This window comes from Diplotaxodon limnothrissa, linkage group LG10, assembly GCF_057381915.1.
Source record: "Diplotaxodon limnothrissa isolate DT_005_m linkage group LG10, D_limnothrissa_male_GT1.1, whole genome shotgun sequence".
NCBI classification, from domain to species: Eukaryota; Metazoa; Chordata; class Actinopteri; order Cichliformes; family Cichlidae; genus Diplotaxodon; species Diplotaxodon limnothrissa.
Genome location: NC_140605.1, coordinates 26,222,044 through 26,340,047, shown reverse-complemented (window position 1 = coordinate 26,340,047; position 118,004 = coordinate 26,222,044). Strand labels below are relative to the sequence as shown.

General features: G+C 39.3%; 9 protein-coding genes, 3 non-coding genes and 2 pseudogenes across 12 annotated transcripts in view; 3 read left to right on the top strand and 11 right to left on the bottom strand.

The window, feature by feature from the left end:
• Positions 1-2,200: 2,200 nt before the first annotated feature.
• On the bottom strand, positions 2,201-3,883 carry LOC146624561 (E3 ubiquitin/ISG15 ligase TRIM25-like). The gene has a single exon (XM_085364010.1). The coding sequence runs from the start codon at positions 3,881-3,883 to the stop codon at positions 2,201-2,203; it is 1,683 nt and encodes a 560-aa protein (XP_085220136.1).
• Positions 3,884-10,454: 6,571 nt separating this feature from the next.
• LOC146624560 (tripartite motif-containing protein 16-like) lies at positions 10,455-12,113 on the bottom strand (annotated as a pseudogene).
• A 3,629-nt stretch (positions 12,114-15,742) lies between these two features.
• Positions 15,743-17,416, bottom strand: LOC146624559 (E3 ubiquitin/ISG15 ligase TRIM25-like). Its single transcript, XM_085364009.1, has one exon. The coding sequence runs from the start codon at positions 17,414-17,416 to the stop codon at positions 15,743-15,745; it is 1,674 nt and encodes a 557-aa protein (XP_085220135.1).
• A 3,214-nt stretch (positions 17,417-20,630) lies between these two features.
• LOC146624555 (tripartite motif-containing protein 16-like) lies at positions 20,631-30,589 on the top strand (annotated as a pseudogene).
• Positions 24,457-24,539, bottom strand: trnal-uaa (transfer RNA leucine (anticodon UAA)). The gene has a single exon. It is a non-coding gene; the product is annotated as a tRNA-Leu (tRNA).
• trnal-uaa (transfer RNA leucine (anticodon UAA)) lies at positions 25,752-25,834 on the bottom strand. The gene has a single exon. It is a non-coding gene; the product is annotated as a tRNA-Leu (tRNA).
• Positions 26,679-26,869, bottom strand: LOC146624556 (U2 spliceosomal RNA). The gene has a single exon (XR_014906552.1). It is a non-coding gene; the product is annotated as a U2 spliceosomal RNA (small nuclear RNA).
• A 5,942-nt stretch (positions 30,590-36,531) lies between the features above and the next one.
• Positions 36,532-39,741, bottom strand: lg10h5orf24 (linkage group 10 C5orf24 homolog). Its single transcript, XM_085364008.1, has 2 exons — positions 39,516-39,741; positions 36,532-37,448 (listed from the first exon to the last, which is right to left on the bottom strand). Exon 2 carries the CDS (start codon positions 37,443-37,445, stop codon positions 36,822-36,824), a length of 624 nt encoding a protein of 207 aa, XP_085220134.1. The 5' UTR covers positions 37,446-37,448; positions 39,516-39,741; the 3' UTR covers positions 36,532-36,821.
• Positions 39,742-40,122: 381 nt separating this feature from the next.
• ddx46 (DEAD (Asp-Glu-Ala-Asp) box polypeptide 46) lies at positions 40,123-52,867 on the bottom strand. Its single transcript, XM_085364007.1, has 23 exons — positions 52,761-52,867; positions 52,432-52,590; positions 51,309-51,431; positions 50,897-50,984; positions 50,553-50,721; positions 50,104-50,345; positions 49,692-49,802; positions 49,362-49,527; positions 49,124-49,244; positions 48,753-48,928; positions 48,384-48,505; positions 47,145-47,223; positions 46,141-46,223; positions 45,766-45,930; positions 45,487-45,649; positions 44,919-45,112; positions 44,656-44,793; positions 44,153-44,302; positions 43,778-44,005; positions 43,346-43,564; positions 41,146-41,290; positions 40,660-40,733; positions 40,123-40,543 (listed from the first exon to the last, which is right to left on the bottom strand). The coding sequence occupies exons 1-23, from the start codon at positions 52,775-52,777 to the stop codon at positions 40,496-40,498; spliced, it is 3,180 nt and encodes a 1,059-aa protein (XP_085220133.1). The 5' UTR covers positions 52,778-52,867; the 3' UTR covers positions 40,123-40,495.
• A 1,414-nt stretch (positions 52,868-54,281) lies between these two features.
• camlg (calcium modulating ligand) lies at positions 54,282-60,358 on the bottom strand. The gene is made up of 4 exons (XM_085364006.1): positions 60,065-60,358; positions 58,152-58,594; positions 57,949-58,014; positions 54,282-56,476 (listed from the first exon to the last, which is right to left on the bottom strand). The coding sequence occupies exons 1-4, from the start codon at positions 60,213-60,215 to the stop codon at positions 56,285-56,287; spliced, it is 852 nt and encodes a 283-aa protein (XP_085220132.1). The 5' UTR covers positions 60,216-60,358; the 3' UTR covers positions 54,282-56,284.
• A 3,213-nt stretch (positions 60,359-63,571) lies between these two features.
• On the bottom strand, positions 63,572-95,540 carry sec24a (SEC24 homolog A, COPII coat complex component). Its single transcript, XM_085364661.1, has 23 exons — positions 95,184-95,540; positions 91,690-92,313; positions 79,002-79,187; positions 78,130-78,192; positions 77,397-77,560; positions 75,854-76,041; positions 75,512-75,614; positions 73,838-73,964; positions 73,560-73,669; positions 73,105-73,217; positions 72,169-72,287; positions 71,783-71,838; positions 71,365-71,571; positions 70,784-70,907; positions 70,305-70,463; positions 69,602-69,775; positions 69,249-69,359; positions 67,539-67,714; positions 67,152-67,289; positions 66,881-66,985; positions 66,242-66,334; positions 66,002-66,105; positions 63,572-64,929 (listed from the first exon to the last, which is right to left on the bottom strand). Exons 1-23 carry the CDS (start codon positions 95,242-95,244, stop codon positions 64,815-64,817), a joined length of 3,420 nt encoding a protein of 1,139 aa, XP_085220787.1. The 5' UTR covers positions 95,245-95,540; the 3' UTR covers positions 63,572-64,814.
• A 1,876-nt stretch (positions 95,541-97,416) lies between these two features.
• sar1b (secretion associated, Ras related GTPase 1B) lies at positions 97,417-110,250 on the top strand. Its single transcript, XM_085364660.1, has 7 exons — positions 97,417-97,578; positions 101,410-101,485; positions 105,750-105,869; positions 106,153-106,218; positions 106,389-106,492; positions 108,051-108,182; positions 108,455-110,250. The coding sequence occupies exons 2-7, from the start codon at positions 101,428-101,430 to the stop codon at positions 108,569-108,571; spliced, it is 597 nt and encodes a 198-aa protein (XP_085220786.1). The 5' UTR covers positions 97,417-97,578; positions 101,410-101,427; the 3' UTR covers positions 108,572-110,250.
• A 3,850-nt stretch (positions 110,251-114,100) lies between these two features.
• LOC146624549 (uncharacterized) lies at positions 114,101-117,229 on the top strand. Its single transcript, XM_085363460.1, has 6 exons — positions 114,101-114,768; positions 114,972-115,017; positions 115,092-115,183; positions 115,969-116,079; positions 116,670-116,946; positions 117,023-117,229. The coding sequence occupies exons 1-6, from the start codon at positions 114,305-114,307 to the stop codon at positions 117,227-117,229; spliced, it is 1,197 nt and encodes a 398-aa protein (XP_085219586.1). The 5' UTR covers positions 114,101-114,304.
• A 713-nt stretch (positions 117,230-117,942) lies between these two features.
• The window catches only part of LOC146624548 (uncharacterized), a 5,837-nt gene continuing 5,775 nt past the window's right edge, over positions 117,943-118,004 (bottom strand). The window contains exon 13 of the mRNA XM_085364005.1: positions 117,943-118,004. This exon is cut by the window's right edge and continues 156 nt beyond it. Within this exon, the coding sequence (XP_085220131.1) occupies positions 117,943-118,004 (62 nt within the window).

Genomic DNA, 118,004 nt, shown 5'->3' with positions numbered 1-118,004 from the left:
CCGAGGTAGATAAAAAGGACGACACATGATGGACAGTAGTTCCAGATTTGGTGTGCAGGAGCGTGTGAGAGGAACAACGTTCGCACTGTTGCACCAGTTGTTGTTCACCATTAAACACACGCCGCCTCCCCTTGACTTCCCGAGTCCCGTGTCCTGTCCATGCAGTGAACCGAGAAGAACTCGGCCGGCTGGATGGCGTGGTCCGGCACCGCTGGGTTCAGCCATGTCTCGGTGAAGCAGAGGAGATTGCAGTCCCGAATGTCTCTCTGGAACTTTATCCTGGCCCTGAGGTCATCAAGCTTGTTCTCCAGTGACTGGACGTTGGCGAGCAGGATGCTAGGCAGAGGTATGCGGTGTGCACGAGCTCTCAGCCTGTTCCTGACGCCGGCTCGCTTCCCTCTAGGCCGCCGCCGCTTCCCTTTGTTCTCCCTCGAGATCTCACTCGGCCAGCTCGGATCCGGAGTTAAAAACTTCGAATTGTGAGTACATTGTATACCAATAGAAACAAGAGTGTCACTGTCATACCTAATGTACCCAATGGTGATGATTTTGCCGATTTAGAAACGCTGAAAACTAACTTAAAAAACAAAGACAAAGAAAAAGTGGTCGGAGCAGTCGTGACGGCAGCCGACCTCACCGGCGCCATCTTCATCATATCTTGAAATAATAATAATGGGTATATTGAAATATCTCATTTTTATTTTCACTTTGCTAGTTTACTTCCTGCTTTAAATTTTGCCTTATTATGAAAACATTTTTCATCTGTTATACTCCTACTTAAATTAGTATAGACCTACAGTATGTACGTTTTTGTCATGGTGCTGGGTTGACCCAGCGTTTTGCCTTTGTCATTATGTTTTATCAGATTTGATGTTAATTTCTTCATGGTTATTAGTATGTAGGTTTCATTCTCAGGGTTTCCAGTCCTAAGGTTTATTTCCCGTGTCGTCCCCCTTCGTGTCCATGAGTTTGTTTTATGAATTTCCTGTTTTACTTTGAAGGTCTGTGTCTGTTATCACTGTGTTCAGCTTGTATCCTCCCGTCATCTTGTGAATTAGGATCATCTGTGTGTCATTGCCTGATAACCGTGTGTGTGTGTGTGCGCGCGCTCTTTGTCGGCTCGTCTCTGTTTCATGGTGTTTTGTTTTTTGGTCTGTGTCTCTCTGCCCTTCACCCAGTTTCATTATGATTTAAGGTTTGCTCTTTAGTTTTCCCAGTTTAGGTTTCTTCAGTAGCTCATTGCCTCTTTTTCTCCCCTTGCCACTTTGTAAATGAACATTCACTCATATCAGTCTTTTGCCTGCATTTTGGGTCCTTTTCCACCAACACCACACGGCTCGCCCCGGCAGCCGTGACATTTTTTAAGATTTTACTTTTTTAATTTCATCATTAATGCTCTACTGTAAATGTCTCTTAACAAAAGGTTCCATTCATCATGTTAGTGATATTTTATTTCTTGAAACAAGAAAGTTTAGTGTACATTGCTCACTTTATTTCACAAACAGCAGTAAATAAAAAAAGGTTCATGAAAACATAACTGAAATTAAACATTTTACAATCCACCAACTTAAGTATAGAAATTTAAAAAACAAAAATAGAAGCAACAATTATAATAAAAGTGCCAAAAAATATATTCTGTTCATCTAAACGTTTCCAGTGGGAGAAACATTACATCAGTTATCCAAGTGACTTCTTCAGTCTCAGCTGACTGCAGTTTCCCCCGACCTTATAAACAGTACATATTCACAATAACTGAAACTAGCCCACTGAATGAATAATAGTATGTGAGGTCAGTTTCTTTATCAATAATATGCAAATTGTCATGAGCATTTCTCCTACTGAAAACGTTATGTCCAGATAAACAGAATCAGCTTTTTAGGATTTCCTTACCTGGATGATTGAGCATGCATCAAGATATAATAACCCTGATTCCAACATATCTGATACATAATTACTTTTTTCTCTAATTTTAAATATACTGAAGTTATTTTTATATGACTTTGTTTTTTTGCTAATGTTACAACAAAACAGTGGTTAAATGAATATTGTTTTGCCAAATAAACAGTTTTACCCAAATAGCTATTGAAAACAACACAATCAAAGAAATTAAAGAACACACTTATATCCATAAGGATTCATCTCTAACAGGTGCAGGATAGATAAACACATCTCAACAAGTAGCACATGGCATCAAATTTTACTATTTTATGTTTATTCTCTTCTTGAGCTCACACACCTCAGCAGTGTGTCCAGCACTTTGTGGAAGCCACAGTCCAACATAGAGAGGCTGAGTGAACCTGGTCTGGACTCTGTGGAGGAGATTCATGGTCTCAGTGATGCTGTAGAAAGAAAGAGTTCCTGCCCTGTGATCCAAATATACTCCTATTCTGGAGGACAGAGGGCCTGGGATGGGAGTGGGAATATTGTTGTGTTTGAATTCATAACCGCTGCCTGAAACTGTTAATGACCAGGATTTGTCATTCAATCCAAATCCACATTCCTCTCTGGTCCCTCTACGGCCAATATCCTTGTATGCAACAGCTACTCCAACAGTCCCGTTGCACTTCACCTCCCAGTAACAGTGTCCAGTCAGACCCTCTCTGCTCAGGACCTGCCGGCAATCAAGGAATTTGTCTGGATGACTTGGATATGACTGGTTTCTACTCATCAGTGTTACTTTTCTGTTGCTGTCACTCAGTGACAACAGTGTGTGTGCTGTATTTGGATCGAGAGTGATCTGACAAGAATGTTTCAAAAAGTCGTGTCTGGTTTTGGGTTCTCCTTGAGGCAGTAAAATATCTGCTTTGGTCGTTCCAACTGAGATTTTTGGCCATTCATCACTGAGAAGAGCCTTCACTTTATCTCTGGTCCGTGACACAGATGCAGTCACATCATCAAAGTACTGCAGAGTAACATTGTTGTAGGTGGGTACGTTTGTAGATGCATTCAGATGTGACAGTGAGGAGTAGTTTTTCAGAAAATGGAGGTGATCCTCTGTCAGTGAGAGCTGCTGCAGTTCAGCGTCTCTCCTCCTCAGATCTCTGATCTCCTGCTCTATTTTCTCCTGAAGCTCTTTGACTCTGTTCTGTTCAAATGTTTGCTTGGACCTGATCTTCTGCTTCACCTCAGAGCTTTTTTTCTGAATAAGACTGATCAAGTCTTTGAACATCTTCTCAGTTTGCATTAACGCTTTATCAGCAGAAAGATTGATAGCCTCCACTCTTTCATGAAGCGCCTTCACATCTTTCTCTCCATCCTGAACTCTTTGAAGAAATTTTTGTCGATTTCTTCCAAGCCCTTTCTGCCTCTCAGCTCTTTCTGCTGCAGCTGACACTGTGACATGGTCTTTGTGTTCATCCATTAAACAGAGATAACAGATACACTGCTGATCAGTGCGGCAGAAGATCTTCATCACCTCATCGTGGCGAGGGCAGATGTTCTCCTGAAGCTTTGAAGTGGCTTTGATGAGTTTGTGTTTCTTTATTGGAGCTACGTTGTAGTGAGGCTGCAGGTGCTGCTCACAATAAGAGGCCATACACACCAGGCAGGACTTTGAGGCTTTCCGCTTCCTCACAGAACAGAAATCACAGGCCACATCTCCAGGTCCAGCAAAGGCATGATCAGGTGAAGCAGCTGGAAGTCCTGCTTTCTTTACGTCTTCCACTAACTCAGCAAGCATGCTGTTTTTCACCAGGTCAGGTTTCAGTGTGAAAATCTGCCTGCACTGAGGGCAGCTGTGTACTTCCTTCTCATCCCAGCACTTTCTGATGCAGTCCATGCAGTAGTTGTGCCCACAGGGAATAGTGACTGGATCCTTTAGAAGCTGCAGACAGATGGAACAGCTCAGTTTGTCTTGATCCAGCTGAATCAGTTGCTGCGCCATGTCTCCTCACCACGACTGTAAAAGATTTCCTTTCTTTTACCGGATGCAAATATGCACTGAAATTTGAACTCAAGGTCCTTTTGAGGGAAGTCTGTGACATCTCACTTTCAGTTACCAGATAAAAGCTGCTTTCGTTTCTTTGATGTAGACACTGACCTGAGCATAGGGTGTGACTAATGTCTGAGTGAGCAGTATATAAACTGAGTGGGGCTTAGACACGTGTGCTTTATTCCAGGAAAGGGCCTAGACAGACTGGTCTTGTAATTTGATACAGTACCGTTCTCACCATTTCAGCTGTGCATTTGTTAGTGGGTATTGTGTATATTTTCTATCTAATAAGTATAAGGGTTGTGAGTTTTCTGCTAGTTAATGTGAGTTATGTATTTTTATTTAAACAGGAAACCACCCCACTCTAACTGTTGATGGACTCATATAGAGGATAATTTTCACTGTAAGGTTTTAATTGTTTTTTTTAAGAATTCAATTTGTTCAGAATAACAAAGAATAATAAAGGACCTTTAAATATATTTTGTGCTTTGTCCTGAGCTCATTTTACCAGACACCACATATGAATAATGGCAGTCAATTAGTTTTTATAGTAGTTTTTGCTATTTTACTTTAGTTTTTATAGTAGGTTTTAATAGAGCTCATGCAATAGCTGTGCGCACAGGGAATAGTGACTGGATTTAGTAGTTCCTGACAGATGGAACAGCTCAGTTTTTCTCGATGCAGCTCAATTACTTGCTGCACCATTTCTCCTGCCCTCAAACGACGTCTTACTTTCTGTTTCAAGATAAAACTTGTTTTTGTCTCCTTGATGCAAAGACACTGATCTAAAGCATATGGAAATGTTCTGTTTTGCGTCTTATTACACGACTGGCAGATCAGTAGTCTGGGAGGAGCTTAGAAAGGTGTGCTTCATTCCAGGAAAGGGAGTATTCAGATTGATGTGAAACTGAAAGTGTTTCAGATAAAAACAGAAATGTAATCGAATGTTTACAGTGGAAACTGTTACTGGACAATTCAGAAGGACTGGATTAGTAATACTAAATATTAGTAACATTCAACCTTAATTCTTTGTTATCCCAGTAACAATTAAAACTGTTTTTTTTTTTTGTTTTTTTTAAAGTGCTGTCCTTTCTAGGAATCATAACTGGGTTTCACAAGGGACGTATCGATCACAGGCGTAGACAGCCACACATTTCTTTGTAAGATTGACATGATGTAAGTAAGTAAGTAAAGTTAATTTATATAGCACCTTTCACAGACATGGTCACAAAGTGCTTTACAAGAAAGGTAAGAAAACACAATACACTCATAAATACATCATAAAAACCATGGTCTATATAAAGCTTTTTGAAGGTCTCCACAGAGTCCAGACATCATAAAAATAGAGGAAGTGCATTCCACAGTCTGGATGCAACAGCTTGGAAAGATCGGTCCCCTCAAGTTCTAAAATGAGTGTGGGGGACCACTAAAAGGTTTTGATTAGATGACCTCAGGTTACGAGAAGAGGTATGTGTACGAATCAAATCAGCAATATTGGAAGGGGTCTGTCCCTGTAATGCTCTAAAAGTTCAAACTATAATTTTAAAATGGAACCTAAATCTGACTGGTTCGACCAGCGACTTTAAAACAGGGGTCATATGAGCTCCCTTGTTCGAGCAGGTCAGTAGCCTCCCTGCAGAGTTTTGAACAACCTGTAGACGAGCTAGCCCTTTCTCGTTTAGACAAGTAAACAGGCTGTTACAGTAGTCAAGTCTTGTAGAGACAAAAGTACGGAATTATGATCTCGAGTTCACTTGTTGACACGATGGATCTAAGTTTGGAAATGTTCCTCAAGTGGAAAAAGCAGGTTCTTACTGATTTAAATGTCCCTCCAAAGAAAAAGCTTAATCAAAAATAACACCTAGATTTCTAAGGTTATGCTTCTATAAGGAACCTAAATCACCTAATCGCTGTTTAATATCAGTTATTGCACTGTCTGGTGCAATAATCAAAGTTTCTGTTTTCTCTGGGTTTAGCTGTAAGGAATTATTGTTCAACCATTATTTAATGTTGGTTAAACAGTCAGAGCGGAGAGCTTATGAACTTCAGAAGGCTTAAATGAGTAGTATAGCTGAATATCATCAGCAAAAAGATGATAAGATACATCAGGAAACTGCCGTATTATCTGGCTTAAAGGAAGAATGTATATTAAAAACAGAATAAGTCCCAGCACGGAGCCCTGAGGAACTCCACACAGCAGCTCTGTAGATTCCGACATGACATGTAGGATGAAAACCAGTCTAGAACAGAGCCAGACATCCCAACCAGGTCTATCAGTCAGTTTATCAGGATGGTATGATCAACTGTGTCAAGGGCTGAGGTAAAGTCTAACAAGACTCGAGCTGTGTCCCAATTCAGGGGCCGCACACTTCAGAGTACCCGGCCTTCGCGGTCTACGAGCGAGAAGACGCAGACACACCACACTGACACCAGTGAACAGCCAGGGAGTGGACATTGAGATAGTGGACTCTTATAGGTACCTGAATAATAAACTGGACTGGAGTCACAACACTGATGCTCTCTACAGGAAGGGTCAGAGCAGACTCTACCTGCTGAGGCGGCTGAGGTCATTTGGAGTACAGGGAGCCCTTTTAAAGACCTTCTATGACTCTGTGGTGGCATCTGTCATTTTTCACAGTGTGGTATGTTGGAGCAGCAGTTTATCGGCAGCTGAGAGGAAGAGGTTGGATAAACTCATCAGGAAGGCCAGCTCTGTTCTGCGAGGCACCCTGGACCCAGTGCAGGTGGTGGGAGACAGAAGGACTCTGGCCAAAATAACATCTCTGATGGACAGAGTCTCCCACCCCATGCATGTAAATGTTGCTGAACTGCAGAGCTCCTTCAGTGACAGACTGCTGCGTCCTCGATGCATGAAGGAGCGTTTCCGCAGGTCCTTCCTCCCTGCAGCTGTCAGACTGTACAATCAGAACTGCTCCCAACAAACATAGATGTTTACATCTGCGCTGTAACTGCAACAATTTAATCAACCGATTCACACTATAACCTGGTTTGCCTCTTATCTGTAGTTATTTTTATTTAATTTGATAACTGTACAGTACTCTGTTTATAGTAATCATTGTCCTTAATGTAAATATGTAAGAAAAATTGTGTATGTTTCTGTTCTGTGTCCTGTTTGTTGTATATGTGTCTTTTTGGCTGCTGTTACAACCAAATTTCCCCTTGTGGGACAATTAAAGGATTATTCTATTCTTCTATTCTAAAAGGAAAGACGCACATGGACTGCTAACTCTGAAAGGAAATAAAGTGTGATTTAAGTCATTCAGTAACTCATAATACATGAACTCAGGAAACTCTAACAGAAACTCACCTCAGCTGCCGCCCCATGAGGGAGTGAAGAAGGAGTTAGCTGTAGGTGAATGCAGTCCTTATATAACTGGTTACAGGTGAGTGCAATTAAGGGCAAGCACCACACCCAATCAAAGGTGAGGAAAAGAAACTAGGTGCATCTGGTGAAGTGAGTGCACTGAAAGGTGAGTCTTTACAACATCTATATGACTGAATAAGAATATTTACATCATTTCCAGTAAAAAGTAGAGAACTGTCAAATATGATGGAGAACCTCCCAGCAGTAGTCTCAGTTATTATGCGTCTGAGTTTTTAACTTCCAAGGTGTTTGTTTAGAACTAAAGTTGAGTTCAAAAAAGACAATTATGATCACTCAAAAGTGCATGCTCGACAAACACGTTGCCAATGTTGAGGCCCAAGGAAAAGACAAGTTCCAAGGTATGGCCTTTTAAATGGGTTGGACCAGAGACATGTTGGACAAAGTCAAAAGAATTGGATACAGATAAAAGTTCTGCTGCAGAGTTTGATGAGGCATCATCAATATGAATGTTAAAATCCCCAAGAATCAAAACTTTCTCCAGCTGGATAATAGAAGATTAGAAGTTCGTAAAATCCTTTAAGAACACAGCAGCAGAGACAGGAGGGCGATAGACTGAAACTGTCATGTCAAACTGTCAAAGATAAAATATGTTCGTAGAGCCAACCTTAATTTTTTTGACTCAAAAGAAGAACAGTTTTTAGTTTGCATATCTCTGCATGTGTAACTGTCCTTAAAGACAACAGCAAGTCCTCCACCACGGTGACGTAAATGGGAGGCGCCCAAGTAAGAGCAGCCAGCAGGGCGCAGTTTGTTTAGGTGAATAAACTTGCCATCCCTCTGCCATGTTTCAGTGAGAAACAGAAAAAAAACAGGGAGGGGGGAAGGGGGGGGGTTTCTGTGAAGAGCTTATTCAGAGAGAAGGATTTGTTTGCGATGGAGCGGATGTTCAAGAGCAGAGTCCAACTAAATACTGGCAGCGCAGGTTTCACATCAGATTGTCGAAGTGGGACTGACAGCAAACACCTTGTCCGATCGCATGGTCTCCAGCAGCGCCACGGACCTAGTATTGCATGTGAATTTCTAATTATAAAACGCAAACAACTACAAATGAATTATACTTGTGTAGGGACCCTTCATGTCATATTTCTCCACACCTTAAAATTAGGGAGGTTTCCTATGATGCACTGAGCATTTCTTCTTCACTCTGTTCACTCTCTTTTTGTTCCTGCACCACTTGTTACAGTCTAGCTGAGTAGCTGACTGTGTGAAGTATGAATAGTAGACCCAAGAGCAAACAACATGGAACATAACTTGAGTTAACAAAAAGTGAGCTGTTTAAAGCGGCTGATGGAGAAACACAAAGTAATGCACAAGGCAAAAAAAGACGAGAATAAACAACAACCGAAACTGGGGAAAAATAAATAAATATGAAACTTGGTATAGATACAAAGAGACCTGGACCATGGAGACATGGCACAAAAAACCACAGATGACCTGACACTGAACAAAGGAGGACAGAGGACTTAAGTACACAAAAATATAATGAGAGGATGGGGAACAGGTGGAAACACAGCTGGGACAAATCAGACCTAACTAGACAAGGGGAAGAAATCTGGACACACTGCATACTGGACAGAGACTTTCACAGTAAAACAGGAAGCAGAATGGAATGCAGACATGACAACACAACCTTGACAACATAAGACACACAAACATAAAACACAAAGGGTGAGGGAAACTTAAACACAGGGGCAGAAGACACAAGGAGAATCTGAAAAACAATAAACTATAACGGAAACTTAGGTTTAGTGGAAATGAACTTAGAGAACCTAAAGTACTTAAACATAAACCACAAACATCAAAATAAGCTAAAACTCAAAATGCTGGGTCAAAAAACCCAGGATTATGACACATCCATATTCTTCCACTTAAATTAGTGTAGACCTACAGTTAGATTTGGATGTCTCAAGACAGGTCTTGGTCTCGAGACTTTGATGTGGTCTTGGTCTTGTCTTGGTCTAGACGGACTTTGGTCTCTGTCTTGTCTTGGTCTCACTGTCTCGGTCTTGCTGTCTCAGATCTAAATAGTGGTAAGGAGATTTGGAGTCAACAGTATCCATGACACACAACGTAACGTTCGATGATGTGTCATACGCAAAAGCATCAGCTCTAAGAGCCGTGCTTAGAGAGTGCTTTGTAGTGAATCAGAAGAGTCGACTCTCATTGAGCGAGAGCCGGCTCCTCAATTAATTTCCTTTCGTTGCTCAGCTCTCACACAGTGGCTCAGCTATGCTCCAATCCTTCCATATTGTGGCCAATCACATGCGAGGATATAGGATAATATCATTATGTGAAAAACAGAGAGGGTGAGAGACGCGACAGTCAAGTGGAGCGTGCGTCTGTCCTCTCAGTAAGTGAGTGAGACAGTAGACAGCAGTGAGGAGGGCTGTGCGAGTGCATCGCAAAAACACATAAATATGCCTGACACCTGTAAACGAAGCAGCATCTGGCTGCAGTTTATAGACTTTTTTGTGTTGGTCTCGGTCTTGGTCTAGTCTTGGTCTCGACACCCTCTGGGCTTGGTATTGTCTAATGTACATTTTTAAGGTTATACTTTTTTTAAATTTCATCATTATTTGAAATTGTTGAATGCTCCACTTTAAATGTCTCTTTACAAAAACCTCCATTCATCATGTTAGTGATATTTTATTTCTTGGAACAGGAAACTTTAGTGTACATTGCTCACTTTATTTCACAAACAGCAGTAAATAAAAAATCATCATGAAAACATAACTGAAATTAAACATTTTACAATCCACCAACTTAAGTATAGAAATAAAAACTAAGTTGAAAATGCAAACATCACAATAACCCTGATTACAATTATCTGATACATAATTATTTTTTTCTGTAATTTTAAATACACTGAAGTTATTTTCATAGGAATTTATATTTATGGGAGTTTTTTCTGCTAATGTTACAACAAAACACTGGTTAAATATAAAATATATAAGAAATGAATATTGTTTGCCAAATAAACAGTATTACCTGAATAGCTGGTGAAAACAAGAAAATCAAAGGAATTAAAGAATATACTTATATCCATAAGGATTCATCTCTAACAGGTGCAGGATAGATAAACACATCTCAACAAGTAGCACACGGCATCAAATTTTACTATTTTATGTTTATTCTCTTCTTGAGCTCACACACCTCAGCAGTGTGTCCAGCACTTTGTGGAAGCCACAGTCCAACATAGAGAGGCTGAGTGAACCTGGTCTGGACTCTGTGGAGACGATTCATGGTCTCAGTGATGCTGTAGAAAGAAAGAGTTCCTGCCCTGTGATCCAAATATACTCCTATTCTGGAGGACAGGGGGCCTGGGATGGGAGTGGAAATGTTGTTGTGTTTGAATTCATAACCGCTGCCTGAAACTGTTAATTACCAGGATTTGTCATTCAATCCAAATCCACATTCCTCTCTGGTCCCTCTACGGCCGAAATCCTTGTATGTAACAGCTACTCCAACAGTCCCGTTGCACTTCACCTCCCAGTAACAGTGTCCAGTCAGGACCTGCCACCATTCAAGGAATTTGTCTGGATGACTTGGATATGACTGGTTTCTACTCATCAGTGTGACTTTTCTGTTGCTGTCACTCAGTCACAACAGTGTGTGTGCTGTATTTGGATCTAGAGTGATCTGACAAGAATGTTTCAAAAAGTCGTCTTTGGTTTCTCCTTGAGGCAGTAAAATATCTGCTTTGGTCGTTCCAACTGAGATTTTTGGCCATTCATCACTGAGAAGAGCCTTCACTTTATCTCTGGTCCGTGACACAGATGCAGTCACATCCTCAAAGTACTGCAGAGTAACATTGTTGTAGGTGGGTACGTTTGTAGATGCACTCAGATGTGACAGTGAGGAGTAGTTTTTCAGAAAATGGAGGTGATCCTCTGTCAGTGAGAGCTGCTGCAGTTCAGCGTCTCTCCTCCTCAGATCTCTGATCTCCTGCTCTATTTTCTCCTGAAGCTCTTTGACTCTGTTCTGTTCACATTTTTGCTTGGATCTGATCTTCTGCTTCACCTCAGAGCTTTTTTTCTCAATGAGACTGATCAAATCTTTGAACATCTTCGCACTTTGCCTCAAAGCTTTATCAGTAGAAAGACTTATAGCCTCAACTTCCTCTTGAAGCACCTTCACATCTTTCTCTCTGTCCTGGATTCTCTGTTGGACATTTTGTCGATTTGTTTCAAGATCTTTCTGTTTCTCAGCTCTTTCTGCTGCAGCTGACACTGTGACATGGTCTTTGTGTTCATCCATTAAACAAAGAAAACAGATACACTGCTGATCAGTGCGGCAGAAGATCTTCATCACCTCATCATGGCGAGGGCAGAAGTTCTCCTGAAGCTTTGAAGCATCATTGATGAGCTTGTGTTTCTTTAATGGAGCTATGTTGTAGTGAGGCCGAAGGTGCTGCTCACAATAAGAGGCCATACACACCAGGCAGGACTTGGAGGCTTTCCGCTTCCTTCCAGAACAGAAATCACAGGCCATGTCCCCAGGTCCAGCATAGGCATGACCAGATGAAGCAGATGTGAGTCCTGCTTTTAGATCTTCCACTAGCTCACCTAAAATTATGTTTTTCACCAGGACAGGCTGCGATTTGAAAGTCTGCCTGCACTGAGGACAGCTGTGGGTTTCCTTCTCATTCCAGCAAGTTTCGATACAGGTCATGCAGTAGCTGTGCCCACAGGGAATAGTGACTGGATCCTTTAGAAGTTGTAGACAGATGGAACACCTCAGTTTTTCTCGATACAGCTCAATTACTTGCTGCGCCATGTCTCCTCCGCTCAAACGACGTCTTACTTTCTGTTTCCAGAAAAAAGCCATTTTCATGCAGAGACACTGACCTGAGCAGATGGAAATTCTTTGCAAATTTTTTTGTTTTGCATCTTATCACATGACCGGCAGATCAGTAATGTCTGAAGTAAATAGTCTATAAACAGGGAGGAGCTTAAAACGGTGTGCTTCATTCCAGGAAAGGAAGTATTCAGATTGGTGTGAAACTGAAAGTGTTTCAGATGAAAACAGAATTGTAATTGTACGTTTACATTGGAAACTGTTACTCAAGAATTCACTAGGAATACAATTAGCAATACTAAATATTAGTAACATTCAACATTGATCCCTTTATGCCTTTATAGAGAAATATTAAATTGACTCAAATTTATAGGAAAAATGGACTTGTAGTTGTCAAAAAATAAACATTTTAGTACATTTAGTGTCCATTATATAATTTTAAATACTGGGAATGGAGCAGAATAGACTGGAGCCAATACAAGTTTAGAATAAGCTTAACAGTTGATGTGAGACATCACTAATGCTGAAGAGTTCTTTCAAGTCTGGCTTGAAACATACGGAATATACAGATTACAGGTCAAGCATTTAACATGTTAATAACAAATATAGGCCTAATTACTTATTAGAAAGCAACTTTCACATCTCTGTTTAGGTAAATGTATTATGGTTAAAAGATGCTTTGTTATCCCAATAACAATTAAAACTGTTTTTTAAAGTGCTGTTCTTTCTAGAAATCATAACTGGGTTTCAGTAGGGACGCATCCATCACAGGTGTAGAAAGCCACACATTCCTCATTATAAAACGCAAACAACTACAAATGAATTATACTAGTGTAGGGACCCTTCATGTCATATTTCTCCACACCTTAAAATGAGAGAGGTTTCCTATGATGCACTGAGCATTTCTTCTTCTCTCTTTTGACTCCTTTTCTGTTTCTGCACCACTACTGTATTTAACACTTAGCAGTTATTAAACTCTCTTCAGTAGTTTGCCTTTTGTCTTGTCTCTCTCCTCTCTTTTCTTTCTCCTCACCCCCAGCTGGTCATGGTGGAGAGCTGCTCCTCCCAGAACTTGGTTCTCTTGGAAACTTCCTCCTGCTAAAAGGAGTTTTATCTCCCTGCTGTTGCCAAGTGCTTCCTCATAGTGACTGAACTAAATGTGAATAAAACTGAACTGAACTGAACTGAACTGACCTGACATGAAGTCATCATGGGTATAAATATCCTGTGAACCAGCCAAACAGCTAGACATCAGCCAGAGAAGGTAAATATAGAGGACAGTAACAAAATATCACCAATATTAACAGTATTGGAACTAAACAATGATAGAATTAAATAAATAGCTCATAATGGGATGAAAATCAAAACAGGAATCCAAGCTCAAAATACAACCTAAAAAGAACTCAACTTAGAAAATGTTTATTAAAAAAAAAAAGAAAAGATAAAATCATACTGAGAATAAAGATTAACGCAGAATGGGGAAGGACAGAACATCGGCAGAACTGGGGAAAAAATACTGCAAACTCTGTAAATATTACTCTAAAACACAAACAAAATAATTTAAAAAAAAATAATCCAGACTCCTGAAAACTCAAAACACAGGAATCAATATATATGGCTACAGCTGAATCAAAACTACTGACTCATCCCAGAAACTAAATAACAAAGAATAATAATAAACTAAACAAAACTGTGAGACACAAACCCAGGGGCAATGACAAGTTCAGGCCTGTCAATGAACAGTGGTGCTAGAGGGCAGTAGCATTGGAAAATATCTGCTGGTGTCAGAGTGAAGGGCACATTATTCCACACTTAAGTTTATCAACTTTTTGTTTTTCATTTTCTTTGTTTAAAACACAAAAAAGGAAGAAAGAGGAAAAGAGAAAAAAAACAAATATTTTTGTTAATTATTTGAGCTAGAGCGTATGGATATTTCCTTTTTCTCAACTTGTCACATGACTGTGATAAGAGAGGGTGTGCCTAACGCCTGAGGTGAACAGTCTGTAAACAGAGAGGTAAATAGACGGGTGTGCTTAATTCCAGGAAAGGGAGCAGTCGGATTGGTGTGAAACTGAAAGTAACTTTTATAAGATATCTTTTTTTCATTTACAAATATAACAAATAAAAAAACATAACATTGGGGTTTGCCACGCGAGACATGCTGCTGTGCAGTCCTCCAAGATCTTTACACTTTTATTTATATAACGCCAAATAACAACGGTTGCCTCATGGCACTTTATATTTTAAGGCAAGACCCTGCTGTAAGATGGAGAAAACAGAGAAACCCTCAACAATCAGAAGACCCCCTATGAGCAAGTGGTTTGGCAACAGTGGGAAGGAAAAACATCTTTTTTTAATAGGACACACTTGTGTACACACAAAGCCTGAAGAAATCCATCATTTTTTTTTCCACGTGGATGGAGAGCTTTAAGGTTTAATTCATCTGGCCATCACTCCACGACAAGATCTGCTTTGCAGGTGCTGCAGTTTCACACTCTTGGGTAGCTCTTTACCTGCCTGCAGGGAGTTACTGATAACAGATACAACAACATGAAAGTATGACTCAGTCCTGCCTTTCATCAACGGTTCAGAGTGCCGATGATGTAATGGTGTGGTGAATATATTCTTGGCATGCTTTGGGCCCTGTAATACCAACTGAGCATTATGGAAAAAATCAGCCTACCTAAGCAGGCAACTCTCCATATTGTCAATAGGGAGCAGAATTCTTAACAAATATATCAGTTTTCCATCTGATATATCATACAGACATATGGCTAATATAGAGTAATGGATCTAAATGATCATCAGTTCCAGAAATCTGTTAAATCCCTTTTGGAAAATCTTTTATGAAATGAAGTAACCTTGAAAAATCCCAAAATATACGTGTAAAATCCTTAATCAATTCCAAAGCCCCTACATCAAAATTTACATGAATTACTAATTAATAACGGACAACTCGTCTGTTATATTTAAATTTCTTTCCAATTCAACTTTAACATCCACATCCTCCTACTTAAATTAGTGTTGTAGAGCTATGTATGTTTTTAATATTACACTTTTTTAATTTCATCATTATTTGACATTTTTAAATGCTCTATTTTAAATGTCTCTTTACAAAGTTTACATTCATCATGTTAGTGATATTTTATTTCTTGAAACAGGAAACTTTAGTGTACATTGCTCACTTTATTTCACAAACAGCAGTAAATTAAAAAAAAAGTTCATGAAAACATAACTGAAATTAAACATTTTACAATCCACCAACTTAAGTATAGAAATAAAAAGTACATTAAAACTGCAAAAACCATAATAACCCTGATTCCAACTTATCTGATACATAATTATTTTTTTCTGTAATTTTAAATACACTGAAGTTATTTTCATATGAATTTATATTTATGTGAGTTTTTTACAACAAAACTGGTTAAATATAAACTATATAGGAAATGAATATTGTTTTGCCAAATAAACAGTTTTACCCAAATACCTATTGAAAACAACACAATCAAAGAAATTAAAGAACACACTTATATCCATAAGCATTCATCTCTAACAGGTGCAGGATAGATAAACACATCTCAACAAGTAGCACATGGCATCAAATTTCACTATTTTATGTTTATTCTCTTCTTGAGCTCACACACCTCAGCAGTGTGTCCAGCACTTTGTGGAAGCCACAGTCCAACATGGAGAGGCTGAGTGAACCTGGTCTGGACTCTGTGGAGACGATTCATGGTCTCAGTGATGCTGTAGAAAGAAAGAGTTCCTGCCCTGTGATCCAAATATACTCCTATTCTGGAGGACAGGGGGCATGGGATGGGAGTGGAAATGTTGTTGTGTTTGAATTCATAACCGCTGCCTGAAACTGTTAATGACCAGGATTTGTCATTCAATCCAAATCCACATTCCTCTCTGGTCCCTCTACGGCCAATATGCTTGTATGCAACAGCTACTCCAACCATCCCGTTGCACTTCACCTCCCAGTAACAGCGTCCAGTCAGACCCTCTCTGCTCAGGACCTGCCGGCAATCAAGGAATTTGTCTGGATGACTTGGATATGAGTGGTTTCTACTCATCAGTGTTACTTTTCTGTTGCTGTCACTTAGTGACAACAGTGTGTGTGCTGTATTTGGATCGAGAGTGATCTGACAAGAATGTTTCAAAAAGTCGTCTCTGGTTTTGGGTTCTCCTTGAGGCAGTAAAATATCTGCTTTGGTCGTTCCAACTGAGATTTTTGGCCATTCATCACTGAGAAGAGCCTTCACTTTATCTCTGGTCCGTGACACAGATGCAGTCACATCCTCAAAGTACTGCAGAGTAACATTGTTGTAGGTGGGTACGTTTGTAGATGCACTCAGATGTGACAGTGAGGAGTAGTTTTTCAGAAAATGGAGGTGATCCTCTGTCAGTGAGAGCTGCTGCAGTGCAGTGTCTCTCCTCCTCAGATCTCTGATCTCCTGCTCTATTTTCTCCTGAAGCTCTTTGACTCTGTCCTGTTCGGCTTTTTGTTTGGATCTGATCTTCTGCTTCCCTACAGAGCTTTTTTTCTCAATGAGACTGATCAAATCTTTGAAAGCCTTATCACATTCTCTGAAAGCTTTATCAGCAGAAAGATTGATAGCCTCCCCTCTTCGATGAAGCATCTTCACATCTTTCTCTCTTTCCTGAATTCTTTGAAGAAATTTTTGTCGATTTCTTCCAAGCCTTTTCTGCTTCTCAGCTCTTTCCACTGCAGGCGACACTGTGACATGGTCTTTGTGTTCATCCATTAAGCAGAGACAACAGACACACTGCTGATCAGTGCAGCAGAAGATCTTCATCTCCTCATCGTGGCGAGGGCAGATGTTCTCCCGAAGCTTTGAAGTGGCTTTAATGATCTTGTGTCTCTTTATTGGAGCTACGTTGTAGTGAGGCTGCAGGTGATGCTCACAGTAAAAGGCCATACACATCAGGCAGGACTTGGAGGCTTTCCGCTTCCTCCCAGAACAGGCCACATCTCCAGGTCCAGGATAGGCATGATCAGGTGAAGCTGTCAGATGTTCTACTTTCTTTAGGTCCTCCACTAACTCAGCTAACATGGTGTTCTTCACCAGAACAGGCCGCGGTGTGAAAATCTCTCTGCACTGAGGGCAGCTGTGTGTTTCCTTCTCATCCCAGTAGTTTTTGATACAGTCCATGCAGTAGCTGTGCCCACAGGGAATAGTGACTGGATGCTTTAAAAGTTGCAGACAGATGGAACAGCTCAATTTTTCTTGATCCAGCTGAATCGTTCGCTGTGCCATGTCTCCTCAATGTAAGTAACGTCTCCCCAGATAAAAGCTGCTCTTGTCTCTTTTATATAGAGACACTGAGTGTGGAAATTTCCTGTTTTTCCACTTATCACATGACTGTGATAACAGAGGGTGTGCCTAACGTCTGAGGTAAACAGTCTGTAAACAGAGAGGGGCTTAGAAAGGTGTGCTTCATTCCAGGAGAGGCAGTCATCAGATTGGTGTGAAACTGAAACTTTTCATGTTTTTGATTAAGATGTATTTGTAGGTGCTTCAAGTCTTTGTGCAATACTTGCAGGCTGGTTGGTAGGTTGAAGCCCATTGGTTTTCCTTACTTATTTGCAATGTATATTATGGGGTTATTTCATGTTTTATTGTTCTATTACTGAAAATGATGAATTCAATTAGTATTGTCTGTATTTTCTAACTGTTAATGTGAGTTTTGTATTCTGATTTAAACAAGAAAACAAGCCTCTATTTAGAGGATAATTTTCACTCTAAGGTTTTAATTGTTTTTTTAAGAATGCAATCTGTTCAGAATAATAATAAAGAATAATAAATGACCTTTAAATATATTTCTACTTTGTCTTGAGCTCATTTTGCCACACACACCACATATGAATAATGGCAGTCACTTAGTTTTTACAGTAGTTTTTAATACAGCTCATGCAGTAGATGTGCCCACAGGGAATAGTGACTGGCTCCTTTACAAGTTGCAGACAGATGAAACAGCTCAGTTTTTCTTGATGCAGCTGAATTACTTGCTGCGCCTTTTCTCCTCATTCAAATGGTCTCTCTTTTCGTTTTTAGATAAAAGCTGTTTTCGTCTCTTAATGCTGAGACACTGAACTAAAGCATATGGAAATTTTCTGTTTTGTATCTTATCACGTGACTCTGTCAAAGAAGAGGGTACGCGTAAACAGTGCAGAGAGGAGCTTCCATCCAGGTACTCAGATTGGTGTGAAACTGAAAGTGTTTCGGATGAAAACCGAATTATAATTGAATGTTTACACTGGAAACTGTTACTCGCTGTTTATCTACCTGCTGTTGCCAAGTGCTTGTTCATACTGAGTGAAGCAAATACAAATAAAACTGAATTTAACTGAACTGACCTGAAGTCATCATGGGCATGAATTTGGACCTTAAAGACTTCAGTAACTTTTCAACTTCAAACTTTTCATTTATTAGTTAAATCCTGGCAACACATGTCACATTTTTTTAAAATTTTCAATCTGTGTTCAGATCACACCACAAAACTGAAACTGCTCTCATCAAAAACACAAACTACCTCCTCACTGCTGCAGACTCTGGCCATATAAGTACCCTCACTCTCCTGGGCTTATTACATTGTACTTAACTTATTTATAGGGCGATCGTCACTCAAGAGTTGGCAGTTCGTCTTGTAATCGGAGGGTTGCTGGTCCGAGCCCCGGCTCGGACAATCTCGATCGTTGTGTTCTTGGGCAAGACACTTCACGTACCGCCTACTGGTGATGGCCAGAGGGGCCGATGGCGCGATATGGCAGCCTCGCTTCTGTCCGTCTGCCCCAGGGCAGCTCTGACTACAACTGTAGCTTGCCTCCACCAGTGTGTGAATGTGAGACTGAATGAAGAGTGGAATTGTAAAGCGCTTTGATGATCTTGAAAAGCGCTATATAAATGCAATCCATTATTATTATTAATGCTTAGCGTTCATCCTCCAGCTTCACTGTGTTTCTATTATTTTAACCATAGCTGTGTGGCTAGCTCTATAAATACTACTCTAAAACACAAACAAAATAATTAAAAAATAAACCAGACGCCATATAACTCAAAACACAGGAATCAAAATATAGCTACAACTGAAAGAATGAAGACTACCAACTCACCCCAGAATCTAAATAACAAAGAATAAGGAACACTGGGACAAAAACCCAGGGGCCATGACAAGTTCAGGCTGGTCAGAAAGAACAGTGGTGCTGCAGGGCAGTAGCACTGATGTCAGAGGGAATGGCACATTATGTCACATTTATTACGTTTATTTTCTTTTTGTTTTGTTTTTTTGACACACAAAACATAAAAAAGGAAGAAAGAGGAAAAGAAAGAAACAAAATCTTCTTTTTATTATTACACTGTACTCTGTCCAGTTAGCAGTGTTCTTATATGCTGTACGTTTACAACACAACTATTAGTGTCAGGACCAAAGCTCTGAGTAGTAAACACTACTGATACAGTGTTTAGTGTATTTTGAGCTACAAAAGACTGAAAATGAGCTTTAGAGGAGATCCTTCTCTAAAGCTCGATTCTCACGTGAACACTGTGGTAAAATCCTGCTTCCAACTGAGGCAGCTGTCAAAGATCAAGCTTCTTTTGGTCAAACGCAACCTTGAAAGAGACATACATGCTTTTATATGCTCTCATCTCAACTACTGCAGTGCACTTTTCATCCAACTCACCCAGGCCTCCATTGCTCACCTTCAGCTGATGCAAAACGCCACCGGTGGATTTTTATCTTGTGCAAGCAAGCGCTCCTTCACTCACCGTTTTAAAACACACTTTTACTCCCTGTCCTTCAACCCAGTGTCAGATGTCTGTGATCTTATGTTACTTTTATGTACTTGTTTATTGTTTAACTTCAACTCCTCTTTTCTGTTTCCGTATCTTTTACCTTCTGGTGTGTGTTGTTTGTCTTTTGTATTTGATATCATTTTACTGCACTTTGGTTTGCCCTGTTGTTGTTTTTAAGTGCTTTATAAATAAAGTAGTACGGTAACTGTATTTGTTTAAATTACATACTTACAAGTCACCATTTTAGAAAATGCAAGATCAAATCAAAAATGAGTTACAAAAATACTTATATATTTGCCTCCAGTTAGCTGTATTATAATATAAAATACTTAAAAACATAACTATTGGAAAAGGAGTGAGCATCTTTACTCTCCAGGCAGAACAAAGCAAGTAACATGTTGAATATTTTCATGTTTTGAGACAGGCGAGATCACATGAAACAACTACTTCACCTTAACTCAAAAAATATATACCTAAGATCGTCTACAATCATTCACCGCACAACCCTTCCCTTCTTGCCCTGCTATCAGAATCAAAGTCCATTCAGTGTAAATATCTTTGTACCCTCCCCTTTCACAGACCTCCCTCAAAAGGACTTTGGGTTCGAATTTCAGTTCATATTTGCATTCTTATAACAGAAAGGAAAGCTTTCAGACATTTACAGTCATCGTGAGGAGACATGACGCAGCAAGTGAATCAGCTGGATCAAGAAAAATTGAGCTGTCCAATCTGTCTGGATCTCCTTAAGGATCCCGTCACTAATCCCTGTGGGCACAGCTGCTGCATGAGCTGTATCAAAAAATATTGGGATGAGAAGGAAACATACAGCTGCCCCCAGTGCAAGAAGACTTTTACACCGAGGCCTGTCCTGGTGAAAAACCATGTTAGCTGAGTTAGTGGACGACCTAAAGAAAGCAGGACTTCCAGCTGCTTCACCTGATCATGCCTATGCTGGACCTGAAGACGTGGCCTGTGATTTCTGTTCTGGGAAGAAGCTGAAAGCCTCCAAGTCCTGCCTGGTGTGTATGGCCTCTTACTGTGAGCAGCACCTCCAGCCTCACTACAACATAGCTCCACTAAAGAAACACAAGCTGGTCAAAGCCGCACTGATTAGCAGTGTATCTGTTATCTCTGCTTAATGGATAAACGCAAAGACCATGTCACAGTGTCAGCTGCAGCAGAAAGAGCTGAGAGGCAGAAAGATCGATCAGGGAATCGACAGAACATCCAGCAGAGAATCCAGGACAGAGAGAAAGATATGAAGGTGCTTCAGGAGGAGGTGGAGGCCATTAATCTTTCTGCTGATAAAACAGGGAAGGAGAGTGAGGAGTTGTTCAAAGACCTGATCAATCTAATTGAGAAAAAAAGCTCTGAGGTGAAGCAGAAGATCAGATCCAAGCAGGAAACTGAACAGAACAGAGTCAAAGAGCTTCAGGAGAAGCTAGAGCAGGAGATCAGAGATCTGAGGAGGAGAGACACTGAACTGCAGCAGCTCTCACTGACTGAGGATCACCTCCATTTTCTGAAAAACTACTCCTCACTGTCACATCAGAGTGCATCTACAAACGTACCCACTATCAGTGTTCAACCTCAACAGTACTTTAAGGATATGATGATGGAAGTGTCACACCTCAGAAATGAACTACAGGCTGCTTTGAGTGAAGAGCCGGCAAACACCTGTCAGAAAATGACTCAAGTGGATCTAAAAGAGCCCGTGACTAGACACGAGTTTTTGAAATACGCCCGTAAAATCACACTGGATCCAAAGACTGCAAATCCATATTTATCTCTGAGTATGAGCAACAGGAAGGCAACGCTGACGCAAGTCGAACACTTGGTTTCCATTCATCCGAAAAGGTTCTTTTTTTTTTTTTTTTTTTTTTTTTTTTTTTGCCTGTCCCATTTGGTTCTTTAGCCATCAGAAATGTTGTCTGAAGACCAACAAGGATACCCAATGGATTTACTTTGCCAAATGGATCATCGTGGCATTGCCGTATTGGTCCATTTGGTTGATCTTTGTTTTTATTATTTATTATATTTTATTTTCAGATGTTACAGACGGGACAGACATGAGTGAGGGATAGGAAAGGGAGAAAGAAAGAGGAAGGAAAAGAAAAACAGAAGGGGAGAGGGACAGTGAGAAAGGGGGGGAGAAAAAAAATAAAAATCTCCTGGATCACCTGTTGAGAGAAGAATAGAAAACAAGCAAAAAAAAAACAAAGCAACGTACTAAACACAACACCATCGCATTAATCTAGCTAAGTGTAAACAGCAGTAAATACTAAATATTCAATGTTGTTGTGCAGCACGCAGGACAGATGTGCTTCGAAGTAGCAGCCAAGAAAGGTGTAATTTGGGTCTACGAGCAGTGAACACCCGTGTGCATACCTGTGTGGATCAGCGCGCTTGTATTCCAAAGGTTTCTCCATGTAACGATCTGCTAGGGAGTGTGGGGGGGCCACAGCCCCGTCCTCCGGGGTGTGAAGCGGGTATGGAGGAGATCAAAACTCCAGACATCCAGAGGCCCCCAGAACACAAGAGACCATGGAAGACCAACAGAGGGGCAGCCGCGCCACTGTTCCAGTAAGAGCTGAGGAGAGTCCCAGATAAGGGTTCACTCAGCAGCCGCGGAGCAGAAGCCAGGGGGAGTTGCAGTGACGCGCCCGTGAGCTCCGCCGGCCCCCAGCTGTGCCTGAGTGACCGAGCCCCAGGCCGAGAGGCCGGGGGCACCCCACCTCCGAAGGGGCCCAAGCGAGCCCCAGGCTCCAGGCCCCCGATAAGCGGCCGCCAAGGAGTGAGCCCACCTGGACGCCCACCCCCAGACACAAAGAACCACCAACGCACCGACACCTGAGGGAGTCCGCCACTGCATCCGAAAAGGTTCTTACCATGGTGGCAGGTGATGAGTTCTGATGGTCTGACTGGATGTTGTTACTGGGAAGTAAAGTGGAGTGGTAAAGTTTTAATTGCAGTTACATACAATGACATTTGTAGAACAGGAAACAGGATTAAATGTGGATTTGGAAATAATGAGAAATCGTGGGCACTGGAATGTGAGGACGGTAGTTATGTTTTCAGACACAACAGCATTTCCACTTTAATCTCAGGCCCTCAATCCTCCAGAGTGGGAGTGTATTTGGATCACAGGGCAGGTATTCTGTCTTTCTACAGCATAGGTGTCAAACTCTGGCCCACGGGCCAAATTTGGCCCGCAGCCTAATTACATTTGGCCCGCGAAGCCATACCAAATTACTATTAGAGCTGGCCTACTGGTATTATACAGCTAATATATATATTGTTTAGTATTAAGCTTTGCTTGTTCCATATTCAGTTTTTCAGCAAAACTTGTTTGAGTCCATAAGAAAAGATTCATTCTTATATCTGAAAATCTGAAGATTTTGTTTTTCAATAAATATTAACATTAGCCCGCGACTTTGTTCCAGTTTTGAATTTTGGCCCACTGTGTATTTGAGTTTGACACCCCTGGTATATATTGTATTATCTTACTTATTTTGTATTTGTTTGTATTTTATTTGTATTTTTGTATTTTCCTGCTGCTATCTGTACCTGAGCTGAGGTAACGCAAAAATTTCCCTGCTGTGGGATCAATAGTCTTATCTTATCTTATTTTAGAGAAGAGAAATACATTTGTTTTGGCCGATTTCTCAACTTGACCTCCAGCTTTAGGCAACTAAAAAAAATGGCACAGTGTCCCACATTGTAAGGAAATATGGGCAAAGCTGCTGGGGGAAAGGGTTTGCTTCAAAACAATCCAACAACTACTGTACATGCTGGGATAAAGAAACATTTAACATAATAGGTCTGTAGTCCGTTATACTGCTGTGAGAAAATACATGCAATGTGTCACAAAATACAGTGTCATCACTTTTTGGCAAGATAAATAAAATTCTTGAAAAGTGCAATTACATATGGCTGCTTTGCCAAAACTAGAAATAGTGAGTGGTTAAGGTTCTCGGTATTTAACTTCTTGAAGTTGAACAAATGTCAGTAGACTTCCTGTTTACACGTTGTGTCAGGACAAGCGAGCCACACTGTATCTACTTTAAGAAGCTCATGTGCAGCAGATGCAGCATTACCTTTAAATGTCACTCAGCTCTGCCCAGATAAGTGACTTCCCATTGTTCCCAGAGTGAAAAGGAATGGCATTAACACAAGAAAGAAAACAGCGGTTTAATACAAGACATTTTAAAAAAAAAATGAAAAAAAGAAAAGAAAAAGAAATTATGATTTCACAGAAACATCCCTGGTTAATATTAGTTTTACATTGAAAAGTGTTCAACTGCCTTTCAGAGAGGTGACACCTCCCAATTTCAAGGTAGTTATTTTATTCACTTTTTCCATTAACCATTTAACAATTTTCCCTTTGGGTTCAGCATCACAGCTTTTTTTTGTGGGAAAGATATTGCTCACATCAAATACCTAAAAACCATATCTGTTGCTCTCATAGATTCCATCCAGTTTACCACACACGAGGCTCCAAATTGTACCAGGAGTGGGGTTTGAACCCACGAGAGCATCCGCTCATTGGAACTTAAGTCCAACGCCTTAACCACTCAGCCATCCTGGTGCATATACTTACGTTTTGCCAAATCATGTGCATACATAGTAGCCCTTACTGGTAATCTCTTATGCATTAAGAGCTAATTAAAATCCTTACATCTATTATTCAGTTCTTTATCCTGCACCCTTTCCCACATTTCCGCCTCCCTGATCAAAACCCCAGTCTTATACTTTTGCACCAAGGTTCTATACAGAAGTCTATGATTTATAATTATTATTACATCTTTACATTCCTTATTTTTCTTTCTCCATCTGTCCATTTGACGGTAATAAGTTGGTCTATCCTCAGCTTTGGGGACCTTATTATCCCATTCAATCAAAAACCGCAGAGGTAAAGACAACCAGAAACAGATTAAAGCTTGGCACTTGTGTATATATGCTTCCTTTAGCAATTTGCATACATTACTGCAAAAAATCATGTCCAACTTCAGAGGGATGCATGGCACATTCCTTCCCCCCTACCTTATCTCTTGGTACATCATCCCCCTTTTCACATATTCATAATCCCTCCCCACATAAACTTAAACATTTTTCATATAAACCTCAACACACATGGAATTGGGAAGATGTAAGCAAGGTGGAGAAGGCCTGGTAGGATATCAGCTTTGATAACTAGCACCTTTCCCAAAATGGTAAGCTTCCTCTTGTTCCATAGCCCCAATTTTATACGCATCTTCTTCAAAATCTTTCCCCAATTAAAGATAGCATCCCCCTCTGTATTCCCAAAGGAAATACCCAAGACCTCCATTGGCCCTCCACATAATTGATATTCACAAATTGCCTCTCTCCTGCCCGCCCATCTTCCCAGGTATTTATACATTGACTTATACTTGTTTATTTGAGGCCCCGCAGCCTTCAAAAACTCCTGTATAACTCTTATTGATTCTGTTACACTTTTATCATCAGCCAGGTACAGCATTGTGTTGTCCGCATACTGTTAAATTTTTAATGTTTCTCCTCCCGGTAACTGTATTCCTGTTATGTCTGGGCTTTCCCTAATTGCACAAGCCAACGGTTCTACATATAACATGTACAGTAAGACTGAGAGGGGGCAACCTTGGCACAGACCTCTCATTTGTCTTTCTTGTCTTACATCCCAGCTTTTTTGGGGGTGACTGGGTGGGGGGATATTGCTCACAGCAAATTCCTAAAAACTCCTATTGATCATTGTTGCTCCCATAGATACATTTCAGTTTACCAGTCATGAGGCTCCAAATTATACCAGGAGTGGGGTTTGAACCCACGAGAGCATCCGCTCATTGGAACTTAAGTCCAACGCCTTAACCACTCGGCCATCCTGGCGCATATATATTGTGTATGCGTGTTCCTTTAGGAAACAGGAAGATTGGTAGGAGAAAGAAACATATTATTCTTGTTTGTTAGGATCATAGCCATAAATGGAGGACTCTTATAAAGTCCATGGATTTTCATTCACACATATTACATGAGTTATCTACTCTTTACACACTAAGGATCCACACTACCAGGGCTACGGCACACAGCTGTTTTATAAATCATCAAAACCAATACTATCCTAAGATTTATTATATACAAAAATGATCTGTTCCAAAATGTTTTCATGTAATCCTGAAAACAGAAAAACAATCTTCTGCACTATTAACCATCCACAAATGGAAACAACAGACAATACAGGTGATTTTAGCTAAAAAGCCAAGAAAAAATTGTGGGTTTTTTTTTTTTTTCAAACGATGTAATTTACAGCCACAGAGGACAGGAAGCTGCAGTATGTAGAGAAAGAGAAGAGTTAAACCTATAATCAACATGAGTCCTTGTAGATGGCAGCCTCCGGTTTTTAAAGACTTCTATCGGTCTCTAGTGGACAACAGAGGTAACTGCAGGATTCGAGCCAGAATAATGTAACTGCAGTTCAAAACTACATATTTTTTTGATTTCCCATAGAAAGTGTGTGTCCACGTGTCAGTCCAAGTGGCAGGATTTAGTAATTCTCGTAATAGTTAAATGTAACTCATTCACAAATATTAAGTCGCAACATTTCAGCCTGACTAACCTTCGAAGATTACACGAAGGCAATGTCCACATATCCACACGCACGCATATATCTAACGTATAACAAATTTCTTTACAGAAACTGTTGAATCAAATTACACTTCTTTTTCACAGCTTCAGGGAGTGCACCGTTCCTGGAAATACTGCAATACCAGGTCGATGCGTGGAGTGGACGGAGCAAGCCCCTATTCCATCTCCCTGTTCCAAAAATCAATTTAATATATGGTCCCCGGGTAGGGGACGTATCAGATATTAAACTGATAAGAACAGATACTACACTTGATCTTAGCCAAAAGGCCGAGAAGCGATACCCACATATGGCACGACAGAAACGACTCATTCTGCTTACTGCAACTCTAACTCATGGTTACAATGAAGAACACAGTCGCCTTCTAACAAATGGTAGAGGACAGGTCGATGTTTTACTGACGTTTTACCTCCGAAAATCACAGTATAACTATGGTCGGCATGTTTCAGTTTATAAACGGCGCCACATATATAACGACACTTTAGTTTCTGAAACGCCGGTCAGCGCGTGCCGGTTAATGAGATTCAAAATCACGTGGTCGTCTGCAGTCCAATCAGCGGTCGTTAAGACGGAGCGTCTTAAATTCATTTTTATAACTTTCTTGGCGTTATAATTGTTTTCATAATATGATAATTACAAGATGAAAGAATTATAATACCAGTATCGTGCGTTGAAATGAAACGACGAAAATCAAATAAACACGTCTATGATTGTTTAAGGTTTCACAAAGACACACTTCCGCCCTCAGGTGTACAGACAGAAAACTGCACAAAGTCTACTCTAGACCACAGTAATCTACTGTAGAGTACTGACACTGGATTTGCAGCAGTTTCTAACCATGGAAGTGGACATACAAAACTAGCTTAAATAAGTTACAATTATTTATGCATTTTTGTAACTTTGGTGTGAAATGAGAAAGTCTGAGAAAACTTGCAGCTGGAGGGAGGTTGAATGTATCTGTTTATCTTTTCTGCATTTGTATTACTTTAACGAACTAACCCCAGTGCTATTTCTTTTTTTTAAAAACAAACAAAAAAACATAACAAACAAACAAAAGAAAAGCGAATAATTTTTTTTACACTTTAGCTTGTTTAGCAGTTAGCAAAACACCCTTAGGTTAGAAAACACACAAAAAATAAACAAACAAAAACAATTAGGATTAACAAAACAGTACGACATCGACAATTGAAACTAGGGTTAAATGTCAGAATGAAATAAAAGGCACTGTTCATAAAGAGTTGGTTTGACCACACCTACCTTTAAAAGGTTCTCTTAGGGGGCAGTGTTTACTTTATACGAAGTAATAGAATACAAGCCACCCTAAGCCGTAGACCGCAAGACGTCTTAAGATTGTGGTGTGATGGTGTGACATTTAATAAAAACATTAAATAGAACTATTGCCAGCTATTTTTTAAACACTTCAAAAACAAAGCCAGTTTAACCACCTTAAACTAACAAAAGCTACACTTACACCAAAAGAATCAGACATGTAAACTGCTCTTGAAGCATTTACAATTCTTAAGATTGCAGTCCCATTTAGAAGAAAACTGGGTGATGTAGAGACAAGGCACCATCTTGGTTAAAATATATATTTAAGTCAGCTCAAGAGGACAAAGGCAAGGAAGGCAGCAGGTTCGAATGGAATCTGCTCCAGATTGCTCAGGGACTGTGCAGACCAGCTGTGTCAGGTGGTCCTGTACATCTTCAACCTGAGCCTGAGTCTGGAGAGGGGTCCTGAACCGTGGAAGACTTCCTGCATGGTTCCGATGCCAAAAATCGCACACCCCAAGGAGCCAAACAACCTCAAGCCTGTGGCCTCGACTTCTCATCTGATGAAGACCATGGAAAGGCTCGTTCTGCACCACTTTTGCCCACTGGTGAGCTCAGCGATCGACCCCCTGCAGTTCACCTACCGATCTGGAATCGGGGTGGATGACGCTGTCATCTACCTTTTACACCGATCCCTCTCTCACCTAGAACAGTCTGGGAGCACTGTGAGGAAAATGTTTTTTGACTTCTCCAGGAGACTAAGGTCCTTTGGAGTCTGCAGGACTCTCTTAAGGACATTCTATGATACCGTGGTAGCATCTGCCCTTTTCTATGCAATGGCCTGCTGGGGGAGCAGATGCACGGACAGGGACAGGAGCAGGTTTGACAAACTGGTGCGGAGCTCTAGCTCTGTGCTGGGATGTCCTCTGGAGTCTGTGGAGGCAGTGGGCAAGAGGAGGATATTAGTAACGCTGACATCCATCATGAACAACCCACATCACCCTCTGCATGAGTCTGTGTGCTGAGCAGCTCTTTTAGTCAGAGAGTGAAACAGCCTCACTGCAGGAAGAAGCGCTCTCGCAGATCATTCATCCCAACAGCAGTTAGACTCTATAACTCCTCAATCACAAAATCATAAGTCACTGGACATTGTGGACATACACTGTCACACTTCATGCATAATGCATCTTTTTATATGTATGGACGTGTGCAGGTATATGTGTATGTATACATATGTATATTTAGTGTGTACATTCAATTCAATTCAATTTTCAATTCAATTTTATTTATAAAGCGCCATATCACAACAAAAGTCGCCTCAAGGCGCTTCATAGATACAGAGAAAAACCCAACAATCATACGACCCCCTATGAGCAAGCACTTTGGCGACAGTGGGAAGGAAAAACTCCCTTTTAACAGGAAGAAACCTCCGGCAGAACCAGGCTCAGGGAGGGGCGGCCATCTGCTGCGACCGGTTGGGGTGAGAGAAGGAAGACAGGATAAAAGACATGCTGTGGAAGAGAGACAGAGATTAATAACAGATATGATTCAATGCAGAGAGGTCAATTCACACATAGTGAGTGAGAAAGGTGACTGGAAAGGAAAAACTCAGTGCATCATGGGAATCCCTCGGCAGCCTACATCTATTGCAGCATAACTAAGGGAGGATTCAGGGTCACCTGGTCCAGCCCTAACTATATGCTTTAGCAAAAAGGAAAGTTTTAAGCCTAATCTTAAAAGTAGAGATAGTGTCTGTCTCCCGAATCCAAACTGGAAGCTGGTTCCACAGAAGAGGGGCCTGAAAACTGAAGGCTCTCCCTCCCATTCTACTTTTAAATACTCTAGGAACAACAAGTAGGCCTGCAGAGCGAGAGCGAAGTGCTCTAATAGGGTGATATGGTACTACAAGGTCATTAAGATAAGATGGGGCCTGATTATTTAAGACCTTGTATGTGAGGAGCAAGATTTTGAATTCAATTCTGGATTTAACAGGAAGCCAATGAAGGGAAGTCAAAACAGGAGAAATCTGCTCTCTCTTTCTAGTCCCTGTCAGGACTCTTGCTGCAGCATTTTGGATTAGCTGAAGGCTTTTCAGTGAGTTTTTTGGACATCCTGATAATAATGAATTACAGTACACATGTGTGTGTAGTGTGCATGTACATGTCTATACTTATAGATATCTATTACTTACAAATTAATAGTAGCGGTAAAATAGTTAAATTTATGTCTTGCATGTTTCTACAACCATATCCATAATCACATACTGTGTATGCTACCACTGTATATATCACAGGTGTCAAACTCTGGCCCGCGGGCCAAATTTGGCCCGCAGCCTAATTACATTTGGCCCGCGAAGCCATACCAAATTACTATTAGAGCTGGCCTACTGGTATTATACAGCTAATATATATATTGTTTAGTATTAAGCTTTGCTTGTTCCATATTCAGTTTTTCAGCAAAACTTGTTTGAGTCCATAAGAAAAGATTCATTCTTATATCTGAGAATCTGAAGATTTTGTTTTTCAATAAATATTAACGTTAGCCCGCGACTTTGTTCCAGTTTTGAATTTTGGCCCACTGTGTATTTGAGTTTGACACCCCTGTTCTACAGCATCACTGAGACCATGAATCTCCTCCACAGAGTCCAGGCCAGGTTCACTCAGCCTCTCTATCCTGGTTTTTGATTGTCAGCATTTGTTGGAGACACTGTTGAGTTGTGTAAGTTAAAGTAGACTGGAGTGATGACTGATCTGTGGTGAACAGTAAAATAATATATGCTGAGATGTGGCTGCACTGCTGAGGTCAAACTCTGTGGGTGAGAATTTAAAAAAATTGAAAAATACTGCATTTATAAAAGCAGGTATACTTATAACATATGCAGATTTTATAAGAATAAAACTTGCATTAGAAAGTGTTTTGATTTATTCATTTAAATAAACCTATTAATTTCTCTGAACACAATCATCTCCGAAAGGAATGTATTATAATGTAAGAAAATGTCATTATAATTTATATATTAATTAATTCAATGTCTATATTTGTTGCTGGGTATTTCATATGCTGTGTATTCTTCTTGTATATATTATAAAGCTGTTTTAATGATATTACAAAATCACAGCAGTATTAAATGTAAATTTAAGCATGTTTAATTGAAGCATTCTGAATAATGACCAAATTTACTTTTGGTAGCTATAATGTTAACACTAATGCTTTCAATCTTTACAAATGCAGGATTTTTAATTGTTATAGAGTATATTTAGTGTAAAAGCTCAGGTTATCTTTTCTTCCACTGAGCAAAACGGTCCCGTCTTTTGTAACCTGCACAGCAGAAGAGCCACACCTGATGGTTGCATTTATTTCTGATAGATTTCCTATTGTCCTGTCCATGGCCATTTAAAATAAATCTTGGATTTGTTCCACTTTTATGATTCTCAATTTCTTTACTTTTATTTTAATATAACAAATAAGTAAAAGGTTACAAAAGTAAATAAAAGTAAACATTTCACCAGACAGTGTTACTTTCAGATTTATTACACAACTTGTTTAAACATTCCACAACAATCATGCAGGAATAAAATGGGAATTATACAAAGCTTTACACGCTTCTCCAATCACACTTCAGGAATAACTGGACTTCTGATCATTGTCTCAAAAACACTCAAAATGTGAGGTAATTTTTAAAAATCATTATCTACAGACGAAAGACCGTGTGTTGACTGAATGCCGAAGAGGGTGAAAGAAACAAAAACACTCATTATAGGGTAATGAAGTCAGCAATTAACTATACATAACTGTGCACTGCGTCAGCATTGAGTTCATTTGGAATATTAAAGTTTAAAATGCCAGGAATGTCAACAAATGCACCATCAATTCCTTATCCCTTATTTGATGTCCTCCTTAGAAGTAAAAAAAAATTACACATCAGAAATTATTAACATAACACCTTGTCCTTTTTTCTTTTGTACATCAATTCTACAAAAGAAATAAAAGCTACAGTAAAACAGACGCACAAACAAAGTCAGGGCGCTCTGGGATCATTGGACATTTATCATTTCATTCCCTTAAATTCTTACCATTCAGAGAAAATCTGTAAAGGTGCAGAAAGTGTCTTACCTAAATTCTGACTTTGAAAGGTCAAATACTTGAGAGTCAATCATAACTACCTCAGCCTCAGCATATATCTATACTTAAAAATATCAAAGCTTGAGATAATTAAGATAACGGTTGTTATAATTACCTTCTGTTCTTTTAACGCCTGTAACACAAAAAGCTTCCTGTCTTTTTTTTAAGAGCTGAAACATGTTTTGGGGGTTTTCCTTAGTTGCATACACTATACACACTATATGGACAAACGTATTGAGCCACAACTTTCAGTCTTTCAGTCTCATTGCCACAGGTGTGTAAAATCAAGCACCTACCCACACAGTCTGCCTTTTGTGAAAGAATGAGTCATTCTGAAGAGCTCACATTCAAGCGTAGTGCTGCGGTACCTCTGCAACAAGTCAGTTTTCATGCTAGATATATTCAACAATCAGCTGTAAGTGGTTTTATTGCAAAGTGGAAGTGTTTAGGAACCACAGCAACTCAGTCATGAAGTAATAAGAGCAGAGGAGGCATAGTGTTTAACAGTCAGCAACGCTCTGCTGACTCTGCCGCGCTCCAAAGCTCCTCTAGCATTAACATCCTGAGTTCAATTCCACCATCAGGCCGGGGTCTTTCTGTGTGGAGTTTGCATGTTCTGCCCGTGTTTGCGTGGGTTCTCTCCGGGTACTCCGGCTTCCTCCCACTGTCCAAAGACATGCACTTGGGGATAGGTTAATTGGTTAATCCAAATTGCCCATAGGTGTGAATGTGCGAGTGAATGTGAGTGCGAATGGTTGTCTGTCTCTGTGTGTTGGCCCTGCGACTAATTATTGGAATTCAATCCAGATAACAGTTTCCCCCTTACTTGCTAAAAAAAAAAACGCATATGAGAGCTAGCTAAGCTCTTTCAATAAAAAATTGAATATGCCTGATGAGGGTTTTTTACACATAATCTGGGTGTTTGGCGTTAAATACTGTTGTTATTAACAGATTTTAAAAAACGCAAAGTTTCCAAAACTCCACTATCTATGTGCAAATATCTAGCTTTTAGCCGCTAATAGCAAACTAGCAAGATGTAAAAGTCTATTGGAGCTGCTAAAAGTGAACAAAGCTAATTGTGTGTGTGTGTGTTCACTTTTTCAGTAAGTTGCAGATGTTATAAGAACAGAAGCTACCCAGAAGATTGAAGAGCAGTAACAAAAAGCCATATGTCACAGCTTTTACTAAAAGGTGACTTACACATGTTATAAGCAACCTTAACATGTCTTCAAATCTCCCTAAGTCACTGCGAGCAAACTTCACAATAGCCATTGTGTATGCTCTTATTTATGCTTTTCCTGCTGTGTCATATATCAAAATGTCTGCTGTGGGAAAAGCTCCCCAGTTTTGTTGATCCTATCAGGGTTAGAAACAAATAATAACAATTTAATAAACACTTTAGCCACAAATACTGTGTAAAAAAAAAAAAGGTCAGATCATGAGAAAAACAGGCACCATATCCACCATAATCTCAATGGAAAATATCAGGTAAATATCAAACATGACTATATAAGAATTATGGATAAAAAGAAGTCTAATTTTGAAGCATATAAATAGAAAACAATGAAAAGTAAAGTTTGTATTATCAACGTGTACTACTTTACAGTGTGCTCATTAAACACATACTCTCCCAGATGTAACAATGTAACGATGAAGCCAAACAATCATTTTTTATGGGTTAGTGGTTTGTTTGTTTTTCAACTTCTATTTACATTTTCATGCGCCGGCTGTTTTGTGAGGTTGTTCGAGTATTTTTAGATCAAGTCAGATGAGATCATATTCTTTGGTAAAAGGAGGGTGAAGAGGATGTTTGTATGAATTACCTCTGATAACACTACGCACGTCAACAAACCAATGATAAAAGGCCTTATACACAAGTTTAAAAATACAATGATAAAAAGTGATAGTATCAAAGTTTCCACAGTACAATACATACAACAGATTATTGCACCAAATGTAACTATTATAAATGTTATAGCAGAGCGACTTAGTGACACTGTTTCACTTTCTCCACTCTCTGGATTTAAAGCCACCCATAAATGAATAATACAATTAAAAAGCGAATGTTCAGTAGGGAACGTTTTAAAGACCAAAAATTATTATTTGCTGAATGATTAAGTAAAAAAATTATAGTGGCAAGTAGTTACATAGCCAATCGGTCATTTTGTATCAAAATTCTCATTAACTATATGTGTATTACACATGTTGTAAAGTCACAAATATTAAACCAATAAAGCTTTGTGCATCTTACATTTACACTAAACTGGCATTTCAGAAAACATCGCTTTCACCTACGGTCGGCTTCAAGTGCGTTACAGGGTAATGGTAATATACCTAAAAATGCACAATAAATACTAACCTTAAATAATAAGCATGATTGGACTTTGTCATCACTTAAAAAATAATGAGCTGCTTAAACTTTTCCTTTAGGAAAGTTACATTTTAAGTGATGATTTTAAGTGATGATGCTGTGAGACTCACAGCAGTGATGGTGTGATCACCAAATGTTGCTATCAGCTCGTCTTTCCTCTGGAGGAACAGCGCCCTCTCTCTGCAGATTTCCCACTAAAACCTAGAGGCCTGTGGTGGGAGAAAGCCTTATTAGATGGTCTGATTTGTTTACTTTCAGCATTTTGTCCATACACTGCCTGGCCAAAAAAACAAATTTTACAAAGCAAAAAAAAAAGAAAAATTTTCATCCATCATTTTTCATCCAAGTATGTTGGAAGGGTCAAATTATTGGCCTCTTTCAGGCAAAGAAAACAACTAAAGAGACTGATAAACTACTAAAACCGGGTAGGGGCTTTCCAAGTTCTCATTACAATAAGGCAGTAAGCACAGAGTAAAAAGAACAGGACTAAACAAAACCACTCGTCAATGAAAGGGTAGAAAAGGGTTCAATTTGGTAGGAAGTATAAAGATTGGACTCAGCAGTGGAAAAATTGCCAGATTTAACCCTTTAACGCCTATTGTTTCATATTACATACATTCAGTTTTTTGTGAGTTATATCATCAGTGTGATTTTTTTTCCCAATAACAAACCTAAAAAAATTAATTTTTAAGTATTTTCTTTGAAGCCAGATGTAGCAAACACAATATAAATTAAAAGTCATATATAGAAATTAAAATGTAATTCATTTTTCAAACAAATTTGCTAGATAGTTCAATAAACTCTCCATTTTCAAAAAATTCAAAGAACTTTCTAGCAATTATTTCATATTTCAGGCTTTCATAACCCTGCAGGAGCATGCAACTGTGTATGTACAAAAACGTGGTGACGCTGCATAAGCTTATCGAAACAATGCCATGGTGAATGCGAGCTGTCATCAAAGCTAAAAAGGCAGTGCAAGATATTATTAGATTTTTTTTGACAGGCAGTGTATTTTCTGATCTGTGAGCAAGGATGCCAATAAGACTTGAGTCTTTAGCTGTCATATCATTCGAATTACATTCAGCAACACATTCATAGCAGATGAGATTCTGAATATCTGTGAATCTGTTCACTATCTTGGGACAAATGTAACACTGACGCAAGATTTCATTATTTTACACCAACAAATGGACCCTGTGGTTTGACACAAAACAAGAACACAATAATAGGTAACAGATTTTCCTCTACAATGTGAGCCTTTTAGAATAAAGCAGTGTACCCTTTCTCTTACTTTATACTGACATCTACACACTAAAAACAGTCACACGGGTTTACATTTTGCCGTAGGAGTGATAAATGCAAAGCTAAAAATGAAGCTTTTAGATCAATATAAGGACATTTAAGCTGCGTTTCAAACACAAGTGCCTCCTAAAAACGAAACAAAACATGTCTAAAAGTTGTTCCAGAGCAGGAACAGTGAGGAAGGTCATATTTTTAAATGGGCATGTTGCTTTTTTAAGACATTAAGTTTGTCGTTCTTGTAAAAGTAAGCTGTGTAGAAAAAGAGCGCATTTTAAAAAATGATTATTTTGGTATTTGTGCTGAAATTTGCAAAAGAATAGCAGACAAAAGCAGAGAGTGGAGAAACAAGTCCCACCACAAATAAGCCAGCAGGTTGCTGGGACTAGCTAGTGGCTGTGAAGAGTGATCAAATACAAAAACACCATCCATCCAAATGTCTACAGCTTCTCTGTGCCGAATATGTAACAAAAAAGGCAACCACAGTCCACATTAGCCAATTTGTAGCAAGTCATCAGAGACGAAGAGTGTTGCTGTGAAGGTGTGTACATTTTTTTTTTAAGTTTTATACTTTTAGTTTAAAAAAATACAAACAAAACCTTAGCTGAATAACAATGATCTGCATGTTGAGTCAGTGGTTTTGCATGCAAATAATATGTAGATATTTTGCAATGTGACATTTAGAGAATAAAATCTGTTTTTAGGAGGAATTCCTTTAGATGAACTTGCAAAATTGCAATAATATTGTCGTTATCGGCAATAATCGTGAAGAGAAAATCTGACAGGACAGTCCAAGTTTCCAACATTTGTTGGCGTTAAAATGCTACATGTAACACTCTAAGACTTAACTACCACAGTAGCTGCTGGATAAAAGCCTCTTGTTCAATGAATATCTGGTATTTTTTTCTCCCCAGAAAACAGATACAGCAATGTGTACACTGTGTAGTGAAACCTTTCGCACACTATAGATCTCTAGCACTGAAAAACAGTAATTTTATCAGGTGGCAGGCACACAAAAGACACAAACACGAATAATAGAAAAATCCTCCTCTCTCTCTGCCACACAGCAGTCTAGGAAAGTTTGCAATCACCCTCAATATGTGGCAGGAAACCTGTTCGTGTCTGTCTGTTATTCCAGAGACGAAGGGTGAAGTAGAAACGGGGTACAGGCTTTACTCATTAGCGGGCTTCTCTTTGCAGGAAGGTTCACAGAGGATTTCTTTGTGTGGTAGTGGATAGGGGAAAGCTGCTCCGCTGCAAGTGCTACTGTGAACCAGTTTGTTGAGGCGAGAGAGGCCCTTGATGCTGCCAGGAGGCCTCCCGGGGCTGACCTTATACCCCGCCGCTCTGGTCGTACCGAGCGGCCTTCCAGGACTCGTCTTGAACCCGGCAGCTCTGGTGGTGCCGAGTGGTCGCCCTGTGCTGGTTCTATAACCAGCTAGCTTTGTGGTTCCCAAAGGCCTCCCACGTCTGCCCGTCTTCCCGACAGACTTGTTCTTCTTCTTGGCATCATCTGTTGCTTGATTGGTGTTTTTTAACCCTGCTAGCTTTCCAGACGAGCGGGGGTCACCCCCAAGAACTTCCTGTCTCTGGCACACCATGGGCTTGTGGCTCTGGGTGGGTAAGGCCATGGGAGCCAGTGTCATCTGGAGGGATGATGGAGGGGGAGGAGGGTAGAACTTGCTGGCCTGTGAGGTGCACAGGTCAAAGTGAGCAGTGGGGTGGTGGCTGTCCTCTGCTAGGCACGACGGCCTGCTGTTCATGCAGAAGTCACTGGTTGTCACCTGGCGCATCATCTTCTGTTGGGGGTTGGAAATAATGCATCATCACTCAAACATCAGGACTAATGTTTTCTGGATAGTGCCATGTCAGGTTAAAGTTAAAAAACAACTCTGCAGTTGAAACTGATCATACCCATATTTGCATGAAGACAAGAAACATGGGAACACTAAGACTTCAGTGAAATATTCTGAAAGCATCATCTGGTCTAATCCAGATCTACACACGGTGGGTCTAATCCCATCCCAACAGATTATTCTCATAAGAAAGGTCAAGAAAGGGTGCTGCTTATTTCTGAAGTGAGCTTCACTTTTGTGCTGCTGGTCAAAGTTCAAATTTAGTGTCAGCGCTAAATATTAAGGGCTCATTACTGCCACGCTGACAGTAGAAGGCTGAAAGCATCTACTATGACCAAGGGGCAACAATGACCACATTGCACACTGAAAGGGGAAACTTCAAAGTGCATGAAGGTGGGAGACGATGCTATATCTGAACCATTTTAACAGAAGAAAGGACTTGAGGATTGTTTTGCTCTGCAGAGAAGGAGCAGCAGCATACTGTAATGTGGCTGTGTGCTGAAGTCGAGGTTATTACAGCAAACAAACTACACAATAACTGTTGTCTCATGGTGTTTGTACTATAAGATAAAGACCCAACAATCAGACCTCAAATAAAACGTAGACTCAAAAAGAAAGGCAAACTAACAGAAACAATAATGGACTTACAAAAGTAATCCACAATATTGAGTAAATATGCTTAGTCTTAGTTAACTTGCACTACTTCTAAGCACTTTGTTCTCCAATTTCTCTTGTTTCTTATTTATTCCTGCTGTCTTACTCTTTATATTTTGTTCCTGCACAGTTGGCATGGAGGACTTATAACTTAGTTCTACATGTACAGTGACAATAAAGGGCTATTTTATTTATTTTCAGCCTGAGGAGGCATTGGTTAATCTGTTGGGTTGTTTGTTTGTTTGTTTTTATTATAATGACTGTGAGTCAACTGCCTTCACACAGTGTTGTCCTTGTTTTATAATACCAGCTTTGAACTTCCTAATCTGCCTTCAATAATAATTAGCACGGAAACATACAAAACTAAACTAAAAGTAAACAAGAAAAACAAGCAAATCCACTCTGAAACTAAACAGAATTAAAACCAAATTAGAAATTTGGATTCACACCCTTCATGTAACAACAACAACCCCTAAAAGTTAAAAAACATTATTGTTATTATTACTACTACTACTACCTATATAACCAGGCAAATACCCTTCATATAACAACAAAAAAACAAGTGCTGAAACTATTAAAATAAACAAGAAAATCCCCTGAAACTAAACAGAATTAAAAGTAACTTATTAGAAATATTGAAATAACAATAAAAAAAATACAAAAACTATAGATCTCGATGAAAAATGCTTTGTTTAGAAACTCAAGTTCACATCTAGTTCGCTTGTTTACACGCAGACTTTCTCGTGTTAACTCGACCATGAAAAGCTGTTTCATAATTTAACAAACAGCATATGATTACATACGTCCCATAAACAGCTTCGACCTTAAGAATAAGGATAGACCTCACCAAAGTGGTGCTGAAGTGCCTTAGAGCAAGACCTCTCCTCTCGCCGGTCATAAAACCGCGTTAGACTGAATGCATTTGGCTGCTTTGCACACTTTAATTACAGTAATGAAGAGTGTAAATGGAGTGAAGTAAAGAGTGCACACAGCTGCTGTCGCCTTTTCTGCAGAGGAAACGGGACGCAGGGAGGTGTGGACTTTCACCATCACACACGCCACACTGTCAGTAGTAATATTCATTCACAAAAAACAAAATGCACATGGATTCCGCATCTTTGCATTCAGACAAAACCTCCAGCTCTCTGTTAACGAGCAGCACCGAGGGCTGAACGTAGCCTCGTTCCTGGCCCGAATAACGGGCTTTTTTTTTTTAAGAGACACAGAGACTGGTTTACTCTGTTTACAACATGGCAGCTGACCGCGGACAGAGCTGATTTATGTGCTCGCATTTGAGCCGCATAACGAATCTAAATGCCCCTCCGGAGACCTGCGTTAGCGCTAACGTTACTGTACCTCGATTGTTCGCAGATCTCGGAGCAGAAAGGGTTAAGGAGCAAAATGATCTTTCATCCCCCTCAAAGCGCGAGTCGATCCATTTTCCAGAATATTTTCTCGCCACAGGACATCGGTTCGCTAACACACGATCACCGCATCGGGTAGTTTCGACGCGAGCGACGATGAGAGGTGAGATGTGGTCAGCTAGACGGCTCCTTTTTTCATCTCCCAGCTCCAGCGGTTTGGATAAGAAACGCAGCCATTTTCCATTAAAAATTAATAAGACAGCAGCGCAGTCTGAGCATGCGCACAACAGCAAACTGGGGATGTGAAGAGGTTATTCTCCTTCCCCTCCTCCTGAACTGCTTTCACGACGGAAAACGCTTTTTTTGTCTCTCAAGTCCTGAAAATTCTAATTTTCACCAAACAAGCGAGAGTAAAGGCTCAAAAAACGACTTTATTTTTCAGATTATTATCCTGAAACCGAGCCATGAAGCAGTTTTAATGCTCACCAAGCATCACTTCCCACCACTGATGAATAATATACAAAGAACTGCTATTAAATAATTAACATTAGCAGTCTGAACAAATACGAAGCACCTTAACAGACTGGAAACAAGTTTATTTTCTTAGCAACATTGTTTTCTTGGGATCTTTCATAAAGATGATGGTTGGTGTGGTGTTCCTACATAAATGTGACTAAAAACATCTTATTAATGAAACCAGGTCTTATACTTAAAGACATATTGTGGATAGTTCACTGCAGCATTGTGCTGGTTTGATGGTATAAAAATCATTGGACATATATGTGTGTGTGTGCGTGTGTGCGCGTGCGTGCGTGCGTGCGTGGGGGGGGGGGGGTCAAAAATGCAAACAAACAAAATGCAACTAAAGTTGGACACATTACAAAAAATCTTGACTAAAATATTCTTCAACAACTTTGATGAAACTGTGGAGATGAGGAATGGAAGCTCCTCCGGTGTGCCTCGGTTCATCCTCTACAGCACTTTGTACCGGCCTTTGCTCGTCGGCTGGTAGGAGTTTTGCTGGGGGGGGGAAAAAGAAAGAAACGGGAAATAAAATTAAACATTTTCGGCATAAAGTCACTGCATAATAAGAGTGGATGACATGTTTTAACATGAGTGAGCAAAAAGATACTTACTAATCGGATGAGCTCTTCCTTGATTAGCCGTGTAATTTCTGTTTTGGCTTTCTGCACAGCCAGTTCATTTGCACCTACAACACAAATAACATGTTAATATTCAGTATAGGCTGCTCTGTTAAGGAAACTGGACACCCCATTAGGAAATTCATTGCCTTCGAGGTAATTAAAAAAAAAAAAATACCAAAAGGGAGGGAGGAGTTGTATTTTGCAAGAGGCACTTTTAACAGCATGATTTAAGCCAACAAAAGCTTTTTTTCCTTCTTTAAAACTTGAAAAGTCAAGATTATCTGCTCCGTGTGATAACTAGTTTATAAACTTCCTGCGTTGTGCTGTTCTCAAGTTATCATGTTCATTGTTCGTGTTCACTGAACCTTAGAGTTCAGCAATTGTACAGCTGCCCTAAAAATATCTTGTTATATCAGGTGTCAGGACTTTAAAAAAAAAAAAAAAAAAAAAAAAGGACAGACGTTCTTTGACACATACTCTCAATAGCCAGGTAGATCTTGCGCTCTCCTTCCTTGGGCTCTTTGCCTGGAGGGAAGTACGTTCCTCTGATGGTGATGGCAGCTTCAGAGTATTCACCGATCCTCTGCAAAGCTTCTTTAGATGTCACCTTCCACCTGGCAGTCTGAGGGAAGGAAGAAAAGGAAGATTTTATAAGCCCTTTTTTGTCTGCTTTATGTTCAGAGGAAGAAACAAAATACTTTGGGATTCTTGATTGTTAATCAGTCGTGACAAAAAACACAAAACGCTCAGTTTAAGCATCTGTCATCTAAAAGATAAGCCCCTCTCCCGGACAAAAAGCATTTGTATTGAGCATAAACATTTTGCCAAAAATTAGAACAGCTTAGCTTTTTTAATCAGAGATTAAAAGAAAGTTATTTTCTTAGTAGCTTAAAGAAGTCGAGGATTTTAATGTCAAGTATTTTTAATAGATGGATTTGCTTAATTTTCCACTCAAATTTGCATATGTTAGACTTTACATCATGATGCACCAACTACATGCAAGAGGTGGATTTTAAAGGAGTATAACAGGAATGACTACTAGGCCCTCAGGTCTCCAGCTGTCTGCATCCGTGTTCGCAATGGAGAATAATCAAGACTTACGTGTAAGCAAATCAGGAACACACATTCACAGATGTTTTAAAAAAAGTACAAATGGCTTTCCAACTTTAAATCTGAAATTGCATTGCTAAAAAAAGCGACAGTGTAAGTCTTACATAAACACTTAGAGAAACAACGTCTATGCTAGAAAAACTTGAACGCGTTTCACTTGAAACCACAACCAGGAGATGGGTTTGGTGTGGTGTGAAAATCACTAAAAAGAAAGCAAAGAAAACACTCAAAGACGTGTAAAGTGGAACTTCTGGTATGTATGGGTAGAATGCCTGCAGACTAAAAAGTGAGCAGACTCTAAAATGGGAATCATCTCTCAGTTTTATAGGGGTTTTAGCAACGTTCACTCAACACAACGTATAAAAAGCAAGATGAGAGAAGAAGGAGGTCTTACAATAATGCAAAAAGAATGACAGGATATCTGTGCATTTGGCAGGAAAAATAACTTTTGAAGGAATTTTGCTGGATTTTTGTTATTGCTCCCCACATGAAAGTACACTTTAATAATAGTAAATCTGGGTGTTGGAGGAATTGTGGCTCCCAAACTGCAGAGCATTATGTCTGCTGGGAATGTCAACACATGCAAAACTACTGGATGGAAACAGACAGGGTGTGACAGGGTGGATCGTCAACACTCACATATGACCTTATGTCTGGATAACTTTCCACCAAAGGAATCAATAAATAATCATATTGATGATGTTGTTTTATCGCCTTATGATGTATTATGATCCTTAGATTTCCCCATTACGCATTCGTTATTTATATACAAATGTATGGCTAACCAGGTAGCTGCAGGTTAGTCTTACATGTCTGTAAATTTGTTGAAAAGTTTTAAATAATAATAGTTTTGGGGTTTTTTTCCTTTCTTTTTTTTTAAAGTGGGCTTGAAAAACAAAGGGAGCAATAGTAGAGCTCCGTTTAACAGGAAGTAGTCAGGAAAAAAAATGCAAAAGCAAAAGTTTGTTTTATGTTTTGATTTGTCTTCTGTTTGGTCTTTTACTCATTTTTAAGTCCTTACACGGCCTTGCCCCACACGACATCTGAGCTGTTTTATTTCCCAGTTGCTCAAATCAGCAGACCAGCTGCTCCTGGATGTGCCGAGGACACAGTGGAGGCTCGGGAGAACAGGGATTTGCCATGGCGGCTCCCAAACTGAGGAATTCTTTGCTGTTAAAAAGACAGGCCTCTTCACTACCAGTTTGCGCTTATGACCCACCTCTTCAACTTGGCTTTTCCCAAGTGTGAGATGTTGATTTTACGTTTTGATTTTAAATTTTTACTCGTGTTTAATTCTGTCTTGATGCTTTTATTTTACATAAATAAGCTAGCATGCAGACAGTTGATCCCCATATTTTTGACACAGACCCCTGGTGACAATACACAGCAACAACATCCAGATTCATGATTCCTTCCCTATGCTGTTTTGGAGAAATGACTTAGTCGAGTTAAACTACTGAAACCCAGCGGCTGTGAAAAGAAAACCTGAGTCCAAAAAACAAAGAGCAAAAATAAAACTGATCCTTGCTGAATATTTCAGTACAGCCCTGCGCTGTGTGCCGCTGACCTGAGGGAAGTCGTTGATCTCCAGCTCCTCTTCATATCTCCTGACTGTCTCAGCCTGCTCAGCCGCCTGCCGCTCCTCCTCCAGCTTCTCCACCGGGGTGTAGTTGAGCTTTGCATTGATCTTTTCTGCCAGCTGCTCTGCGATGGTTTTGGCTGACACTGAGGGGGTCATGATGGTGCCGCCCCGCAGGATGGCGTTGGTTGCCTGCTGCATTACATCCTGTAGACACAGAGTAATTGTAATTGTCACAATGCAAACAAAGTTTTAATTACTAGCTGAGGTCCTAGGATTTTTGTGGGTACTAAGTATTGGACACAATAAAAATTAAACCTAAGTGGTTAGTCTGAAAAATCACAAGTCCAGCAATCTCAGCTGTGTCATGAATACGTGCACAACCGTCCACTTCACGGTGGCACTGGAGTCTTGACGTACCTGAGCCTCAGCGCCCAGGTTCTTCTGAGCGTTGATCTTGAGCGCCAGCCTTTTGGCCATTTCCAATTTCTGGATGTTACCAGCAGACGTAGGCCCGAGTCCTGGCAAACCTCCGGGGGCAGCCGCTGTGGCGGCAACAGCTCCAGCTGGACCAGCAGCCGCGCCCGGAGCAGACAGATCCTTCACCCTCTTCTTGGAATTAAACATACTTTCGATTTGCTCCTCAATCTAAGAAGGAATAACAGTTAAACATGTTTAATAATAATAGAACTGCAATTAGAGGACAAAAAAAACTTGAAGCCAAGCAGCTTAGCAGAGGTAAGTAAATAATTTAAATAAAAAAATTTAAATCTCCATTATTTAAAAGTTACTCACATCCAGGGCTCCGTCCTCATCATCAGAGTCCTGCAAACCGAGAGCAGCTTTCTGCAGCTTCTTCCTCTCATTGGCCAGAGCATGCTCAGTCTCATCAAACTTGAAGCCTTTTCCTGAGAAACCACTGCTGCTCTTAATGGTCTTACCCTCCTGCACAGAGCAAAGGGAGGAAAGAAAGAAGCTTTCAAGTTTGTCACATTGTTCTTCTAGATCCTTTTCAATCTGCTTACTAACTGAGACACCAAAGATCAAATTTTATCCCAATTAATGTTAAGCATTTACAATATAAGAAAACAATAAACAAATGAAATACGAAGTATAGAAGCAACAAACTAGCACCATGTAACTGCAAAGAAAGCATAAAAATGAACATGATATTTAAGCTGATGCATTACATGTGCAGAAAGACGTTGCTAATACCTTCAGAAACTTCAACATACGTTTCTCCCTGGCAGTAAGTACTGCTAAAATATACGATTGCCTACTGCGGGTCTTTATCTTACCGCTTTTTGTTGGTCTTTGAAAGAGGCCCAAAGCTGCTCCAGTTCTGGTGGGACCGGAGAGCCCGACAGCTCCAGAGCTTTAATGATATCGCCAGCATAGCGAACCTGATCCTCCGTGATGAACGTGTAGGCGTATCCCTGAGAAGCAAATGTGTACAGATTTAAACATGATTACCACCAAAAACAAAACACCCCAAATGTCAACACAAATTTCCTAGTTTTTGATGTCTAAAATTAAATGAGCTCCCTTTAAAGGGGCTGACCTTGTTGCCTGCTCTGCCCGTGCGCCCGGCCCTGTGAACGTAGTCCTCGTAGTGGTTGGGACAGTTGTAGTTGACCACCAGGATCAGCTGCTTCACATCAAGGCCTCTGGCTGCCACAGAGGTGGCGACCATCAGACGACACGCTCCATTCTTAAAATCGTTGATGATGCTGTCTCTGTCGTACTGATCGATTCCTTCGAGACACAGAATTACTAATTTGTAGTAAATGTGGCCATAACAGAACAGAAACCTAAAAATATAACTGACAGATATAAAACTGACTGATTGTATATTCACATTAGGAGGACAAAAAAAAATATGAATTCATGTGGTTTGATGAGACTTTTTAATATTCCTGGTCGTTGTTTAAACAGACCAGATCATCCCAAATACCTGAAATTGAAAAGTGATTGACAATCTGCTAGCCAATGAAGATTCAATATGATGAAAAAAAAAACAAAAAAAAACTAATGAGGCTTCTAAATGAGACTTGAGAAACCAGAGGGTGATGTCACAGTAGCTTTGTTATTCATCATATGGCTGTCAAAGTCAAAGTGTGGCTCACTACCTCCATGTAAAGACATGCAGGGGTACGAGGCTTTCATCAAGTCTTTGAGCAGTCCGTCTGCGTGCTCCTGTTTGTCCACAAAGATGATAACAGATCCTTTTTCCTGGTAGTGACCCAGAATCTCCAGCAGCTTCAGGAATTTCTTGTCCTCATCGATTACTAGCTGCAGAAATAAAAACAGATACTTTTTAAAAAGGGGGGGAATTAAAACTGAACTAGTAAGCAGAGAAACTGAAAGGGAAAGTTACTGTTTAGTGAGATGTAACATAAATGGCTTACCACGTGTTGCTCCACATCAGAGCAGACGACACTGCGGCCTCCCACCTGGATCTCCAGGGGCTTTGACAGGATCCTGCGAGCCAGCGCCTCCATGGCTCTGGGGAAAGTTGCTGAGAACATGACCGTCTGACGGTCTGGACGCACGTTGTCAACGATACGCATCACCTGGTGTGTGAATCAGAGGGGGAAAAAAAATATATCTGAGAATTTTTGTCACTGAACATTTTCTTTTGCAGGTTCAAAGTTGATTTGTCCTGGCTTTATAAAACATTATTGTGACAACCGTTCCTCAAGTGCTAAACATTATACACTAAAAATGCTTCATTTGATGCTACTGATGCATGAAAAGCTGTATGTTAATGTATGATCCCCCACCTGTGGCTCGAAGCCCATGTCAAACATCCTGTCTGCCTCATCCAGGACCACATATGTGACTCTGCGGAGGTTGGTTACCCGACCTACACATTAAGGAAGACGGGCATAAGGAAATCAGTTAAATATGAACAACGCCAAGGCTTAACAGGCATCCTGCCTTCTTCACATCACATGAAACTAGTCTAACAAAACACAGAAAAGCTTTTTCCATGATACAACTACTTGATACAACTGGACAATAAATCAAGGCATCCTAATTTCAGCACATTTTTCAAGTGGCCAGAGTTTTATTGCATTGGTATTTTAGGCTGTTCATTTCTTTGCTCGTCTTGCGTACCATCTCAGGGGCAACTGGGACCTGTAAAACATATAATACAAGAGATGGAGCCACATCAAGCACTATCTGAGCGAGCGCCTTTTCACCTACAAGGGAAACATATTACAGATTACCTCGCATGTGTGGAAGCAACAAGAAACCCCTTCTATCATACTAACTGCTACACACATGTAATAGCTACTTTCTAAGTACACTAATAGTGTTTTTTTCACATTTCTATGCAAAGGCTCAGTGCTGCGCAGGACTCTACAATCATATTTACTCCCAGAAGCAGCACATTAAGTCAAAATAACCTGACATGATGCAAAACTCTGATATAATACAGTGCATACCCCTGACCACCTTACATCCATGTTATGATACACTTATCAAACATTACGATTGTTTCCTGCTTTAAGTCAGAGGAACCGTGGAGGCAGCACCAGGTCCACCTACCTGTACTTGGCCTGAGCTTCGGGAATAACACATCAGTCTTGTAGATATGAGTGATCCCAAAGGTGGTCAAATAATGCCAACAGTTTAGTAAGTAGTACTGATTTGGTTCATTATGTACTGTATCATACTGTTTAATCCATGCAAAGCAACAAGAAAAGGCATCAAATGAGCAGATTTGCATTTATGTCCTATAAGGATAGAGAAGCGACACGACCAAGAGTGATGAACTCACCGCTGTTGGCCCCCAACATGTCAATCATTCTTCCTGGTGTGCACACGATGATCTCAGCTCCTCTCTTCAGCTCAGCGATCTATAATACAGAAGGCAGCGTTAAGGAAAAACACACATTTTCTTTCTGTTACAGGAGTTTTGAGGGAGGAACAATGTCCAGAATTTAAACACTTATAATACCAACACAAACACAATAAAGTGATTATGGTGCACGAGGAGCGTATACAATAATGAGCAACTTGAATTTGGAAGTTTGTGCTACTGGGTCTCAAATCGGTGTTTCCTCCAAAATTCTTCAAATTATTTTACAATATATTTTTTAAGAAGTCTCAGCCATGCATGTTTTTGTTTAAATATATACAAGAATTGCAAAATAGTCTAGAAGACCAATTTTAGGTAGGTATTTTATGCCGTTATTTGATAGTATAAAAGGTAGACGCGGCCACAATGTCGTCACCTGCTGTTTGGTGACGTTCAGTTTGACATCACCACCTTGGTGTTTTTAAATTAGATGTGAAAAGTGAGACTCAAACTGAGGATATCACCACCTGGTAAAGAGCCTGGATAATCCAAGTCGTTAGCCAGTGAACATAACCTGGATATTCCTCCTTTCTGACGACGAATGGCCATCATTTAGACTAAAGTCTTCAGGAAAGTGCTTACAGGTAACAGAGTAAAGGAAACCAAGGGCTGTTATAGCACAGACTCTACTACTTAAAATCTTCTTGCAATTGGAGGAATCACCCCCTTGCTGCCCATAAAAAGAAGCAGGTTTAATCTTCTACTCCACCTCAAAGTTAAAATAGAATTTATTTATGGTTCAGCAGGGAGAGCTCGCTCACAATATGCTGGAAGTCCAGGGATGGCCCATCTACGGTCTACCTGCACAGAGCTTTTTGTCAATTGAGGCAGCGAACAAATAAGTGCTACAGCCGGTCTGTGGGCCACTCTTCTTGTGCTGTTGATATACAGTATTTTTTGACATGCACTACTGGCATTTTGGAGGACTGCATGGAAGTGTTTTGCAGTGGGTGAAAACCCTTCTCTCCACTCACTGTCCACACAGAAACCTGTACATGGATGGAACAAGCGGAACCACAATTTGCTCTGAAGCCTGTGTTATACTGTCAATGTTGACAGTAGTCCTGTAAGCAGTTATTATAGCAGCAGTTGTTCTTTTGTTGTTGTTTGTCTATTAAACCTCTAAAATGATGTAGTTGTGCTACAGCGCACACTTACCTGTTCACTGATGCCCGTGCCTCCATAAACACACACCACCCTGAGTCCCAGCGGTTTAGAGAATTTCTTACACTCCTTTGTGATCTGCAGAGCCAGCTCTCTGGTTGGAGTCATAATTACAGCTGTGTAAAAGGGAGGAAAAACAGGATAATTGGATTGTTGTCGTTAGGAAAAAAAAAAAGGAAGAAAAGAAAAAAAACTTGACCATTTGGTCTTCATCTGACCTACAGTTGGATTCTGAACCCGGACTATGAAAAGCAAAGGAATCAGACAGGATTCATATGTTTTTATTTAAATGTGATCAAAAGATGAGTTTATTTATATTTTAGCGAGAAGCCCAAAGGAAAAATAAAAGTTCCTGTTGCTTACAGATTGGGCCCTCAGATTCCTCCAGGGGTCTCTGGTCCATGATGTGTCGGAACATGGGCAGCAGGAAAGCTATGGTTTTCCCGCTGCCGGTCTTAGCAATACCAATGAGGTCTCGGCCCGACATGATGGCAGGGATGGCCTGGGCCTGGATGGGTGTGGGTTTCTCATAACCGTGCCTTTAAAAGAAAACCATGAGCATCTTGTCAGAAAGAGTCATATGCAATCCCAATATATTAATTATATATTTGTGGCTAGTCTTGAGTGAATATGAATGGTCATATTTATTGGCTTATTAATGGATTTTATATAAAGAGAAAAGACTGCTCACTGCACAATGATTTTCAAACATGCACACACAGAGACACACTCACTTCTTCAGGGCGTTCAGGATCTTCATCGACACTCCACACTGCACCCATGTCTTGATGGGTTTGGGACAGCCTTTCCCTTTCACCGTAATGCCTTCCAGTTCCAGCCTGTACGCATTCACTTCTGTATTTATTTAAAATAAAGTAAATAAACAAATTGAATAAAGAGATTTTAAACAGGTAATTAAGCATGAAAAAGACAAGTCGTTTATCATAGAACAGATATGGTTTTCTCACTGACCTTCTGTAGTCATCTTGGCCAGCTCAGGCACCTCCACGTAGAAGTTTTTGCGGTACGATTCATACTGGATCTTTGTGTGGTCAACAGGCTCCAGGATCTTCCTTTGTTTGGTCTGGAAGCCTGTCAGAGCCGTCTGGAGATCAACCTCTTCCTCCTCTGATGAGTACTGTCAAACACATGAGCATCATTTTAGATTGTTAAAAGATGAGCCCATCAGCAGAAAGCAGATTAATTACTGAGGATCTCTGTTTCATTCATATCAGCTTCTCGGGCAGCGAGAGAAGAGGTTTAACCTTTATTATATAATCAAAGCAAGCATTAAAATCTCACCTCCATGGCATCCTGGTCATTCTCCATCAGCTCTCCCTTCTTTTTGTGCGTGTGAGGTCCTTTCTTGGTTTTAACGACTGTCACCACTTTGGTCACAGTCATTGCACCTTTCTGCAGAAGAAGAGAAGACACCGCATATTCATCAGCAGAAGAACAAACATCCATAAAGGCAGCATCTGGTCTGACACTAGTAGATGATAAACCCAAAGCCACACGCTTCCAGTGATGAACACCTAAAGACAAAATGATAGCAACTACACAAACATCAGGAAAATGTTGACAAACTTCAATTGCATTTGAACATTTTTTCTAAGATTTTTAGTTCAGGTGTGTTTTTAGAGCTGATCCTAATGACTTTGGGGAGGGTTGGGCAATAAGGATAACACTGCAAAATGCGGGATTTTGTCCTCACCTTATCATTTCCTTTCATGGCTCCAATGTTGAACTTCTTCACTTCCTGTTTCACCTCCTCCATGTAGGCATCCAGGGGATCTATATCATCCTCCTCTGTCTGCTGCTCCATGGGAGTCTCCTTGTCCTTATCGTCATCACCCTCTTTCTTACCATCCTTTAACTCCTCTTGCCTTTCCCCTTTCCCGTCTGCCTCCTCGTCATCATCTCCCTCCATTACAGCAGAACCGTCCTCGTCATCGTCTGAAATGAAGAGTTAATTAAGATGCTGGGCAAAGATAAACCTATAGCAAGTATTGGTCAGTTAGCTGATAAAATTAAAGCAAATAAAGGGTGACTGATTGGTTTATCACACAGATAAAGTTTTGTTAGACACAGTTTAAACAATTTAAACTACTCGTGAAGTCCAAAGTAAAAATTCAACAGTGTTTCCTCCAGTTACTTCCTCACCATCATCGTCCTCCAGGCTCCATTTCTTGCCCTGCTTCATCTCCTCCAGTTCTTTCTTGATCTCTCCGATGTTTTCGATGGCCTTCTTCCTCTGCTCTTCCCTCCACTTCTCCACCCGCTCCTTCCTCTTCCTCATCTCCTCCTCCAGTTTGTTCTGGTCAAAGTCTTGCTGCATGAAAACAAAGGAAAAGCACAAATATTTTACTTCTCGTTATGTTCTTTACTTACTTGCTTATTATTTCAAACAAAGAGGCACTTTAAAGTTCTTTCTATGGGCAAAGAAAAACATGAAGAAAGGACAATGGCATTCAAGCTAGCAGAAATAAACATATCAACCAACTTACATCCTCAACCTTTTCATCTTCTTTCTCCTCTTTAATCTTTTTCTTTTCAGCTATTGGCTCCAGGGTGTCCTTCTCTTTGCTTTTAGCCCTGCAAGGGAAAAAGAAAATAAGACAAAGTGTAATAGATGGGATTATGGAATTGCTCAGATTAAGCAAATCATCCATCCAATTTCCAAGGTCTTCTATACCGTTCACCACTTCTAGAGGACAGTTTAATCTTTATAAAAATGGAAAGCTCCATATATTATATGGTGTTTTTTTTAACTGTCGCCAAGCTCTGAAAATATGCCTCACATCCTGGCTGCTGATAGCATCTTTACATGACTCTGCGTGCCAGCAAAAGAACACAGTGGAAGTACAGAGTAGAAGACTGTGTGTTTTCAATTTCACAGATGGGAATTTAAAGCCTCACTTTTCATCCTTTTTACTGCTCTTGCTGGGGCTACCAGAGCGGGACCTCCGGGCTCGGCTTCTGCTGCCCGACCGCCTCCTGTCTCGGCTTCTCGACCTCCTCCTCTCCCTGCTCCTGGAGCGCCTGGAAGCCAAAGGCAAACATATCACATGTAAAAGGACAAATCAACAGGGAGACAACAGTTTTGTCAGTTTCAGCTTTTTAAGTGTGCAGATGCGCATCTGAAAGGAAACCTCACAATAGCTTAATCATAATAAAACTGTATCATAAAAAAAGTGCATGAGAGTTTTCATTGTCTCGATTCAAAATGATTCTTCGCCATCACTGTGATTTTTATCCACTGTCCTACTGGATTTGCAAAATTCAACACATGTGAAAGTTTTAGTTCAAAAGAATTTTCAAATCAATGGATGCAATTCTACTGAAATTAAAGATAATTACCAGACAGAGCAACAGCAGTAAACAGTTTTGTTAAAAACTAAATTTGGCTTCTGTTCATCACCGTATAGCTTGGACATATAGCCTGTTGTTTTTTCCCCCCATTAAAGCAGGCTATTGTCTGATGATGTTTATCAAAGAGTTTTTGGTGGACTCTGTTGTCCTAATGTCTCTGAAGGAAGAAAAAAAAATTGAGAATGTGCCCCTCTCCAAGCAGACAATTGACCTTTTCTCATTGGCTCTGGACAAGAACTGTAATGTTTGCGAGTCAAGTTACTCATCTTTGCAAGTGGGAAAACAAAAGAGTGTGAGATTAGCGAGTGCCCCAGGAGTGATTTATTAACAGAATACCTGCATGCTGAAGCTGAAATGGGACAACAGGCAGGCTACAACCAAAACAATGTCAGACTTTTGAAACAGATGCAAGATAAAGTGACTGAAATGAACCCAGAACTGCAATTGGTATTGTTGCGTCGTATTATAAGTCAGGAAGTGTTGTGCAAGTCTGCAAGAGATGGTCATTCTGCCTGCATATGGTTGGAAAGTCAGTATTGTTACATCGGATCAAAAGAGTGACCAAAAACTTCAATTTGTGTTCAGGCTGTAAACACCAGAAGACTTCAGTCCACTTCAAAATGTATTTATTTACGTGTACACTTAAACTTAAGTTCAAACCACCACACACCTGGCTCGTTTTCTGTCTCTGGAGCGCGACCTGCGGCGATCCCGGCTCCGTGACCTCTCCCTCCGGCTCCGCTCGTCTTTCTTGGAGCGCTTGTCCGGGGAGCGACTCTTTGATCGGCTACCCGACCGTCCCCGAGATGCGGAACGTTTCCGGTAATGCCTGTTGATTAAAAAACACATGATATGAGAGATTAGCTCTTGGTTAACGTGCATAAACATCAGTACGCTTTTAGCCAGCATGCTAACGCTAATCTAAAATCGCTTCCTCAAACAGAAGTTAGTCACACTCGATTCACCAGCACCAGACTAACCGGAAAAGTCCAGACATACCTCGACTCACGTCCCATCTCGAACCCACGCAGATAAGTCTCGCAAAAAAAGTGAAATTAGTTCTCAAAAAATAAACGAGTCTTGGGCGTCGAGTGGATGTTTGTGTGTTTGAACCCGCACGTAAAAAAAGTGCGACTCTACAACTCCTGAACTCCACGGGTAAAAGGTTGCTGCGCCACCAAGTGGTGGGAGGTCAGAATACCCCAGCCTTATCACAGGCTGTGTCGCAGGGCTTTTCATTTGTGAGCGGTTCCCGAACTTTATGAAGATGATTTCATTTTCATTTATTTCACCTTATTCATCTCTTTATCTTTCGTGGAACTGAAACATTTTAAAATGCTCTCATTCTTAAATATAAGATGTATTAATTGGAGGATCAGTGGTTTATTGGTTCCACCACAGAGTTATAAATTAAAAACCTATTTATCTTTCTTGTTATCTTCCACATTTTAAAGCTGAGACTTACATGAGAGATCGCACTGGATTTGAAAAAAAAAAACTTTTTAAAAAAAATCCTCCAATGGCAGCTTTTTGTCACTACTGGGGTGAATCTAAATGCAAAATGTTCAACGTAGCAAATATTTGCCAGAAGATTGGTTAAATTTCAATACGAACCATGAATAGTAAAGTAAAAGAAGAGTAGTAACCGTAAAGACAAGACGTATAACAGCAGATCAAATAACTCCAATAAGTTTTGGGGGGGGTGGGGGTTGCATATTTGTCACACCTGCATGTTTCAGATCATCAAACAAATGTTAATATTACTCAAAGATAACCCAAGTAAATACAAAATGCAGTTTTTAAATGACTTCATGTATTTAGGGAAAAAAATCTAACCAAACTTACCAGGCCCCTATTAAATACTACACCATTACAACCAGAGGAGCGTGAGCTGTTGAAGGCAGAATGGATCCATGCTTTCATGTTGTTAACATCAAATTCTGACCTTACACTTTCAATTGTGCAAGAGTTTGTTGGTTTGATTCCAGCTACAGACACAAATACCCTTTAGGGTTACATCCTGTCTAAAACGCTGCCAAACCAAACATGCTTGACCATGCTTACATGGCTATACAGGCATTTAGTTACTGCCCTGTGATTGGCTGATTAGATTAGATACATATTTTTAATAACCTAAATTTAGTCATTTCAGTTCCCTTGGTCTTTCAAATTAAGGCTTTTTCAAAGTTTGGCTCAATAACTGACTGCCAAAAAAAAAAAAAAAAGAAGAGGTGAGTCACACAAGTAGTATTTATTTGGTATGAATTGTTCGGTTGCTCATTCATCTTTTGGAGCAGAGACTGTTTACATCACATCAACACTACATTTGTTACTCACGTTCAAATATGTAAGATACCGCAAGAGCCATTAAAAACAGTATCTGCAAATTTACCTTATCAAAAAACAATCAAGTAGGTCAGACAAGTTGTAGGATAAATTACACCAAGTCATTCACATGGAAAAAATATTCACATTCATAAATTAATCAGGTTAAAATTACAAATATGAAACAAGGACAGCACAGAAGTAGAGAGAGCATACTGTATATTTATGCAAGTATGTATGAGAGAGGCTTGAACAAAGCAAAGCAGGATATGTCACCAGAATTACTCAACACAAATAAGCATACGAAGTCCCACTGCCTCACACAAAACTGCAGTGACAGCACTTTCTAGTAAAACCCCCCAAAACACTCTCAGCGTGTATAAAGTTCACCGCGGTTTTAAGCTCACCGAGCTTAATAAAGTACACAAAACATACAAGGGCTAAACTCTTCATCAGACGTAAACAAAGAAGGAAATTGTTTGTAACGTAAGTGGACCCTTCCCAAAGATCAGAGAAAATGTGATTTTTAAAGCAGTGCTATGAGGAAAAGAAAATCCCTCAGAAATGGGAAGGTCCTCAACACTCGACTATCTTTAAAATCTCTAACTGAAGGTTGGAGGGCCATCTATGTAAAAGTTTGTTTTGTAGAAAAATCAAAGAAGCTCACAGTTTGAGGCAATCCAGAAATTCTGTCATTCTTCCTCATTCCATTTATACCAGAGTAGTTTTGTTCTTCCCGGCCTCTTCTACCTCTAAGATCTCAGTCTTTTTAAGCCAGCTCATTCTGATGGACAGAAATGTTTGATACGGCTCTTTCTACAACAGATTATTAGTGTGGTTAAACGATGTCTAACTGCTGGCCTCTTTCTCTCCTTCTTATTATTTGTTTTAAATAGGCTGTGCAGCAGTGTCGGAGGTCATCCGAACCTCTCCACTCAGAGAGAAGCAACGTAACTGTGAGATCTCTGAGATTAATCACAGTATTCACAAAAAAGCTGAATTAATAAACCTGAGAATAAAAGTCAGAAAGCAAATTTCTGAATCTCAGGGCGAGTATTTTTCCAACGCTGCTCGAGTTAAACGTTTCTCACACTTTTGTTTGCGGGAGATTTTTCTACTGGGCTGCTATGCTACGATCTGTGACACAGCTGTCACGTCTCTATCTCGTCTACAGCTCTGGTGTGGACACTGCAATCAGCAGGGGTGTTTATGTACCGTATGAGAAAGAACAGAAAACTGCTGCTTCTGTCAATGTCATTCATACTGTCAATTGTAACGGATCAAGAAACTTCTCCAATCTTTCCTTGCAAGGTTGTACCAACGTCACTTTCACAATGTACAAATGAAGCACTTCAACCTAAAAGGCCAGCAGTGTTCTGCGTTTGATTTGAGTGGCATGAACTGAAAGTGAGTTGACCCTGTGCGATGCCCTAAGTTGACAAAAAGATTACCGTACTATAGTGTTGTAGACTAGCTACCTCCAAAATTCTCCAGCAGTTTTCATCGGTTTGACAGCAGATTTTGGTTTTACAGAAGAGTTAGAACCCTGCTGAGGAATCTGGCTGAAAATATGACACCCTGCTCAGACTAACCTCAACTTTGGAGGTTATTACTCCGCAGAATGACTCACAGGCTTGGCGATAATTCAAAGCGTTCTGACTCAACATCTTGTTCAGCAAACAATTGTTCCTATCAGGTGTCAGATTTTGAATTATGACCCAGCCTTTGAGGAGTCTCCAGTGTTTCCCCTTCATAAGTTAAATGCAATCTGTGGCTGCCCACTGGGATGTCAGACTGATGACTGTACAGTAATCCAATCTTCGGCGTGATACTTCCCATTTTCCGTACTAATAAATATCCTTCGGCGCAATAAATGGCAGTACATTCTTTACACACAGGTAACACAGGTTTCACAGCTTCTGTTCAGAGAAATATTAACCTGGAAGTCTGTAACAAACACCGAACTTTGTGGTTGGGCGTAGCTTTAGCGTTAGTGAAATCCCGAAGAGCTCAAATGACGAGCACTCGTCCAGCTGGCGTGTGCGGGCCTGATCATAAGGCAGCAGGGGTTCACCTCCAGACTGTCAATGATAAACAAGCACCTAAGGGTGCAAATGAGCATGCCTATGTTGCTATGAGAGATGGGAGGGGACAGCAAAAAAGGAGGGGTGGGGGTTTACAGAGGTCCTTGTAACCTATCAGGGAGTCTCTGAGCCAATGAAGAGCAGTATCTCATGCGAGAGGATGAAGGTGAAGAAGTAGACACAGAGGTCAGCGAAGACGTCACCCATCCTCCTGTAGGTGTCCATGGAGCGATTGATGACCTCGGCAGGGATGCCGGACAGTAACAGGGCAGCAGTTAGCACAGTGGTCTGGGTCTTCTTCTCTACCTGCAGAAACAGGAGAACCCAAAGCACATTATATGCAAATATATGTGCTTACTTCTCATTATTAATCAATCTATTTTTGCACTAAATAAATCAAGATTAAAATGTTCAAAAACTAAAACTCTATTAGAAATTTGTGCCAAAAGTTCCTTCAGTGGCCACTTGAGGCTGGCTCAAAGAGCAAGTCAATCCCCATAGACTCCCATGTTAAAATGTCCAGCTTTGCAGCAGAAAGAAACATGTTTACAACCTGCTTTGGTTGTAAATTAAGTGGAGTCACTGAACTGGACCTCTCCATCTATTCTTCTGGTGATGACTTAACAATCCACCAGCTTTTCCAAATATGATCACTTCTTATTTAAAAACAAGAACAGCAGCTGTTAAAATTAAACCCTGAGCCTTCAAAATGAGTCCAAAACTAGTGGGTGATGTCACGGTGGCTATGTCCATGTTTTAAAATATCACTGGACCCTCTGTGGCATAAATTCAAAATGCTCCTGGAAATATTCCTCACATATTTTGGACCATACTGACATTAAAGCACCACACAGTCGCTGTGGATTTGTTAGCTGAACATCCATTATGCAGATCTCCAATTCCACCACATCATAAATGAGTACAGTGAACTCAACGTCATGCTCATGAAAGCAGTTCAAGAAGATGGGTATACTGTAGTCATAATGGGATGGGCATGGTCGGCAACAGTACACCAAAATCTGACCCTACTATCTGAATGACACAGCAGAAATTCAGACTCATTGGAACAGGCAGCATTTTTCCAAACTTCTATTGTCCAATTTTTGAGACCCTGTATGAGCTGTAGCCTCAGTTTCCCTTTCTTAGCTGACAGAAGAAGCACCTGGTGTGGTCTTCTGCTGCTATAGCCCATCTGCTTCAAGGTTCAGGGTATTTTGCATTTAAAGGTGCTCTTCTGTATACCTTAGTTTTAACAAGTTCTTTGAGTCAAACCCTCAACATGGATTTTTCTCACAGAGAATTGCTGATCATAAGATATTTTCTCTTTTTTCAACCATTCTCTGTAAACCCAAGAGATGATTGTCTGGGGAAATCTTAGTAGATCAGTTTCTGAAATACTCAGACTGCCTAACTGGCACCAGAAACCATGCTATGTTACATTTGAATCATCTTTCATTCCCAGATTTTCTGATGCTCGGTTTCAGCAGGTTGTTTTAATCTGTCTAGTTGTTGAACAGGTATTTGTCTTTTCCTTATTAGCAAATAGTTTTTATTGTACTTTGTATGAACTTGGCATTGGTTGAGAAGATTGTAGCTAAAAAGACTGGGCTGTCAGACACAGCACAACTACATCGGAACAACTGCAATAGGTCATTGTATTTGATTTTCTATTTATACAGAGAAAAACAAAACTAAAATATTATTCGTAGTGCTGTCCGCTCTGCATGCACAATGTGTGCATGCAGAGTGACGAGAGTCTTAAAAAAATAAAAACTCACCTTTGGAAAGTATTTGGACAACCCCATGTAGGCCAGTTCAAGTGTCAAAAATGGAGCAAATATTGACTAAAATAAAACAAGATAAATGTAGCATTAACAAACAAATAAATAAATACATATTTGGTACTGATACTGGCATAAAATGTAAAAATGAACTCCTTACTAGTGCACTAACAAGTCTGTGTTAAAAACCAAAGGCTCACCAGATACTTGCAGACAAAAACCCTGACAAAAACAGCAAGGAGGACGCTGCCGATGAGCCTGAAGACCCTGAAGGGATCAAACTCCTCTGAGTCCGACCTTCCATCCTCGGCCGGCTTTTCATTGGCCAGCTGACCCCGAAGCTTCATGGCATCATCAAAACGAGAAAAGTAGGATGCAGAGAGAAAGCCTGGACGAGGAGAGCCACTGACATCATCTGACGGCCGCTCGCCCCTCGGTCTCCGCCGGACTCCTCCGATATCATCTTCTGAGGATCCTCCGGGTGGCTCACTGGAGAGCTCTGGCAGGGGTGAGCCTCTCCTCTCCGGGGTGGAGCTGTGGGAGTGACTGCCAATCCCTGGAGACGGTCTCGGAGAAGATGAGGCAGTGGACCATGGCTCTAGAGGCAGATGGAACCGGGGTTCTGCAGGACGCCGCGACGCTCCTGACAATGAGAAGACAATAATCAATAATATGACATTAGCTAGTGCTAAAATGATTGGTCACCCCCCCCCCGTCCCAAAAAACCCCAAATCCAGGTGTGATGTAACTGCAGTTTTAGCTTTAATTCAAAAGGATTTAACAAATTAATTAATTATCTTTATAAACAAATTGCAAGCAGTTTAGATTTTGTACAGGGGACTATGGTTTTACTTCAGTTCAGAGACAGCATAATATGGATAACAGATTGTAGTACCAGTAAGTTTCCATTAAGTTTTTTTTTTTTGCTGGGTCTGACGGCGTGAAGACACTGATGAGTTCCAGCTTGTCTGTGTTGTTTAAGTTAAACTGGGAAGTTAATGTCAGCATAATTTTTTGCCTCACAGTGTTCAAGAGCACAGGAGTGAGTGAGAACAGAGAGGTCTGAGCAAAAACAATCAGGACTTGTCAAAACTCATAGTATGTTCCACAGAATTGAGAATTTCAACACATTCAAGTCTGGGAAGATTGATTTTGGATATTTAGAGTAAGATAACTTCAGCGAGGGCACTCATGATGATGGAGGAGGACCTGGGCTTGGTAGATATGGCCACACTGAAGAAGAGGGCTTGAAGAAGTCAATTAAGAAGAGAACAGTGACTGATGATGATGGTCGCTTCGATCACTTTTTGAAACATGATAACTATGATGTGTCGCCAAAGAAAGGGAATGACATCATAGACAGTACTGCTGGTGTTGTGCCATAGAGTGATTGTCTGCCACTTCTGATTTTTCTATGCATTTTCAATGTATAATATCTTTGCTTATTGTACCTACATTATAATAAATACAGTCATTTTTGGCCACTTAAAATATCTCAATAATTATTTGTTGCAATTTCAGCCCCCTTTTGGCCATATCTCTCTATTCTTCATGTCAATGACACTTTTTACCCTGATAAATAAAGGATATATAAAAGTCACAGCCAAAAACCAACTGCAGCTTTTACCTTGTCACTCACTCCTGTGCTTTCTGGTTCCAAATGACTAGATATTTGTTACAAGAGATATGCTTGGCATATATGTACTTTTTGTTTTCTTATGTACTGACTACTGCAGCTTCTCTGCAGGTGTCTTAAAGCCTGTGTGCAATAAGACAGGTTGGCTGAGGTACCTTCTATCTACACTGCTGTATTGTTGTGTATTAATTATTCTGTTTATCAGAGCTGAGCAGCCTGTGAGCCACCCTCTGATCTCCACCTGCTAATGCTAACAACATTTAGCATGATTTGAATCCCAAGCTGCTGCCATTTTCCTCTTCTACTTAATATATCTGTAGTGAGCCCGATTATTTACATAGTAAGTTATGGTCCTAAAAGACAGCACTAACGTCCTAACTGCAGCCGCAGGATGAGGCGGGTCTCTGTCACGACAGCGTGTTTCAATAGGAAAGACACGCCCAGGAGAAATTCAGAGGATCGTTTGTTACCGATTACCGTTATTTTCAGGCTCGTTTTTGGTGATTCCCACGATCCTGTTCATCCTGTCCTCTGAATTCATGAGCAGCCTTTTCCTCCGGATCTCCGCTCTTTTCTGTGCCGCCGACATGGAGCCCGTCTTCTCCTCGCTGGCCTCCCCGGACTCCATGTCGATAATTAAGTAAATGACCCTTTAATGCAAACTCAACCCACAGTACATAAAGCTAGTGCTTCAGTAGCTCACGGTACACGACACAGAAGCCTCAGACCACTGAATTAAACGCTTAACACGAAAGAGCGACGAGCCTTAACTGTGGCGCACAGTGATGATGTCAGCACGGCTTTTTTAGATTACGTCAACGATATGCGATGATTGCGACGGTCAATAGTAATAAAATAATAATAATAGTGAAGGGGCCGGATGGGTATATTCTGCAAAAAGGCAAATTTACAACAAAACGGGTCATATATTTAAAAGAGAAAGGTGATATTTAAAACAAATAAAAACAAATGGCAAGTTTACAAGAAAAAGGTAAAAAAAAAAAACTATATAAATTTATGGTAAATAAATTTATTTGTTCTTAGTTTGTTTAAATCCTCAGCCTCTTTATGCCTTTAATCGGCTCTAATACGCCTTCATAAAACTGTATAACAATATTAGCATTTAACGAGCATATAAAAGTACAAAGAAACACTAAGGAAACAGTGTGTTCTGAGTGGCAAAGCATAAGCATAACAAAGCATAAAGCATAAAAAACGGGATAATTTCATTTTTAGTTTCATTTTTGTTTTTCGAAATGGCACCAAATTTTAGATTTTCTCTAGACCTCAAGAGGCTGGAAGTGACAAGTTCTGCCTTTTAAAAAAAAAATCCATTTCTGAATGGTCTGTAGTGTTAATAGGAAAAATAGCTCTAACCTCTAGGTTTGGAGTATTCTTTACTCAAGCTGAAGTAAAAAGTGCATTAACGATGCAAAAAAAATCAGACCTGAAATAACAATTTTTTTCAGTTAATTATATAAAAGCAGGGCATATTGATTTAAATAATTGTAACTGAGCTATGGAAAAACTGAAGAAATGAAACAACTTGATCATTTTATTTGTTTCATCTTTTGGTCATTGGTTATATTAAAGCAATGAAGTGATATAATTAAAGGTCTGAGAAAAATGCTTATTGCAAATGTCAACACAGCACATACTGATGCTGAAAAACAGACAGACAGATATCACTAAAAGCCTGAACTTACCACAACTTTCATACCCTTGATGGGTGTCTGTACATCTCACACTCTATGGGCCTCTGTTAGCATGTTAAAGTTAATGACAGCACAATTTTAAAAAACGACCGAACAAGAGAAATGAACACATCAGCACAGCTTACATTTGCAAAGTTGCATCTGAACAAACCACTTCTTCTTCTAGAAGAATCACCATATCAATATAAATGTCCACTCGTCAATATTCTACGATAGAGTACTAGCACTGTAGAGAAAGGTGGGATTGAAGTCCACTTGGCTAACCTCTCACTACATTGGAGATAGGGTAAAAGGTCTTAACATCCAGCCTTTATGATAACAATGAAACAAAGTTCTAGAAAAGATCTTATCAATGTGTGTTTTTAATTTGTATCAAAGTTATAATTAAAGTATACATCTAAGTAATATGATGAATGAGAAATCTGAGTAATGAAACTGATTTAATATTTAATCTCCTGACCTTTTGCTGTGATTTGGTGTGTGCGTGTGCTTTTGTGCTGAGGTTGATTGTACCAGCAGGGAATCTAAATATGGCACACAGCCTAGAGCTTGTCTGAGGTCTGTAGTGCTTGGTCAGAATGACTAAGCAAATACTCAGAGAAAGTTTGATTTTTAATGTTTATGATTTAATTAATTTAATTGATAAAACAAAATTATATGAAGTAAATTGTGATTGACAAACTGAGTTTTGAAGAGTAAAGATGAGAGAAAGTATTTCTATATAATGAGCTGTTTGGAAGATTGGATCTAAGCAGATCCAGCAGAGACAGCAGAGGGATCTATTGCTGAGCCGGGGACAGAGGCTGACTGGAATTTATTCTTTATTGACAAAAAACAAACAAAAAAAGTCTGGTGCTAAGAAACAAATATTTTATGGTGATAAGTTAATAAATTTTCACTCAATTGTCACTTTTCTCCCCTTTAATTATCTTATACCAACTATAAAGCATGATGGCACAGGCATGATGATTTGGCCTTGCTCTGCAGCCACAGGGCACTGTCATGGCTGCTGTCATTGAGTTGACCATGAACCATGACCCCAGAACAAATTTCCAAATGAGTGCCTCAAAGCCCAGGCCTCCACCTGACTGGAGTGAATATCCACAAACCTCAATAATCTGAAACAACATTGTAAAGAAGAGTGGACCAGAAGTCATATGGAAAATAATTATTTCAAGTTATTTCATGTCACGCTGATGTTCATCTGAGGTTGTATTTAAATCATTTTAGAACCTGTAAGGACAAAATGATTTTTTGTTACATCCTGATTACATGAAGCCTAAGAATTAAAGGAGTGTGTACTTTAGTTTTTACAATGCCTGTACAATTAGGGAACACAGAGTGGGCCAAGAAGAATCAGAGAAGCCTCTCAGATTAGAGAAAAAACCTAAAATGAGTCTACTTTCCTTCAACATGAGTACTGAGACTGAGGTCCTGCGCACAAACACCGATGATACAGAGGTAGAAATTCATCAGTGCTGCTACTGTTTTTGAACAGTGTATAGATGTGGGGCAAAGCCAATATTGATGATCCACTTTATACTCAAGACACAGCTAATAACTAACAGGTAAACCTCCACCCACCCTCCAACCAATTTTAAAGTTTCAAAGACAAGGTCTATTATATTGTATAGCTTTCTTGTTATATGTAAAATTGTATTGTATTTATTTAAATTTTTACTTTTTAATTATTTTACCTGCATTTTTTAATCACTCATATTTAAATGTTCATTTGCTATTTTATCTAGGGATTGAGAGTAACGTAGTTTCTATTCTCTGTATGTCCTGTACATGTGGCAGAATTGACAATAAAGGTGACTTTGACTTTGACTTCATGTTGTCCATGTAAGTCAGAAGAGAAGTCACAGGTCAAGTCAAATTTGTATTATTTTCTACTTTATTTTTTGGGTGTTAAATTAATTCAATTTCTTGTTGAAAGGTGAGGTCATTCTAAAAAGCCAGTGGCATTACATCTGTTGATTTAATCCACTCTGTCCACACTCACGAGTGGTGTTATTTTAGCTGTAGTCATGTGACTGACATCCAGTCCTCAGCAGGTTAACTCTGTACAAAAACAAAGCTGCTTTTTATTTTCATCAGTATTTTTTTATGAAAAACAATTTTCCTTGTGCATGAAGACCAAAACATATTTGTCTGTTCCTAAATACATTTTTGTTGATATGATACATAGATTACAAACTGTATGAAATGAGACCAAACCAAATTAAAAAAAAAAAAAAAAAAATTCGATTCAAATGCATTCAAGAGAAATATAGACTGATTTGGTCCATGTTGTCTTTTGTAGTCTTTGTGTTCACAGAATAAACACTGTTCACCCACCAAAACAAAAACTACACTTAAAAAGTCCCAACATTTTATTTTCTTAGCGTCATTTCACCTTATTTGTACTAAAATCATCAGCATGTCTTTACCTTTATATAATGCAATCTTTTAATATACAAGTATCAATAAGCATGATTAAAAGATCACAATGGCTTTGTTATGTCTGTGTTAAAGAATTTCCCATATCCTATTATATTAAAATATTTCATATATAGAGTCTGTATTTAAACAGAGGTTTTAATAATAAAAAGTGAGTTCCCATACAAGGCAATTATAGAATTTAATCAGATTGGGAGTCTCATAAATTAAACAATCAGAAAAAGAAACAAACAAACAGAACAGCAATGTCGTCAGAGGTGTTCTGAATATCCAGATAGAAAGAGCGAAAAGATGAGCGACAGACCAGACCGATGAAACCACCTTCCGCTGCCAAATCCAAACATTCGAGGCAGCGACGGCAACGAGGCTGATCTGCCTTCAAACACCTTTAAAATTCAGGCTTTCAAACAACAGAGTCTACAGATTTGTTCAACACACAAGTATAATGACTGTCAAATAAAAAGCACACGCTCTCTCCTTCAGGTACAATATTAGAGTGTTGTTAGAGCTCAGCTGCTGTGTGTACAAATACTCCAGGTGACACCCAAAAAACAAAAAACAGTCTTTTTGCCGGTTCCTTTCTGTCTTATAAACTAGTCTTAAGCGTATGTATATATGTTTGACTCTTATTAATAAAGACTGTGCTTTTTCCAAACACAAACACTTCACACATCTGTTTTCCTGCACTGTTTCTGAGCACTACCTCAGTTAGACAGCATTGTTCTGTGAGAATAAACACTGATTCATTCGATCATTGACACAATAATCATCCAGGATTTCTTGTTTCTTCAGCAGGGTTCAAAAGTGCCCAATAAGCATCAGAACCAATTATTTGTCACATCCTCGTCACATGACTTGATTGGGCTGATGCCTCGTGTTAAGTTCAGCTCGGGTTTCCCCCCCTCAGAGATATGGTGGACCACAGCTGAAGAAGGACCAAGAAGCGACCTTGAGTGTAGTCTCACTCACACGCATACACACTCTCACACCATATACATATATACTCGCACACATACACTGACGCACATGTTCGCTTCAATGTTCCCTCGTCTCCGCAGCCACACTGAAGATTATTTGGAGATTTGCTGTTGGAGGTGAAGGAGGAACTCGTAGTACGACAGGGCCGACTCTGTTCGGTCCTCGATCATGTTTTGCATAAAGCTGGCTTTCAGCTGGCTCTCGTCCCTGAGTCACATGATAATGGGTGGGAAATAAGAACACAATGAGAAGACGTGAGTTGGGATTGCTCCTACATATTCAGGTACTAAAGATGTGCAATTTAAAATACTTTCATTCATTTTAACAGGGAAGAAGAGGAGATGCTAAAGTTTTTCAGAGCATTTCCTTCAACATAGCACAGTTGCAAAGCCTATATTTTACTATTTTGTTAACATGAAGTCTGTACTATAAAGGAGGGTTAGGAGGCCTGTTGACGACCGTCTGGGACTTTCCCATCAATAGTCGTGAAAGAAAAATTGATTTTTACTGACCAGTTAAAAAAGTGTGACGCAAACCAGAAACATAGACCATGGGCTTTCAAAGTAAAAGCTGTGCTTCAGCAGTACAACCAACACGTTTCAAAAGTAGCAACTTTTACACTGGAGGGGAACGGTCTCTGTTTGCGGTCTGCACCACACTTTTCAGTTTCTTAACTGCTCAGTGAGTAGTCAATATCTGCCCTGCAAACTAGAGGTAGCAACTCCATGCCCACCAAAGCTACTGTAAGGTGGTTTTCGATGCTGCTTTGTAATCCTCTTTGCTTGTTACACAGATAGCAAAAAGGTCTATTGGTTTAAGAGATCATCTACAGTTTTTGTCTTTACTTATCAGCCTCAACAGGAAATACAGTCCCTCATAAGCCACTTGCCTTACTTGATTTATACATTACATTATAGTTAGTATCATAAGCGTTAAAGTGCTATAATCCTAAAGGCACAGGGTGGCTTGTATTTTTTAGACCCTTTTGTTTTGCTGGGTTCTGAAAGATCAAGTCTGAAACAGTCTTATATGCCCTGAGAAAACATTAAGTCAACACATCACCCTATAAAAAACAGTTACTATAGTGAAATTTTAGCTGTTATATAGATAAAGCTATAAACTGATCTTGATCTTTTACCTGTGGAAGAGTGTGGGAAAAACTGACAGCACTACAAAAAGTATCGGTAGTTTATAACAGTTCTTAGCTAGACCACCAGGGAGCACACTTTTTACTTTTGCAACTTAATTCATTCTTTTCTAATACCCAGTGAGGCCCCACCTGATGATATGCAGGGAGGGGAAAAATGGCCTCTGATCTCTCAGCCAACCAATGAAAGCTCTGGTTCTCTGAGACTCTGCAGTGTCCAGTTCCGGAAGCAAATACTGTGAGAGGACAGCAACAGTTTTTGTTATCAGCAAGTAGGGGAAGGCGTCAACATATGGAAATGTAGCTGGGCTGCATGTTTTGAGAAGTCTTGTTACAGAGATAGAGCAGTTGACCCAAAGTAAGAAATCCTACCAGATTATCAGGCACAGCAGCGTAGTTTGGAACTCCTAGGACCTGTGTGAGGAAGTTGGAGTGGCAGTTTCGTCCAATCCACAGGTATATCACCTTTGGGAAGAGAATGAGGTTCATTTAAATATCTTTAACTGAAGAGCAAGAAGATTACAGTACTGAGAACTGTGACTGAAGAGCTGAACACCTTTAAGTACAGCTCAGGAAAGCTCATAACTGATGTTTTTAATCTAGAACTGTGCTACATGGTTACATAAAATGTTGAGTGTACAAGTTATTATCAGGCGTGGGGGGAGAATGATTAGTGTCATGGAGAAAGCTGGAGTAAGGCTTCATCACAGAGCTACACATTTGCATAAGTCACACAGAGAAGAGGCACTAGTGATACAAAATGTACAATTCAGTGATTTCTCATTTTCCAGAAAAGGAAATCTCTCAATCTCTCTCACTATGCCAATATTAGCACCTTTTAAAAAGCCAGAAAAAAGGGCCATCTAAAGAATCTTTAGCACTGCTGCAAATAAGTAGGAAAAATGTAGGAAATAAATTAAATGAGACATTCAGGATGGGAAATGCCAAGCTGTAATTTTGCCCGACATTGAAAATTGTTAGCTTGCTCTAAGAGCTCATCTTGAAACGCACAATTCCAGCATCCATGAGGAAAGCTCCCTCCCTGCTGAGCTTCTCCACAGACAGCTGCAGCAGTCTGGGCTGAGGGATGGTCCGCTCGTTGATGTTTAATGCTCCCTGAAGATGGAGAAAAGAAAAGATCACTTAGTAATGAAGAAAAGCTGAAAATAAATAAAATCCTTCCGAAAATGGTTTTAGTCCAGTCATGTAATCTTAAAACTACACATTACGCATAAAAAGAAATAAAACACAGGGCTTTGAAACTTAAATTCATCCTCCTCACCTCGTCAGTCAGGTCGTCGACACGGTACAGAGCAGGATGGATCATCAGCATGGCGTAGGCCAGTGGCTGGTACTTCAGCTGAAGCATGGCAAACACCCGGTCATCCAGCCTGGTGCTGGTGCCTGTCCTGAAGGCTTTCTGCAAAGCGCACATATAAACACACCAAAAACCTTCAATGACGACTCAGTGGTGGCGTATTCAAGAAAGGCCTCTGGAAGTAGAGCCAGTTAGTGTTAATGTTCATAAAAATTAGTGAATTTAGCAAAGAGAGGATATAGTAGATCGATCTTTACACCAAACAAAGGTACGTTTAAGCACAGGGAAAGGTTGAAAATCAGTCAGTGGAAAAGATTAATGGCAGTGTAGCAGTTGTGTAAACCAGCCAACCTGTTTGAGCAGCGCAAGAATGTAGAGCGGGAAGAGTCTGAGGCAGGCCGGAACCAGCAGGCCAGGCTGCTGGATTGTCAACACAGACTGCCGGTAAGACATCAGCGAGTCGATAGCAGCGTTGGTCATTGCGTCTCTTGCATCGCTCAGACTTGCCGTCACCGAACGGTCAACAGCTGTGGAGAGGGACATTAAGAACTTTTAGGCAGATATTTGTGGGATTAAATAGAAGGGCTGTCTCTACAAACAACACCGACTACCAGAGTAGTTTAAAAGAGGCTCCAGTCTCACACCAGTTATGAGACAATCATGCATTTTAGGTCTGATATTGTAATATAAGGGGCGCTGTTCCTAGACCATGTTCAAAACGTAAAAAAAAAAAATCTGTGATCAAGACCTCAATAATTACACTTTTTAAGACAATGTTTTTTTAAAATCAGACTTTTATGAACCTTTCTTAAATAATTTAACTGAAACAGAAATATAATACTTCTCTTTACCAGAATATGGTAAACTAAATATTTGTGTGATTAAAAGATGAACTTTCTAAAAAAAAAAAGATTCATTAAAATTTTATCTGCTAATCTAATTCACCTAACAGCAAAATTGTTACTGTTAAAATTCACAATATGTGTGACTTTACAAAAACTTATTTTCCTTCATAGTAACGCTCTTCTAATAACATTTCAATGGAGACTATGATGTGAATTCAGTTTGAGGAAATTAAATAAATTTGTGTTTGACAGAATGAATGACCTGCAGGCCTGTGGCTATATTGGTTCTTGTGGGTAAGCGACAGTTGTGTTGGTGGGCCAGTAAAAGTCTGATCTACTTACCCAGAGGGTGGAAAGAAAAACATGCTGAACACTGCTAAGTGACCCAATTTTATGCAGTAGGACATTTAACTACCAAATGAATTTTCTGTGAATTTAAAATGAAAAAATACGTCCGTCTTTGAGATGTTAACATTTGTGACATGACCTGTAAAAAATGCTTATATTTCCCAGCAGAGCTTAGCATTAGGATTAGTGTTTATAAATCTTTTTGAGTATTAGCCTTGTGTATATTACAGTTGTGAGTTGATAATCATCATTCACATGGCATGGCTGCGCCTTACTATGCATTTGAAGTCACAGTGCTAAAACAGCCATGCTCCACCTGATTGTTATAAGATTAAAATGAAATAAACTCTTCTGAAACATAATATCAGTATCTGTTCTCCAAGTTAACATCAGATGAGCCAGCACAGATTTGAATGCTCGGTTATAGAATGGTCGCTAGGACACCGCAGCTGTCACCACTCATCACCATCTGTCAGTGCTTATAACAGCGAAGACGATGAAAACCCTGTGAGGATTTAGGATCCAGCCAATTAAAAGAGTATTAACTGTGACAATGAAGAATAATCGCCTAGTTATGCTTTCCACAAATCCAAGTTTATCCAGATTTTACAAACACACAATCACGTATCCAGAAATTTACAACTGGTGAAGACAAAGCTCTCACACTGTTACTTCACTTTCACATTTCTGCCTACAATTATTATATACAAGTTTCAAAACAAACATAACTGGTAATAACTCTTAAGTATGCAAAAGAGATGTGCAAACTGACCAAATAAAATTAAGTATGAGTGGTAAAAAAAATAACAAAATAATTGTAAAACTTTATTATCTCATGTGAAATTTTAGAAAACAGTTTAGCACGTACCCATGCAAGCCAACAGCCCAGTGATGGCTTGAACATCAGCCCCAGCAAAGATATCCGACAGAGAATTCACCACAGGGAGACACAACGTGTGCACGCGGATCCTCCTCTCTCCTGTAAGGGACCATTCATGTTATTTAAACATATTTTAGTTCTACCCATTTATTGCATATAAAAATGTGTAAATAATAACATCTGCTTTTCATTCGATAAAATTACACTAAGTAGTTCCATCTTATATAATAATAATATTCATAAGTCACTATTTGCATGGATGTTTTTTTTTCCATTTATCAACACTATTCTGCAAAAAGATAAGGAACCCAACAGGCTCGTCTAAGTGAGCATGTGCGTACCTTTGCTGGAGGTGTAAAGCAGCGCAGCCTGGAAAGAGACAACCTGCATGTCATCAAGGTTTTCCTCGATGGACATCTGAACTGCGAAGCCGGCGTCTGGGTTGACGTTGGGGAGGGACAACAGATCTGTGGAGCGCACAAAGAAGTTTCCGTGGAACGTGTGGATGGACAGACCTGCATAGGAACAGAGAGAAATAAAAATCAATTAAACTGGACTGCATTATCTTAAAAGGTAGCAAAAAACAGAAACCATGAATGAGTCCAAATGTGTTTTCCTCTCTATAATGACTCAGAGTTTAAGCTTTTATGTCCAATTTCCATGATGAGCAAATACAGGGCTACAAAGACCTTGGTGTTAGCAACAGTAAGCATATACTACTAATACTTTTACCAATAAATCAAACATGTAAAGAGAAACTTGAAACCATATTTGGGAATTTATCGCTGTAAGGAAAAGTTTTGAACCAATTACCAGGATTTCTAAAAATGATTTTTGAGTGAAAATCAAAACTATTTGTATTATTATTACTATTACAAGTGTGTTTATCTAATTGTGCCTTGGATGATGATGATGAATAGACCACATTTTATGCCAAATCAGTGCAGAGTTGCTAATTCCAAAGTTTATAAACAACATCATGCAACGGTAACCTTCACTTCTATTCAACACTCAATCATCTTTAGCTCTTTTGTGCCCACAGACCTTTGGTGCAGCGTATCCTCATGACAGCCTCAAAGCCAATTTTCCTGGTTAAATATCTCTTCAGATCCTTCTGGAAGCGCTCAACCTGAGCTGGGTTATGCTGGTGGTGGTAGGATGGGTAGTAGTAAACGCTCCCTGCTGAATATCTGGATATGCATCCTGCAATAAAGAGAGAACACACAGAAATGGAGAGAAAAAGCTTTAAAGTTTTGAAAAAACAGACTGGTTAAGAATTTCTATCAATTTCCATCTCGTTAGGGAAGAAATAAAATCTGATAGCATCGATTCTGTAATCAGATTTCCTCCCATTAACAACAAATATTTTTGTGCTTAACGTTTTTACCACTCAAGAGTTTTAAAATCTAGGAATATGAGGGGATTTTTAAGCAAGAGGTTAACATGATAAAAACAATAAAAGATCCACTGCATCCATCTTTTCCCTCCATTGTCCCCCTCCAGTCCATTGAGGTGAGATTTACCAAGAGATGCCAGGTCACAGTACTGAGCACTGAGCAGGAACAGGTCTACAGCCACCTGCTGGCTGGAACAGTCCAGAGCCAGCTTCTTGTAGAAGTCTGTCGCCGGCGCTAAGTGCTGGATATCCTGAAAGGAATGCACATCAGATAGCGCCATGAACATAAAGTGTAAATGTAAAGCAACAACTCAAAAGTCGTCCAAAGTAAAACAAATTTTTACAGTTTGTGGAAAAGCTGACATTTTTTAATCCTGATTTAACCCTCTGGTTTAAGATCACCAAAATCAAATAACTCTAAACATAAAAAGGTAAATCTTCTCTCTCTCTCAGTCTCTGAAAAGTTAGTTTTTCTACAATAAATCTGATCTTATTCCAAAAAAAATGCTTTTATTTTGCATTTACTAGAAAAGTTTAAAACTAGCTGTCAAACATTCATCATGTCCATTTTTGTTCTATGACTGACTTGAAACACTAGTCATTAAGACTTACTTTGTTTAATATAGTTATGGCAACTGGTGTCTACATATAACACAATGGTTATATTTAAATCCCGCTGTATACCATTCAGCACACTTCTCTCATTACCTTGGCAGATGCCCGCTGGTTGGGGTCCTCTCTCGACTGCAGTGCCCCAACACCGAGGTTAGGCAGCTGCGTTTGAAACACTGACATGCGCCCTCCAGTGGGGGACAACAACTTAAAGGCTGCTTGCAGAGCTGAACCCAGGGCGGACTGCGTCTCCATCGTCTTCTCAAATAAATTTGGCAGGCTCTTCAACAGATCCTGCACAAGCTGAAAGGCAAATGGGTGGACATGAGTCATATTTTTATGACGTGTTATCGCTATTAATCAGAGAAAACGGATATGAATATAAAGCAGCAATCAATTTTACTTCCTACATAATGTAAACACATAGTAAACTGTTACACTGAATCTCAGTTTCAGAATACAGTCATTTATAAATTAAACAACACAGGACTTTAACAAAATGTGCATATCTGACCTCTTTGCTTTCATTGAGGTTTACTAGAAGGCTGTCTGGTGTTGGTAAAAAGATATCTGTAGAGAACAAAACGTATTTATTTAAACAAATATAACAGTAGGTAATGACAACCATAAATCAAACAGGCGAACAACCATAAAGTGGTTTCATTAAGAAATAAGAGTCACTGCATGTATTGCAACAGTTTTTACAAAGTTTCGCTTAAAATAAAGGCGAAAAAACATAAATGTACTAATTTACCAACATGGCATTCATGTTTAGTGAGCCAGTAAGTCTGTGACCTTATATGTTTGCTGGTTCTCGATTCCTGCAGCAAGTGGGCACACAGCTGATGTCAAGTTACTGTGATAATGAAAGTGTGGCCTTTGCCGTCAGCTGCGTCTCACCTTCTATGTCAGACACGATTAGCATCTGAGGCTGGGAAAGTCCTTCCTGGAGGTTGTAGAAGTGGATGGTGCTGTCAAAGGTGATGAAGCCTACCTTAGTCCGTGAGTCTCCAGGAAGTCTAGGACACATAAACACACACTTCAGTAAAGCTTGCCCTTATGTGTCAGGGATAACCTATTTTCATCGAAGTTAGCAAAGACCCAAATTAAGATCCTTCCATTAAGATATTATGTTGGATCGTGTTACTGCACATTACAGAAAATAACCATCTGTTGATCAAATATGTAGACAGGTGGTCAGAGTCAGCCTGCCAGGGGGTCCAGTTTGTCCTATATAAAAGGGATCAACCTTCATGTGCAAATATTAACTGTACATGTTTAATATGAGTATCGTCCACCAGAACAGTGTATGACAGAAAATAAGGTACACTATGTTGCCAAAATTATTCGCTCGTGTACCTTCACATGCATATGAACTTGGGTGACATTTTATTCTAATCTATAGGTTTTCATATGATGTCAACCCACCCTTTGCAGCTATAACAACTCTTAAACTCTTCTGGGAAGGCTTTCTTTACGGTTTAGCAGTGTATTTATGGGAACTTTCGATCATTCTTCCATTCCATTAAGCTCTCTACAAACTGTTCTTGAGCTAATCTAAAGTTCAAATAAAGTTTGGAGATTTGTAGCGAATGACTGGAGAAAGTCGGCGACCTCTGTGCACTATAAGCCTCATTGTTGCACAGGTGGGATCCTATCACAGTACCATGCTGGAATTCATGGAACTCCTGAGAGCGACCCATTTTTTCACAAATGTTTGTAGAAGCAGGCTGCATGCCTAAATGCTTGATGTTATACTAAATACGGAAAATTACTGTTTAAAAGGCTATTTTGTCAAAAGGACTCTAATGAATCAAAATTAAAGGTTGTACATACGAATTGATGTTGTCCAGCAGTGACTGACAGAACACATTTAGGTAGCCTGTCTCCACTGCATTGTGGGAAACGTCCAGAACGAAGAGGTAAACAGCAGGCTGGGGTGGCCTCAGCTGAACAAAATCAGAGCAAACACAAGCTAGTTAAAGCAGGGTTAATAAAAAGAGACAAAATTACTATCATGTACACAGAAGACTGCACAATTTCCAACCCTCAGAATTTAATTTAGCAGGTTAAAATAGCAAGTTAAAAGCTTAAAGTAACCACTAACTGACTTTGCCCTGAGACAGAGTCCTGGAAAGTATTTTCCCTGCAGAAGGCTACACCTCTCCCACCATCTTTGAAATCTCCCTCAGCTTTCAGATCATAATTCTTCAATTTTACATCACTCTGAAAATGCCAGTTTTATAATAGCATGGATTTAACTGGTGACAGATGCAATGTTAAACACCTACCATGTATTCTGAAGGAGCAATGAACTCAATGGTGGCATTCTGGACCTCAGGTCTTTTGTGTGGTTCTCCATATGATCTGCTGACAGGGTTGTACATGAACTCCTCTGGAACTACACACAAACACACAAAACTTCCAGTGAGATTTTAGTACGAGTCAGATCTTCTACCTGAGGTGAAAACACATATAAACTAACAAAATCTTCTTTCCAAAGTAGGTGACATTATTCTCTCTTTGTACTTAATCTGTGGGTGGAAAAAAAAACCCTCCTGTTACTTACCATCATTAACCCGATAGCAAAGGTTGCACTTCCACCTTCTCTGGTCCAGGAAAGAGACAAAGGGATTGATGTAGGTTCTGCAGAACCGACACCTAACAATCGTGCTGGATGTCACAACAGGAAGCTGCTGTATTTATAAAAGCAGATGAGAAACAACTTCTGTGAGATGAGAGCCTCAAGGCAAACATTATCTGGTATGCAGCTTATTTCAATAAAGACGTTTCTTGTTGCTGTCCAAGCTGTGAAATGTCTCTGGAATTTGTGTCCTCAATTAACAGGGAAACATAAACGTAGTCACTGTGATAGATTTTGCCCAGGGGTGTATTAAGTCAAACCCTACTGGGAAATAAACAGCTGTTAGGAAGACACTGTTTAACCAATACAAATTTGATGCAGCTCATGCATCTTTTTAAAGATAATATAGCTGTTATATGTTGGTGTTATATGAGGATGAAACGTTTAAAAATGGCTCTGGGAATGCCTCATTTTTAAAAGCACCACTAATGAGATTAGACAATTAGCTCCTGTAACATATATATGATTTCTGTGGGGAATTCATTTAATGAACTATAAGTCACAGGCATATGTTTAAGGAAGAAGCCAGAGGAATGAGGCACCTATTCCAGAAAGACACAGAACAAACTCATTCACTCTGAGTTAAGCATGTGTGTGCCACTAAGTAAAGAGGAAAGTCTGTTCCACTGAAGGGAGACATTACCGCACTTTTATCATTCAAACCAGACATGCAGCAGTTAAAGCAGCAGAAAGAGTCAATATCCTAACGCTACATTTTATTCAATGCAATCCTCTTATTTATAATTTAGTCTTTTGTCAATGTGTGATAAGTGCCAATTGCCAGGTTTGACCCAGTGATAATGATGACATAAAACTGCATGGAAGCGTTTAAGATCAAGACAAATTCTTATCCACTTCAAATGAGAGAAAAACAGACAAAAACAGAAGTTAATACATGCAACCTATATTCATAAACAGTCTATAAATATTCTCACCATATGACATAGCTATGACAGCGATATATGGAGAGAAATTTGTCTTAAAGTGTTAGTGCGTGAAATGATTAATACATGTGCAAATGCATAATACTGCAACCCCTGCATTCATGTAAATAACCAAAATAAGTCACTGCTTCGAAAGACATTTGAATGCTGGGAGAAAACGGAGACATCTGAGCTTTGGGTGTAACCCAGTATCGTTTCACATAGAGCAGACCTTTTTTCTAAACAGACAGAAATACCTCGCCACCCTCTGTCTAAAAGCCATTAACCTACACCTCTAATTGTTGATACATGATAATGACTACACACATTTGTGACTAAATTGTCTCCTATGTGTCACCAATATTATGTGTATAACTACTTAAATGTGAGGACAGAAATCAGTGCTGTCTCCTCACACTCAGGATTGATCATAAAAGTGGTAATGATAGTAAACATAGGCCCCGGGTAACAAATCTCCAGCTGGGATTGTGGTGATGTGTATGACATGTAATTAATGTTCTCTGCTTTGAAATAAACGAAAGATAGACTCAGCACTTGTTGCTGAAAACCTGCTGGCTTGCAGCTGAGGTTCACAGTGGAAGCTGTTGGAGTAACTGACCCAGTTAAACTGACTGACAACTTAGAATGAACATTCAATAATAAATTGACACGTTACCGAGAGGTCTTTGAATGGGTGAAGCAGCAAGCCCAGTGGCATCTTGGCTTTATTGAGCAGAGACTGGGTCTGAGGGATGCTGGTCAGTGTAGAGCGAAAAACTCTGGAAGCACACAGAGTGGCAAATTCAGCGTTTAGGCTGTGTGCACTTAACACGAAACAGTGATATGATTGATGTCCCACTTTAAACAAAGCATTTCTTAACCATTTATAATTTTGAGTTTAAAAACATAAAAACTAAACAGAGATCATTTACAGTATTACTAGCTGTATGAGATAAAAACAATCAATTCAATGAAAGACAAATGCAACAACACGGAAAATTAGTTCATTATGACTCACTCTGGGCTGCAGTTGAGTTTCTGCAGGTCCTGGGTGAGGCAGGGAGTCGGGGCAGGGACTGGAGCCGGTGGCAGCAGGTTCCTCTCTTGCAGGAGGTTGACCACTCTCAGGGCCTCTGGGGTGCTGGACTGGAGGCTCATGGCTGCTAATGATGGGCTTAGCTGAGCTGGCCCCAGGCCACCAGGTGGCTGAAACAAAAAAAACAAACAAACAAATAAACAAAAAATACATTAAGCCTGATAGTCTAATAATATTTACTTGACACAATAAATGTGAGAATTTTGAAGTCCACACGTGTTCAAGTGCTTTTTCCTAAATTCGTATCTTGAAATAAAATTAATTTAAAATTGATTTAAATATTGGTTGCAAACTGTTCCCTCACAAGCCCTTTACTATAATTCACCTAAGTTTGTTTAGCCATTCCAGTTCTATAACCAGTTCAACCCTATGCAACAGTGAAAAAAGCAACCCAGTGTTGGTTATTCTCCTTTCCATATAACCAGCACGTGTTTTGCATTCATGTGCAAGTCAATGAAAAATCGAATAAACAAACTGTGTATGCAAAGTCATAACAACCATCTGCCTCTCTTCATTGGCAGTGAGGCGGTGGAGAGGGTGAGCAGTTTTAAATTCTTGGGGGTAACTGTGACCGAGGACCTGTCCTGGGGCAACCATATCACCTTAGTTGCACGGAAGGCCCAACAGCACCTCTACTACCTGAGGAGACTACGGAGCGCACACATTCCCAGACCTCTGATGTTGAACTTCTATAACTGTGCCATCAGCAGCGTCCTGACGCATGGATTTCTAGTGTGGTTCCCCAGCTGCACCAAGGCCGACCAGCAAGCACTCCAGCGGGTGGTGAAAGAAGCTGGCAGAATTATTGGAACAATTCTGCCAGAGATTAGTAATATCTTCCCCACTCGCTGTCTGAGGAGGGTGCACAGTATCCTGCGGGACCAACATCACCCTGCGCGCCACCTTTTCCACCTGCTGCCCTCAGGGAGAAGGTACAGGTCTATACAGGCCAGAACATCCAGACTGGCCAACAGCCTGTATCCACAGGCTGTGAGGCTCCTGAATTCTGCCCCCCTCCCCTCTCTGCCCCCCTCTCACGGACAATAACCATATCCAACTTCTTAATAGCACTGAACTGGTTTGCATTGGTGCATTATATCTTTATTCTCTCTCCCCCCCCCCTCTTTCTTAAATAGACAACCATCATATCTCACAGTACAATAATATTGAACGGGTTGCATTGTTGCATTTTGTCATGTTTCTCAGGTCTTTGTCTGAATGTCCTATGAACATTACCTGTCTTGTTCTCATGTTGTTGCTAAGGATTGTCTCATTGCACTGAAGTCACACTGGGTTAAATATTTACACTTGGGTTTTAAGGGGTATTTGTTTGTTTTTTTTACGGGTTGTACGGAAGCCCCAAACGCAATTTCATTGTTCTTTGACAATGACAATAAATAAATACTTGACTTGACTTGAAAGTGTTCTAAAATTATGTGGAACTGGGTTGTGACGTTAGGCTCACCTGCTGATATGGCTGAGGTGCTTGAGTGTAAGGCTGCGTGGCGGCTTGCATCGCAGGGTGGATGGGAGGGGTGGCGTGGGGAGCTGAGGTGTTCTGGTACCCAGGAGGGAGCGAAGGGTAGTGGCCCAAGTGCCGACCGGGTGGTCCAGGCTGAGTCGGGCCAGCTATGGAAGAAACAGTAACATTAAAAACATTTACACTTACAAAGGTTTACATGAGAACTCAAATAGCAGACATCACTAAAAATGGGAAGCTCTGTGGCTGACAGGTACACACAGCAGCAAGGCATATTAGTCACCAACTTAAATAAAACCCAGTGGCAATGTTTCGTGGTAATGAGGATTTGAATGTGTTTTTATAGGCTTAAGCTACTTAATGTTTGTCTACACAAACAATGGCTGTTAGCAGAAGTTGTTTATTGTGGATTTTGTTCTTTTCATGGGATTTGCTGATGATATGAAAAGTATATTACAAATTCCGAGACGCCTGCTGGTATGGAACCAAAGGGAAAAACAGAAAATAAAAGACTGTTCACCAGAGCTGACAGTCGCAGTGGGATTTGTGACAGTTAATATTTAGATATTTGTACTGAAAAGGGAATCCAGTTGGGATTCAAGACGTACATCACACAATTAAAGATTGTAGAAATGCCTCATATTCGTCAAAAAATGCAAGGGCAGGCATTTGCAAAGGCTGCAAATGTGACTGGTGTGTGCACAGAAAACCGCCTTACCCATTTTGTTGTCAAGATGATTATAGCTGTTTGTTGCTTGCGGGCCATTGCCAGCCACAGCTCCTGTTTCAAAGCAAACACAGACATGATATGAATAATTTAAGCGGCACTTTGCCAACCACAAATAACAGGGATGGAACAAAATGAACTACAAAAAGGGTCAAAACAATGACAATACTAATGATGACGCAAATTAAAGAGACACTAAACATGTTTATGGGAAGTATTATTACATTGGTGATTTTAATATTTAGAAGTTGAGCCACATGGAAGACATGGTGAGTCTAGATGACTGAAAAGGTAAAACACACCACCAAGAAATAATTGTTTCCATGGATGCTCAGTTTAGCACTAAAAAGATACAGAGTTACTATGAATGCCATTACAATATCTCTAGATTAGTTTTCATTTTATATCCATTATTCTTTAAGACTATGAGATGAAACCTCTGTATATGCTCAATAGTGCATCCAGAGATACAAGCAAGAACTGTACAGATGAGACAGGACTGGCAGCACAGCACTGACACAACATCTAAGAGCTGAAAACTGATTTTGCCACACCTGGACATTCAATATCTCCCTCCTGGCTGTCGGGCTTAGTGGGGGAAAGAGTGCTGTTAACAACACCCCCACACTGAGCTGGCATGTAGTGGAAGGAGCGGAGGGAGGGAAACAATGGAAGGTGATCAGGAAAAAAAATATATAGAGAGATAATAACACGTTGGCTTATACAAAGGATATGCAGTCATTAAATATCACGATTATCACATCTGTGGGAGTAAAATGTTTAATGATTATTCTAATGTTTCCAAATGTGCTGAAATCTGGGCTCTGTGTTTTAAAAAAAACTTATAAAAAGATTACACATACCATCTGCTTTAGGTGGTGGTGGTGTGGCATTTGCCACTGGAGGACCAGTGGGAAACGATGTGGGTTTCATTGTTGGTGGTGGGCCTGCAGGTGTTGGACCTGTAGGTGGAGGCCCATAAGCAGGCCTGTTTGACTGGCCTTGGTATGTATGGGGCGCCATGGGATTCATTGGTGGAGGTGCCACACCTGTAGAGAAACAAAGACTGTAATTTGTCATGATTTCCTCTATTCAGTGTATAATGAGCTAATTACTTTGCATACAAAATGTGAAAAATTTGAGAGGTTTCTTTGACACGAGAACTGGAAAACTTTAAAATTAAAAGGCTTGAATCAATGACTATGTTTATCTTTTCTTCTCTTTAATAAATGACTAATTAATCAGAAACCAGTGTAGCTTGTTTCTCTGGCACACAGCCGGGACTTTAGCAACATCTTCTATCATCCCTGTGAATCTGCTGACATCATGTTACAGCTTTCAGCTGGTCAGTTATCACTTCTAAAATTATGTCAAGGTTGCAGTCTATGTAAAACAACTCCAACATGCTATCATGTACAAGACATCAGAGTGTACTGTACCGCACTAAGCTCCAGGCTGTGGTGACAGCAGCTGGTGGCGCTACTAACCTACAGCAAGTTAACCTCAGAGCACAAATGAATTCATCTGCACTAACACACCAGCTAGTTCAGGACTGTCTGTGCCCAAACAAACACTTCTTGATGAACTTAGTGATGACTGAAGACAGCAAGTATGTTTACTCTTTTACTATGTTAATTATGCAATTTCCTAAGCTTGTATGCCAAGGGTGGGCAACATTTGCTTTCTGTCTTGAAGAAAGAGTCCCGTTTTACCTACTTAAGTTAAACTTAAAAGTTAAAGTTAAACCATCAATTTGCTAGACAGCATTACCTCCTTTACAACAGGTCTGGCCAAGACGAAACAATTTTTGTTTGTTTTGTTGTTTTTTTGCATTAATATGAGACACTCCAAACTAAAACAATCCACCTAAACACTTATTATTTAATTTTTGTAATATTTACTGTTGTAGAGCAGGTGTTTGCAGCAATGAACTAAGAAAATATAAAGGTTCACAGACACAAATTTGGAGCAAATATTTAGTCAGAAGAATGACTAGTGAGAATTTAATCATTTTGTCTATGACTTGGACAGGTATCTGAAACTTTAAAACCGCTGCAGTAGAGACCTGTATCACCAAATTAGAGTGAATTAAGACATCGACAAAGATTACTAAATACATTAAGTTATTAGTAATTATGATGTGTGTCAGAAATGTGTAATTTAGTTTAATGAGAATAACTGCACCATCAAATCATGCCATCGGATGTTAAAAGGATAGATGTTTCAAGATCAGCTAAGAGCTCTAACATGATGTCTTTGTCGCCTCACAGAAAAAGTGGCACACCTTCTGTTAGAACTGGGCTTAGAAGCACTGCAGACCAATTACAGTCTAGTCTAGTGATTCAGTCACATTCAGTGCTCTTTAATGATTTGGGGGGATTTGTTTAGACTTCTTTTTTAGGGATGCCTGGGGAGGATTTAGACTGTCTGTCAGGCGGATGTATTTGTGTGTGCATGTGCTGTATAGGTTGCACACACAATCAGTGGCTGTATAGGTTTCCATTGATAGCTAGGACCAAATCCAATCCACTGGAATTTTATGCCTGATCATCTCAATTCCTTTTATTAACACTGCAGTGGTTTTCTAACAGTTCACACTGCAAAGCAAAGATTTTGTTCCACACTGTGGGAGATAACACAATAGTTGCACTGATGCTGGAAACCTATGTCCTCCTACTTTTCTTCCCAAAAAAACAACAACAAAAACACAAAAACAAAAAAGGACCTGACCTATATGAAGAAAATCTTAATAACATCCATCCTTAATGAAGTTTTAAAATGTAGTTTGGCAGGTTCATTATGTATATAGACATAAAATGGCTTCAAGTATGCTTTTGCAGACTGGAGCAACTCAACAGAACAAAACCCAATTTCATGATCACAAGCATTTTTTTTACCACTTAAACTAAATGCCCTTTGTGCCCATACAGAGTTTATTCAAAAACTGATTTATGTAGTAAAAGCATAAATAGACAAAGAACTTTAAAAAAAAAAAACAAAAAAAAAAACTTTCCTTTACAGTTTTCAATGTTACAGAAAATGTTTCACTAATAATAATAATAATAATAATAATAATAATAATAATAACAAGAAGAAGAAGATATCAACACATAGTTCTGATGGGGCAATTTTAAATCAAAGTTGACTGAAAAATTAAAGACTCAAAGCAACCGTTTGACCTCTGCAAGTACTGCACTAAAACAAACAAAAATCTAGGTTAAATTACAGAAATGCTTTGTGAAATCACTTTGCCTCTGTGGTCACATATTACACAACCAATTTATGTCAAGCTAAATCATGTAACAAAGCCACTTCCTGTTACTAAGACTCTTTATGAGTGTTTTTTGTTACCGCTGTGAGCTAACTGAAGGCTACCCTTAACCCTCACAGGAAATTAAAATGTAACCAATAACCTTGAGATACAAATGAGTGCAACTGGTTAATATCAACAGCATTAATTTGTGCATTTTTCATTTTTCATCATTATCACCAGAGGCTGTGCCAAAAAGTAAAAGTGGTCCCAAAAGCTAAATTATATTCAGTATAAGAAACAATATGGTTTGTATTTGAACTTTGTATTCAGACTAAATGAGTTTCTGTGCTTGGGAGGGAGCCAGAGGCCACAGCAGGCCAACATGTTCAGTGTAGGAACAGAGGGCAATGTCCAGCTCCAACATATCAGCATTCTAGATATGCATATCTCCAACACATATCAATGAAAGAAGACAATGACAGGGAGAAATTAAAGCAATCACACCACAGAAAAGATACCAGAAAGGAACAGTGCCAAATTAACACACATTACAGTATATATTTTCAAGTAATTAAATAGGCAATAATTGCATGATAATAATTGGTTAAAGTTCAGTGCTTTCAGTGAAACCCGACAGGATGATTCATCTATTTACTGATTTGACCCCAGGACAGGGGGCATCATTATGGTTTCATTTGCAACAACTAAGAATTGTTGCCTCACCACTGTGTAATTACATCTTTTTTTTAAAATGAAATTGCATTGGGTTAGTGCAGTGGCCTCTGGAAGTTCAGTGTTGTACACAGAATTCAACTGAACAGTGCATACAGTGGTGTGAAAAAATGTTTGCCCTCTTCCTGATTTCCGAGTGTTTTGCACATTTGTCACACTTGTTTCAGATCATCAAACAAATTTTAATATTGGACGAAGATAACCCGAGTAAATACAAAAAGCATTTTTTTAAATGACGATTTCACTGATGATGGGAGAAAAGTTATCCAAACCTACCCGGTCGTATGTGAAAAAGTAATCTCTCCTCTTGTTAAACATAAATTAACTGTCACTAAACACATTTTTTGGAAAGCTGAATTCAGTTTCACTAAACTCAGGCCTGATTACTGACAGACCTGTTGAAACAAGAAATCACTTAAATAGAACCTGTCTGACAAAGTGAAGCAGGCTAAAAGACCTCAAAAACAACACATCATGCCAAGGTCTGAACCTGAGAAAAAGTCACTGACAGTTACCAATCTGAAAAGGTTTACAAAGCCATTTCTAAGGCTTTGGGACTCTATTGAAGCCATTATATACAAATGGAGAAAACTTGGAAGATTGGTGAAGCTTCACAGGAGCAGCCGGCCTACCAAAATTATCCAAGAAAGCATAGAGAACACATCTAGGAGGTCACAAAAGAACCCAGAAGAACATTAAAGAATCACAGGCTTCATGTGTCTCTGTTGAGGCCAGAGATCATGATTCAACAATAATGAAGAGACTGGGCAAAAATTGTCATACCACTGGTAAAATATGGTGGTGGTAGTGGGATGGTCTGGGGCTGTTTTACTGCCTCAGAACCTGGAAGACTTGCTGTGGTATATGGAACCATGATTTCTGCTGTCTACTAAAGCATCCTGAAGGAGAATGTCCAGCCATCTGTTCGTGATCTCAAACTAAAGTGCACTCGGGTTCTGCAGCAGAATAATGATCCAAAACACACCAGCAAGTCCACTTCTGAATGACTTAAGAAAAACAAAATGAAGACTTTAGAGTGGCCTAGTCAAAGTCCTGACCTAAATCTGACTGAGATGCTGTGACATTAGGGGTGGGGGAAAAAATAGATACTGTGTAGTATCGTGATATTTTGTTTGCTAATAATGTATCGATACAGGGACAGCAAAAATCGATATTTTGTTACAAAAAAGGTTTTTTTGCTCAGAGCATGTTGATCCTTTTTCTGAGCAAGAATCCTGACATTCCTTCACTGTCCAAATGTGTTTAACTTTTTTTTTGGCAGCAATAAACATGACAGTTTACTTATTTTAATTTAAGACATGTTTTATTTTAATTAAGTTTGAAACTTTTTTATTTAATGTAAATTTATATTTTGTTTTAATTTACTTTCAAATTCTTCAGTTGCTGAAGGGGCTGCATAGTTTTCATAAATTGCTTAGTTCAGAATAGCTATAATTGTACCAGATGGTTGCATTCAGTTAAGTTGGACTAGACTGTAATACAAACCGTTCAGTTTGTCAACAATAAAACTGACTGAAATGAGAGAAAGACTGAGTGCGAGACTTTGATATTAGATAAAATGAATATTGATAAAGTTTAACTTTATGTACAGAATCTGAATATTGCAAAATATTTTTTTTTAAAAATCGCAATAATATCATATCGTGCGTTAAGTATTGTGATAATATCGTATCGTGGGATGTATGGTGATTCCCACCTCTATGTGACATGACCTTAAAAAGATGGTTCACGCTTGAAAACCCTCCAATGTGGCTGAATTATGGTAAATGGCCTGTATTTGTATAGCGCTTTTCTAGTCCCTAAGGACCCCAAAGCGCTTTACACAACCAGTTATTCACAGAGGCGCACTGACAGAGGCGAGGCTGCCGGACACTGGCGCCGGGCCCTCTGACCACCACCAGTAGGTAACGGGTGAAGTGTCTTGCCCAAGGACACAACAACCGAGACTGTTGTGGGATTATAATATTATTTTATGCCATGTTAGACCCCTAATTAAAGATTGTGAATTATTATGTAGTTTTAGTTTGCATTATTCTCCTGAATTAGAAGAAGGTGATAACTATTGCATTTGTTAAACTGATTTGCATTACATTAGACCGCTGATTTATTGTGAATGAATGATATTGTTATATGATGCATTATACTGCTGAGTTATAAGAAATACTGTTCGCAGAAAGTCATCGCCTTATTTGTCTGATTAGAAGAGAACAGAATATACTGGAGTTTTCTGCCCCATCTCAGCAGGAGCAGATAAACAGGGAGCCAAGGTCGTAGCTTAGGCGCTGTGTGAGAGAAAGAATGTGAATGTTTAGGCTTTTATGATTAGGTGGGGGCCACTAGAGGCTATAAGAGTTTGATCAATGCTCCACCATTTTGAGATCTGATGCTGTCTGCGTACGGTGTCCATCTCCCACGCGTGTGATCATTAAAATCATCGTTTGACTCAACCCGGCCGGACCAGTGTTGTTATTGTGGTTTTTCCTCTTGTATCCATCCCCAATATTTGAATCCGTAACAGTTTGGGGGCTCGTCCTGTGGTATTGGGGTGGAAGTTGGAGGTTTGGACGGTCCGAGGTTGTCGAACGGACAGGCACAAGCCAGTGGTCTGACGTGAGTGGGCATAAGCCGGCTTTTGTATAAGCCGGCTTATACAAAGGTAAGGCACTACCTGTTGAATCTATTTCCAAAGTGTGCCAAATTGGACATGATAAAATTAAAGTCTACTCACTGAAATTACTGGTAGAAGGCCTGTTTTGATTTTGATGAAAAAAATCTCATGAGAACTGAAGCTGAAGTAATGATAATGAAACGTTGAAAGTGACAGTACTGAGTATTTAAAGCAGTTGGACTGCTGATTGAAGTTAAAGCAGTTGGACTGCTGAGTGAATTTAGTTTGATAGGGAATTGGTCATTTTGTGGGTTAGAGTCCCATTGGTCAGACAGGTTGGACCTGGGTCAGTCATACACTTGTTTTGGGGTATTGACTGTTGTTTCAAAGTATTATAAATTATTATAGAACGGCGGTTGGACCGCTAAGAAACGCAGTGCTCAGAGGTAACGCTTGCCAAGGCCGGGGACGCCTAGGCCTTGTACTCTTTGAGGGATAGTCAGTTGGTCACTGTCACATTCAAAATGGAGATATGTAATAATAAACACTGGTCCCCATCTTTTGGGTGCTCTCTTGAAATAGTCAGCAATTTAAAAGTAGGGGCATGTGCTGAGAGGTGGTGCTGCACAAGAACAAGAGCAAAATAAAGAAAAATTATTGTGTTTAGCTTTGATAAATTCAAATTAAAATGTACCATTACACTCAGAGGATCAATATGAAATCAAATATATGCTAATTTTGTATGAAGTACATGGCTGATAACTGTTCTGTCCTGAGCATTTGTTTTTACAGCACCCACTTGACCACACCAACAGTTTCTCGCCACCAACAGGGGGTACTTGCAAAGAATAGGGAGGAATATCATCAAAACTGGGAAAGGTAAGCCCCGAAGGGGGGTGATAACACCATAACTTTCACTTATGGTCAAATTCTCAAAATTTGACCCCAAACTAGAAAATTCTTCAAACATTTAGAGACAGAGTGGATAAACATAATGTCGCAAACCACATAAGGATGGAGCATTTGAATCGATAAGATGGTGAAATAACACGCAGTAAAATGTTGATCATGTTGATTCTGTTTATTCCAGTGTGCAGAGCAAGGCTATTATTATTAACGAAAACAAATGAAATAACGAAAACTAGAAGTGAAAAAACATTTTCGTTAACGGAAATAAAATAAAAACAAAAAAAGGAAAACTAACTAAAACTGTAATGAGTGTTCACAAAACTAACTAAAATTAACTGAATTTATAGCAAAATGTGTTTAGTTTCATTGATGTGTGCGTGTCCTACAATAGTCAAGGGTGAAAATGAAGTTTAGCTTCCAGATTTTTTCTTGCTGTCTCATTATGCCAGCAGGTGGCAAGTACGTTAGTTGAGTCGTCTGTGTTGCTGCTCCGTCCACGCGCAGAATCATGTCAGGAAAAGTCGGGAGAAAGCGTCAGAGTCCAATTTGGGATTACTTTGAATACGACTGTGTTTTGGATAAAGCAAGTGTCTTGTAGTGGAAAGAGACAAATTGAGGGGCAAATAAGGGACATTTCTAAAGGGAAAAAATCCCACAAACCTTAAAGTGCACTTGAAAAGTTCACACCAGAAAGCTAACCTAGCTTACCTTGAGAAGGTACGGGAGCACACTCAACCGTCATCCCCAGAAAACAGAAGCTAAACCCAGACAAGGCGGCGTGATGCATCCCGAGACAACAGGACTGGGATATCTACATGACTGTGTGAGTCAATTGCCTTCAAAAAGTTTATCAATTCATTTGAACCAAAATTACGAACACCCGGTGCTGCAAGAGTTAATAGTCTCAATACCCAAGGATAAGCACAAGAGCATGACTGATATGATGAAACTGGGATTTTGTTACACTTAATTATTGCAGACACAACTAAAACTATAACTGACACTAATCAAAACTAAACTGAAACTAAGGATTTTCAGAAAACAAAAACTAGACTAAACTAGCAAACAATTGGTAAAAACTAATTACAACTGATATAAAATTGAAAATCTGAAGTCGAAGCTAAATAAAAATAAAAACTAATGAAAATTGCAAAGCTATTAAAACCCTGGTGCAGAGATTGGCAAATCTGACCAGGAAATGTTATCAAATGGATTGTCGGAACAGTCAGCGTTAAAGTCACCTTTGACAGTCCAGACTAAGATGGCGTTGAACATCTTCAGGGCGGAAAAGGGTTGGTGTGACCAAGGTGTGGTTTGGCTTGTTGTATGTATATTTCAAGATCATATGGCTCTGGATGGACCAGTTACCAGGGCATGGAAGGAGGACAGACTCATTAAATGAGGAGAAGGAATTTCCTGCGATTGAAGATCCTCTGGGTGAGTGGTTGACTAAAAGCATGCATAAAATAAAAGCTATTTTTTGTTATTGATTGATAATTGGCCACATTTACAGCTGTATTGACTTGTTGTGGACGCAGTCTACTTCATGTTTAAGCACTCTAATTAACAGATTGAACATAGAGACATTAAAGGAAGAGTATGCAGCGCCACCCTGTCAGATGCCAGTCACGGTGGGGCTCAGTGATGAATCAGGTTAGCCGGATTCATAGCATGAATCAAGACAAAGATTCCCCTGCTGTGGTCAGTGAGGGAAAAGCAGGGGGAAATAAAATTTAAAAGAGGCATTCATAAACGTTTATGTGTCAAGTTTATTAACGGGATAAAAGGGGGTGTTTTACTGTTATTTTAGCATCAGCATTATTGTTACATCAGAATCATATAACAAACATTGCATTGATCATTTATTGAAGCTTTTGACATTATACTAACATTTGTGTTCCAGTGATTGTTATAACCTCAGGTTAATCTTCTATTTACAGGTGTCAGGATAATCATATGATCTTTCATTGCAGGTGTAACCATGATCATTTTTATACATATTGCAGTTTGTTGCTCATTATAGAGTTGTGCTCAAGTTAATAAGGGTTAAAAGCTACAGTCAACGCGATGTTTGGCTGATCTATGGACTGGAGTGACTTCGAGCATAGAAGGCCTCACGCGCTTACATAACACTGATATCATGTTTTTCTTGGCGATCTTTTATTCAGTTATATCTTTTGCTAAGTTTTAAGTAGTGGCAGTTAATTAAACGACATTCATTTAATATTACATACCTGATTCAGAGCATTACACACAGATCAACTTAACAATCTGCGAAACCTTGTAGCTGCAATATTGTGTCTCCATAAGGGACAGTTGGCTCCAGGAGATAAGTGGGAGTCAGTGCCTGTCCTCGAGAAGGAGAGAATGTTCCTTTGCTGTGTCAAAAGTAGTCAACAAGTTCATATTCCAGTGAAGTTCATATTAATGCAGGTTTTGTTTCTTGGAAATTCTGCAGACGCAGGCTCTGGGCGGAGCCAGGAGTTGAACAGATCTAACATGACAATTAAATTGGTTTCATTCCCTGGCACAGGCTGACAGGACTGGAGCAACGACACTGGATAGGAGAAGGTCTCATACTTTCTAAGATATGAGGTCACTAACCTTTTCTTTTAATTTTCTAGCTCCGTTGATTTGACACATGGGAACGTGTCAAAGAAGGGGGGAAGTTGAGTTTTAACATCAAACAAGGGTTATATGAACATCTTTATGACTTCATTTGTGTTTTAATAACTTAGGTATGGTAAAGCTTAAGCTAATAGTGACCCAAGAGGTTTCCGGACTTTTTTAGAGATCCAGTGAGAAGCATAAATCATTATTTCTATGTTTAAGCGTTAATCATTGAAATGAACTGAATAGCGTTTAGATGATAAAATGCTTGTGTTCATGAGAAGCTGAGTACCACACTGGAGAGGAAACCATGGGACAGTAGGCGGAAGCAAACACATGATTTTTGGGGGGGCAAATGTTAGGATTAAAAATGGCTAATTTGTTTTTGATGTCTTTTGTTAAAATGAGTGGTTTTAATAATTTTCAGACACACCTTGCAAATGTGCTTATAATGAGTTGGCACTCGGTCTTTTGAAGGTCATAAGCTTCGTTCGGCGTGATGGTCCAGACTGATAAAGTGTAGGAAATGCCTTGAGTGCAGAGGGCTAACAGCATTAACCCTTTAAGACCTACCATAGGACCAAGTCCGCCAGAGCTTATATCATATTTTTACATGCTGTGGAGCCATTTTTGGGAGCATTTCAAGTTGCTATACATCAATACAACCATTATAGCCCAGATTTTAATAATATGTATTCATTAAGTGCATAGTAATTACATAAATTGCAAAAAAGTGCAATAAACTACAAAAAAATTGAAAATCGTTTTTGCTTTTTTAACATATATTTGTAGTTAGAGAAATTTAAGAGGCTTATCCCTCAAAACTGTAAATACAAAAAAGTTGCACAAAATAGTTTCCCACCACAGGAAATTTATTTTGAGTGTCTTCATAGTTTTATTTTTGAAATACACCAATTTTTATACACTGCAGGAAAAACGAAAATAAATATTATAGTGCAAATTTGCAAAAAAGCAGCATATGCATCAAAATAAACTATTTCCAGCAGTGCAATATGAGTCCTAAGCATCCCAGAAACGACACAGAAAGTCATAAAGTCAAAGATAACTTTTAAAAAGACGAGTATAGGCCCTGAGGCCCTGATAGTAAAAAAGACTACATTTCCGCGAAAATGACGTCACTTCCGGTTTCGGGCATGTAATGGCGGAAATGCAAAAGTTCGCGCTGACGTCTATTCCAACGTAGGAAGTGTTATGACCAGCTGATTGGATCGGTAAAGCGTGTTTCTGGAATATTATGTTTTTGTTCCTGCAAGCGCTTTTTATTCAGTTTTTGCAAAGCTTTATGTGCTGATGGCATAAGATGTAAGTACAACTCCTCCGGTTTCATATGCAAAAAAAATTTTTGCGCTAGCTTACGTGGTTGCAGTGCTACCGGGATTTAAAAATAGTTACGCAAAACAGAGCGTGCCCACTCCGATCGGCTGTAAAGGGTTAACCATGAAGGGGTTGGCGGAAATCCAGGAACACCAGACCAACGAGGTTCGAGAGGCTCTTGGGCAAAAGGGGGACACGTTCCTGTTCCTTTTTCTGGGGGATACACAGGACACACAGGACCCGAGGATACACAGATCGTTGTTTGAAATCGGGGCAGAATAATCCCCTGATCTGTGCAACGACTGAAGGGTTGTCTAACCCCTGAGGTTGAAGAAAGAAGAGCAGAGGATCACCCAACTGGAAGACACTGGTGGCTGCAGCAATAAAATAAAGGCTAAAAGCTCCTCGGACAGAGGTTCTAGTCTGAGTACGTCTGAAGGGTATAAGGTAGCACCAAAATAAAGCTGTGGAAGAACTGGGGAGTGTCATCTGTACCTGCTACTGTTGTAATAATAGTTTTTCTTGCATCTGAACTGCGCAAACACAGAGGTCATCTCACATATGGTTCGCCCAACAGGGGGACAAAGGGCCTCAGGGGGAAGAAGAAATGAACCCGGCCACACTGGATTACAGGGTGTAGGTGAGCTCTTTATTCTAAAGAGCTCAACAGGGGGAGTGTGAGATTATAATATTATTTTATGCCATGTTAGACACCTAATTAAAGATTGTGAATTATTACGTAGTTTTAGTTTGAATTATTCTCCTGAATTAGAAGAAGGTGATAACTGATGCATTATACTGCTGAGTTATAAGAAATACTGTTCGCAGAAAGTCATCGCCTTATTTGTCTGATTAGAAGAGAACAGAACATACTGGAGTTTTCTGCCCCATCTCAGCAGGAGCAGTTAAACAGGGAGCCAAGGTCGTAGCTTAGGCGCCGTGTGAGAGAAAGCATGTGAATGTTTAGGCTTTTATGACTAGGTGGGGGCCACTAGAGGCTATAAGAGTTTGATCAATGCTCCACCATTTTGAGATCTGATGCTGTCTGCGTACGGTGTCCATCTCCCACGCATGTGATCATTAAAATCATCGTTTGACTCAACCCGGCCGGACCAGTGTTGTTATTGTGGTTTTTCCTCTTGTATCCATCCCCAATATTTGAATCCGTAACACTGTCCAAGCCGGGGCTCGAACCGGCAACCTTCTGATTACAAGGCGAACTCCAAACTCTTGAGCCACGATCGCCCCAAATTACAACAATTCTGTAAGAACAAGCGGCCAAAATTATTTCACAGCACTTTAAAGGACTAACTGCCAGTTATTGCAAACACTTGATTGCAGTTTTTGCTACTAAGGGTGGCCCAACCAGTTATTAGGTTTAGGGGGGTAATCGCTTTAACTTTTTTTTTTTTTTACTCTTTTTAATAACAAACACCTTCATTTAATAAGTGCATTTTATGTTTACTTGTGTTACCTTTACATGAAAGTGTGACAAACATACAAAAGAACAGGAAATCAGGAAGAGTGCAAACACTTTTTCACACCACTATATATGCCCTTTCCAATAACATAACAAATAATACCATATGTATTTGGTTACATGAAATAACAGTAACAATTAGTTCCATCGTAAGGACAGACTCCAGCTATAGGTGGAGAAAGGCCTTGTTATGCTCTTTATCCTCATGAGTTTAGCTTTCCACTTGTGGCAGCTGGTTAGAGTGGCACTCTACCAGCAGATTTCCACACCAGAGCAAGGACTATAGGGCAAGAGGCTCAAGACGGCTCAAGTATAAAAGGCACAAGAGACAAGAGCAAGTTAACCAACTCACTTGTAGGAAAACATGGAAAAACTGGACGCAAAGGACTATAGGTCAATAGCACCTGAACATTCGAAATAAGACTGATGGGATTGTCAATTTATATATTAATCTTAATGTTGTTTTGGATGAAAACAACACTGTGAAATAATTTGCAAGAAAAAATTATGTCTTTGTCAGTTTGTCCAGGTTTCCCAGCCACGTAAAGTCTATGTGTGGGGAAACACTGAGTATCTCTTTGTTATATGCCTTGATGTACTTACCTGGCTGTGTATAGCCGTGCAGAGAGGTGGGAGGCATTCCTGGGCCCGGGGGTTGGGTAGTGCTGTAAGACATGTTGGGAGGTGGTGGTAGTGGTGCTGCTGAGCTGTAAGATGCTGATGATGGCAGTGATGGCCCTGCTAAGGTTGCAGCTGGATTCACATGATTTGCCACAGGGCCCATTGGAGGCGCACTAATGGAGGTTGCTGGCCCCAGTGGTGGTGTAGGTGTGTTGTACTGCCATGCTGGAGTCATGGGCTGCTGAGGGTTGGGGTAGTAGCTACTAGAAGACACAGAAGGAGGAGGTGGTGTTGCCTGTGCAGGAGGCATTGGCATCCTAGGACCAGGACTGGGGCTGGCAGACTGAGGAGGGGTATGTGATGGATGACCTCCCATTGGAGGCCTGGGCAACAGTGGCTGGCCTGCAGAAGATGGGTAGGAGGTGGGTGGTGGGCCTGGCTGATATGAGCTAACTGGGGGAATAGGCTGGTATAGCCCAGCTGGGTAAAGTCCAGGGCCAGGGGGTGCAGGAGCTTTGGCCTGCACTGGATTGTATGGTGGTTGATTAGTCATCCCATAACTAACCCCTGGTAGCTGCTGGAGGGCAACAGGATTCTGTGATGGACCTGGAGACCAGAGGAGGATAAATACAGACATGTTAATACATTTTTCTCACAGTTTCCTCTTTGAGTAATTAAAATCAGACATGAAAATCATTTAATTCTCTGGTTAATTTTATGTCAATTTTATTTTTTTATAAAAACTCTTATTTCAATCCCTTTGTTTAGGGGAAAAGATCTGCCTGACTACTCGCCAACATTTCACAATGGCTGCAGCTCTTTAAATAACAGTATTGTCATGTAGGATAAGAGTTATATCTGAAATTTAGCCTTCGGTTCAAAAGCAGTAAAGCCTTTAGCGTTACAGAGAGATGTAACCAGCAATGTTATAGATTTCAAGCTAGGGGCTATTTTTTGTGATTCAAGTGCATTTTAATTAAGGCAATCCACTTGCTTTAAATGTTTTTATATGAAAAATAGATGGCACAGTGCTGGCAGTAAAAACTACACGGATGCATCAAATGACCAATGAGCCGACAGCCCAGAGGAGTAATCTCTTTACTTGGATTTAATTTGTTGTGATTTTCCCTCAGTGACAGTGGGTTTCAGGCTTACTTACTGAACACAGCAGTGATAAAAGCTGACACCTGTGCACCATTAAAATGCTGTGTTTACTGTGCAGATACTAGGCTAAAAATGTAACACAAACATCTCAGTTTCAAGAGTGTCAAACATTAATAACAATAGGCGATGTAAGATCTTGTTATGAACAGGAAACAGTTGTCAAATTCTAAATAGTTATAAGGAAGAAGGAAGGAAAGCAGGACAAAAACTACCAAGAATGATCTAATCAGCACACTTTAATTTGCAGCATCAATGTGATGCCATTTGTGGCCTAAACGATTATGTAATGCAAGCAGTTTCACTACTATGCATTTATTCCTTTACTTTATAACTGACAGCAGAGCTAAGTCAGCAGAGTGAAAAGGGATTAGAAAACTTTTCTCAACATGCAAAGATAGATGACGGAACATAATCCAGTAATCTATGCCCTTTCTAAGAGCAGGGAAATTCTAAGAAAATCAGAAATCATAAAGTGCCGAGTGTGATATCAGACCTTTCACTCCAGTAAAAAAACAAAAAGCATCTAATGGTAAAACAAGAAAAACTTCACTTACAGAGTAGGAAAATACAACCCATGTGAATCTAGACTTGAGGGTGTAAATATGCATTACAATGATTAAGATAATGAAAGCAGCTCTAAAGACCACTTTATGACAGCAAGTTCAAATAGTGAGGCTGTTAATGTACTGGCGCTGTTTAACTCCAAACACAAAACTAATAATTTCAGTTTAAATGGGAGAATGCCCATGGGTAAGTGCTGTAATGAAATTATTACTAAATTGTCTTCAGAAGTTCAACCCTGTGCTGCCAGAAATACTAATACTCAAGACAAGAAAATGAACCAAAGATACAGAGACAGCGCAGACTGTCAGCTTTAACTTGAATACTAGTAAGGCAGTCAGGAAAGCCTTTTGAGTCTAGTCCACTGCAACTTCTGGCTTTAACAAAAACTGGGTATATGATAATGATACCGAATAAAATATAAATCAGTCAAGAAAAAAACCCAACAACAACAAAACACACACACACACAAAAACCACACCCTCACCTATGAGCATATGCAGGGGCTTGTAATGGACAGTTTCCTTATAACTGCCTTTAGTCTTTATACACGAAGCTTAGCATTATAATATGACATTTCTGTCCATTCATAAGTGATGGGAATTACACCTGATATATGGAAACATTTTTTAAACAAAGATCCATATTCACACATTAACATTTCATTTGCATAAAGATAACCCAGGATAACAAATATTATTCAAGTCATGCCACCCAGCTTTATTGATGTGCTTGATGGGTTTTTTTCTTGTTGGTAATTGGCATTGTTTATTTTCCACTGCTGTATTTTTAACTGAACTGCAATTAGAAAAAAGAAAAAGAAAGGAAAAAAACAATGCTATATTAAAATGACCAAAATCACGTGTACTCATTTACAACTTTTGAATTGGAGCTGAGGTATTATGACCTAGGGATGCTGTTGTCTGCACAGAACAAGAAAGTTATTTCAAGTGCAGACTAATTTGATTGTGAAATATCAGTACTCCACTGGAAAACCATAAAAAGATATGAATAACCTGAAATTAAGACATTTATCTGTTTCAGGCTGCTTTGCTTTAACATATTTGGATGGTCCCCAACGTGCCACATGTACAGAAAAACGCAGGACGCAGACAAGCCAGAGCTTTTAAGCCAGCTGAAAATCCGTATTGCACAACAGTGAAAGAACTAGTAAACAAGCAAATGTATTTATTCACTGCCACTAAAACTACATCGGGAGTTTAAAAAAAAAAAAAGGAAGGGAAAAAAGGTTCAGACAAATCCAGCAGCATGAAAGGAAAAAAACAATTACTTTTCAAGTTATCAACGAGCTCGCATTATATCTACGTATATTATATTATGTTGTGTGGAGAAAGGTCGGACAATTGAACACCTGTCTCTATAATTTTATGGTGCCTGATGAGTCCTATAATCAACCTGTTGGGCTGCCACCTCGACAAGGGAAAAGTAGCAAACATTCAAACACTAACTAAATGTGTATGTATAGCGTAACTTAAAGAAAGAAACTATTTTGGTCACGTTAAGTCATCATGGTAGCATAGATCAAGATTAACCTCAGCTCTACACCTGACAGGTCGCCCCTACTTAGCTACCTATCGTTACAGTGTTACTAAGCAAGTCAGTTAGCTAACAACTAGCATCAGACACAAGATCCAAGAAGTGCCGCTAGTGCTCGTTTGTGACTACCGAAAAGCCAGTTAGCGGTTAGCTACTTCGCGTTGAAGTAAATATATTTAATAAAAGTTACTCACCATTTGCGTATGTTTGCCCTGTCCCAGTCCCATTCTGAGAATTGAACCCCGCAGTTGACATCTTGAAACAGACACCAGGATCTAATTTAGAGGTGCTTGGTTGGCGAAAAGCTAGCTACGACTTTAGCTGGCTAACTAGCTGGCTGACAGTCGCGGGTAACGTTTAAACCTGTAGCTCTGACGGCGCGTAGCCTGCTCAAAGCGTCGTCCGCGGCGACGTCTCCTATTATCTCAAAAAAAAGTTGATTAGGTGACTTGTTGACGATTACAAGCCCATCGCCATTATCAAAAAACCCGTTCGGCTATCTACGGGTGAGTAACGATGGGCCTGGTCAGAGTAATCGTGTCAGACACTTCTCCCCTTTCACCGGAAGCTGGGATCACCCCGCAGGATCAACGTAGAAACTGTCGGGCATGCGCAGTATTTACACGTGGCATTTCCTCCGGTGCACAGGATTTTCCAGTGTACTAGAAACATCATCGAGTTCATGGACAATCACTGTGCATTTTTTTGAGAAGCTGCTCATTTAATTGCACGTGAAATACAACCTGCGATACTTTTTCCAACGTATGGTGGAATCCTCTAATCTAAGTTAAAGCACTAAAAGAATATGCTATAGTTTGTCCCCAGGTGAATTCTTTTGGACATAACTGTATGGAAAAAACAACCTTGGTTAGTTGGGAATAAGCTTCATCTTTATAATAGGATTAATGTAGTTTAATTCACCTTTTTTGCATTTGATTAAACAGTCAAGCACTGGAAACATTTAGACTTGACACTGAGTTTCCTTACAACTTCTATGAATTCCGAGCTATTTGTTTTGTCCTTGCATGCAACTGGGAAAAATCCAGCATCATTGTTTTGAAAGTGATAAGAAAGTCAAAGGGAATACATTTGTACATTATTTTTTTTAATCACTGGGGAAATTCCATATGAATAAGAACTGGTGGACAAACTCCAAATCAGATGTTTGACCATTTTTGTCAAGAAATGCAGAAATGTGACAACAAAACTTTAAGAATAATAAGTCAGTTAACTATAATTTGTTAATTTTCTTTTTTCGTTTTTGCCAGGACTTTATCCTTCTAGTCATATGCACATAATATGATGTAGCCTATACATTTTGTGCTTATAATATAAAATGAAATAAGAATTGCTGAATGTAAAAATGGTCTACAAGTCCTATACATTTCAAATAATCTGCAAAATAATTACATCCTACATGACCTGTGTCTATCTTGGGATATGATGTTAGTGTTGTGGGTGTCTGACCTGAAAGACCAACACAAAAACTGTATAAAAAAATGAAATGAGCAGACTCTGTTTCATAAGAAAAATTAGATCCTTCAGTGTGTGCAGATACATGATGGAGATTCTCTATTACTCAGTTGTGCAAGCACAATTACTTCGCAGTGGTCTGCTGGAGGGTGGCACTGTGACTGGCTACAAATTTAACACTTTTGAAGCTGGAGAGCAGATCACTGAACAAACTGTTCCCATCATGGATTAATCCGGACCACCCTCCGCACCGGTTACTGTAGAGAGACCGCGAGAGAAAGCACCTTCTCTAACAGAGTGATTAAGCTCTGCTGACATAAGTACAGCTACATACCACATCACCCTCTATAATAAATAATATAATAAAATACACCTGCCTCGTAGAGAAAGTATTTGACGGGTATTTTTATTAATATTAATATTTTATCATCCTTAAAATCCTGTTCTGTTCACTCATGATATTGAGTTTATTCCTTCAACTTAGAACTACTATGAGATATCATGTGATGATTCACTTGATGGATAAAGTCCTCCTCAGAATGTGACCAGTTCCCAGGAGGACTATCTTCTGCACCTCCTGAATGGAGTGCAAGATTTTATTAGTATAGTTTTCCATTTCTTTCTTTCTTATTATTATTTTACTATTAATTTGAACTGCTTTAAACAAATGATTTTCTAAATATGAGATAAACAAAGTACATCTCGTCATATCAGAGCTGACATGGACTTGCCTAACGAGATTATTTGACTATAACAATATGAAAACTTGGAGCAAACCATCACACACGCGTTAATACACCGATAAAATTATTTAATTAAAAAAATGAGCAAAATATGTCCATGTTGGCTCTGAAACAAAAAGAAATCCAGAGCGGAGCTAGATTTTAGTTCCCCTGCCGGAAAGATGACTGTGAAACATAAACAGGAAGCGGCAGGGCAGAGTTTTCGGGGAGTTGCTGGACAGCCATTGCAGTGTCGTGGCTCAGTAACAAAACACGAAGGAGGAGAGAAGGACCTGGCATTTTGCAGGCTCTCTGGTTTTTTTGAGCAAGTGACCAATTTACATGAGTATTAGAGCGAACATACTTGTTATATTAATCTACACCTAGATAACGGGTAAGTTTTTTTTTTGTTTAATGTACTTGATATCTGAAGAGTCCCGTAAACGTTCGACATCTAGGCTAGCAATTTCTCCCGGCTGCTAATGTTGCTACGTTAGCATTTCTTACACCAAGTTTACTGTTACGGTGCTGGGAGTGAGGTGTACATTTAACTTGACCCGTTGTCATATTTATTTAAACATTGGTGCTTATTTCAGAGTTGAAAAACAGTCGGAGTATTGCACAAATTTCATGGTTTTAGCACGTCGAAGAGCCGCTTTTGTAGCTAACTGCTAGTTAGCTAACGTAGCCATCGATGCAACGTCGCCTAAGTGATAGAGAATATGACACGTAGCTAGAAGCTTCCTGCTAGCCGGTTAGCCGGCCTCGCCTTCTCTTTTCAAACTATACCTAACCAATATATATATATATATAAGCGTGGCATGGTTTGTTGGCATTCTTAAATACAGTCCTCGTTGTAGTTTTTTGGCTGAAGTGTAACCTGGCAGAGACCATCAATTGCTGTAACATTAGCCGTCATATTGAAGGTTAGCTCACTTCACTGCTACGTCTATACTGGCTGTTATAACCCGGGGATTTTGACAGCCGAGTCAAACCGCATTCGTTGTCTTCGCAGTGTTATGTTAGTTGACAGGTACTGCCTGAAACCTAAATGTGATAATAATTCATATCTTCTCAGAGGAGAAAATGTGCCCCATCTTAGTTTGGTAACACACTGCTCTGATAGGCTTTATCTAAGACATGAGCACTTTGCTACTAACACGCTGAACTAGGAATTCAAGAGGTAGATCACGTTAGTGTTTGAAGTAAGCGGTCTACATGGGTGACGATTTTTGATAAGACACCCCTGTTACCCATTTAATGTTGACTCAGCGTTATTGCAGTGTATTTAAATGTCAGATTTAATTATATTAGACATCTTAGTTATAACGAGTTTTTCTTTGAGGGCACATTTGAGTTCCCGAAGTCATCTTTTTTGTTGTCACAAGTTAAAGGTTCAAGGCAAAGGAGACAAATAAATATAGAGAAAATATAGTGGCCAATGAAATTAATTGCCTTGTTGCCAGTGTGTGAATGTGTGTGTGAATGGGTGGATGACTGGATATGTAAAGCGCTTTGGGGTCCTTAGGGACTAGTAAAAGCGCTATATAAATACAGGCCATTTACCATTTGTTGTTTCACATAACTTTGCAAAAGCGAACATTTGTAGCATAACTATTTTAATATATGTAACAACTAATTTCAAAACATAATTTCTCAAAGTACTGAGCAATTGAGCACAAAATTTTACTGAGCATATTTAAAAGTAAAAAAATAAATCAAACTAACAAAAAAAACTTAATGTATGTGAAAAGTTTGGGGCCCACCTAGGGCTGTACGATATAAGGATATATATCGGATGACGACATAAAAACGTCTATCGTTTCATTTTACGCTATCATTTGTTTCGTGGTGTTGCAAAATAAACTGTTTATGGCAATATTTTTTCATCGTTTTGATGGTCACTGTAGTGGCTATATTCATTTATTAAAGTTCTCTCTTTCTCTTATATTTAATATAACCACACTATGGACGGACAAGCGCCTGTTTTTATGCATTGTCATCAGCAACAATGATGGTAAAACCATCGCGTCCGCTTGTTTATTTTCCACATAAACCTTTCTCAATAAAGCTCAAGATCCTGTTGAGACTTTTCAAAATAAACTGAATCACGTAAAATAGTATGCAGAGTATTTACCAATGAGAAGCAAAAAAGAGCCGTCAGGTGCTAAAAAATAAACCTTAGACTCAAACGTTAGAACAGGCTTTTCCCTGCAGCACGCTGCAAAGAAAACGGCGGCTGTTACAACCTATGTCTAAAAATGTGTAGTTTCATGCATCGGTAAAACACTCGACTCCAGATATATGACGCCCAGCTAGAAACACTTCAGCTACCCGAGATTCACAGAATTTACAGAAAATGTTACATTTTTGTGATTTATATCGTTATCGGACGATAGATGTTTTATATCGGGATATGAGATTTTGGTCATATCGCACAGCCCTAGGCCCACCTAATAGTTTTTGCCTTTTCCTCAATCGTATGACATGAGAATGGATTTTTAAGAAGTTGTTTCTTAGGGGGTGTTCTTTTAAGGAATTTTGTTGTCTATTAGATGGCCAGGAAAATTCATAAACTTCTGTTAAGATAACACAGGTAACGTTGACATCTTAAGTGGGGACCATTCGTCCTAGAGGCCCTTTATGAGGAAAAAAGAAGGCTGTAATGGTTCGGAAACCTTCTTCATGGATAATCAATTTGATCAGAGTAATTCACCTTCATGTTTGCATTACATTTTTATTTGTTTACTCTAAAGACCCATTCCTATTTTCCCTTTATTTTGATAGTGTCTGTGTCTTTCTTAGGGCTACCGTTTGGTTTGGGTGAGCTCTTGTTCTCTTGTTAGAATATTGTCATTGTTCATTGGACTCTGAGACAGACGGCAAATGACAGAGCAAGTCAACAACAGCAAAATGTAGTAGAGCGTCAGCATAGTCTTTTAAAGTTGTTCATGTGTATTTTTTAGGGCATATATTTACCCGTCAGTGTGTCAGAAAGTCTTCTGAGATTTACCGACCAAACAGAAGATCTGTTGGCATTTGGCTTTTCATTTCAGACCCTAGTAGTAGCAGTTGGTCATGCTTGATGATCAGTTTGCACATCTTGTAAACGACACCGCCAAATGCAGTTGAAACAGAGTAAGGCAGCAGACTTCAGGCAAGCTTTTTATGGCCACATGCATCTTTTGCTTGCCGAATATTTTACAGTCACTGAGGCAGGCATGGGAGCATATCGGTCCACAGTGTGGCACCAGCTGACGTGTAGTTCAGCTGTATTTGCATGATCTTGACCTTTGTCAGCCTTATACTTTAGCCCTGGAGTTGTTTCATGTTACGTAATTGGGGCCAGAGGTCTGTACCAGCTTACCTTGCTGTGATCAGTGTGCAGAGGATTGAAAAATGAGATGAAGTTGGAAATGGAGTGCAAAAACTTCTTATTGGAGAGGGGATGTTTGCTTTTTCTGTCCTCCCTTTTATTGAATGTCATAAGCATAGCTCTCACATATTTGATTGGGTCACTTAAATGGGAGACAAAGAAGCTTATATGAAGTAGAAATAAAAAATGAAGACTGTAAAAATGTGTCTTACCCAGAAAAAAAGAAGAAAAAAAAACATCTGTTACACAACAGAAACTATTGATTTCATACTTGTAGTAGTTATCTGAGTCTGTTTATTTTGGATTTTTTTTTTAATTGGACAAACAATTAGGCTACCCCCATTTAAACGTCTTAGACGGCATAATTTTCAGATTAAAGCTCATGTTGTCTGTCAAGAAACTGTCAGATGGTATGTGATCAGGGTTCTGAATCTCCTGTCCTTCTGGAACAAGATAGTCATTGGCTGTAGAAAGGCACTCACTGTTCTTATCAGCAGTTGCTAGTATCTGTGTGATAGGTTGATGCAACTGGCATATTTAGTTCTTAAGTTATGTGTTACCCTTTAATTGTGTTTATCACTTAATATTTTCAGATACTTTGGCAAGTTGGTTTTTGCCCTATTTAAAAAAAAAAAAAAAAAAAAAAAAAAAAATCACAATTTTACAACTTATAAAATTTGAAAAGTACTGTTGAATCAGATAAGATATTTTCTTTAAATATTTAAAAATTTTGCTTCACTTTACAGCACTTATCAGTCCAAAGGGGGAAAAATACCCTTCTCTGTGAATTAATTTGTTCTTTCCTTTGTTTTGAATCCTCTTTTTTTGGGGGGTGGGGTTGTTTTTCAGGATTCAACAGCTCCGGATATGTCATTCCTATTGGAGTGGATTTCTAGCGGTTTCAATAGCGTACTACAGTTTTTAGGTGAGTACCAACTAGGGATGGGAATCAAGAACCGGTTCCCAGTTGTCCATTTCCTTGGACTACTGGGAACTGTTAGTCTTGTTGGTCTGCTTGTCTATCGATCCAGTTATCGGTTCTTGCACTTGCCAATAGTGACACAGTCTATATTGTGGATATGACATTACTTTTATTGTTATTGCACAATAGGATGAGAATGCAATGGTAAACTGGAAACTCCATCTAGGACATAAACACCTGCATTATGTTGCTAACACAGCTTCGACTCTTTGCAAGCATCTAGTCAGACAGCATGCTAACGCTAAGCTAGCCAAGAACGCAGGGTGATGTTAAAGCTGAGTGACTGCTGACCCCAACCCAGCCAGACAGACCCTAAACTTCAAAGGTAACAAACTGATGAGCAGACAGGCTGCAGCCTCCGTTTCAACAATAGAATTACTGTGTTGATCACTTTGAAGTGTCTTTGTGCTGGTGTTCATCATTGCTTTGTGTTGTCAGTTTTGTGTTCATACCTAAACACTGAGAGAAAGATCATATTATTATCATTATCTTATTCCAGTGTTTTTCTAATTTTTCTATGTAACTTTGCACTGTCCACTTTCTGCTGTAACAAAACAAATTCCCCACGTGTGGGACTAATTTATCTTATCTTATCTTATCTTTTATCTTTGTGACCTTATTAGGATAGCGATTTGTTTTGGTGTGTGAAACTGTAGCCTCTGTTTGTATTGTTAAATGGTAATTATGAGTCAATGCATTTCAGCTATGTTACAGTCAGTGTTGGGAAGGTTACTTTTAAAATGTATTCCATTACAGAATACAGAATACATGCCCCAAAATGTATTCTGTAACGTATTCCGTTACGTTACTCAATGACAGTAACGTATTCTGAATACTTTGGATTACTTAATATATTATCATGCTTTTTACAACAACGTGAATGTACTATTGCTGTGTGATTTATTACTATTACTGAAGGTCCGCGACTCCGAACTGTAGTAAAGGGACCTCTGACTAAAACGGCGGGGTCCCTGTCGGCTCGTAGCCGAAAACTAGCTTTACTTTGTTGTGTGGGTCAACTTTTCTTGCGACAGACAGAGAGAGGCGTTGAAAGACTGCTCCAACGGAACTTATTGTTTTCGGAGGAAAACACGAACACGGTGTACAGTCGAGTCTTAATAGCTTACTTACAACTGGGCTCGTCAGGCACTCTTCTTGGCTGAAGTGGTTATTATTATATTTACATGCTTCCAGCTCCCGTTTTTCCTCGATGACAACTCGTACCTTTCCACTCCCCTTTTTCTCTCTCCCTCCTCGAGCTCACAGACCCATAACGTGTATGGCAGTCCATTCTCCCTGCAGCACGGACTACACTGCCCATGATGCTACATTCTTTAGAGCTATGCTTGTAGCATTCTGCCTGTTAGCTTAGCACAACAACAACAACAACAACGAAAAGGCGCTCTCTCACCCAGGAGAAACACAGTCGCAGAGAGAGAGAGCGTCGCCCTGTAACCATGGCAACCGTAACGCTGCCGCCTGGATCAACAGAACGTAGCTGTCAAACAAAACCCAAACAGTCCTGACCCGCGACAAAATGAAACAGGAAAGTACCGCAGTGTAATCCATTTATTTCAACAAAGTAACTGTATTCTGAATACCACCCTTTTAAACGGTAACTGTAACGGAATACAGTTACTCATATTTTGTATTTTAAATACGCAACGGCGGTACATGTATTCCGTTACTCCCCAACACTGGTTACAGTAAGATGAAAATAATGTTACGAGTAAAATTAATTACTTTCTCCTTGGAGTGATAATTACTTTTTTGAGTATTGACTAACGCTGATCTGCTTGCCGCTTGGCAGATCAGTGTTACGAGAGTCCATCTGTTAGTCGAACCTTGGATACAGGAGAAACAATGCGTTTTTCATCCTGGTCATGGAACACTGGACCAGCTCTTGGTCTGCATAACTGGCAATAAGTTGGACTCATTCCTGGTGGGTGATGGGATCCACCAGGGCTGCCCTTTGTCTCTGATTCTGTTCATAATTTTCATGGACAGAATTTCTAGGTGTAGCCAAATAGCGAAAGGCTTTCACCTGGGTGGTTTCAGAATCTCATCACTGCTTATTACTTTCTAGTATCAGCTGATATTTGCTGGAGCCACAGCTGTAAAAGCTACTGGTCATGATATCGGTTTGGATATCTGGTGAGAGGGAAACATGAAGATGAAACCAGGAGATGTCCTTACTGAATCATCAGAGCTGAACAGGTGAAGGAGAGACAGGTTTACCTTTTTAGGTGACATGAATGAGTTGAAGGGAAGTTATAAACTGTTTCTGAGAGACAAATAACATCAGGATCCTTTTCTAAGTAGCTGGTAACTGTGCAGGGGCGGGTCAGGGGGCCAGGTAGGGCATTAACAGGGAAAGGGGGGCACAAAGAAATACTTTTCTTTCTTATTCTCATTTAAAATGTCTCGCTTTTAAAAAAATAATTATCTGAATCTTACAACCAAAGTTTTTATCTGACGTAAAATGTATAGAAATCATACATATACCAACAGGACAGTGTACATCACTGTCACAACAGCGTTTATTTTCATTCAAAGGCTTTATGGCTTTAATACCTGGTGGGCCGGTCTCTAGTCAAAATGCCCAGGCCGATTTTTTTTTTTTTTTTTTTTTTTTTTGTCCCAGTCCAGCCCTGAAGTCAGCTGTGACGTGAGGACTATATATACTGGCTGAGAGTGCTTGAAACTCGCTGCAATATCCACCTAAACAAATAGGTGTTGTCCCTCAGGCAAAACCTTTCCAAAGTTTCACACAGAAAGTCTGATCTTTCCAGGCTGTTGCAGCATCTCCCTCTGTGTAATATGGATATCTCTGAGCGGTGAACCATGGTGGTTAAAAACTGACAGGATTGCACATGCATGTCTTCAACCTGTCTGCACCTCCATGCAAGGTAACAAAAATTGAGAGATGCATGATCAGGAAAAATGCACCAAAGCATGTTTTAAGCGTCACCTCTGGCATCTGCCGCCATTTGCTAGGGAGACATCAGGTATAATGGGCCATTTATTCAATCCTGACCCTGTTGACATAAGAGGGACACAGTGGGTAGTACAGCTTTAGTTGAGATCTGATATCAAATATAACTGAAGGTAAGGTATCAAATTAGAAATGGAATAAGTTGGATTGGTACATCCTCACTCATTATCTCCTAATCCACGCTGCAAAGTTTTATTGTTGTTCATAAAATATTTTTCAGCTGCAGCCCTTGTCAGGAAAATGCTTTGTTTTGTTTCACATTCTAACACATCCATTTTTACACTCTTACACTTTTGATTGTATCACCATTTTTTGGAGTGGTCATCATTTTTCAAATTCTTTCTATTGCTTCAGTGTATGTCTTTAGTTCCTGGTTAGAGCTCTAACACACGGTAGCCTATGGGTTATGGCATTGCCATTTTGCTCCCTGAAAGTCGCTCAGCTTAAAGCTTTCAGTGATGTCCACATGCTGCGTAAACATGAAAGCCTCATAAAGGATACATCTCTCAGAAACATGACAGAATTTTCCACCCTTCTTTTTTTTCCCCCCTCTTTTCTTTCTCTCTCTGAGTGTCCATTTGAAATGTGTACCAGCAGCTCTTTTCCCCAGGGTGTGCTGTTCTAGTTTCTGTGTTCGAACTGCTTATATGAAACGGGCGTTCCTGTTCTCCCAGTTAGACAGGTCGCATAGTGCTGCTGTAAGTAATGATGTCATCCAGTTGACTGACTCAGAAATGTTATAAATCCACCAGGTATCACTATGCTGACTCAGAGTTGTAAACACAAAGGCTTGTAATCTTGTTAGGAAAGTTGATCAAGGAGTGGCATAACTTTGCACCTTTTATGTTTTGAGAAAGGTTTTTTTTTTTTTTTATATATATATATTTTTTTTTAATAAATGTAAAAGAAAAAAGAAGAAGAAAGAAAAATAGTCAAATCAGTCCATCAAATTGGAAACTAACTACTTCTTTTTAAATAATCATTGTGTGAATTTGAGAAAACCAAAATGGTGTTCTGATTTATATAAACTTATGTGGATTAAATGTCCCCTGTAGTTCTAAGAACAGGTCTGAGCTTGACAGCCTTTGTTTAGTGTCACTGATTTGCTTTAAAGGTTAAAAAAATATATAATGTGATTCAGCAACTTAAAAAAAAAAAAAAGAGTAGTAGCGTACAGGTTTGTGTTCTGAAATACTTTTGGCTTTCTTTCAGGACTGTATAAGAAATCCGGCAAGTTAGTATTTCTTGGCCTGGACAATGCTGGCAAAACGACGCTACTGCACATGCTCAAAGATGACAGATTGGGACAGCATGTGCCAACTTTACACCCAAGTGAGTTGGTGCTTACTCTGTCACATGCATGCACGTTCACACATGCTCATTCGGTTATGTGTCAAAAGACTATCAATACAAAGAAATGGAGGCAGCTTTTACAGACATTTATATCTGTTTTCTTGTTAACAGACACTTTTAAAGCAGATGCTGTTGATTGGATGTAATATCATAAATGTAACGTACCTATGTGTAACATGCGCTTGGATATTCCATATGGAATTGCATTAAACTGATGTTTTTTCAGTATCTTTGCTTGACTAATTCATTTCCTCCCCTCCAGCCTCAGAAGAGCTGACGATTGCTGGTATGACTTTCACCACCTTTGACCTTGGAGGCCACGCACAAGGTGTGTCTGTGTTCTGATAGTTTTTGCATTTTGTTTTTAAGGAAACAACAATATTCATTTGTATGGCTAATGTACTTCAGTTTTCAGTCTGGTTAGCCCAAGGTTAAAACAGAAGAGAAGTTGACAAATAAGATTTTTTTTTTTTTTTTTAATTTTGTTTGTTCACTCAGCCCGCAGGGTGTGGAAAAACTACCTCCCTGCCATCAATGGCATTGTCTTCCTTGTGGATTGTGCAGACCTCGGGAGATTGGGTGAATCAAAAGCAGAACTTGATGTAAGTACCCGCAACACACGTGGTCCCCATCACATCGCTAAGCGTCGTTTTTGACAGCTTTTAGTATAATAACAAAGAGAGAAATAAGTGTAGTTTTGGTTATTCATTGTGCATGTTACCTTTTACCACATGTATTTGATAATTGCAATTTGAGAAAAAAATGAGAGGAGATAATAGTTTTTGTTTTTCCCCAGTAAGTCCATATAAAGATACAAAGGGACCATTAAAGAACTACTCATAAAGGGATTATTTCTTTCAGAAAACAAGTAATCATGTAGAAAAAGAACACAATATAATTAATAATTATTTTAAAAATAAGAGAAAAAGGAAACATGTTGAAAAAAGCGTGTTTGTATGAAAGCGGCACCACAATATTATTGATCACAATTGTTTGCCCAATGGGTACCAATATTATGGGAATTATGATAGATTATACAAAACAGTATGGCAGTTTTTCTTTATTCAAATGTTTTTTTTAAGGGTTTCAGTTTGTGGTGCATTAATCTAATGTCTTGGATGTTTCTGAAAAATCTGCTTCTAGCCCCGCTTCTTAAAAGAGAGGGGTTCATTTCTCTTCCCTACATGTTCTAATCTACTTTTCAACCAGCCGACCAAAGGGATATTTCTGGTAACTAATTTACCAGTTTTAGAATAGTCTGAAAGGCAAAAGCTGCTCACAGAACATCCAAAACTGAGCAAATTCTAAAAGTGTAACATTGGCCAGTCAAATGTTTTGTTTGTATTTTAGGAGTTACAGGAAAATGTTAATCACACTCTTTATTTTCTAATTGTGTTTCACAAAAGCATGTTTTTTGCTGGCTTTTTTAAATTTAATTTTTAAATGGACAAATCTGGGTGAATGATTAATGACCTGGCATGGCTATAAGAATCACTCCTCCTCCTTGTATTGGAAAGAATTTAACCAAACTTGTGTGCAAGTTTGTTTAAATTCACACCAGCTGTGTTCAAGGTCACATTTTAGTTTTACAGGCAGTAACCTATGAACAGTGATGGTTCATAAGCCAAATGAGCTACAACGTCATTGTTACTGTGGTCTCCTGTCTGACTTCAAGTCACTAAAAACTCATGCTATTCAAAGGCTACTACTGTCTACTAGTTACATATAACTTAGTCAGTTAGAGGACAATCAAAGCAATAACTGTGAGAACTTACTAGAAAAAATTATAATAGCCATAAACGCTTCATTCAAACACCGCATTTTTAATTTTTTTTTTTTTTTTTTTTTTAAATAAATCTGCTCGTGAATTAATTTTTTCCCTTTAATTTAGAAGGGACGATGCATATTATTGAAGATATCAATGTAAATATACCAGAGTTAGCTAAAAGGCTGCTCCTCATCTGTGGTCTCTGACAGGTCAGACAAAAATAGTGAAGAAGAAATTTACCCCACACTGTCAGACAATGTACAACAATTTATTAGCCATTGTTTGAGATGAATTTTAAATGTGTTGAAGCATTGTCTTACTTTTTGGAATATGATTCCAAATCTACCTTTACCTACCAATACGAATGTTGTCACTCTCATTGACCCACCCAGGCATTAATGACAGATGAGACCATCGGAAATGTGCCTATTCTGATCCTGGGCAACAAGATTGACAGGCCAGAAGCCATCAGCGAGGAGAGGCTGAGGGAAATCTTCGGATTGTACGGACAGACGACAGGAAAGGTGAGACACCGTCCAAGTGAACCAAGGCTTTAAAGCTCTAAATGCTGAAGAACAGAAAAAAAATATATAAGTGCATATATCAAAATGTGAAAGGACCAACAGTCCTAAATAAATCCCTGCCTAGTTCTTTTGCATAACATGTCAGATATTTTATCACTGTAAAAGACATAGGGGATCATGTGCAGTAAATGAGCCTTGTACCAATGTGTTGTGGTCCCAAAGTGGGTTTGGTTTAATTTTTCTTTCTGCTTTTTTTTTTCTTCCATCCTCAGGGCAACGTTCCCTTGAAGGAGCTGAACACAAGACCACTGGAGGTGTTCATGTGCAGTGTGTTGAAGAGGCAGGGCTACGGTGAGGGCTTCCGCTGGCTCTCCCAGTACATCGACTAAAGAAGCCAAGCCCCGTGACACGCTGACACCACCACCACCACGATTATCAGGGCGAGCGCTAAATCCAACCATTCGAGTCGCCCACCGTTGCCACCAGTACCATCATGCTCAGCCCCACGTTCGGTTAATCAAGTCTACATCCACCTTCAGAGAAACCAGTACAACTTGATCCCAATAGACTTTTATTGGTCGAACATTTGGTTCTGCACTTACAGCATTCATACCTGTACATGAACACAGTTGTTTCCATCTCTCGCTTTTTTTTTTTTCTCTTCCCCTCTTTGAAAGAGTAACATAGCATTGGTTCCACAGCAAAGGGTGTTCAAATTCAAGTGGATGAATCTTTTCTATGTTGTCTGTCCTCTGCTGCCCCTTTCTCCCTCGCTCCCTGCGATCTGTTGATAATGATGATAGATGCATTATAAGTGTAAAACTGTACATGATTCCATTTATATAATCAACAATCCAATGCCTCTCCCCCACCCCCTCTTCAACAACATGTTAAACAATGAGAGAGAGCAACATAGTTGTATACATTGCAGTACACTTTTTTAACAGTAAAGACATTCAACATCGTATTTAATCGCAGTGTTTTTGTTTTTGTTTTTTTGCTTTCCCCACATGGTTTCAATAACTAAATGAAGTGGCCACATGCACACCCCCCACTCTATACATGTGGCTGTTTTACCCATTTATTAAAATGGAACAGTGCATTGATCTTGGTGTATCAGAAATGTGATGAGTTTCTTTAGGTTATTTGGAAGTTAAAATACTCTCATCCCAGGCTCTGTGGGCACAGTCACATTATATTGAGTCAAAATAGTCAATAACACCCCCCCCCCCTTTCTTTTTCTCTTTTTTTTTTTTTCCTTTCTTAAATTTACATAAGAGAAGCATGGGGTGGTAACATAACTAACAAGAGGAACGTTTTAATAGAAGTAATACTGGCTGTAACTCTGATAAGGTTTGAAATTGTGTAGGTAGCACAATGGTCAGTTGATGCAAGGAAGACTATTTAAATAAATTAAATGAACTTTGCAATAAATATCTTTATAATAACATGCAGTAAGAAATGAAGTGAGGAATAAAATAAACAGCCAGATGTAACGTCTAGTAGTCATCACTGTTAGAAGTTCATACTACAGATGTACGTTCCTGCTCAGACCTTTTCACAGGGTTAATCTAGTGACCAAGCAGAAGACACGTCCCACAGTGGGAACAGGTAGATAGGCTTAAGACACCTAAGAAAGGGACCATATATATGAAATGTACACAAACATCGTACATGGATTTTGTATTTCTAAGTGGTATCCTTTGATCTATGTGCATTACCAGATACTATTATGCATGCCTTGTTCTTTTGAGTTTTTTTGTTTTATTTACATTTACTCCACAATACAACAGGAGAGAAGGAGATGCCAAAATTCACTATGAGATGATTGTTATGTTTTTGTTTTTATTTTGTAAGGAAACAATGGAATTGCGCATAATACATACTTTTTTCTGTCCCTGTCCCTTTGTGTCTCTTTAATTCCCTCATGACAAGATGATGAGCTATTCCAGCAAGGGTGGGACTTACTGTTGTTTGCATCATATGAAATGTAATAAATGTTTGCAATGAATAACAGGCTAAACCTTGATCCCCAATGTAGACTCCTTTTTTCCCCCCCACTTTTCTTTAATATTAATGTTTTTTCCATCAGCAATCAATTGGTGCTTCACACCCAAGCGCCTTATAAATCAATGGAATTTTTTTTCTTCAACATTTTCCAGATGTGGTTCTTTTGAAATCACATATTTTTGTGAGTTAATAACATCCGAGAGCCTTCATAACTTTAGTTCAGGGGAGACAAGGGGCTGAAAAACACATTGAGGCCCTGCAACCTAGTCAGTCAAATCTCTCCAAGTGTCATGTTCTAAATAATAAATCTAGTCTTGTTTTTGTTCATTGTTTATTTCTGTAACCAGTATTGGTGTCGTGGGATTTGCCAGTCTTAACGGCACCAAATTAATGTCTGGTGTAGAATAATAGAAACTAACATTGGTACCCTGGATGTTTTATCCCTTTTCTGATAATTCACTGGCTAAAATCTTAATTTGAGGTCAACTTTCAAGGGCCAATATCACTTTGTGAGACGAGTAGTAGTCAAAATGAGTTATAGTCCATAAAAGGCCTACATTTTTATACCTCACTTATCTCTCAGGTAAATTAAGACATTGCACAAAAAACACTTGATTCTGAGAGGGTCAGGTGCAAAGTTTTTTCCTTTCCTTTTTTTATGTAACGGTCCAATTTTGTCTCTTTTATTCAAGTAAAAGTGTCAATCCACCAATATTAACTGATCTAAGAATATGAAATAAAAATCTTAATTTTAAAAGTAACAGTATCAAAAATTAATTTAGTTAGGGTACAAATTCAAAAATAATGTTGATGAATTACTGTTTGCCAGTTTAATAGTCAAGTTCAATGATCTCTAAGATAGTGATCCCTTCAGGAAAACACAAAATGGTCCCATCTCTGGGATCATGAGATGACAAATGGGGCAGGGGGGAAAAATCATATATTGAGATTACAGTTTAAAAATGCTTAACAAGCAAGAAGGTTAAGAACATTCAACAACTCAAAGAAATTCTGAATGTGATGAAGGGTATGAAATGAAAATGACTTTTTATTAATAGGTCACAAGACAGGTTGGTTGGCAATGACTGTCACAATAAGCTTTTGGCTGATGACTCCACATATGCGCATTCAATGTTCTCAACAAATTTATATTATTATGATTCATGACCATCTGATAAAATAAAATGAGCATTAAACATGAAAAAAAAAACCTAAACAAAACTGCAATTTATAAACATTGTTAAAAAAAAAAAAAAAAAAAAAAGATGTTGCAGTGCTGGTGCTTTTGCTCTGACTAAAATACCCCTGGGTAGGATGTGACAAATATGACAAATATGTAGGCTGCTTACAATGTAATGTGCCCTGAGATAGCCATTGATGCTACCTAAAAATGCAATGATTTGATTTTGTAACTACAGTCCAGAATTCCCTGATAAAGTAACAAGTAAAAGTAGATGAAAAATAACATCAAAAAACAAAACAAAACAACATATTCACCTAAATTTTATCCTCCACATCACCTTTATGGGTGGAAGAAGTATCTCATCGCAATATTAAACAGCATACATCAACATGTTGTGCTACTTGAGTTATTAAGCTGTCGTGATTTACATTATGAAGTTTGTGGAAGCATTACGTAACTGTGGACATTAAAAAACCCATTTTGCCTTTATGTGTATTATTTAGTTTCAGCACAAGTGTCGTACTGTGTAATGCCACTAGATGGCGCAGTCGAGATGGGAGAGTATATTTGAAGGATCTCAGTAAATACTAGAAATAACAACAAAATAATAGAACAATGGGGGGTACAATAGAGTCTTTGAAGGAAAGTGCACTCATTGCCTCATAAGCGCTTTATTACTAATAAAGTTCTTTTAAATCATTTAAGAAAAATAAATATAAAATTTTGTCAAAAGAGATTTAAAAGGTACATTGAAGAGAAGGAATATAGTGTCATCAGAATTCAAGTATTTTTAGACATTGAATTTATGACACTGAATTTTTATCCTCCAAATTTCCCTGCAAAAATATTCACCTGCAAAAATTCACCTGCAAAAATTCACCTGCAAAAAATTCACCTGCAAAAATTCACCTGAAAAAAATTCACCTGCAAAAATTCACCTGAAAAAAATTCACCTGCAAAAAATTCACCTGCAAAAATTCACCTGCAAAAATTCACCTGAAAAAAATTCGCCTGAAAAAAATTCATCTGCAAAAATTCACCTGAAAAAAATTCACCTGCAAAAATTCGCCTGAAAAAAATTCACCTGCAAAAATTCGCCTGCAAAAATTCAACTGCAAAAGTGATGAACTTTAATGACCCAAGCCAGAGCAATCAGCACCAGATCGAGTCGAGTGGCTCTCAGCCAATTAAATTACGCTGTTTGATCACATGACACCGTTAGCCAGCAGTGTGTCTCCTAAAAGAGAGCTGTTTAAAGGTGAGTGATTAAGTTTTTCTCCTAAATAGAGATCATTACAGAATGCCTAGTCCTACTTAAAATCCCATTTATTTTTATTATTTTTTTTTATCATCTACTCGAACTAAGGAAAACGTTTGACTAACTCAAAGACAATTTCCACGCCTCCCATGCCTGTCTGCAGAAGGCGTTTTGAATTTAGGAGCGCCAAGATGGCAGCGGCAAACCCTGGCGGCTCTCCGGTGAGTATATATATTTTTTTATCTTCAAGTTTGTCTTTTGAAACCTTAATTTTATTTAAATCCGTTGCTCACGTATAAAGTACACAGACGGGGTCTTTGCTCAACTCGTCTGAGGCGTGTCTCACTAAGCGCTACATGCTAGCATCCTGCTAACCGAGCTACCCTTTACATGCTGTGCTTTAGAAAATAGGATACTCGTTAAAAAAATACTCCGCAGATATTGATAGATAGACGAACACTGCAAATATAATGTTGGAAACGAGAACGGCCTTTGGTGAAGGGGTAAAATACACCATGAATAAAGCCATAGAGTGAATGGCTGCCATGGTTGCAGAACGGCCTGATTTAATGACAAGAATGGGGAAGAGTGAGGTGAAGTGAACCAAAGCCACAAAACACGGTCAGACAAGGCGGCAAAAGGGCAGTGATCTGTCCGTCAGTATGAAGTTGGTGTGTGCTTTGTTGAACAAAAACTCCAGACCGGTAGCAGGAAGATGGGAGACTCGTGTTTCACTGGAATAGTGGTGAATTAAAACATCCTTTGTTGGGGACATTTCGGTGTAAATGCATCCATACACGCAAGACAGAGGCAGACCAGACAGTGAAGAAAACAAGGCAAACATTAGAAATATTAAAACGGAAATATAGGATTGAGTTGAGGTCCTTGCAGGCTACCCACAATTTCCCCAAACTGAGCCACCCATTAAGAAATTCATTCTCACTGTTTCATAAACCAAAGGGATTAAATTTGACAATATCAAATTTAATTTTCTGATCTTTTCATAAATGAAACACGCTGCCAGGCAATCTGTTTTCATTTTTTTTCATCCATTCAGAGTATTCGTTGGGAACACTGAACTCAATAATCAGTTCCAGCTTTCTTCATTAAGTTTTGGTTTGGCTTTGTTCTCAAAAACATTTAAATAAAACAGATAAAATAGAAAATAAAGCTTTTTCTCTTGCGAGCTCAATTTTTAAATATACTGTGCTATTAAAACAAAAGATGTAAGAAAAGAATAAATAAAATCCTAACCAGAAAATCAAAATGCTGCAACAAATGGCATGAATTAAAAAATAAACTTTTTTGAAAGAACCATAAGGAAATATGATAAAATAAACATTGGAATCTTATAGCCTAAGAATATTCAGTTAACTAGGTAACTAACCTTGTGTTTTTAACTCACTTTTTGTTGGTGATTTAAAAATTACAAAAATAATTCTACTTTTTCCTCTCCTTTAGGATCTTCTCCTACATCATATTCTTCTGAGACTGCGTTCACGTTTAGAACATTGTCTTGAACACCTTCCCCTGGATCTGGACTTTTTAGATTTCATTTGCACCCAGGAACTAGTTTTTCTACAAGCTTTGTCTGGTCAAGTTCAGGTTTGCCCTGTCCTCTTAGATGCATTATGTAGTTTACATACTCTGATAAACAGAGAAAAGGATAAAATGAATCTACATAGTGCTGTCATTCAGTTTGAGTGGGGACCTACTGGGCGACTAAGAATGGCTCTTTCCCCCCATCATCTTAACAGCCTTCTGGAACTGAACTTGTCCATCCCAGCCATTGCTAAAATTTTGGGAATGTCAAGAAGCACAATATTCAGACGCATGAATGAGTTCAATCTTTCAGTCAAAGCACTCTATAGCAGCCTGTCAGATGAAGAGTTGGACCAATGCATTACAGACATAAAATCCAGGCAGCCTCACGCTGGATACCGGATGGTGAAAGCACTTCTTCAGGCCAGAGGACACAGAGTCCAGTACCAAAGGGTTAGAAGTTCTATGCACCGTGTTGACACAGCTGGTGTTGTGTCAAGGATGTTTTCCTTGGGATGCATTGCTCGACGTGCTTATTCCGTCCCAGGACCACAGTCTCTAATGCATATTGACACAAATCACAAACTGATACGGTAAATTATTTGATCTTTTGAAGTGAAAGATATTCCTGAGAATTTTTTCATCTGCAAATGTTCAGAACTGTATTTTGTTATCTTACTCGTTACTATATTTGCATCTGGACATACATAAATTACATCTTGCATTGCTTACATTTAAACACTTCAAAGTGATAATTCCAAAATTGATTAAAAAAAATTTTGTTTTCCCCATTCAGCTATAACATTGTGATCTTTGGAGGTATTGATGGCTTTTCTCGTAAGGTAAGTTTAGTTTAGTAAGTAAATCAAATGTAATATTTACATGGAAGTTTCCCATTGTTCTTTTTCCTATAAAGATTATGTATCTCGGTGCTGCTTCCAACAATCTGGCATCAACAACACTGGCATTCTTCCGAAAATCAATCGAGAAGTTTGGTTTTCCTCTCAGGTAATAAGTGATGCATTTTATTATGGGTTAGGTATTATCTTACATACCTTTTGTAAGACTACATTTGGATATTTCATTAAAAGTTGTTTAAGATGATTCTAACTTGCCTCAATATATATATATCTCTAATTTCAAAGGATTGTTATGGTGACTTGGGGATATTTAAGAATAAAAAAAAATTAATTCAACACCTTTACCAAACACTGCTGTTATGTAATTGGATACAAGGGGTGAGATAGTAATATTTTGCCTCCTTGGCTGTAACTCCCTGACATTACAAGGGTAATCATTTTATGATGTCGGGTTCAGTGTTACACCATGATTTCAAATTCAATATCATCATCAATAAGAATTAGTATTATCATTTCAGAATTGTAGGTAACCACTTTTAAATGCCATAGACTACTTATTTGTTTAATTTGATGTAAATATTTTTGCAAAAATATTCTAAAAATTGTCTCCTTACACAGATCATAATGATACAAGATGGCACTTGCGTAATTTTCAACAAATACAATAAATCTAAGTAATTACTACTAACCTGTGAAATCCTGAAAAATGTTTTAACAGCTGTGTTAAATTACACTTCATACTGACACATGCTGGAAAGTGCATTCATGAGACAATTTTTCTGATGCATTCAAGAGCAGTAGCAATGAAAGATTTTAAGGATTCTTTTACAATTTGTTTTTCAAACTTTGCTTAAGGCATATACTGTTTTTTATTATCAGATCTAATTTTTTTTAAAGCTTCGAATGTTTTGGGGTACGATTCTTTGTTTTCAGGGTTCGTGGCGACCACGGAGGGGAAAATGTGGAGGTTGCACGGCTGATGTTTACTGTTCGTGGCACAGGAAGAGGCAGTTTCATTTCAGGAAAGAGTGTGCACAATCAAAGGTTTGTTCTCATAAAATACTGTCCACCTCAAATGTTCCTGACATAAGATGGAAGGTGTTGCATCTTTATTTCCATTAATTAAAAATACATACATTTAAAGGGTATAGTTTTATGAAAGTTTTACAGTAAAATGTCTTTAGAAAACAGTGCCCTATCCAGCATGATACACTTTGTGATATGTATCAGGTGTTCCTTTTTTTTTTTGGCAGTTTTTGTTGTTTTTTCTTTCAATTTCCATTACTTACCCCTCAAGGAAGAAAATATTGGACAGGTCCAAAAAACCCCAAAGAGCCTTCAGGAATGTGCCCTATTTTTTTAGTTATTCACGCACCTTTTCCAGTCTGTTCCTTCCTTCCATGAATGTTCATTCTGTGTTAATGGTCTGGTTGTCATCTCATGTTGCCACTGATCATTACAACCCTTTTGGCACCTTTTAAGTGATATGCCTGGGTCCTTCCTACATGCCCTGGTAATGTATTATTACTGTTGTCATGCACACATTTCATGTCGGGTTAGAAACAAGCAGGGAATTTCTCATACACACCAAGAAAAGCCATACCTAATTAAATATTTTTTATATATTATTTCAGAATAGAGCGACTGTGGAGAGACCTCTGGGTGGCCGTTACATGCATTTACTACGATGTTCTTCACAACCTTGAGGAAGAGGGCCTTCTTGACATTTCAAATGTTGCACACCTCTTTTGCTGCCATTACGTCTTTCTTCCTCGACTGGAGGATGATTTGAATACATTTTGCAGTGGATGGGACAACCATCCACTGCGAACAGAAAACAACATGAGTCCCAACCAGCTGTGGGAGTTGGGTCACAGATATCACCCTGTTCCTGTTCCAGAAAACACACAGGTAAAGGTGCACATTTTTAGTACTCATTGATTCCTATATACAATTATTCTTTCCTAATTTTGCTTGTTCGTTGCAGGGCTTCCAGATTCCAGACATTGACTGGGAGGACAGTGGCCTATCTTGCCATAACCATTCAAGCATTGTTGTTCCGAACACTGACTGTCCATTGACAGAAGAACAAATGACAACTTTACAGGGCGTTGTTAATCCAAGAGCGGCATCCCAGTCCTTTGGTGCGGACATCTACATTATGGCTGTTCAGTTTTGTCAGCAATTCATTTAGAATAGGAAAGCTACATACAGTTGCAGGAAAGTTTGTGAATCTTGTTGAATTTCATTAATTTCTGCACAATTTGGTCATGAAATGTAATCGGATCTTCATCACGGGCATCTGGACAATCAGTCTGCTTAAACTAAACCAACTCAAAGAATTTTCATGGTGTTTTCATTAACATAATTGTGTATAAGCAGTTCTGATTATTGTGACTTTGGTCATGAAATGGGATCTGATCTTCAAATTGTGCTGAAATCTATGAGATTACACAGGGTTCACCAACTGTTTGAAGCTATAAACTTTGCTATAAGTAGGAATTTTTAGTAAAGCTTCGTAATGTAAATACTGAAGAATTAGGAGAGGGAACTTAAAAATATAGATTCACTCAGAAAACTAAATAGAAACTGCTTGTCAGTTTGAATGTTATGTTGTAAAGCAATATTTGACTGAAGGCTGATGGTTGGAATGTTTCAAAATTAAACAATGTAAGTCAATCTTGTCCTTTTATTTTGATCAAGATGCATGCAAGATGTCATTGACAAGGTAAACTTTCAAGACATTAACAGTTTTAAAAACTACTTAAAGGCATTTTCAACCGAGAACTGAACCAATGTTGCCTGCACAGAGTAAATGGCATCAGAGAGGCCCAGTAGATGTGAACATTTATATTCCAAATCTTAAACAGAGACTTGTACAACACTACCTTGCATTATGGGAATGACTCAAATGAGTCCAAACCCTGAGTGGCAGGTTTCAGAGCAGGCAATGAGGTCTTCCTTAAAAG

What these genes read in the sequence shown, in the direction of transcription:
- LOC146624561 (XM_085364010.1), bottom strand. Translation starts at nt 3,883, where the DNA reads ATGGCGCAGCAACTGATTCAGCTGGATCAAGACAAACTGAGCTGTTCC.
- LOC146624559 (XM_085364009.1), bottom strand. Translation starts at nt 17,416, where the DNA reads ATGGCACAGCGAACGATTCAGCTGGATCAAGAAAAATTGAGCTGTTCC.
- lg10h5orf24 (XM_085364008.1), bottom strand. Translation starts at nt 37,445, where the DNA reads ATGATGCGCCAGGTGACAACCAGTGACTTCTGCATGAACAGCAGGCCG.
- ddx46 (XM_085364007.1), bottom strand. An exon ending in AGCAGTAAAAAGGATGAAAA is followed by an intron (nt 50,985 to 51,308) that starts GTGAGGCTTTAA and finishes TTTCCCTTGCAG; the next exon opens with GGCTAAAAGCAAAGAGAAGG. An exon ending in CGGGCAGAGCAGGCAACAAG is followed by an intron (nt 44,794 to 44,918) that starts GTCAGCCCCTTT and finishes TTTGCTTCTCAG; the next exon opens with GGATACGCCTACACGTTCAT.
- camlg (XM_085364006.1), bottom strand. Translation starts at nt 60,215, where the DNA reads ATGGAGTCCGGGGAGGCCAGCGAGGAGAAGACGGGCTCCATGTCGGCG. An exon ending in AAACGAGCCTGAAAATAACG is followed by an intron (nt 58,595 to 60,064) that starts GTAATCGGTAAC and finishes TCTCATTGTCAG; the next exon opens with GAGCGTCGCGGCGTCCTGCA. An exon ending in TGTCCAAATACTTTCCAAAG is followed by an intron (nt 56,477 to 57,948) that starts GTGAGTTTTTAT and finishes CTGTTTCTGCAG; the next exon opens with GTAGAGAAGAAGACCCAGAC.
- sec24a (XM_085364661.1), bottom strand. Translation starts at nt 95,244, where the DNA reads ATGTCAACTGCGGGGTTCAATTCTCAGAATGGGACTGGGACAGGGCAA. An exon ending in ACCCATTCAAAGACCTCTCG is followed by an intron (nt 73,965 to 75,511) that starts GTAACGTGTCAA and finishes TTATAAATACAG; the next exon opens with CAGCTTCCTGTTGTGACATC. An exon ending in CTGCTGTGCCTGATAATCTG is followed by an intron (nt 66,106 to 66,241) that starts GTAGGATTTCTT and finishes GTCCTCTCACAG; the next exon opens with TATTTGCTTCCGGAACTGGA.
- sar1b (XM_085364660.1), top strand. Translation starts at nt 101,428, where the DNA reads ATGTCATTCCTATTGGAGTGGATTTCTAGCGGTTTCAATAGCGTACTA. An exon ending in TGTGCCAACTTTACACCCAA is followed by an intron (nt 105,870 to 106,152) that starts GTGAGTTGGTGC and finishes CCTCCCCTCCAG; the next exon opens with CCTCAGAAGAGCTGACGATT. An exon ending in ACGGACAGACGACAGGAAAG is followed by an intron (nt 108,183 to 108,454) that starts GTGAGACACCGT and finishes TTCCATCCTCAG; the next exon opens with GGCAACGTTCCCTTGAAGGA.
- LOC146624549 (XM_085363460.1), top strand. Translation starts at nt 114,305, where the DNA reads ATGAATCTACATAGTGCTGTCATTCAGTTTGAGTGGGGACCTACTGGG. An exon ending in ACAAATCACAAACTGATACG is followed by an intron (nt 114,769 to 114,971) that starts GTAAATTATTTG and finishes TTCCCCATTCAG; the next exon opens with CTATAACATTGTGATCTTTG. An exon ending in AAGTTTGGTTTTCCTCTCAG is followed by an intron (nt 115,184 to 115,968) that starts GTAATAAGTGAT and finishes CTTTGTTTTCAG; the next exon opens with GGTTCGTGGCGACCACGGAG.